Genomic DNA, 144,179 nt, shown 5'->3' on the forward strand with positions numbered 1-144,179 from the left:
GTCGGTGCTGTAGGTTTCTATAGATAAGATCACAGTTCAGCGAATGACTTTCTACAGCATGTTTAGCTGATCGTACATCAACAATACAGAGAATATGAATAGCTGAATCGGACAGCTGTCGAAAGACAAACACACAGGGAATCACTGACCTTTTTCTGCTCATGTTTTCCTTCCACCACAACATAATTCCCTGTGACTTTGACCAGGAGTTCCTCAGGGCTGAAGTGCTTTACGTCAAGTTGCACTGCAAATCCATTGTGGTCACAAACAACCTGAATACAAAACGTAAAGAACTGCTTGGACAAGTTCACTCTCACACATTGTAACGTGATAAATGTCTAATGACTTTTGTTTGTTTTTTTTAATACATAAATAAAAGTTCCAAAAGGGTTTGGCATAGAGGAACCACTTTTAGTTTCATAAGAAACTTTCAGTGGAGACTCTGAAACTAATCAATTGAAAGATTCTTTAGGAAACCAAAAGCAGTTTTTCTATGGCATCACCCTAGGAAACCCTTTTGCCATCTTTATTTTTAAGAGATTAGGCTCCGTATTAATATTTGGAGGTACCTGGTAACATACTAACCTGTGCGGCACCAGCATGCTCAGTAACTGGAAGCAGCAGTTCAACAGGAGTCCATGAGGCAGTTTTTTGGGTCCCGTTCAGGTGAGGCAGCAAGGGGGGCAGTACACGGTCCCAAGGGATCCCACCAAAGGGCAGTGTATGAGGTAAATCAAAATCCATTCCTCCTCTGCAGTGAAATAGCAGGAATGAAAAGAGAAGGCAGAGGAAAATAACTGAAAATAACAGGCCAGGAAGTCCTACACTGGCTGCTGCAGCCCTTCAGCACAGTGAAGAACTGTGATCGGTCTCTCTGTTGTGGGGTGGTTTATATAGCTTCCTAGCTCCACGCCCCCATCCCCTTGGCAAAACAATCTGCATGGAGCTAAATGTTGTTTTGGAAATGCCTGGCCTAGGTCCATGACACCTGGGGCCACCAATGGGGTGTGAGATCAGGCTCAGGTGCAGCTTAAACCTCTCACTTGTCCACTTTGTCCTTTTATGTAAGATCAGCTTATTATATTCCTCAGAACATAAGTGTGAACATGATGACAAAGACCTGGATTTCATCATGGATCAATTACACTAAGGTACATTTTGAAGGTTTTGCTGGGACAGATACATAAGCTATGTGCTGTCCAATGTCACAGAGTTAGGGGGGCGGTTTTCACGTGGAAAGCCACTAGTACTTTTGACTTCTTGTCTTATGTTTGGTGGGCTATAAATAAGTTCAAAGCACTGGGAACAGAGCGAACAGAGAACACATTGCATCCCACATGGTGAGGCACGTGTGACAAAAACATGTTCCCACCCTTTTAACCTCTACCATGACATATGAAACCTCAGTGCACATTTCCAGGCCTTCAACCTTCCACTGCTGGTTTCCAGTTACGTCATTATGGGAGCGCTGCCCATTGCCCACAGATAAGGGTACCTTCTATGGCAAAATGATTTTATACAGATGTAAAAAACAGGTGATCATGTTTCAAATAATATCTTAACTGCTTATAGGCAGGGCTATAAAATTACATAATCTGTCCCTGCAAAGCTTAATCTGGTTACTTTTGCCACCAACCACTGGTATTTTCTGGTAGATTAGAAATCTGGTATCTCAACACTGAATGTGTGTTAGGGATTACTTGGGACTGTGAGAAACAGAAAATTCAACCAACGTCTAAGACTGAACTTGGGAGGTGTGGAAAGACCACCTGCAGATTTCTTTTAAAGACTGAAAGCAAAAAGAGTGGAAGTCATATTAAAGACATTAAATGGGCTGCACTCTAGACGCATGTATATTTAGTCGCTGAGGCTTCTATGTATCTTTCTGCTTTTTCCTGAAACTGAAAAATGAATAACTTGTACGTAAACGTTCTGCCTGGAAATGAAATAAACTGACTGATTTTTTCCCCCAGTACTGTATCACATCTGTATCTTCACAAATCTGGTCAGTGATGTTTGGAATTAGAGACACCTACAGTCAAGGACTGGTTTAGGGGCAGAAAAAGGCCTGAACTCAAAGCAAAAAAAGGGAACAGGAACTCCATAAAGATGGGAACTATACAAATCTGTAATACGTTTCAAATCACAAATCATGATGCGTTCTGAGGAAGGAATGAAAACCATTATGCTGACATTATCATATCACAACCTAAGAGCATAGCAGACCAAGTTAGAACTGCAGCACAGTGAGGTGTCTTCAAATTAAACCCTTAAACTTTAAGCTAATCCATTCAGTTACTCATCATAAGACTTTTTTTTCAGTAACTATTCAGAATTATGCATGTTGCTACTGTACATTTGTGTATATATGCATATACATATATACATTTTTCAGTTTTTGACCATTTGAAGTTGTCCTTTACATGGCATCAAAAATTCATGATGAATGGACCAAAACAAATTGGGGAGAAAAAAGTCAGGTTCCATTGACTTACATTAAAAGTACATTATGTTTATTCCTACTCATGTAAAGTTGCCATTTTGGAGATACTGGGTTTTGTTCTGACACTGGCACTGGCTATATTCACAACACCATTAATCATCTTCTCATAATCACTAGCTAGTCATAACTTGGAAAAACAGCAATGCCCAAATGCCAGAGTGTAAACCTCATTAGTCACTTTCATTTACTTGCAGAAGCACTGCTGATGGGAAACATGTTCTGTCTGCCATCACTGTGACTGCAGGCTACTAAAAACAGTACCCACTAAGATCACAGGGGGAGGGGGGCGCAGAATTTGCTCGAAAGCGAGATTGAGTTTCAAAACAGGCGCCTGTGAAGGGTTACACATAAAAGCAGGGCTTCGTTTCTAGATATTAGAGGGTCTGGTATTTTTGGCAGGTTGTGAGGATTATGAGATTATGGTTGTCTATGTAAATTAGGTGTGTGAGTACAATCGGTGCTTGTCACTCATGTCCTATCATGTTGCTAAGGGTCAAACGCATTCCTTCATATTTCTGCGTTTTACACAATGATAAAAAAAATTATATATTATATATTAATAATTATATATAAGTATAAATGTGCATGAATTGTTCTGGTTTTATTTTGTTAAGACACTGTTTACAAGATAAAAACAGAAGAACTACAGATTGAACGAATTTATTCCATTATCATCAATACAGAGAGAAAAACAACAGTTTTTAATACAGTATGTAACATTATCTATTCCTGGACAATTTCTCAGTGGCTGAACTTTAGAGTGTAGTGTCTTCCCAGTCTGTGGGGCAAGTTGTTTTATCAGTTTACCACGGTCAAAATTTTCATTTTAATGCCAACCTACTTTGTTACCACCAGTGGGGTTATTAGTTGGTAACAAACCATATGCAAATGGGATTTTAAAAAAAATGTAAAAAAAAAAAAAGAAGAAGAAGAAAAGAGATTTTATCTCCTCATGGCGTCCCAAGTGGAATAGTGAATGAAATATAGTCAGCCACTTCTCCCCACTGCGCTCTGAAATGCTGGAAAATGCTGATCCACGTCGTCAGCACAGCTACCCACAGCAACAGCCCCAGCGCTGACCGCTTCACATCTGTAAGGAGCACAAAGCTTTAAAGGTTGGCTTCTCAGACAGGCATTAAACCAAGTACTGGACTAAACTTTTAGATATGAAGCACCTCCTGAAGTGGCTTGTAACTCAGTCACTCACATTTAGCAGGTTTAATTCTCCACAAGGGGAGCCATTAGCATAAAACAGCTTTTGATGCTTCACATGAGCATCAGAGGCACTGTGTTGTTCTTTTAATGGAGAATCTCCCATCAGAATGTTGTGTGATCCAAGATTAGGCTTCACACCCGTCTGGAAATCCACCCCCAAATGTTCCACAAATATGTAGACGCTTCACAAACTAACATCTTTATTACTAGTATCTTTTTATTATAATGTATGTAATAATAGCTTAAAAGTTAGAAGGTGTTTATCATGGTGTGTTGGTACACAAGTTTGGACTCACTTGTTGTATTATCAATCTATGCAATTATATATAAAATAAAGACCAAATGTAGATTTAAATATCAGACATCAAAATGTATGTTAGATGATTTGTATGGCAGTTCAAGAAGCTAAATAATATAAGTATTTATTGAGTTTTTTTTTTACAAAGTTAAAAGTGGAACTAAGACCACAAACTGCACAACACTGTATAAAATATTCTTTTTTTATTATTATTTACATTAATCTCTCTAAACTAAGCGTATCCAGAAATGACAGTTTTCTACAATGTTTTTTTTGTCATTTTTCAGTTTTTGACATCATTTGAAAGAACTTGTCGTCCCACATATTGTGTGTAAATTTAATGACGAATGGACCAAAATAAATGACCCAAAATGACTTGGAAAGACGTCTGGTTCCATTGACTTACATTAAAAGTGGAGTAGGTTTTTTCCTTCTCCTGTAAAGTTCTTATTTTGGAGACACAAGGTTTTGTTCCGACAACAGCGATACGTGTCCATATAGAACGTAAATATGCCAGGCAGGCATATTATGGCTTAGCTGTAACAGTTAGCTCCAATCATTTAAACGTCAATCTCAATGAAACCGAAAGAAAGCCGTGATAAATGCTGTCGTTCTTACACGTCTTGATCTGTGGTTGTTCTGTGTAGGCAGGTTTTACAAAGGCTTCTTTGAAGAACCACACGACATTAACCAGCCACAGGAAAGGGAGAAATGCAAAACCACCTGTGGGGGACAAGCAAGAAGAAATTAAAAGATGTGGCAAACATGTAATGTGTTCTACACATAACAGCTACTGAAAGCTGAATTATTTAGCATGTATGTTTCATGTACGTTTCTTACTGTAACAAGAACGCTAACGAGCTGTCAAGGACACACTGCCTTACAAACGTTTTCATACTGCACAGAAATTTTGGTCATTCCAGTTTTAGACCCCAGGTTTCAGTTTCAGCCTAGATGCTCACTGAAAAGACTGCACAGAGTACAGATGCAGTGCGCACGAACAAGCTTCGTACATTCAACGTGATGGAAAGAAACAGATTAAATGGCCGTTTTCAGAGCATTATAGTTGTAACAAATTGAAAAATGTGAATATTTAATGTTTTGCTGTGAGTTTAGCTATACAAATAAAAAACCGTGTAAAAAGAAATACCTAGATAATATTTCCTGCACAGACTTAGCTTCTCCTCATTGGGAATACGCTCCAAATTCATGATTTCCTGAAAAATATTCAAAAAACAGAGTTAAAACATTATTTGGCAGCAAATGACAGCAGGCTACGTTTTTTTTGCAATAGCAACATGATTACAACTTTGCTGCCACCTGTCTGCGAAGGGCAATACTACCAAAATACACCAGCAACTGTCTGGCAGCAGTAGATCAGACATAATACGGCTTTTCTCCGCGGTTTTTAGTGAAGTGGCGATGTTCGCTCGCCCCCTTCATTCTGACGGAAAACCAAAACTACAGAGATCGAAACGACTTGGTGTAGAAACCGAACCCGAATCGCAGCTGACAAAGACTCGGCGTGTTTACTTAATTTCTACAGGGCGATGGGAAGCGTATTCTGACTGAAATGACCAGGTTTCTCATCATTTCCCCACCAAGCCCTGAGAGCGGCTGACGGACCTGGCGAGCTGCTCTTTGTATTCCAGCGAGCGAACCCGACGGCGGCTAGCACGCCTTGCTAACAACAGCCAGTCGTTTTAGAAATGTTTTCTTTGCCTCCTGAAATATTTAACGGCGGTGTTCGGTAAACAACAATAAATACCTTTTATGTCGATCTCGAATCGAGGAGCAACTAGTTAGAAAAAGGGCATTTGAGCATGAAAATGGCTTTTGCGACGGAGAAATACCTAACATCCGCTTCCTCGTGATCGATGCGTCATGACGTCAATCTTTATGGTCGCCTCTGCCTCATGGTAATTGTAGTTTCTTACCAAGTAACCCGGACCTGAATTTAATGCGTTAACCTGCAGTAAATTATTTAATGTTGTTTCTTTGTAAGACTCTGCATACATTTCTTTCTCTCTCATTGCTGGATATATATATATATATATATATATATATATATATATATATATATATATATATATATATATATATATATATATATATATATATATATATATATATATAAAGCCAGCATCGATAATGCAGTTATCAACAAACAAATCAGAGTTATGACTGGCAGAGGTTTTAGCCAGCAGGGTGGAAAGACTCACATATATGGTGTATTGGATGTGCATCACAACCTGGCACTGCATGGTTTTGCTTTGGGACCACCCGACACTGTATTTGGTGGATTAAGAGTGGCACCCTAGTTAGTCCTCTGGGTCCTCCATCTGCACAGAGTACCCCTCCAGAGCCCTTCTGACACCCCTCAGCAGCTTCAGACTTCTTTTAACACCCCATAGTGACCCAGGAGGATGGCAACAGCAAAAGGTCACAGCGGACAGCCCAGCAATCAAGCTCAGAAAAATGCCAGATACCCCCTCAGGCTGAAAGCTTGCTAAGAGAATGGGGGTCAGTGTGGGATCTGAGCATGCCTAGTTCAAAGAAAAAAATAGGATGTTCAAGAATTGTTTTTGCATGTTAGTTTAGGGTTATGTTCTCTAGCATTTATTTCTCTCTGTAAATTTAGCTAGGACTCTTATTGTGGAGGGTGGGGCTAGGAACTACCTCAGGCTGTGTGTGTGTGTGTGTGTGTGTGTGTGTGTGTGTGTGTGTGTGTGTGTGTGTGTGTGTGTGTGTGTGTGAACTGAGAGAGAGGAAGAGTGAGCTAAGGCATAAAGTGACTTCTCTCGTTGTTCTCTGTTTACAGAGTTTAAATATTTCGAGTTGTCTAGAGTTGTTATTATTTTATATTAAAACATATTTATTAAATATTAAATATATTTTACAAATATATTTAAAGTAAAAAATAAATTTCAGCTTCACAATTTAACCCATCCGTGCAGTGAAACAGCACATACTAGTGAACAAACACACACTAGGGGGCAGTGAGCACACTTGCCCAAAGCGGTGGTCAGCCCTATCTGCAGTGCCTGGGGAGCAGTTGGGGGTTAGGTGTCTTGCTCAAGGCACTTCAGTCATGTACTGTCAGCTCAGGGGATCAAACCAGTGACCTTCCAGTCACAAGGCTGGTTCCCTAACTAGAAACAAAAAACACAAAATGCACCTTTAAAATAATCATTCCATTTATAGAAGATAAAGATTCATACAAAACCTACATCACCCATGTAAAAATTGCCCCCCTTAAACCTAATAAGTGGTTGTGGCAGCAGCAACAACTGCAATCAAACATTTGCAATAACTTGCAATGAGTCTTCTACACCACCATGGAGGAATTTTGGCCCACTTTTTTTGCAGAATTGTTTTAATTGGACTACATTTGAGGGTTTTAGAGCATGAACTGCCTGTTTAACATCTTGCCACAGCATCTAAATGAGGTTCTTATGATGGAATGCTGTCTTAGTTTCATGCAAGATGTAACGGGATCCATGTCTTCCAAAACCTTCCACTTTTGACTCATCAGTCCAGAGGATTATATCCTAAAAGTCTTGGGGCTCACCGAGGCTTTATGTTCTTTTTGGTCAGCAGTGCTTTGCATTGACCTTGTGAGGCCTGCAATTCTCCAGATGTTTACCTGCTTCTTTTCTGACCTCCTGGAGGAGTTGTTGATGCACTCTTGGTGCAATTTTGGTAGGCTGGTCACTCCTGGGAAGGTTCACCACTATTCCAAGTTTTCTCCATTAGTGGATAATGGCTCTCACTGTGGTTCGCTGGAGTCCCAGAGTCTTAGCAATGGCTTTGTAACTCTGTCCAGACATTTAAATTACTTTGTTTCTGTAATCCATATGTGAATCTCTTTAGAAGGTGGCATCATGTGCTGCTTTTTAAGATCTTCTAGTCTGTTTCACATCGCCACACAGGTTCTACTTAAGTGATGTTTAGATTCAACAGGTCTGGCAGTAATCATGCTGTGGCTCGTCACTTTCAACCCAATAGTCAATTACATTTAGGTTGATTTAGTAGCTAAGGGGGCAATTACTTTTTCACGCAGGGACATGTGCATTTCTTCTTCCTTCAATAAATAAAATCATCGTTTAAACACAGCATTTTGTGTTTACCTAGGACGCTTATCTAATTTTAGTAGTTTTCATTACATGTTGGTTTGGAAAAAGTATTTTAGCAGCATTTGACCTTACTTCACATTAAATACCAACACTTTCTGTCTCCTCTGTCTGTGTTTCTCTTTGTGTTTGTTTAGCTCATTTTCAGTATTTTATTAGAGCTCTAGTTTATGATGAAATTATATATATATATATATATATATATATATATATATATATATATATATATATATATATATATGGTGTCCCCTAAAAACTGACTTCATTTGAGATGTGAATATCCGAGTAACTGCATGAAATTAAATAGGCTTCATGTTGAATAACACAAGATTTCACAGCTTCACAAATGTTCAGTACGCGCACCGCCTGTGATCCGACACACATTAAGTCGGTGGTGCAGCTCCTGCCAACTTTATTTTAATTTTTTTTGTGCCATGTTCAAATCTGCTTTCCAGGTGGTGCATTTTTATTGATTTTTCTCAAAAATGCATGCTGCACACTCTTGTTTGACTGTGTTCGGGCATATTCTAACACACAAAATGCCTTTTCATTTCTAGTGAACGCCATTCTTCAACCTGAAAAAAAAAATTACATTAAAAAAAAAATTTAGACCTTTTGAGGGAGAATTGTTATTACATATAACATGCCATTTATATGTTATTTATATATATATATATATATATATATATATATATATATATATATATATATATATATATATATATAAGAATGTTTAAGAATAAAATCGAAAATCTTGCTATCGCATCGAACCTGAAGATCATCGTTGCCCCCCTATAACAGCCTTTTTTGGGGGTTGTTTTAAACAGGAAACTGAAGCGGTCTCTGCGCGCGTTCATGTCATTTCATTTCACGCTGCACTGCAAACACGGCCTCCATTTCCCAGAGAGCTTCAGCGGCCGACACCCCCCGCCCTCCTCCTCCCACCGACCTGGCGCTTCCCCCTCTTCAGTCAAGCCCGAGTTGCTAATCTATCGCTGTTGTTGTTGAAGCTATGATGGCGGCAGCGGGCTGCGGATCAGCGACCGCGGCTGCCGCTGGAGGCGCGGGCGCTGTGGGTGTGGGCGCGGCGCGCGGCCGCTTCCCGGGCCGCCCGTGGTCGTCGCGGAGCCGCCTGCGTTCCGAGAAGCGGTGGCAGCTCGGCCGCTGCGGGGCCGACGAGTTTAGCGGCGGCGCAGGAGGTGGAGGCCCGAGGCCCGCCTGCCCGCCGCTTGCGTGCGCCGAGGACCAGTCTCACTTGCGCCTGCTGGGGATCGAGGCGAGCTACAAGAGCCTCGGCGAGGCGGGCTACAGCTCGAGTGGGAGCGAAGAGGTGAGCGAGCGAGCGCGTGGAGCGGCGCTGCCTGTGCTCCCGGGCCCAGCGGCGTAGCTTAGCTGTGTGTCCGCTGAGTGCAACTTTAGTTTGGGTGAAGCTTATTATGGAGCACGCAGGGGGAGCTAACCTACAGCCGTTGGAACAAAATGGACATTAGGAGGCGGAGTGTTGCCCAGCTAAAGAAGTAGCTGGCGCACCGGATCTGTTAGCTAACCTAGCGGTCCCCTCATGTGCACAAAAGACTATGGGGCAGAAGTTAGATGATGAAGGTCGTGCACGGCTAACCTGCTGGTGTAAAAACAATGCGAGGGCTCGCTCACAACAGCGAGTGGCTGCGTACAAGTCGGCTTCCTATTCGTGTTCGAATGTACCCGTTCCACCTTAAATGGTGCGTCGGTTAGAGCAGTAGCCTCAGGCACCAGAATGTAACTGCGGCACCGTTTAAGGAGGAACGAATGAATTATAATAGGAAGCCAACTTCAGCCTCGTCTGCTGCCCTGGATGTGTGTGTGTGTGTGTGTGTGTGTGTGTGTGTGTGTTATCATGGAGGGGGGAGGGGCGAGCTAGTGTAGCATGGTAGCTAACAGAGCAGAAGGTGTGCGATCTGCCCTGATCCGAGTTGTTGTTAAGATGAGGTTAATGCGCTTGAAGTTCATGCTGCGTGGCTGTTCTTGTGCGCTGATGTCTGCCTTTGGTGTGGAAGTTTTCGTTGTGTGTGTTTTAATGAGAGCTGCCCACATGTGCGTGGCCCGAGGGGGCAGGAAAGGGGGCACGGCTCCGGTGTGGCCGAGGCTTCGCCTAACATCGTTGATAAGATCTGGATGACCTGCAGTGCAGAATGAGAGGGCGATTTCCACCGCGAGGCCACAGTTTGGCCATTGAGTTCACTGCGAGCAGGGGGTCTGCTGCTGGGGTCTGCACTGTACTGTGGCATCCCTGCTGCGCTTCAGGTGCAAGCATGCTGGACTTTTTATTGGCCAGTGTTCACACCAAGCGGTTTTGTACATTTTAAAGGTTTTTATGGCCTCTGTAACTCTGTCGTTCTAGGAGTGATGCTCCTGGGAATTCTGGACTGACTCTCGAATTCATTATTTTTCCCAACACGTGTGTTGATGTTGATGCTGAATATTTTATATATATATATATATATATATATATATATATATATATATATATGTGTGTGTGTGTGTGTGTGTGTGTGTGTGTGTGTGTGTGTATGTATGTATATGTATATGTGTGTATATATATATATATATATATATATATATATATATATATATATAAAGTGTAGGGACTAGAAATCCATCTGCGTTAGCGTTATGGTGAAGTGTATTCCAAACGTTTTGACACAGACACCTGTAATTCAGTGCTACATCCTGAAAAAGGTCCTGTTTTTTGAAACCGCATTTCAAATACAGAAAAATTTGAAGTTGAGTCACGTGTTGTAAAATGGCATCAGAGTCATCAAAGGTGTGCCGTGCAGCGTTTAGTGCTGGCGATAAGGCTGACATTCTTCTAGTTCTGGAATAAAAATGTTTATTGGCTCACAGATCCTGATAAAAAATTGATATAATAAATGGCACAGTTCTTCTTTCCTCTGTAGAGTTGAAGTAATGCAGTCTGTACCATAAAATTATTATTATTTTTGGTGCAGTACATCACATCCTCATATAGTGGTTTGAACTATAGGTCAAGTGCAACACAGGTCCTGCTGGTGATGCTGTTTTGTTTTTAAAAATAATCTCCCGATATTGACATAATTCCAATGTCCTCTCGTGTCTTTACAGTCCAATATTAGACTTGTCAGGAGTGACGCCACAGCATGCAAACTGATTTGCAGACTAGATGCGTTATGGTATCAGGATCATGTCAGTATTGGCAGATTATTACTTAAAATGTTCAACATTGGATCTGTGATTAGATTTGACTGATTATTCAAACCAGTGTTTATTATACACTAGAAGATCAGAATGTTTAGCCAGTGCTGTGTTACTTGCTAAAACATTTGCTTTTTGTTCGTTTGATTGCATTCGTAACCCTCTACAAATAAAAGTTGCCATTCTCTGCAATGGCAGTCCAGATAGATTGAGCTCTGAATTCTACATTTTCTGATTTTGTGTGTATTCGCGTCAGCATTGGCATCAACAGATGCGTTCATGAAAAATCTACACTCCTAAACCGGTGCATTCCTACACTGGATGGTTAATATCAGATATGGCAGTCGTTGGCTGCCGGTGGTAATCAATATTTCTGTGCCTCGTGTCTGCCGACATCAATATTATGTATTTATTACATTTTAACCATAAGTGATTGTGTTACAATCAAACTGAATTTTGCTGCTCTGATGCAGAAAGAAATCCTCTTCAGTTTGCTTTCAACTAGTGGTTAAGAAGACAGAAGCATGTTTGGTAATAAGGACATGAGACACTGCTTTAAATGAATCTCTGTTTTAATGATGAGTAAAGTGATTGTCTTACAGGGGGATGTTTGTCTTTGCACAACGGTGAAATATTCATAGCACTTTAGGCTGTTTAGTGTCAAACTCAGTTTTAAAGAAGTTCATCCACACTAGATATGAAGATGCACATGCCCTTAGTGCCCTGAAAGACACATTCTTTTAATGGAAGAATCTGTCATTTAGAGTATTCTGAAAGAAGATATGTCGACTAAAACCTGTTCCCTCTGTGTGAATTGCAGGGAGCTGAATTCAGAGGCTTTCACAATGAAAGCAGTGGTATTCCTGAACAGTCAAGACGGATTCCTCCCAAGCGTAAGTCTGGGCATAAATGTCTGGTGCTTGCTGTATTGTTTTAATAAGGAAATGAATTCACAGTGTTCGCTCTTTCACTGATCTGTAACTGGTGACGCTGATCCCTGTCAGCAGAAATGTGAATTTTGTTAACCTTTATTGTGCTTAGCATTTCATGAGATTGTTTTGCTGATATGGCCGATAGTAAATGAAGTAAAGGGGAAAAAAAATGTTGCATATGACTTTCTAAAAAACAAACTGTTTATTTATGTTCAGTGGCACCTGTGACATTTTGTTGGTTTCATATAAAAATGCAGATTAAAATGTCTTGATATTAAATGTTGCAGGTAATCGTGCATCGGCAAAATCCACAAAGAGGATATGTCAGAGACCAGCTCCTGCAGATGTGGAAAACGTCCAGACTCTTGAAAATGATTCAGGATTTACACAAAAGCTACACGGTAAAGAGTCTGCTAATGCTGTGTCAGTTGAAGATGGTGATCCTGGTGCAGATAAGCTCTCAAAACCGAGACGAAAAAGAGGCTCGGTGAAAGACGCACCGTTAGCTCCAAAGATCACCATTAAGTTGGTGACTAAAAAGAGAGTGAAAGTGGATCCATCATCACAGCAGAAGCTTGAAAGAAAGCAAAAAGGAAACAAAGTCCCATCTGAAGCTGAAGAAACCCAGTGTGCTGTGGTCTCATCTGCGCATGTTAAATTAAAAACAGCTAAACAAGCTACTGATGCATGTGGTGAAGTAAAAGAACAGGTTAATACAAGAAGGCGAGGGAGGTCTGCTGACAAAAAAGTAGAATCCACCCCTCAGAGAGTGCCTGAAACCGAGGTTGGTGACCAAAAGGTGGAGGCGAAGTTGAGGAAATCTGCCGGCAAGTCTGAACCTGCACCATGTAGTGACCATGTAGAGCCAAAAACCGATGAAAAGAAGGTGGAACCAGAGGACAGCATCTCAAAAGAAAACACTGAAGTAAAAAAACTTGTGATTCGGAGACGGCACAGGACGGACTCCAGTCACATTCAAGAATCAGCAGATCATAACAGTGAGGACGCTTTGGCAGAGTCATTATTAGAAGTGTCAACAATTGAGGAATCTATACCACTTTCCAAGAAGAAAAAAGGGAAAAAAAAGAAGAGGCATCATAAAGACAAAGTCTCGGAAAAAGTTAAAGAGAACAAGGATCTCTTGTCTGAGCAGTTAGCAGGTGACTCTGCAGAGACGCAGTCCGTTGAGAAGGAATTTGTGGGAATTCCAGGGTTAAAACTCACAAGAATACGGAACCCGAAAGCCAGGTCTCGTAAGAAACGCAGCAAATTTATCTGGACCCTAACACTGGTAAAGTGCAAAAGCAAGAGTGTAAGTCCACAAGAAAATCTAAGCAGAGCACCAGATAGCCTTAGGAAAGGGACAGAGCTTCCCTCAAAATGTGCAGTCAAGGTTGATGTTTCCACAGAGCCTAAATCTGCATCTATACCTGCAGACACTTCTGAAGTTCAGAACACTCTACAGACATCTGAAAATCAAGAACCAACTGATAATGTAGTACCTGAAAACCTAGAAAATCCAGACACTGTTGAGAAAGAGCAGACCTCAAGCAAAAATGATGAGGAGCTTGCTATTAGGTCGGAAGTTGCAAAAGACTTTCACCCAGAAGAGGCTACACAAACCCATTCAGATGATCTAATCAGTAAAGATTTAATTTCTCCCCTTCAGATCAAAGTTGGAACCTCACCAAAAAAACGCAGCAGTTTAAAGCAACCGTTTCTAAACCAGAAGGTTCTAGCTACACCTGAACATAAAGAACTTTCTGCAGAAGCTGATGATCATCAGTCTTCAGCAGAAGTACCAGAAAACCATCTTGAAACTACTGCCCCTCCAACACCCAAGCTAAAGCCCCGGTTGAGTCAAAACACTGCCAAAAAGAAGCGTGCAAGGCATAAACCTTGGTCAATACACAAGCGAAAACCTAAAGCAACTCCTTCTGATGTGAACCCTGATTCTGAAATTACTGCTGAAGCTCCAGCAATTCCAGCAACTGAAGCTAAACCCAAGTCAGAGGAGATATCAACATCATATGAGCAACCGAAACCAAGGAAGTGCTCTGTTCGAGCTGGTCTCTCAACAAGACGATCAGTTCCAAAAAGATCACCACAGGCTTTACCTGCTCCTGAGAGTCATCAGTCTTGCGAAGCACCACTGCCTGAGGCGACTGAACCCACAAGCATTGATAGTGCTGCTCTTCAGCCCCATCCTGTAACAGAAACGCAACCAGACATTAAGCCTGAGAAGACACCATCAACCGCAGATGCTGAAGTTCTGGTTTTAGAGCCTCCCATCACAGATGAAGTGCAGCCTCCTCATCCTGCTCAGAAACCATTCAAGCAAGTTAAAAAAAGGCGCAGAGCTTTGATAGGACAGAGGTTTAGATCTCGCAGACATAAGCTGCCACCAAGACCTGTAGTTGAAAAAGTGGGTGATGCTTGCTCACCAGTGGGTGCCTCTGAGCCAGCACAGCCAAAAGTAGCTGGTATACTTAAGACGAAGTACAAGAAGCAACAGGTTTCCCAGAGTCTTCCTCAGACTCTTGAAGGTGAAAAAACCAAGGCAACATTTGTAGCCCAGCAAGAGGAAAAGGAACCTGTGGTGCAGGCTTTCGATCTGGAAGAAAAGGAGTCTGTGAATGAAAAAGTAGATCTTGAATTGTCTGACATTCAGCCCGGTAAAACAAAATTTGTTAAAAACATAAAGCATTTCATAATGCCTGTTGTTAGTGCCAGGTCGTCTCGAGTGATCAAAACACCAAAGAGGTTCATGGATGATGCAGACATGTCGGACCTGCCGCGGAGGAGCTCTCAGAAGAAAGGCCACCAGCTGGGAGGGCAGCTGAAGCCTAAGAAACGAGAGAGTGATGAGGCAGATGAGGCAGGCGAGGCAGGTGAGTCTGATTCCTTTCAACCACAGGATGAGGAAGATGTTCTTCCTGAAGCCCAGTTAGATCTTGATTTGTCTTCAGCCGAAGAATCCAAGACGGAGCCAGTGGAGGACATTGAAAGCGGAGACAAATTCTCTGGCAAGAGGCGGTCGCTACTCCGAGACCCCAGCTTTAATTGGAAAGTACTAGAGCCCGTAGGTAAAGATGTGTACAACTTTGATCAGGACATCGAAAAGGAGTATGAGGCCTTGTTGTCTGCCAAAGATTTCCCCTTAGATTCAATAATTGATTCTTCTCCAAAGAAGAAAAAGAGTGTGAAAAAGCAACCGTCAAACCTGAAGGCTGATAAGAAACTGACAGATAAGCTAAGTTATGGCCTTAATAGTAAGAGTGAAAAAACGGTCCCATCAGGTGAAACAGAGATGGAGCCACAACCTGCTGAAGCGCAAAAGGGGGAGCTGGAGGAAGAGGACAGCTTAATTCAGTCTCTTTCTGATGCTGAGAGAGAGAAAGCTAAACTAAAGATTGAGGATCTCGACACCCCAGGGGTCGTTCGTAAGGTATCCATCTGCATGCGTGCCCTCAGCTCCAAGTTACTGGCACAGCAACAAGAGGAGCAGGCTGAAGAAGTGCCAGATGAATTCTCCATCCACACAGACATTTCACTTCCCAACAAGTGTATGGGTAAGCTCCTCAGGTCTCTGTTTTTCCTCAGATCAGTAATAATGTAGTAATAAGCTGGGCATACAGTACACATTTTTTTTGTCTGTGCCTGATTTTAACCCCAAATCAGACAAAGATTTTCCAGGTCATGAGTTTGGTCGGAAGCAACTGATTGTTGATCTGGTAGTGATGGAGGGGTAATGAATCTTTTAGCTTTCCGATCAGATCATCAGATTTTTTCAGACGTTTGCTTTTTATCATTTGAAACATTCCGATCATTTGAAATGTTCTGTATTATCACTGGTGTAACTGCACACAGGGCCTGCAGTGAACCCCTGAGATAGAAGAGCTGCTAGATAAACATTCATATCTGTATCATGTAATGTGTGATGCTCTCTTTGTGGATTCTAGAAGTTGTATAGTGTATATCCATCCTAAGATCTTAAACCACTAATGGTTAAATGCTGTTTTGAAAGATGTTTTAAGTTGGGTTTTGACAGTTATCAGTTCTTCCATTAGAATTTTTTTGATTGTTAGTTTACAGAATATATCCTAATATGCCATAAGGTTGTCGGAGATGATAACGTACGCATGTAACTGACACATCAAACCACTATGAACACACTGATTTCTCTGTTTTTCTTCTGTACAAATTTTATCTATATGACTTGAGTGATGTCCAGTCAGATTGTTGATGTTTGGTATGGTAGCTGACTGTCATGCCCACAATGCGTGCTGGCACTCAAATGTACATAGAGTGGGAGGAATAATGTTTGTTTAAAAAAACATGAATTATTCAGGGGATCATTCCTTTTTTTTTTTTTTTTTTTTTTTTTTTTTACTTTTACTTTAAAAAAAAAATATTAAGCTGCCCTGAAGCTCAGAACTGGTGTACAGCTCTGCACTTACCCTGCATGTGTTTTAGCGACCCATCCCAAATCAGACAGAAATTGTTGAAGGAAGTGATTTGGTCCACTATAGTGAAAATGGGTGGGGGAGTATGCCTCCTCATTGCCCCCCACTTCCTACACCTCTGGTTTAATTTCTTTAAAAAAATCATACATTTGCTATTATTCAAAACAAAGATGGCACATTACCACTTTTTCTTTCTCAATACCTAAACCTTCAGCACCGGCTGCTCTGCTTTTTTCTTCCCAAAAATCCTGATTCATTCAGGTTTTGAACATTCAGATTTGAATATTTTATAGATTTTTATTTTAAAATAATTATCATGTGACTTTGTGTAGTTGCTGATGTTATAACTTGACTGCTTTATGTTTTGTGATGCTACAATCAGTCGTTCACTAGATTTGTTACAGAATCAAATTCATACTTCATTTTTTTCCACTTGATATCCGATCTGACATTTTCATATCATCTGTTGGATACCAGTAGTCATTATCGGATCAGTGTCCTCTCTAATTTGATATCTCCATACCTTACAATAGTTTTATTATCGTTAAGTAACATTGCTTCTCTTATTTTCTTTTGCCCAAATATTAGATATAGAGAAATTGCTTCAGGCTGAAACAAATGATCAGAAATCAGAAGAGAGCCTTGATCAGAAGACAGGTGGAGATGCCATTATCTCAGAGGACAGAGGTGCCACACAGCGTCCCCGTCTCACAGGTGCCAACAAGCAAATGCTCAACCTCCTCAAGAAAGCCAAGGTTCAGCTCATCAAGATAGATCAGCAGAAACAGCTCAAATCATCAGGGGTAAGGCTGAAATAATAAAACAAGTGGCTTGTTCTTTCACATAAATATAATTATACAGTGTTCCAGAAATACAGATATGCAGTCATGCAAATGTTTGTACACCCCACGTCAAATGACATGTTTTGTTAGTTAAGTGAAAATAAGTTGGTGCGTACTCTACAGGGAACAAACTAAAATATGCAAATGTGTGGGGTGTCTGATGTTTGCTTCTTTAGTTTAGCACTAGATTTGCAAAGTTGATGTAGGTTAAACGTAGGCTAATGGATAATTATTCCCAGCAATTAGCACTGAGAAAACAACATGCCTTAATTGTCCTATGCTTGGCTTGAGCACATTTAAGTTGTTAAGTAATCTTCAGTAGACTCGCTTACATGGTCTCTGACATTTCATGACATTCGGTTTTCTGTCTAATAATAGGCAAAAGTATGTCCCATGGCTATAACAGTAGTTTTGAAGCCTCGTCTGTTGCCATTTATTGTTGCTTATGTTGTAGAGGTTTAATGGTGGTGATGATTTTGTGAGCACTTTTCATACATGTAGCAGTTCAGAGTTCTTTACAATGAAATAGTAATTTCACATAAATAAAAGCTGAGTCCTGAGTGGCGCAGCTAAGCGTTGGCCCTATTGATAGGAGTTCGATCCCTGCTGATGCTACAGCCATCCGTAGCTAGGAGTCTTAGAGTGCACAATTGGCCCTGCTCTCTCTGGGTGGGTAGGATCCGACCCCCCAATCCCGTCTGTTAACAGATCTGGCGCTTGGCGCTTTCCTCTGAGCGCGTTCAGCTGTCCAATGATGTTGCGCGATGCGATGCTGTGGCGCTTCACAGGTCTCGGAGGAAGCCTGTGTTCGCCTTCACCCTCCTAGCGTTGATAGCATCGTGTGATTGGGGAAGTCTAACTGGAGACGACTAAATTGGGGAGAAAATTGGGTAAAGATATAAATAAACGCTGAAAACATTATGTGCACGATTATCATATACTTTAACAGCAAACGCTAACAAATGAAGTTATTCTATGTAAGTGATACTTTGTACTTTATTAATCCCACAACTGGGGAAATTCCACCTCCGCATTTAACCCATGCATGAAGTGAAACACCACATACACACTAGGGGGCAGTGAGCACACTTGCCCGGAGCGGTGGGCAGCATTTAGGATATCAGTGCTGTGTCAGTTCTGTATATTTTATAAAATGCACACATTTTTATTCCAAGAACTAGAGTTTATGTAGTTCAGTCAAAGTGTTAACATTGCTACCATTGAATGAAAGGAAATGCCCTACACCAGTTCAGGTGCCACAGCAGACGAACAGAGGCATTAATCTCTTAAAATCAGTTCCTGTGCCACACATGGGTCTTCTTCATCCTGTCACATACCATTTAAACTGACTGAACAGTTTGTAAAACAGTTACCTAATTCTTGTTCTTCACCATCCTCATCATCAAAGCTCCTCACTTTATTAAAAAAATCCCTTGCACTTCCACTCACTTGCCATGGTGGGGGCATCTACCTTATTGGTTCACTATAGGTGTAAACTTACAGACTAGCCTGTCTGTTGTAAAGTATAGTTTGTCAGGCCCATTCATTATTGTTTAGTTTCAGACTGTTTGGAGTAGATGATTGGAACGCCACACGTGATCAGGTATTATTAGTTTGGGGAATCATTCTGAACGCAGCAGTGATGGCTACATTTCCATCCACTTTCTGTGCAAATAGCAAGAAATAAAATGAAAATGTTTTAAAAAAACCCACCTACACGTGTGATTTATGGTAGCTTATTTCCATTACACTGATGGTCAGTTTACAAAATGAGGTCATTTCCTTACATTTTTTTCATAACCTACTGCTGATTTACTATTTCCCCAATTTATTAATTAACTTCTCTGATCCAGTGGAACCCGTATGCAAGACATCATGATCCTGTGCCTTATAGAGCCGTTTTGAGCACTTTCCATTTAGAAAGCTGTAGCATTTCTGGACCCGTGTGTTGTAGCTGGAAAGTGGCATTTAAAAAAAAAAATCTCATCTCCTGCTCAGTCCAGCTCTACCTCTCCATCATGCTGTTTGTGTTTGTTGTAAGAGGCACATGAGGGGAATCACATCACTTGACAGATGACGTGAAATGCAGAAATGTGTATTTTTCCAGGGAAACAAAGTTTCCGGTGTAAATTTTCGCAACAATCTAGTTTCAATGGCCTGCATCACTTTATTTATTTTTATTTTTTTTACTTTATATATTTTTTTCTTTATTTTCTGTTTTTATGGTGTAACGTGAGAGTAATGTGATGGTAAGAAAGCACTTCTATCACTTTACAGTTTCTATCCAATAAATGTGCACCCCATGTGTAATTTGGGCCTGAAACAAATGGAAAAACATACAGTATCACAAAATCCTTGGTGCGGACTTTAGAAAATGAACTGGGTATGAAAATAGTGAGATGGTCTTTAGAGATGTTAGCTAGCATTTTTGATAAATTGTCCCCTGCTTCCAGTGCTGCAACAGGGCAAATACATAATTACTGATTTCACTGTTGGAGTACAGGCCCTGAGTACAGTTTAGAGTCCTCAATTACCCCATGTAGATCCTGAGTATATGGTGATAGTAAGGGTGTAGTATTGTTGCTGATTTATTTATTTGTTTTATTTATTTGTTTTTTATATACCTCAATGTTACTCCTGTGTTAGGAACAGTCCTCTACCCAAAAAATCCACCACACAGTGGTTCTGCTGTCAGATCCTCGCAACTGATCAGCTCCGGTCTTAGACAGTCTGAGTGCTGAGCAGTTTGGTTATTTCTCTAACTAAACACACCTACATGGTTGACACAAACAGATGGGCTACAGTCTTTGATTGTTGATGGACTAACAAGGTAGAGTTTTCTCATAAAGTGCTATATACAGTAAGTTTTATAGAAACTAATAACTGTTTAAACCAGTTTTACCATTTACCAGTAAATCACTTTGGGGAGTCCCCTTTTTCCATGTGATGCATCAAGTATCTGCATGTTCGTGTATGAGTATGTTGTGGTCACCGGTGAGCACATTGGGCCTCTGCAACATGCAGCACGGTCAGTAGTTTAGATGTGCAAGCAAGCTTCATAAACATGCCATGTCCATACAAACTGCTAGTAATTTCAGTGTGGAGAGGTCGGCTGTACTAGAGAACTCCCCCCAACCCCCCCATTTGTAGGTCAATCCTAAAGCTCAGTCTACTGTTTTAAGACTAGATAAACTGTGTAAACTTCAGACCTCAAGGCTTTAAAAACTGTGCTGTGTTTTTGTTTATTTCGCACTTAAAACATGTTTTGTTATTACAGCTCCTGAAAGAAGGCGGAATCACAGCTGCAAAGAGGGAGAGGAGGAAACCGAAAGAGTGCCTTCAGAATGCCAGTCCTGGCAAGCCTGAAAAGACTGAAGCCTCTTCAGAGCAGGTAATGCCGGTAGTGGTTTCCTACTATTGCTTAACACATCATATCACACAGCATACAGAATATGTGGATGAATGCTCCACTCTAGATATTTAATTATTAATACTAAAAGAACTAAAATATATATATATATATATATATATATATATATATATATATATATATATATATATATATATATATATATATATATATATATATATATGTATGTGTGTGTGTGTGTGTGTGTGTGTGTGTGTGTATATATATATATATATATATATATATATATATATATATATAAAGAGAGAGAGAGAAAGTTTATTTATTTATATATATAATCTCGATAGAGCAATGTGGAAGGTTTGATAAATTTTCAATGTGACACAGCATTCTCACACTTCTCACCCACGTTCTATCAACAGCCCTTGTGGTGTTTTCTACTGCAAAGAAAGCGACACTACTCTGCTGTCGCCAGGAGAGGGCGAAATTCCGAGTTATTTAACATGAAGGGGGGGGGGGGGGGGGTGATGATTGAAATGAGTCTTTGGTAATGGCTGAAACGTGGAGTTATACATTACCTGTTTGAGTAGAGCGACCAGCGATCTGTTCGCCTGTGACCAAGTGTGATAAGTGGCATAACTATACTGTCCTACAGTGAACTCGCCTCTTTCCGTATATCCTAACAAGTTTGAGCAGCATTAAATCATGTCTGCACCTCAAAATTACAGTGCTATTACAGAGCGTGAACAGTCATATTTAGGTATTAGTGCATTCCCAAACAACAAAAGTGAAAGAGAGAAGTTTGTTCATGCAAGTTACAACCCAGGTTTAAACAAAAGTAAACTGAGGAATCTCTGAGGTATTGGAGAGTGGGAGAGCGCTGTCTTTCCAGGCTAGCTGTTGTTAACAGTTGGCTAACTTGAAGTGTAGATCAGACAAGGCACAAAAGCACCACTTTCAGTTAAACTTACCTAAAGTAGGACTTTGTTGGTCTGGTGTTGATATATTGCAGTTCACCCCTTAAACTATTATGTTAGCAACGTCTGGATTTCTCTATTCTAACAGGTGCTTGAATACTGTGATGTGCTCTGATATGGATGTGATAGGAGTGATGGTAGTAACATGGCGTGATCCATCACTGACGTACTGAGCCAGCTAATGTTTGCTGTTCGTACTAAGTTGACGTTCTTGAGAAACTAAACAGTTTAGCACGGTTTTTGGCCACTTGTTTAGCAGCTAAAAAATAATCTGTTTTCTTTCTTAAATTATGGCTATTACAAAAACTCTGGCCAGCTGATTAAAAATAGCTCATCAGAAACTTTCTCCCTCTCAAATGTTCTGCTGTTTGGCGAGAGTTTGCCGTGTTCCGACCTTAAAGGATAGTTGAAAACAGCAATTAACCACCCAGGAGCAAAAGTTAGCCTTCAGACTAGGAAGACATAATGATTTGACATTTATCGTGATGTCTCAATATCGAACAGTATGAATTTTGTTTATCGTGATAACATTTTTGGCCATATCACCCAGCTCTACTAAGAGGTTAGTCAAATTGAATGTTATACCAGTGCTGTCCTATTGGTTTTGGATTAGCAGTGCCTTCTGCTGTGAACTTTGAGGAGGAACTTCTGAGAACATTTCCAAGCATGCCCTCTGAGAGGGGGAATAGGGTGGAGCAATTTGGGATTAAGTGCTGTGATCAAAGGGCACAATGTCTGTGCTCGATGTGCAGAAACCGTGGAACTTGTAGGTCTGCAGTCCTCTGGTATTATGTCCCTTTCCGGCAGCCTTCTGTTTGGAAGCCAGTAGCACAAACGTCTGCCATTAACCTTTTATTCTCACCATATCTGTGAATTATTTGACTTTGGTAGACTCCTGAAGGTGAAAGCAGAGGAGGACCACGCATCAAGCATGTTTGTAGAGCTGCAGCTGTAGTTCTGGGGCAGCCCCGTGCCATGATCCCTGACGACATCCCCAGACTCAGTGCCCTCCCCTTGCATGAAAGATCTGGCATATCTCCATCACCTGCTGATAAGGGTAACTGCACACAGTCAAAGTGATAAATTGTTGCGTACAGTGGCAGTTACTGAAGCATTTCATACTGCTGCTTATGATGAGCTTACATGATTAACTATCTTTTGTGGATGTTAGCCCTGGGTGAATAATTGAAATTTAAATTCAAATGTTTGATAAGCCTGTGTTATAGGAAACTAGCTTTCATTCTCTTTCATGCACTCCATCTCCAAACTATGCCTTTATTTATTCATTTAAACCCTTTGTACAATCATTGTAATCTATGCTTAGTTTAAAATGTGTACAATAGAAAAGATTACATGCAAAATCCCAGGCCTGTTGCATACTAAGGCTTATTATTCAGTAACTGCAGGGTCGTCACTGCAAACTGTCAGAGCTCTTCTTAGGTTTTAGAAGTGTGTAATAAAACTTTGGGATCTGCTCTGTAGAGCAATGGCAGTGTCTTGGATTTTATCCAAACTATTACAGAGGACAGCTGGATGTTAAGTTACATGCTGTCTGTGCAGAATATAGTGTTGTTATAAATTACATGTATAACATATATAATATTAAAACCTAGTTCAGTTATTAACTATATAATAAATATACTGCAGTCAGGGGCCTATAGCATAAGACTGTATAATGCTTAGATGCAGCACTTCATAACTGTTGTTTGTCCTAGTAATAGTAATAATAATTCTGCAAATGATGTGTTGTCTAAATTTATATATTTTTAATGGATATGTGTATCAAAGCTGAGTAAATCTGTGTTTGCTCTTTCTCATGAAAGATAACTGTCAGACAGTTCTTTGTACACCTAAAGATGTTTATTTCCAGTGGTTGTAAATGCATCTGTGCTTAATTTCTCAGAGTTGATGACTGTTATTGGACTATATATATATATACACATACATATAAAATAAAATGTATAAAATCATTCATTTAGGAGGCTATGTTCTTGTATGTTTTCAGATATTGAGTCACACTCTGATCCAGACAGCCCTGTTCTCAATGATCAGAGGACACCTAAGTTTCGCAGAGTGAATAGAGCTGGTATTTTTGGGCTCCGGTCTCGGAGATGTGGGGAATGTAAGGGCTGCCTGCATGAAGAGGACTGCGGCAAGTGCATGAACTGCCTGGACAAGCCCAAGTTTGGTGGACCCAACACCAAAAGACAGTGCTGTGTGTAAGTAAAAATAGAAAACTTGTTTGAATTGGCTTGTTTATTAGATATGATGGGGTGTTTTCACACTTGAGTATGGGTCCGTCTTCAGGACAGATTCTGAGCTTGTTTTGGGGAAGGGGGACTTATTGTTGTAGGTTTGTTTTCACGCAGGAGAGCATCTGCCATGAAACTGGAATTGTGGATCAGTTGTGCACAGTTCAGATAAAACAGTAGACAGTAAAGTCATCCCTTTATGGTTTTGTGACACTAAAAGGATGCACTAAGGGGACACCAAGGGTTAATAGACAAATGGTTTAAATTTATATTATTGCTATGTTGGTCTGATTGACTACCAGGAAGCCAGCACAAATCATATGTTTTTTTTTTTTTTGTTTGTTTTTTTATGGCTAATTCTGATTTCTTAAAGCCAAAATGGCTGATGGTAGTTTTTTTGGGCCACTATTTATTAGCCTTTTTTATAACCTGTAGCTCACACTTCATGGGCTAAATGAGGAAATTATTCTCATCCAGTATCTCTGTATAAACACTGTTTGCTATTTTGTCAAACAGGAATTGAAAATTTAAAAAATCGGTCTTTTGTTTAAATATAAAGAAAGCAATTGCAAAGCTACATCAACAGTAAGAGGCAACTGACTGCTTTTCACAAAAAGTCATGCACAATTACTGTACATTTTGGTATAGGTGTAGCAGTAGCATTCAAATACAGTGTCGGGGCAAGTGGGTGAGATTTTTACATCATAAAACTACAGTATAGGTCAAAGTAAAGGAAATGCATTGTCTGATAGCAGGTCTTGAGTTTGGAGAAAACTGTGCATCTCTAGCTACCAATAATCAAGCAGTTATAAACAGCAGTTTTTGGCATGTTTTCATGCAGGAACCTACAACCAAGGAGTCGTTTTCACTTTTTAGCCATGTAGGACGGTACAACACGTTTTTAGTGATACTCAAGGAAGCATCACTTCCTGTCTTTTTCCCTGCCATTACAAAACTTAAAACGGGGAATAGCAAAATGAGCAATTTGCTGCGAATCCCAGACCATGTTTTTCAGGATGACCAGAGGTTGATTCTCTTGATGCTGCTTGAAAATATCTTTCACACCCAGCCATGCATACTGACGTAAACAAGCTCAAGTGTGAAATTATAAATCACGAGGCATATCATGCGTCTCTAAGCATTGGATTGGATGGAGAGTCTTCTTTCTAGCCATGCATGTCATATCCATTTCTCTTTTACAGGCATAAAAGGTGCGATCAGATTGAGGAACGGAAGGCCATGAGACTAAGTGGGAAGCTATGTAAAGGTAAACTGTTAACTTTTATTTACTTATGTATTTATTTTTTTTTTGTGTGAGTGAGATTTATTACAAAGTGCAGCTACTTTGGGGTGACTCTGGGATGTTTGGGCTTTGTTCTATGTAGCCTTCCCTCTTAGCTCTGTAGCTCTGTCTTGTTTTAGGGCACATGAAGAGACGGCGTTTATCCATTAGTGCAGGCCACTCGAGTAACGAGGAGGGTGAGGGGACGGAGGGGGCGGGGCGCTCCTCCCCCACGTCTGTGGGCGACAGTCAAAGCCCATCTTTACGGAAGCAGCCGCGGCGGCATGTTAAACCACGCTCCTACTGTGACCTGCTGGATTATGACTCTGACCTTGACCTCATCGGAATACCCCACTCGACATCTCCAGCCCGCAGGAGAGCTCCTGGTCTGCGCAACACGGGTAAAAACAATGAAAGATGTAGGAACCGGCGTTGCTTTATCAAAGTGCATGTGGCTTTTATGAAGTCATGAAATTGGAATTTTGCCCTTGTTTAGTTTTTGAATGTGTAAATACTGTAGATTTGAATGTTAAATGTGTTAATTTTTCTACGAAAATAAGTTACATAAAAATGCTAAAGCTAAATGCCAACTTTGTCCACAGCTTACTAACTAACATGCTGGTGTGGGTTGTTGATTGGTGCTGGTTGTTTGTGAGTTTTGGTGCCCAAGCAATGTGATTTACATTTGATGCTGCACTTACCAGAATGGCCATTCTCCATGATGCACATTGACAGTTTTGCATCACAGTGCCACAACAAAAAAAAGGCATAACATAATGCCCGGCCTAAAACATATTAGGAATTGCAGCAGAGGAAGATTAAAGTATTAGAATGGACATTGAATATGTCAATGTTGTTGAACAGACTTTTTAACCAAATTTCGTTTTGACAGCGCTCCCGTCCATTCAGGCCATCTGCAATTTGTAAAAAAGTTTTACTTTGCAGTGGTGAGCTAATCGTGCTTCACTTTATCTAAGGTTCTTTTACAATAACTGTTTTAATCTTTTAATCCTAATCTCAGATCTGATAAAGTCAAGATAAGATTTTTTGCAAATGTGTATTACAGAAGCAAATCTTATCTGAATTTAGGGATTATGTCTTGCCTTGGAGCATCTTATCTCAAGTTAGAAAATCCTAAACTACACAATTGAGGCCAGTAATCACTTGTTTTGTCTGTTACCAAACAAAATGACATCCAGCTGAAGCAAACAACCAGAATATAGTATACAAAAATGTGTAAGTTAACTAGATAGCTCATGTCTAAACAAGAGTAAAGAGATGAACGTTTGCAAAAAGTGAATAATATTGTGAGCGCTCCTTGCTGTTGAACAAAGTGGCATTCCTCCCCAGTTTCAGTTTCTATTTGTTTTTGTTTTTTTTGCTGGCTTTAGCCGGCATGCACACTCATTTGTTACATTTAAGCAGCTACTTGTTCAACTCTGTCTCCACATTATTTACCACCATTACCGGTGTTTTATTTGCCAAGTTTTAAATGATCTTAAACACACAAAGGTTAAAGAGAGGAAACATTGGGGAATGCATGTGCGGTGTTGGGGATCTTTTGTTTTTAAACCGCAGGGTTAGAAATAAACTTTGCTCTCACAAGTGAAACCGCTGTTTTGCAGAATGAATGAATGTAAGACCTTTAGGCAAGTTATAGTGAAGTTCTGCTACATGTCACAGTTGCTTAACATAAGTTAACACACCACTGGGTGGTACTTTAGAAATGATATCTGGTTAGGATGCCCTTCCGCAATACTGTTCTTATCTGTCTAACAAGATTATAAACTGAGAAATGAAAGTAATAATAATATCTGTAATAGCTATTGCTTTGCTTTAAAAGTGTGCCGTATAATGATATAAATACCTTTTTTTTGGTAAGTGTGCATATAGCAATAAACAGTTCTCTTTGCTTTGTCAAATGTTTATCATTTTTGCTTATTTATTACAGACTTTGTGTCACTGGATGACTTTGTTGGTGATGGTCTTGATGAAGACATACGACATCGCAGGTCTGGATTAAACAAAGTTCCTCCTATCAGACGGAAAACTGAGAAGGTAACAGAAACCTCAGTGTTTTTTAGAAATCTGTAGCAGGTAGACCAAATTACTTGAACTGGAAACCTTTTGCTTTCTCAGAGCCCTCAGGAGCAAACCCCACCCAGTGTCTTGGCAGCCTTGGCAAACGGCTTTGCTCAGAGAGAGAACGAGCCTTCCCAGCCCTCATACAAGATCCGCATCGACTTTAAGGTAAGCTGGAGAAAATTCACATGGATGGCCTCTCACGTCCTACACTAATATATATTTAGTGCATATATGTATAATGTAAAGCAAACTATGGTGTGATTTATCTTTTTATCATTAAACTTTGTGTTTGGTTGGTTAAAAAAGTGTAAATATGATGAGATCCAGCTCAGTGGATGCTTTTTTGATTTGTATCTACATACTGTGATTAAACCACATGATGGCAGCACTAACATTACACATGGTCCACTGTTAGTGGATCTAAACCTCTGAATCAGAGAACAACTGATCTCTCTACTTGTTACTGTTGTTGAATTTTAAAAAGTCTAATTTAAAAAAAAAATGCTTTGAACATCCACTTATAGTAAAATAAACTACCTTAAACACAATTATGGACAAATATGCACCAGAATGCACTGATGCGGGAATTCTGGGATGATGTCAATATCCAGCATCTTTCACGTTCATATCTGCTGATGCTGATCTATACACATTTACAAAATGTAGAAATTGGGGCAATGTCCACACGAATTGCAATTTCAAAAATAATATAGCATTTATATGTTGAGAGGTTACAAAAACATTAAAATAAATGAAATGGAGACATTTTAGCTCAGCAGCCCAGTTTCACCTAAACAGTCTGCTGTTCTGCAGAACCATAAAAATGAAGTCACTACCAGAATACTTTTTTGATCCCAGAGGGAAATTGTAGTTATCTGAAATCATATTATATCAGAAATATATAAGAAATAAATCAGTTATAAGAAATCACTTATCTGCCAATAACATTATTGTGGTAAGTACATTTTTATTAATGTACGTGTCTTTTGAGAGAAGTTGTGAATTGTTTTCGGCCTACTTAGTTGTTTAATGTTGGCAAAATGGGGAGATTATGAATTCTAATACTTCTCCCCATTGGTGTCATCTGGTGACAGGACTTCCAGCGAAGTGTTTCAGACAGCTTCTGTGGTTTCTGTGGCAGAGATTTTCATGGCCATTTACGTGCACAAAAATCTAACACACTAAAGGAAGGGGGTGGCAGAAAGTGATCACACTGTGTAGGTAAATGAACACAGGAAACAGAAATTTTGTATTAGGCAGAGACGCAATTTTAAATAAGGCTTACTTGCAAAAGAGATTTTTTTAATCTCAATGTGACTCACTTAAAATTGAATATTAAGAACAATAATATATTATAGATGTTATTATTTATGCCATAAATAATATCTATAATTTATTATATTATAAAAACATTATAGATAAACTTTAACCTTCAAATCACCCCCCATTGACCATTTCAGGTCAATGGACCTAAAAACACAATTGAACCATAGTTATAAGTGTTACCAGCTCCTGGTGCAAATTTATTTATTTCTTTATTCTCCCCCCCATTAGATGTCAGTGCCCTTTCTCATTCTGAGACTCCGATATAACCCTTGATGTTAGACTGATAACAGCATAGAAATTATTGATTATTTCAGGCAGTACTTGTATGTTGTGTGAATAATGACAGAATATTATACAACATTATATAATGTAACGTAGTAGATGTTTTACTTGCCTTGCCTGTTTCTTTAAATTAAACCGAGGGGTTTTTACATTCCTTTTGATTAACGTTCTCATAGGCTGGGAGGGCAGTCAATCACAGATTGATCAGCCAAACGTTTGACCAGCTGCTTAGGGAGGGCGAGCGGTCATGTTTGAGTCTGTTTGGCTGTGATGGACTGAAATGAGTAAGAGTTTGGCCTACGTCTGGTTCAGACAGCCAGGCAGATGGGCTTAGTGAGACTGTCATGCCCCAGGTTAACATGGCAGAGAGAGTGGAGAATTTTGTTTTGCAAAATTGCCTAAATATGAACAAAATCAGGCTGTATTTTTGATCCTGCTGAATTTGATCAGAGTTTTGTCCATATAAGGTCATTTTGGGGCTAATGACTGCTTTGGATCATGTTAACTGAGGCTCTGCGAGGAAAATACACTGTGTTCTTTCCTGCTTTGAGCTCTCAAATGTAGACACATGTGGGTTCTTTTACCACAAAAAACATGGCTTATGAAAGAAAATTGACAAATATTTTTGCTGTATAGTTGCATCATAAGATGGTGTCTAGAGGTTGAAACTGAGTTGCAGCACTTTCGAATTTTGTACTCTAAATGTGTGTAAAATGAACTCTTCAATGTAGAATCAAAGCAAAGATAGCTACAGGTACAGGTACAGATTCTGATTTGGTTCTTATATACCATGTGTTCCAGTGGCAACCTGTGAAGTTCTGGTGAACTCCATGCCCAGGAGAGTTAAGGCAGTTCTAGAAAATAATGGTGGCAAAATATTGACACTTTAGGAACTGTCTCTTAGGGGTGTACTCACTTTTGTTGCCGGTGGTTTAGACATTAATGGCTGTATATTGAGTTACTTTTCATTGTGTCAAAGTGTAATTTTGTCAGTGTTGTCCCATGAAAAGATATACTTAAATATCTGCAGAAATGTGAGGGGTGTACTCACTTTTGTGATGCACTGTACCTGCCAAGCTGGCATTTTAAGTTCATGCATTAAAAATCAGATGTCTCTGTAAATAACACTAATCGAGCAGCAGCCAGTTCAAAATAATGAAGTGTCTGTGCAATTTGGTGCTTGTGAGCTAATAATTCTCATTTCTGTGTTTTTTCTATAGGAGGATTGTAGTGTTCAGAGCGTTTGGTCGACCGGAGGGATGAGCATCCTCACCTCTGTGCCTACCATGCCACAGTATGTGTGCCTGCTGTGTGCAAGCAAAGGACAGAATGAGGTACATACTGAAATGTTTGACACAGTAACATCTCACTTCTCTCTCTGTGTATTGGTGCCAGAGGTTAACTGCAAAGGAAGTATTTCAGGGAGGCTTTTTTTGCAGTGAAACCTATAACCTTTTAAACTTATAAAGTGTGTGAAAGGCTAGATGCAGATGAAATGTGTTGGTCTTTCAGAAGTGCCCAGTTCTAGTGTTGGTTGTCTGTTCCAGATGCTGTATTGTCAAGTGTGTTGTGAACCTTTCCATCACTTTTGCTTGGAGCCGTCAGAGCGACCTCAGGATGAGAACAAGGAGAACTGGTGCTGCCGCCGCTGCAAGTTTTGCCGTGTTTGTGGCCGCAAGAACAAACTCTCAAAAGTTGGTTGACTGTGTTTGAAGTTGTTGCCTGACCATTTTTTTTAAAGTCAGTTTTAGAGAATATTTGAAATGTACGTTTTGTAATAGTCTTAAAAAATGGAAATGTCAGTGCCTGATTTATGATTCTTTTCACCCCACAGCCTCTGCTGGAGTGTGAACGATGCCAAAACTCTTATCATCCTGCTTGTCTAGGCCCCAACTACCCCAAACCCAACAAGCGTAAGAAGGCCTGGGTGAGTAAAAATGACATGAAGCATGGTTCAGAAAATGTCAAGTTGACACTGGAGTGCTTACCTGTTTCAGAATGGTAAAGTACTTGAATATATACTAGTAGTGGCTTGGTAAAAGGGTGGTGTTAGTGTGAGGTTTTTCAATTATGCTGCATCTTTTTTATCCATGTAAGAACACTTTAAGCTTAGAAAACGTGGTAGTTATGATGAATAAATTTGTCTGTGCTCATAGGTTTGTATGACCTGCATTCGGTGTAAGAGCTGCGGCGTGACCCCAGGAAAGAGCTGGGATACAGAGTGGGACCACGAGAAAGGCTTTTGTCCTGACTGCACAAGGCTCTTTGACCAGGGTGAGACACCAAGGCTGATTGCAAATGAATTACCTTATTTATAGTTAAAATGATTAACTAGGTGTAACATTCAGAAGACTTTTTTTTTTTTTGCTTAATAATTTTACTTTCATTCTCAAAACGTAGTAAACCCCAACCAGTCAAAACTAGGTTTGCAAATTAAGCATTTTATATTCAGTAAAACAGCACTTATATTGTATATTATGCTTAAGTTGCATATACATACAGTTGCAAAAATAAAAAGTCAATTTTCAATTAGCTCTTGCAAAATACCTGCAGTGTTAATTAAATGCAGGATTAGGTAATGTCTAAGGAATGTTTCGGCAGAGTAATCTGTAACTTGGGTGGAGTAAACAAAAGTTCCTTCACCCCCCCAACCCAACCCCCCGCCTCTCTCTCCCCCCCCCCCCTTTTTGCCTCTTTATAAAAATGCCTAATTACAGGTTTCCTGCCTAGCAGATGCAACCAGTACTTGCTGTACTTAGTTAAATGAGGCCATTAGGCTGTTTGTATAAACATCTGGATGAGGTTATTCTGTTATCAACAAGAGTACCTAGGAACTCACCAAGTTACTTCCTTCTGATAAAATGTCATGCTTCCTTGCAATAGTAGAGCCATTTGTTTCTGTTTTGAAGTACAGTAATGTACAAAACTCAGCCAACTTATGCACTTGTATAAATCATATTTCTGGGCAATAAAACACCATGTAACATTAGAATAAATGCAAACATGACTTACCTAAATTCTCTTATTGTAAGAGTTTGTATTTATTTTACTGTAATACTAGGTTAACTGTAGATTATGAAATATAATTTTCTCCGTTGACAGACTTGTGCACATTACTGTATGTCTGTAAGTCTAGAGTATACTTCTTTTAGGTGTTTTTGTGGGCTCCTACTTGGAAGATATTTCCCACACTCCTCATTACAGAACTGTTTGAGGGCGGTTTTGCATGTACTGACTGTTCCATGTCCTTTCCCATGTCTACGGCCAATTGGATCCAAATTTTGACTTTCCCTTTCCAAAATCTGCCTTTCCATCTTTCTGATTCATTGTTGTATGCTTTTGCTTGTTGGGTGTGTTTGGGTCTGAGTCTTGTTTCAAGGTCCAATTAATGTTTGGCAGGCATTCTCCCTGAATACTCTATGGTACAATGTGTAATTCATGACTGAGCAGTTCTGAGAACCCTGTGCACAGAGGTTAAAGCCAGGCAGTGATGTACACTGTTTTTCTGGCCTATGTCAACACCCATGTTGGGGGTGCGGTTCTAATGGTGTTTGTGTATGTTTTAAATAGACTGAAATCACACAGTGTATTCCTGGTGAGAATCTGACAAGGCAGAATGTATAAAGTGATTGACGGGTTTGTGTCCAACTGCCAAGGAGTCAGTAACGCCTCTCTGCATGAGCAGAGCCTCCTTCACTGCTTTTGTGTTTGTTCATTAGCGCAGCAGGGTACACTCGGCTCGTGTACATTGCTGGATGCCTTTCTCGAACAGCCTCCTTTAGATCACTAATTCAGTAAGACTGAGATCATCTTTAGAGTATTCTAAAATAAAATCTTGAGGGTTTGTGCTGTTGAGTTGTTCTTTCCGTTATGTCTATGTGTGAACCATCTCTTGAGTTTTATAGTGCAGACAGTTTTGGAGACTCTTCTGAGAAACTTGCTGCCTAGTCCTTAAGAAGTCATAACTCCTCATAATAGCACATCTATGTACCAGAACAGTCAACCTGTTCCCCAATTTACAGCAGACATGACCTAAGCAGCTGTGGCTTTTGGTTGCTTGCTACCATGCATCATCCTATGGTTGTTTGACACTTTTTTTGAGGATTTGACCCATGTGACATTTGTAGTTCACCCACCAATTCCTGATGTAGATGACAATACAACCCCCTCACAGAGACATGCCACAAACTTTTTTTTTCCAAAATTCCAACCTTCTAGCATTAAGAAAACAATATAAAAAGAAACAAATGTAATTATCATCAGTCACAATTGTGTTTTAGATCAAGAAGAGGAAAAAAAATGGAATCACTAAATTCTGAGGAACATATTATGGAATCATGAGAAAAACACTGCACCATTAGTACTTTGTTGCACCACCACTGGCTTTTATAACGGCTTGAATTGAACGAACAATGTTCTTCATCAGTCCGTCTCCAACTGTCTGTTATTGCTGTTGCCAGATCACCTTTGCAGGTCGCAGCCTTGGCATTGACCATTTTCTTCAATTCCCACGAGAGATTTTTAACTGGATTGAGATCTGGACTATTTGCAGGCCATGCCATTGACATTATATGCCTTTCTTGAAGGAAAGTTTTCACAACCTTTGCCCTGTGGCAGGATGCATCATCTTGAAAAATGAAGTCATCACCAAACATCCGTTCAGTTGATGGAATAAGAAAAGTGTCCAAAATTTCAGTGTAGACTTTGGCATTTATTGAAGATGTAATGACTGTCAGGTAAAGGCACGGGGGAGATGACATGCAGCCCCAGATCATCAATGACTGTGGAAATTTACAGGTTTTCTTCAGGCAGTCATCTTTATAAATTTCATTGGACCAGCACCGAACAAAAGTTCCAGCCTCATCACCTTGCCCAATGCAGACTCATGATTCATCACTGAAGATTACTCTCATCCAGTCATCCACAGTCCATGTTTGCTTTACTTTAGCCCACTGTAACCTTGTTCTTTTCTGTTTGTGTTAATGATGGCTTTCCTTTGGCTTTTCCGGATGTAAATCCCATTTCTTTCAAACTCCCGTTTCCGCCCACTTGTTTCTCTTTTGTTTTGTTGTGTATTTTCTGTTTTCAAGACACATTGCTTTAAGTTTTCTGTCTTGACACGTTGATGTTTTCCTTGGTCTACCTACCTTTCTGTGCTTCCCTTTTATAACCTACCCATCTTGTTTGGACTTGGTCCAGATTTTAGACACAGCTGACTGGGAACAACCAACATCTTTTGGAACATACCGTGATTATTTGCCTTCTTGAAGAAGTTTTTTTTTTTTTTTTTTTTTTAAACTGAAGACTAATTAGCAGATTTCATCTGATGCATGTGTTCATTTTAGAACTGGAAATTACAGAGTTATTCCATGATATTTTCTTCAGAATTTAGTGATTCCATATTTTTTTCTTCTACTTGATCTACAAACACAATTGTGACTGACTACAACAATTATATTTATTTCTTTTTTTGTTTTCTTAATGCCAGAAGGTTGGAATTTTGGAAAGGAAAAAAAAAAGTTTTGTGGCATGTCTCTGTGATTAACTTTTTTTCTACAAAATGAAACAATTGAATGATCTTCCTCGAAGTGTGGTGATTCCATGGTTTTTGCCATTGGCTGTAGAGCTGATTTATTTATTTTTTCCCCATTTATTGTATGCTGTCCTGCAGGTTGTGTCTTGTGAAAACTTTTTTCTTAGCGTCATGAACTTCTACAGCTGTTACTCTGAGGTACATAACATTTTTTTATATTTATCTGTGGTCCATTGGGATGCACGGCACTTAAACAGAATTTGATTTTGAGCACTTTTGTCATGGCAGGAATGTTTCTGTGTCTTATAAGTAAAGCGTGTCAGAAAAAAAAGCCAGTGCTATGCGTTTGCATGAACCAGCTGTCTTGTTAACGGTTCAGTCAGCTGTTTTCACTGTGCCTTGAAGGAAGTGACAAAGTGAACATGCGTCACAGCCAGCTGATTCTTTTTAATACGTAAAAAAATTATTCATGTAGTATGTGCGCTCAGTCATCTCATACTTGCGCAAGTTTGAAATCTAGAGGCTAAAGTGAACTGAGAACATCTTGACTCTAAACTGAAGTCCTTTCTTGAGGCTCTTCACCTAAACTTTACCAAAGGGCCACATCCTTACCAAAATTTTACCAAAATACTCTTTGAGCATTTTGCCTGTTCACAGTTATCCTGTGTGGAGGAGAGTTGGATCAATTTGATACACCTACTTTCAGTTGCCTGAGGACAGTTTTGTGTGATCTGAACTCAGTCGTTAGTTTTGTTATCACTGTCTTGGGTACTACTGTTTGCCCATTGCTGTTGAAGTCGTGACGTTTCTGAGGGATACGCTTGCAGGCGTTTCCTGTTATGTTTCCAGGAAGCGGCAAAGGAAGTGGCAGATAAAGTTGAAGCACTGACAAGTCTCCTCAATGTACGTTGTCCTTTAGGGATGCATAGTGATTCAGACTGGGAGATGTTTGGGGGGAAAGCATTGAATAGTTGTTGTGACATTTTAAACTTATTTTGATGTGCTTATTTTTACTCAGTAAGAGTAGGATGTTTAGGCAACACTGGGCTATTGTGTTAGAATGTCTCATTTTGATTTATTTTACTACATTTGTAAATCTAGATTCCTCAGTCACGCTACTTCAGGTAGATTTCATCCCATGTTATATGTATCTTATAAATGTTTTGTATCAGCTCTCTGTTAGCTTGTTGCTTGTCATTATATTGTATTCCCAACTCTCAGTTTAACTAGCAGTTGTTTTAACGCAAAGATAATAAACATATTTTCTGAAAGAGTTCCATACTCTCAGAAATAAAAGGTACTAAACTGCAAATATTTGCTCCATTTGTGTCCATCAGAAATTTGTAAAGCGTTCATCCTTTTTCATTAGAGGTGTGGGCACATGCCAGGCAGTAGCAGCCTTCAGCTGTGTGACCCACAGACTATTCTGTTATTAGGTTGTATTTGTAGCTACTGTCCTTGACAGTGGTTCTTCACCATTCCAGCTGTTTTTCCCAAAAAATTAATGGGGATTTGAAATCTTTTGAATGCATCCAACTGATGGTGGATACTTGTTTAGAATTGATACTGCATATATACTGGTGATGTAGCATCCAACATAATCCAATAAAAGCTTGATACAGTAAAACAGTCCCTTTTTTTCTTCGCTCTTAAGTTTAGATTCAGTGGAGAGGCTAGACAAATGCAGATTGCTGATTCTGTCCTCTTATCCTTGGATTTACTGAACACAAACTTGTTTAGAGGGGAAAAAAATAAAGCAATGTCATACTTTTTATTAATCTGTGTCAATTGTGGCATTTCGTTTTCTTAGGTAATTACTGCACCATGTGCTTCAAGTGCTATGAGGATAATGACTATGAAAGCCAAATGATGCAGTGTTCCACATGTAACCACTGGGTCCATGCCAAGTGTGAGGGACTGACAGGTGAGTGTGCTTAATAAAAGCCATTACTCATCATTGAGATAACGTGTTGTTAAGTGTAAATTTGTTACTGCGGCCTTGGCGCTTACTTACTTACATGTGATCATGATCTTAACTGAAAAGACCTAGATTGGTGTTGTAGTAGAGTTTTTGTGATCTTAACCTCCCAAAACATTCAGTAACATTTTACTGAAGGGCAGCATTCATAATATTCATAGCATTCAATCTAAGATTTTAATAACTGCAATAAGCTTACAGAAACGTGTCAGTTTTGATTTCATTTTTCAATTTTACCTCATAAATAATACATCAGAAATTCTTTAACTGTAAGACTTAAAAATTGTGGGGGTTTTTCTTTTTTTTTTCTTTTCTTTGAAAATGTTAACCATCTGTCTCTGAGTTATTTATGGTAAGACACACACACAAATCATTAGCACCAATTAGCAATTAAGACTAAGGCTTCACAGATGTTTTATGCCCTCGACCTCAGTTTCCTCCTCAGTGTTCCGCCAATCATTCTGATTTGTACGTATTAATAAGTGTGTTCCAAAACCACTGTGTGGTTATTTCCTCAACTCAGTGACCCAGAAAATCATCTTTAGGAAATAAACTTGTAGAGTGCTGTGAAAAAGTATTTGTCCCTCATCTGATTTCTTCTGTTTTTGCTAATTTGCATTTTTAATATAAGATAGACAACACAAGTGAAGACAAAATGCAGCTTTTAAATGTTCCATTTATTGAAGAAAAACATTCATTCCAAGTGTGCATCACCCACATGAAGAAGTAACTTCTCTGTAAACATTGTGCCACAATTGGGGCCTGTACTGTCTGTTTAAGGTCTTGCGTCAGCATCTTAATGGGATTCAAGTCAGGACTTTGACTCAGTGACACTTTTTTTTTTTTTTTTTTTTTTTTTTCCTGTTTTGAGCCGTTCAGAGGTGGACTTGCTTGTGTGCTTTAGATCATCGCCCTGCTGCTTAACCCAACTGCGCTTGAGCTTGAGGTCACAAGCTGACAGGCAGACATTCTCCTTCAGGAGACTGATAGAGTAGAATTTATGGTTCCATCAGTTATTGCAAGTCATGCAGGTCTTACAGATTCAAAGACCATGTTTAACTGTTAGTATGATGTTCTTATGGTGGAATGCGGTGCTAGCTTTGTGCCAGATGTAACGGGACCTTTGTCTACCAGAAAGCTCCACTGTTGACTCATCATTCCATGAAACATTAACCCAGAAATCTCGGGGTCATCTAGATGTTCTCTAGAAAATGAGAGATGAGCCTTTGTGTTCTTTTTGGTTCAGCAATGGTTTGTGCCTTGCAAAATCCATGCATGGCATTTTTGCAGTGTTTTTTTTTCTTGTGTAATTGCGTACATTGACCATAACTGAGACAAGTGAGGCTTGCGGTTCTTATATATTTGTCTGGGTTCCTTTGTGAAATTCTGGATGAGTAAATGAGTAATTGATGAGGTCTTAGAGAAAGTTTGGTATGCTGGCCCCTCCTGGGAAAATTCAGCACTTTTGCAGTTTTCTCCATTTGTGGAGAAATGTGGATAGTGGCTCTTCCTGTGGACCCCCCCCCAATAAAATAACTAAAATCACAGTTCAAAAACAAAATTGAGTTTACGTGGCTTATCTTTGTCTTATATAAAAAGTAGTTTGATGATCTGAAACGCTCAGGCATGACCTACGCAAAAGTAGAAGAAATTACAAAGGGGGTGAATACATTTTCACAGCCTCATACCTTTCCACCTGGATATGTTCGTGCTTCATCACTGCTTTCCATTGTCTCTCTGCAGATGATCTATATGAGATCCTGTCCAGTTTGCCAGAGAGTGTGGTGTACTCATGCCAGCCCTGCACTCAAGCACAGCCTGGTGGGGTGCTGGTGAGTGAGTCTGCAGGAGGCTGGAGGGAGCTGCTGATGCTGGAGCTCCGGGCTGGGGTGGAGAAGGTGCTCGCCTGCCTTCTCAGCTCTACTCTCACTCAGCATCTCGTGACCTGCAAGGAGGTGGGCTCAGATCCCTTACTGCTCTTCATGGTGGCAATCAGTAGGGGCCAAACTGTATGATACTGTTGCGTAAGATTTGTGAATTGCTTAATATGTAAGATAATTTATTACTTTTCACTGCAAGTTGTTTGTTTTATTGTACGTCACTGTCTATTGTAGTTTATTGTATTGTATTGTTGGTTATTGTATTGCATTGAATGGCACAGAGTTCTGTGTTCAACTCTGTTTCTTTTTCTCTTGGTGTCTGCAGTGACATTTTGTTTCCCCAATCCTATTGGTAACTAGCAAAGATACTTTCTCTAGATAGACAAAGCACTTCTTGTAAGTCGCTCTGGATAAGAGCGTCTGCTAAATGCTGTAAATGTAAATGTAAGTTGTTTAGTTTAATATAAAGCACACTTCATCTTGCATTGCATTGATGATACAAAGCATAATTCTGAGACAAAACAACAAAAATGCCCTCTACATTAACAGGATTGGTGCATTGTCAGGGTTCTTGCTAATCCTAAGTAAAATGCATTAATAATAGGTCATAAAATATAAGTAATGTGGGACATCTTAAGGTCATATCCTTCCAATTTTTCAGTGAAAATGGTATTGTTTTTAGTTTGGTTGAGGTCTTAAAAGGTGTTAAAATGCACTGAACTCAGCTTTTTTTTTTTTTTTTTTTTTAAAAATTGTCACGCAACCCTGATTACGCCAAGCAAAGATTCTTTGCAGACACTCATTGAATCATCTCTCCTTTTCTTAGTGTACAACTTTGGACTACCTTGAAGATGGAGCTGCTGATGATGTTTTGCCCATGTGTGATTTTCGTGCTGTGGGCAAAAAGTTTGATAAAGGACTTTACACAACACTGGTGTGTGTGTTTTACTGCATTTATTTTTACTTCAGGGTTCTTGTTTGAGTATGATTTATTTATTTATATATTTGATTAAAGAACTTTGTATTGATAAGAAATAAGCATGGTTTCCAGGTTTTTCATGTTCTTGATGAGGTCCAGTGAAAAAAAAGTTTGATTATAATTTGCTGTGCAGAAATCTTTCCATGAAGATGTGGTAGGAGTCATTCGCAGAAAGCTTGAAGAGGAGGAGGCATTACCAGAAGACCAAAGGCCCACTGCTCTTGCTCGTTCTTACTATTTGAAGGTCAGATTTTGTCACACTAGTCATCCAAAGCCCTACACTAAACCACATAATTGCAGTTTGCTTCCTGCTTTCAGCTGTTACCTGTTTTAATGAGCCCAGAAAACTGTGAACAGATTTGGTCTTTACAGTACATACACACATCTTCTAAGCTGCTTCTCCCTCAGGGTCACGGGGGGATGCTGTAGCTTATCCCAGCAGTCTTTACAAAAATTCAACCATAATTTTCCTGCTCGGTCTAGTACACTTGGAGGCTTCATTTTGTTTTTGAGTTTGTTTTTTCCCAGCCCTGATGAAAAATAGGAATTTCTTGGTCAGCATTTAGTGAAAAATGTTCCATCCAACAGCTAACATACTTCCTGTTATTATCCTTTTAATTTAGCTGATGGAGGAGGTTTTCAGTTGGTTCAACAGTCAGGACCCTAAAGTGTGGGATCCACGCTCCAAACACCTTCCCACGTAAGTTTCTTCACTAATACATTTATAAGCCCGTTCTTTCCTCACCAGGTTGATAGAAATATATCTGGAGCTTTCGGGAGTCTGAACTTGTGAGAAGAGTGGTCACCAGCACTGCTCCTGGAGATCCTCCCCTTTGCAGGTTTCACCTCCTACATAATCAAGGAGGTTTTCTGAAGGCTATAATTTTATGGCTCGTAGTGTAAACGCTCAGACAATTTTATGGCGCCAGTTTTGATGTGTTTTAAAGATTTAAAGTAATGACCGTTTGTGCAGAATGTTGTTCAATGTTCATGTTACATACAAATGTTTCGATGCCCTGCACACTTTTGGTGATATTAGAAGAAAACATGTAAACAAATAAATATCAAGTTACTTATGAATATATATATTTTTTTTTTCCTCACCTCACATGTCATTCTAGTGGAATGCTTTTACATGCTGTTCTACCGCCGACAAATGAGCATATATATGCGCAGTGGAGGGAGCGAGATGAGAAGAGCCACGCTGTGAACAGAACCAGGCAAACAGTAGGAGGGCACTTGGAGGTCAAAGGGGAGGATGGGTCTGATCACTCTACCCCTTTTTGCCACAACAGCCAATATAGGCACTTGATGGGCTTAAGCCATGGGTTGAAAGGTATTTGCACATTATTGTTAAACAATCATTAAATTACTTTTTGATGTCCTTAACAGCTGTGCGTCTGAGTCAATAATGTAACATCTTTAATGTCCATAAACTAGCAATGTTTCTGTTGCAGACCATTTGTTTTGTTTATTATTTATTTATTTTATTATTCTGTTTTGTACTTCTGCTCAAGGTGTACAGGGACTTGTCACTTAAGTGTATAATAATTACTGGGTGTTTCCAATTATTTTGAAAGAATAAATGAATAGTGAGTTTGCTTCCGCTGAATGGTATTTCTGTTTGAATAATGTTGACAGCACTAGGTAAGATTTCCTTTGGTCTCATTTTATGGGAAGCAAACAAAAACAATGGTTTAATCAAAATAAACTAAAGTTTAATGCAAAAGTTACATGTTCTGTTGATTTTTCTAAGGAAAATAAAGTTAACACATTCTCCACAGGGAACGAATTTAAGTATAGTATTTTCACACAAATTGTAGTGCACACTTTTTGTTTAGTTGTTGAAGAGTAACATATTTGGGGAAAAAATAATAAAATATGAAATTAAAGTTAGTCTGAAACATCATCTGCTAAATATTTATTTTGGTGGTGTGCCACAGGAAAGAAAGGACACCCATCTAGATCTGACCTGGACACTGGGTGGTCAAAAGAGGATGAGCGGCAGTGTGCCTTGTGCCAGAAGTATGGTGATGCAAAATCCAGTGTAAGTGCAACTATCATAACAATCATAATCAAAGATCAGTACAACTATGCTTGTAAAGAATTGTATCATATCCATAGGCATCACTCTCAATAATCTAGCAGTTCTGTGAGTGAACATGAACAAGCATTCCTTTTGTGATCAAATCAAGACAGAATTAATGTAAAATATCTTGTTACCCTGTAATGCTCTTGCATCTTTGCTTTTTTTGTGCTTTATGGGGGCAGTCGTGGGCTGGAGGTTAGGGAACTGGCCCTGTGACCGGAAGGTTGCCGGTTCAATCCCCAGCTCCGACAGTCCATGACTGAGGTGTCCTTGAGCAAGACACCTAACCCCCAATTGCTCCCTGGGCGACGTGGATAGGGCTGCTCACCACTCCGGGCAAGTGTGCTCACTGCCCCTAGTGTGTCTGCTCACTAGTGTGTGTGTGTGTGTGTGTGTGTGTGTGTGTGTGTGTGTGTATGTGGTGTTTCACTTCGTGGATGGGTTAAATGCGGAGGTGAAATTTCCCCATTGGTGGGATTAAAAAAAAAAAAAAAAACTGTCTCTTAATTTTTACTGTTACTTTAGAGTCTCTTGTACAATTTGTGTGAAAAATTAGATGGCTGGATAACTTCTCATTCTTGCACTTCTTTACTTCTCCAGGATGCCGGTCGTCTACTTTATCTTGGCCAAAATGAATGGGCTCATGTCAACTGTTCAATGTGGTCAGCAGAGGTGTTTGAGGAAGATAATGGCTGCCTGATGCATGTACATAGTGCAGTTGCCAGAGGTCGCCTTATGGTAAGCCTGTACAACCCATATTATTGGTTGTCATGCCAAAAACCCATATAAAAGAAAGGAAAATAAAAAAAGTGATATGTATGAAATTGAGTAGATGGGGCCAGGATAGACTGTCAACTAGCATGCCAATAGGCTACTATACAAACAAGTATACAGGACTTTTATGTAAACTGATAATGACAGTAGTATCATTGCAAGATGTAGTGACATTACTATGGTTGTGACACTCTTTTGTCTAAGATCCTGTTTTAGATCATTTTGCCCATTTCCCTGAAACTTGTACTGTTCTACAGCGTTGTGAAAGATGCAACAAAACTGGGGCAACAGTGGGTTGCTGCCTTACTTCATGCCAGAGCAACTACCACTTCATGTGCGCCCGTTCCCGCAACTGTGTCTTCCAGGATGACAAGAGAGTTTTCTGCTATAAGCATCGTGACCTCATCAGTGGACAAGTAATTTTGCAGAGTTACAGAGTGAAATTGAGTTTGTTTCGATTGTCCATGTACAAACCATATGGACATGTGAACGTGCCCTCCTTTCTTGAATTTTCAGATAATCACTGGTCAAGGATTTGAAGTTCTTCGGAGGGTCTATGTGGACTTTGAGGGCATCAGCCTTCGCAGGAAGTTTTTGACAGGATTAGAACCAGAAAGCATTAATATGTTGATTGGTAAGCACCTCAAGGCCAGTAAGTGATAGTCTGACAAATTCTAATTATTTTTGTTCTTGAATGTCCTTTTATTTGATTCTTTTTTTTCTCCATAATTTAGGTTCGCTTCAGGTCAGCAAACTTGGCAAGCTCAACGAACTGTCTGCTAGCCCAGGGAAACTCTTTCCAGTGGGTTATGAGTAAGTAATATTTAAATTTTGTTGATTTAACATTTTCAGCCCAAACAGCAGACATGTCAGACTTGAACTAGTAAAAATATAGGGTAACACTTTTTATTTGAAGGCTACCTACATAAGGGCTTCATGACGCATTCATAAGCACTGAATAATGTGTTTATGAAGCACTACTTGAACATTTATTAAGTACTTATGTCAGTTCTCGCAACCTGACATAAGATGTTTTATGAAATAAATGACTTTGTACTGACATAATATGAATAAACGTTGAACATATTTACACCACTAGACACATTTAAAACACTATACATAACTATTTATGTTAGCATTCTCAAGATGGCATTGTATTGATATCAGGTGAAATATGCCTGGAAACCACCCCCTCTTCCCTCCATAGCATGGATAAGATGATTGATGCAATTTTATATCACATCAGAAGGTAGATTATGACAGAGATAAATACATAAAGGTTGTTTTTAGTTTATGTGTGAAGTATTGCTTTTACTTCATGTCATTCTTCTCCTCTCTTAAACCACGTATATGAAGTCTTGGTCTTGCAGTAGTGTCACCTCATAAGTACTTAATAAATGTTCAAGTAGTGCTTCATAAACACATTCAGTGTTATGCTTAAGCCCTTATGTAGGTAGCCTTCAAATAAAGTGTTACCAAATATATTCTGCCTTTCGTTGACAGTTTTTATGTATAGTAATTTTTATGTGGCTTTGTAGATTGAAGTATGCTCTAAGTTTTTTGTAATCATTTCTGAGAGAATGGCGCATCCCCATGTATTTTTAAAATACTGTACTAACAAATTGTGCATTGTAGCTTTTAAATATGAATACAGCTTAAAAAATCACTCTCAGAACTGCTGTTTGGAATAGTGGTTGCATGTACAGTTGATTGCAGTGTCCCAGAGACAGCAATGGAAATTTTCACCTGGTTTGTGTAACCTGATTGTGTTATTAGATGCTCCCGCTGGTACTGGAGCACAGTAAACCCAAGTCAGCGCTGCAAGTATACATGTAGGGTCATGGAGGTACGACCACCTGTTCAGGAGAAGCCAGTGGAAGAACTGCCTGACCAGGGAGACAATTGCACAATTGCCCACAGCCCATGTCTCCAATCAGGTAGTTGCTGTTTAATCTGTTAAACTCTATTTTTAATTAATTAAAATTTTTTTTTTTTTTTTTAACTTTACATTAACTAACATTTTTAACTCACTTTTATGCTTGTCATTAGAACCTGCAACTACAGTGGGGGATGTGACACCAGCAAATCCCAGTTCAGAGTCCTCCTTTGCTAAGCCAGATCTCGGCACTCGACCCAAAATCTCTGTCTACCCTCAGAATAGGAGACCTGCGGGAGGACTGTCTAGACCTCTACCATCTCCAGGTACCATAGGCAGCATATGTTTAATTTTAGACTGATCATTGTTTTAGTGTTTTTGTCTCAGTATTCTAGTTGATTTTTTACAATTTGATGATTTACAATTTTTTCAATAGTTGATGGTATTTACAATATGCTTAATTTGTATAATTACATATGAACAAATGCCAGTGATTACTATACAGTTTACCCAAAAAGGCACAGGGCAGATGCACAGAGCCAAAACAACAAAAATGATTGTCCAATCTATTCCAAGTTGTATTTGGTTGTCTGAAGTTGTCTAAAGTTTCATGAGTTTCCTTTTATGTTTTTAGGAGCAGTCCCATCCAAATCCCATCATATTTTGACTATTCGTGATTTAGATGACACTTGCAGACCACGACGGCACAGCCCACACTCTCAAAATACTGGGATCCGTGGACATATAACATGTCCTACCTTGGGATCTTCCACTGGCTCAGTTAGCCATCGAGCTGGGGGTTCCCACCACTCTAAAGCCACCCAGCCTACCTCCCCAGGTTTCCCCATTGGTGCTACTGAAAACCTGTTAACCTCTTCATCAGCCCGCCCTGTGGGTCGAAGTGCTTCCTCTGCCAGGGGTTCTGGAATATTGGCACCCCATTCTACCTCAGGACTGTTTTCACAGCCCACATGGCAAGGTGGCATTGGCAGCACCCTTTCCTCTAATCGCTCTCTTTCCTCCCCCACCCACTTATCTACAAGACCAAGGCTGCCTTTTGATCTTAATCAGTTGGACTCTGCAGAACTGCCACATAATTTCTTGGCATCACCACAGGAACTTCCTGCAGAAAATGGAACTTCACCTTTAAGAGACACTGTGGATCCACCAAGGAGTAGTCAGCTAGTTACTGATAAGGAATTCTCTTATACACCTTTCCACTTGGATTCAGACCCGAGTGTTGTATCAGAGCTTAAAAATGAACTTGAGATTGAAGAAACAGTACTAAATGAGGGAGTGGCCATGAACTGCAGTGAACAGATTGTTGTTGAAGGTGAAGAGAACCAAGAGGAGTTTTGGGACCGAGAGGCAGATGATATCAAGGCAAAGGTATCTTCCCGAAGATTACCTCATGCTATGGAAACCCATACAGAGGACTGGGACAATAGTTCTTCTGATGAGGATATGGGAAACTATTTCAATTTTTCCCGCACTACAGTTACTTGCAAGACTTCAAGAGATGCGTCAAAGAAACCTGCTTCTTCTTCTGCCAGATCAATTTCACAACTAGACGGTGTAGATGATGGGACAGAGAGTGATGCTAGTGTCACCAGCAGTAATACTCAGAACCTAAAGAATCCAAGTCAGGTTCAGAAACCATCCCAGTCTATTGATGTTCAGCATAATAAACAGTGGACCAGTAATGGGCTATGTGTGAACTTACCAAGTCCTATGTTTGATTCATCATCCATTAGCAATCAGCTGCAACCTTCTGCCAAACCTTTTGGTTCGCTGTCTTTGGTTGGTACTGCTCATCACAAGTCCCCTTGTGAAACCCATTCTAAAGATGTCCCACATGAAACTAAGGGAGCTGCTGAAGTAAATGTATCCAAATCTTCCCCAAATTGCACAAAATCTGGGCGCCAGGACATATGCCCAAATACTGGCTTCCTTGGTCAGACATTTCAGTCGGTTTCACTGTCACCCTCTCAAGACACTTTGTCAAATTTTGTTGTGCCAAAGGAGACAGACGCCGCATTTTCTGCTTTTGTTGATGACTTCCAAGCTCCTGGTTTAATTACAGACACAGGAATACCCGTAGTTTTGGAAAAATGTGACCCTCCCTCACCCAGTGCCTGCTTTACTGAACTGGTCCCAGTTCAGGAAGATACTCCAATTGACACACAGGGAACCACAGAGGTGAAGGAAATGTACTTGGATCATAACAGTGGGCACTTTGTTTCCTCTACAGATGGCTCCATGATTTTCTCAAATAATGTTTCAGAGGGCACACCCTCAGTCAGAGAGCCTGTAAATGGAAGCCAAGATAAAGTACCGAAAGCAGTGCAACCAAATTCTTCTACAGAAACAGTTAGTTCTGCATCTTTAGTTCAGTCTTTACAGTCCAGTTCCTCTGTACAGCCTCCTTTTGTGTCATTTTCAAATTCTGCACATTCTTCATCTGTTCCTTTATACCCTGTCCAAACCCCTGAGGGAAAGACAGTTCTCCCACCAATGGAGAGTTTTAGAACGAAACTACTGTCACCTTCAGACACAAGTCACCATGCTCCATCAGTACCTAGTGGAGCAATGCCTTATGTGTCTGCAGATTTGCCTCCCAAACCAGAGTCAGTGCTTGCTGCACCATCAGGCACTGGTGTGCCTCTTGCATCTCTTGGGCCAGTTTTAGGACCAGTGTCTACTCCTGTGTACACCAATTACGCTCAACCTGTGGGCTCAGCAACAGTCAGTATAGTCCCCGCTGCAATCTCCCAGCCGTCTGCTCAGTGCCAGTCAGTGCCCTCCATTATTCAACCAGCCCCTGGCCCTGTTGTTGTTAATGGCTATAGCTCCATGCCTATGCAAAGGGAAGCTGCCTCAGGACGTACAATTTCCATAAACTTTTCAACTCCAAGGCCAACATTGGAGCCTCAACAACCAGTGACCCAAGCATTACCTGGCCATGCAATTCTCACTGTGAAGGAGGTCGGTGGACCTAATGTGGATCCTACCCCTCATGTTTTACTTGTTAATCGCCTTGGCCAAATTTTTGTCAAGAATCCTGAAAGCAACACCTTCCAGCTGCCCAGTCCTAACTCGCCCTCCTACAACTGCGTTACACAAATTGCCAGCCTTTTGCAAAGCAATGCTCTGTCTGCTACTTTGGCAGCAGCAGGCAACTTGTCTGCAGTTGCTGGACCAGCCCAAGTCCCGAGAATGGTGACTCCTGTGATTCCAAACTCTGATACCATTACCCAGCTCCTCACTGCTAATAGCAATGGAACAGCAGCACCACAGGAAGTAAAGATGTCGAAGCCAAATGCATCTGGTGGAAATGTACCCGAAAAAAAGAAGCCACAGAAAAAGAGAGAACCCCCAACATCTCGGAAGATCAAGTCAACTGCATTGCCTGGTTCAGCTAGCAACAAGGCAGCGGACAGTAATGCACACAGTGCTCAAGCCATTCTCAACCAAGCTATGGCCAGCTATTATGACCCCAATCGAAATGGTGCCCGAATCCTGAGTCCATCCTCACCCCGAAATCCGAGTGTTGGAGGCAGAGCTCAATCACTGAGTTCAGTAGTCCTTCCCCCAGGCCTCCTTGTTGAACCAGAGTCCACGTCCTCTTCACCAGCTACCCCACACTTTGCATCTTCTCGGCCAAAGCAGGTTCGAATGAAGAGAGTATCCTCACTCTCTGATCGCATTGCCACGAAGAAATCGAAGTCTGACTTTTTAGAGCCTGAGATGTCTAGCGGGTCGGAAGACCAACGCAAATTAACTTCAACTGCTAGGTAAGAATAAGAGTTTGTGGAAGACATAAATAAATATGGTATTTTACAGTGTTTGGCTGTGATTGAAATTGATCCATAGACTTAACTATAGAATTAATGGCAGCCAGGTGGAGTTTTGTAGTTCACGAAGGCATTCTGGAAGTAAAAACTTGTAACACAAGGGACTATGTATCATCTGGAGATTATAGCTTAAGTATCATTTGGAGCTTATACTGATTGGAATAGTTGGTTTTTCCCAACATGCAATTATTTTTCAGAATTCCAAAATAATTAGCTAAAAATATTTCAAAATGATACATTTGTTGCAGCACACTGTAGACACTGCTGTGGAAGCATGCATCAAAATTTATAAGATTTTGTGATCTTGCATTTTTTTAAGCAGCATTGTGTTCAGTGGTTTTTGTTTTTTCCACTTTCTATAGCAGGTGTGGAGGAGTTCGCATCAAAACACCAACTGTCAAAGGGGTCCTTGACCTGGACAAGATCAGTGATGAGCGTAGCAGTGATTCTGAGAGTGCCAAGTATGCTGTTTTGTAATTTTTGTTGTTTTTAACCTGTCCATTTTGTAGCAGTGCCTAGACAAAAATAATAATAGCAGTACTGACAATAATAATAGCAGTCATTTTTATCCATAGTGGCTAATATTTCATGCATATGTGTTTTGTTTTTCTGATACTTTTGAGATAATTTTTGCTGTTTGTTTGCTGCAGGACAGGACTCTGGGATCGTTTCTCAGTGTCCCGAGGTGGTGACAGTAATAAACCACAGACCTGGGACACCACAGGACGTAGCACACTGTCTGACTGGAACAAATACTCAGGTGTGTATATGTACTCACATCCTCCTGAAGTCTTCTCATTAGCATGTTTATGTTTTTGAAACTGTTTTGCCATTTTGCTATGAAGTTTATACATACATACATAAGTAAAATCAGTGACTGTCTCCTTTGTGTATCAGGGATGATGTCGTGCTCAGACGATGAGATGCCTCCCTCAGACAGCGAAGACCAGTTCCCTCCTAGAGGAGACCACCCACATCTACGCTTTGAGATCACCAGTGATGACGGTTTTAGTGTGGAGGCGGATAGCATTGAGGGTAATTTGCATGTTTTGTGAGCTTTAATTTAATGTTTTTGTTTCCTTTGTGTTTTTCATGTGAAAATGAATAGAATACTTTTAGAACATCTACAGAGAATGTATTGTCTTCATAAAACAACTGCAACAAATTACAAAACAGGCCAGTATTTCACAAATACTTAGTAGATGACTCATTTCACATTTGTTGTTTTCCTTTAGGCATGTTCATTTTCATGGGCTGTTTCTTCAGTCAAAAATGCCCTTGCCTTCAGTTTCCCATGAGCTGAAGCTAATTTCTAATTAATACTCTTGCTGTCATGTTTTTACTCTCCCACCCCTCGCTGCCTCCCTTCTTCTCCTCCCTTCAAACATGCACAGTGGCCTGGAAAGCTGTCATTGATGGGGTACAAGAGGCTCGTGCCGCTGCCAAGCTGAGACAGCTGTCCTTCACTGGGATGAATGGTGCTCGTATGATGGGCTTGTTGCATGATGCAGTGGTTTACCTGGTGGAACAGCTCCAGGGGGCCAAGTCTTGCTATCGTCACACTTTCCGCTTCCATAAACAGGCTAGCCAGGAAGAAGATCTGCCCATCAACCCCAGCGGTTGTGCTCGCTCTGAGGTCTATCTGAGGTAAGAGCATCTGTGGGATCGCAGCAAGCATTAAAAAAGGTGCAAAGTTAAGAGCTAAGTGGGAGCAAAATAACATTGCCTAGTGATGTCTCAACATAGCACTTCAAATCTGCCCTTATATCTCACACCTGATCGTATCTCACATGCTTCTCTTGTTTTTCTGACGTTACAGGAAGTCTACTTTCGACATGTTCAACTTTTTGGCTTCACAGCACAGACAGCTTCCTGATGCTGACCTGTATGATGAAGAGGAGGATGAAGTTCTTCTCAAATCAAGCAGGTTAGAATGAAATGACTTTTATTTCAACCATAATTTCCTACCAAGAATACTCCATTTAAGTCAGCAAATTGGACTAAATCTCTGGTCTTTTTTAAGGCTGAATATTTTTCACATTAATGGAGCCATGATCATGAAAAAATGTAGCATGTGTAAACATTAATCAAACATTTATCCACTACAAATGGTATCTGGAGACTAAGCTGTAAAACAGCTTTTTTTTTTATTCATAATGTTTGTGCAATGTCACTTTTGAATAAATTTAAATATATTTGCCTATTCAGTCTAGACCTTGAATGTAGCACAATACTGTGTGGACAGTCAGAACAGCAGTTGTTTATGTATCAATCTGAAAGCCAGTTACAAAATGTGCCTGTTTTGATTCTTGGGAGTAAAATGCTCATGGAAAAGTGAAAACATGATTGTGTGGGTTTAGGTACCATTAAATCACTATAAATGAACTTTTGCCATTTCTGCTTTGGGCTTTAAACTGTTATAAGAACCAAGGCAAGGAAATCCTTGTACAATACATTGTGGTGTTGGACCTAAAAACCAATGCAGATTGATATATTGTTATTAACAAAAAAAGATCAGAATCTTTCTTTCTTTTTCTTTCTTTTTCTTTCTTTCTTTTTCTTTCTTTCTTTGCCTAAAGGAACTTACTACCTGGAACAAATTGGCATTAATTTGTAGTCAACAGATATGACATATGCCATGATCTTTTGAGTCATAGTCTGACAACCAAAAATACTTTTCTTTCCTTTTCCCTCTTGGTAACTTGGCATAGCATTTTATGATAATGTTGTTGTCACCTATAGCCTAATATTCATTATGATGGTGCAGATTTTTTATGATGCTCACACTTTTGTGGAATTATAATTTATGGTCTTAGAATTATCCAGGCCCAGGCTGATTTTAGTAATGAAAACAATTAGACATAGTTCTGTCATGTGATCTTTTGCTAACAGACGAGCAACAAGTTTGGAACTTCCCATGGCCATGCGCTTCAGACATCTAGAAAGGACATCAAAAGAAGCTGTTGGTGTTTACAGGTGGGTTAGAAGCTGTTCATTGGTATTTTAGCGGAAACCTGGTCATAGTTTCAGTTCTTCAAAACGTGTTAAAAAGGAAGTGCTAGTCACAATCAGCCATAAAAAATGTAGGAAGGTAGCTGATGTTTAGAATTATTAGAATTATAGGAATTCAAAGAAGAAACGTGCCAGTTTTAGTGTAGTATTATAATTTATATATAACATTTTAGTGGTATTACAAAATAATTCAAACTAAACTTGGAGTGTCTGCTATCAACATCTTTGGCAATTGTGGGTTTCTGTCTGATATATTCAAAGGAACACTGTTATGGTGGTTCTGCTAAGCAAAGAATAGCAATACTTAAGTAGATTTTCTCATGGAATGAAAAGATTATTACAAGTAACAATGAGTAAGATATTAAGGTATTTTTTTACAGGTATGTCCATAGAAATGCTAAGTGCACTTATACAAACTTGGAATGTTATCCGTGCTCTAGCTCGATAGCATTGCCATTAATATCCAGGGGACATAACGTCTTTTCACTGTTTCAGGTCCGCCATTCATGGACGAGGGCTGTTCTGCAAGAGAAACATTGAGGCAGGGGAAATGGTCATTGAGTACTCTGGCATAGTCATTCGCTCTGTTCTGACAGACAAACGCGAGAAGTACTACGATGGGAAGGTGAGAGAAACAAGGTTTCCGTTATGCTGTTGTCAGTTCAGACAGAAGCTCCAAAAACGAAGCAGGTGTAGCAAAGCAGCACAAGTCTTCATTCTGAAGTGCATTATTTTTGTCAGTATTACCTTTGTCACTTGGATGCTTCTCTACTTGTTATTAAAACTTGATCCAGGCTTGGATCTGTGGTGTGTGGGGTTTTTTTTTCCCCAGTATGACTGGTCCTCATTCTTCCACTCATTCTTCAACAGGGCATTGGCTGCTACATGTTTCGCATTGATGACTTTGATGTAGTGGATGCGACCATGCACGGCAATGCGGCGCGATTCATCAACCACTCCTGTGAACCCAACTGTTACTCACGGGTCATCAACGTGGAGGGCCAGAAGCACATTGTCATATTTGCCTTGAGGAAGATTTACCGTGGAGAGGAGCTCACCTATGACTACAAATTTCCCATTGAGGACGCCAGCAACAAGCTCAGCTGCAACTGTGGAGCCAGACGCTGCCGCCGCTTCTTAAACTGAGGGGAAAGTCGAGAAGATCCTAAAGACGAGCTGGGATGAGCTCCAAAATTGGCGAGCACAGCCTACAGGCAATAAAAGACAGTCGCAAAGGAAAAGCACTGAGAAGGGCAGTAGTAAGTCACCAGGACTCACTTTTTAGCTAGGGTCACATTGTGTCGGGCTGAACCCATAGTCTCTTTCACTCAGAGATCCAGAGATGGTCATGAGGATGTGCAAGCACTCCAGCAGAAAAGTCTCATAAGAACCAGCTATTCATCCACAGTACTGCATACACAATATTCCAGTCCACAAATTTCTGTTCGAAACACCTGGTTTTCTCTTGAGAGCGTATTGGAGAATAGATGGAGTTAAGCCAGGAGGAAACATCAGAAAAATTGCAGTGCATTTAAGGTGTTCAGTTCTTCTTAAGGCCAAGTCATCGTGGCTTCTGTTTCCTAACTGCTAAGAACATGCATTTCAGATCATATCAACAGTGGTGAAACTTCTTATTCCTCCTACGGCTAATTCTACATAAAAACTACTCACTTTGTGGTTCTGCAACAGAACTAGAACTAGACAACGGTGGGTTATCGCTAAAAGCTGAGATCACACTTAGTAAATAGCCTGTTCAATGCTGTTTTTAAAAGCTGTTCAGAGCACTCCGTCTGCTACAAATGTCTCCTTAAACCTTTAAAGCTCCTACTCCTGCACTGAAGAGGGTGTGCAGATAGATGTATTTTGTGGCAGTGAGAATATTCTATAACTGAATAAAATATGACTAATCAAGAGACAAATATATATAAATATATTTATACATACATACATACATATGTGTGTGTGTGTGTGTATGTGTACTCGTAACTGAAATGTTTGCTCAAAACTAGAATAGGTCTTAGTCAGAATTAATGTTGAGGACAGGAAAAGGCTTTATATGCTCAGGAAGAAGCTGTGAACCCCTGCAATATACCATGGTGATTCATTCCATTCGTTAAGCATTCAGTAAAATGTTTTCCATAGAACATCTCCAATCAGACCATTCAGTCTTTCAAGCTTTTATGGTCTATTTGAGAAACCACTGATGTAATTTCTCATTTTCTAAAAAAAGGCTTCCTTCCTGTGTTTTATTTATTCCGTTACTTTGGTTTCGGACTACAACTGAGCTTTCTATATTGTAAAACCATCAAGTCTCCCTTCCTGGGGTCCTGCTGTTCCGTTGTGTTGGCTGTTTTTGCCCATTACCCTTCTTTGTCCGTCTTCATGGTGCTAGATTCAATGGAAGTCTTGAAACGAAGAGGGAAATCATACATTACATGAATCATTCCTCACAGTGTAAGACTCTTAGACTGTTTGTGAATTACTTGACAGTTAATGAGTAACGGTATCATTTCTGCAGAAGTAAAATCAGGTATGGAGAAAATCAATATATTTTCTGCTATAGCTTCACACACTACTTGAGCTAACTGAAGAAATACACTTTGCATCTGTGCTCTCCCAGGTATTTTACATTTTAGACAGGCTGTTTTTGCCAGTTCTTGTAGTTTCCATGCCACACTCATATGTACTGTTTCTCATCCCTTACAATCGCATCAAGAAAATCTCTCCTGACCGTAGGTCTCCTAAGGCAGTGTTTGTTGCTAGAGCAGATTCGGTTAACTGCGTTCATCTGTGCAGCGTGTTCAAACAATGTTTATATCTAAAAGAATCACTGACCCCTTTTAGATAACAGCCACCTAGCACTCGGCACCTTGATGTCTCTATTTTAGGACTTCTAATTCTCTCCATCATGACAACAGATAGGCTGATGCCATCATTTGTCTTAGAACTGATTTAGATTTTATCAAGCTTCATGGTCCTATTTATTCCTGTTCATGTCTGTTAGATCATGGGAGTATGCATGCTTTCTATGTGGCCAGGGTCTAGCCAGATCTCTCTCTTTTGTTTACGTGTTTTCTTTTTCCCTTTGTCTTTTTGACTTGAACATTCTTTGAGGATGAGTTCTTGCAGTGCAGCCTTTTTAAGGTGACGTTTTGAGCCGGATGTCCTTTTTTTTAACGCTGTGTTTTTTAATCCTTGTTTTAACTTGTAAACTGTTGCCACATGCTTTGGTTAACTGAGAACTGCTCCTTTTTCCTGACTTTTGGCAAAGCTTCCAGTCTTTTAGAAAAGAATGGCAACAAAGAGAGTTCTGCATCTCGACAAGTCAGCCCTCTCAGCCGATACAGTGTGGTCAGTCCCCTGGCTTGTCTGTCCCTTTCTCCTGAACGTTAGAAAGGATTTGACCTAGTTTTTCCTCTTCTTTGTTTTGTTTTGTTTCACTCACTCCTCATCCCCCTCCCCAAACTGAACTTGCAAGGATTCTACCTCAGGCTGTTCAGAATGACTTTCAAAGAATACTAATGCAAAACGTAGAAGACAATATTGCTTGGTCTTAAATGTCCTGCAGAGTTGACCTGTGTGCAATGAAGGATGCAAAGCACTAGTCAAGACTTTCTGTGATGATCTGTCTCCCAGAGTTGTGTGGAAAAACTGTATGTTCTTATGTAGAGTTATTTTAAAAAGAATTGTGCTGAGAAAAAAAAAAGACTCGAAACTTGGAAGTGTGTGTCTTTACTACCTTGTACAAAAGTACCCTAAGTTTGTAAATAATTGTATACATATTTCTAAACCTGTTTAATTTTTCTATGCACTTTTTTATTTATAATGTTATTTGCTTAATAAAGATGTTAAAATGTTTGAACAAAAACTGATGCCGTTTCACATGGATTCCATTTCTTCTTCTTATTATTATTATTATTATTATATTTATTTTTTGCTGTGAATTCTAAAACCAAGAACTAAACTTAATCTGCAACCAGAAACCAGTGCAGCATGTTAGTTTAGTCTCTATAGATTTTGCAGTTGGAATTTAGGCAGCACTTGTTTAATAAGTATGTAGTACCTTAGTGGAGTTATTGCAAATAAAAGCATAGATCTATTGATTTTCCTACTATAAAAAGTGTAATACATTCAGACATGACTTGAACAAAGCATCTGAAAATGTCAAATTTTAGGATTAGGATTTCAGTTAATGTGGAAAAGTTATTTTAAACTTTACAAATATTCTTCAGGTTGGTTTGTTTTTTAATCATGCAATAATAAGATGCCAGAATTATATTTTGTTGATATTTGTAACCATGCCAGAAGGAACAGGATTGATGAATGAATACACCCATGTGGGAATTGAGGCCATTCTACTCTTCTGGAAAACCAAAAAAAAATCACAAAATGTCCATTAAATCTGAACAGTTGTCCAAATTTCTAGTAGCGATATGATTGCAATATCTGTGTATCCCTAGATAGAAGCAGTTATTGTTATTCTCTTTCCCCTAAGACACCAACACTGACGACGTAGTACGCCTGTTCCTTTTCAAAGACGGGTCAAATTTCCAACTACACATTGTCCCAAATATATAAACGTATTAAGACCACAGCAGCCCGACTCTGGGGTTATACACTCATTTACACTTGAACAAATGCCTCCTCGTCTTTCTTGTAAGATGGTCAAAGGAGTCTTTTATCAGCGCCAAGTGGTTTTGTCCAGGGGCAGAAGACCATATTTAGTACATTTATGAATTAATGTCAAATTTTAAAGCAGAATTTCACAGAATTGCTTTTTTACTGAAAAAGTCATTCAGTGGTTTGATCTGAAGTTGCATCATTCAGTCATAGCAGTGGTGATGGGAACCAAACACCTGCAGTGGTGATGGGAGCCAAACACCTGCGGTGCTGAAGACCTGCGTCACTGCGGCACGTTATAACCTCAACCATATATAGTTGAGTACATTTATGATGAAGAGATACATACAGGGTGCTGTGAACCTACATAGACCCCAAAGAAAATATGTTTTTGAATTAACTTCTATTTTTTAACCAGTATCATCATTGCAGAAAAACTATTAAAACTCAGAAGACAGAACTAGTTACACTCATTGTTTACATGAGGGCTTGGAGTAAATAAAATGGGTATATTTGCATTGTAGACACTGTAGTACATTTTTCCACTGTGAAGAATTCCAGGTTTGCACCATTTCAACCCACTTTGTGCACATGTTCAAGATTTTATGAAAATGCTGAAAAATCTCTGGAATTCCCCTTTAAATGTAAACTACACTTCCATTGCAGTTAAATAGAGTTTCCCAAGAACAGCCACTGCATCATTCCGCCCAATATTGCTCAGTAGGTCAGCCAAGTGACCTACATTCCAGCATGGGTATTTGGCAATGACCCTTTCCAGCACGGCAATGAGGGGACTCCTACTGTCCTTCATTGAATAGGCGTAGTTGATCCAGGTGAAGGGGATCGAACAGCTCGCGGCGAGGTGGCGAGTGTTCTTTACTCCAGGGATGTCCGGATCCAGCAGAAGGACGAGTTCTTCCACCACGTCCATATTATTCAGCACGGACTGAAGTGGAGCGGCCTTTATTTCAGGGGCTGTTGGAGTGCAAAAGAAAGAAAATGAGATGCAGACCTGGAATGTCTTTTTCCTACCTGGACATTTACAGAACTAGCAGCGTTTCAAACTGGCTGAAAAACTGCAGGATGGAAATCTGAACCAGGCCCAGGCTCCAGATAGTGTGCTACCCGGGGTCGTGCTACAGTCTTAAGATCTGACAGGTCAACACAAATCTTATTTTAATCCTATTTTATCCTACAGCGTCTTATCTCAAGTTAAGAGATATTAAGCCCATTTTACCTGATTTAAGTCGACAATCAACTGTCATGTCTGTTACCTGGCAACGGACCTTAAGTGCACAGCTCAACCGCGAACATGTAAACAAACGAGTTAGCCAAACATCTAACCAAGCTACCGGTACGGCTTTAAAGTTAGCTGAAAAAAAGGTCGAATAAAGGAAAAACGTGCGATAAAATGGCTGTTAAGAATAACGTGACAGAGCTGAGTATCAGAGCGTCGCCGCTCCACTGTTTGATTTATTCTCCCAAACGGTTTAGCCGACCGCGCTAACGTTACTCCCCCTAATAAACAGACACAGCTCAGCTCTGTCTCCTCGTTGGAGATCGTGTCTGCACTTAACTGCAGTTAAAAACACTAAGATTAAACCCTCACAAGTCAAAGATCCGTATTGGATGCAGATGATTGTAACGTCGTTACGCCAGGTTTGGTGAATTATATGCCACTGCATAAAGCAGCAGAAACAGACGGTTAAAGCAGACGTTAAGACAGCTCTGGGGTTTGTCTTGAAGTTAGTAGCTACAGAATTTAGGAAATTTCGTCTAGTTAGGATTTTTCTGCAATACTATTTTCTTATCTGAAGTTAGGATGAGATTATGAACTTAAGGACTTTTGTTTTGTAATAGCTTCTGTCCTAAATTCAGTCGTGACTGAAGTTGTCATGGTAACTAAGCAACTAAGCTAAGATTTCAGACTTAAGGATTTCTGTAGTACAGCTCCTGGAGTCTGTAAACTGTAACTTCATTATCTTGTTCCCACACCTTACTAACTTTACTCTCATTTCCACACCTTACTAAGTCATGAACATGATTTGTGTGTCTCATTCACACACCTTACTAAGTCATGGCCTTACTAACTTGTGGCCACGACTTAACTATCACAGTAGAATCATCTCGTTCCTACACCTTCTTAAGTCCATGACTTAATTATCACATTCCCACTTCTACATTTACGGCATTTGGCTGACGCTCTTATCCAGAGCGACTTCCAATTTGATCATTTTACACAATTGGCCTGACTGCATGTCTTTGGACTGTGGGAGGAAACCGGAGAACCCGGAGGAAACCCACGCAGACACGGGGAGAACATGCAAACTCCACACAGAGAGGACCCCGGTCACTCGGCCGGGGAATCGAACCCAGGCCCTCCTTGCTGTGAGGCGACAGCGCTACCCACTATCTTACTTAGTTGTGGCCACACATTAGGATCCTGTTTCTGAGTTAGGCATGGTAACCAGATAATTATGTAAGTTACGGCCACACTTTATTTTTATTAGGAAGGGATGTCACCAATGAGGGTCTATATAACACCCTAGACATGCGCTACTTAACATGAGCTGTTTACTGCATTTTTAAAATAGTTATGAACCTGTTGAGTCTCTTTTTTTAATAATATAGTAGAAAAGGCCACAAAGACTATGGCTCTTGATTTGAGTGTATTGCTGTGCGTTAGTCATGGCTACTTACACAAAAGGTCATTTATGTCCTTGATGTCCTTGATGTCCTCAGTGATGCCCAACTTGAAATGTTCCCTGCTGTCTGCCAGTGGTACATGATTACTCAGTCTCCTCTCACTAAAGCATTTTTTCATCTCTTTGAATAGAAGAGAAAAATGTAAGTCTGCTAAATCAGCGCTGCTTTCAGGTAAATGGTAAAATTCTGCAGAAGCACATTTTGCGGGGGGACTTTTTAATGGAAAGAGACGTTTAATAACAAGAGCTATTTTTGCTATTTCAAAGCAGACATATGACCTCAGCCACAGAGTGAGGGGAATTACCTGTAGCGAGGCCTGACCTTAAGTTTTTGAAAGTAAGTCTCTCAGCAAAATCCTATAATATTACGTGTGTCAGCAGTAATAGGCCCTCTCTTTTGTTTTTGTGGTAATTTGAGCCTTGAGAAGCGTGTCATCAGCCTTATTTCCTTTTTCCTGTTCTGCAACTGCAGGGGTTCCTCTCGCTCCCCACCCCACCCCACCTCACCTCACCCCAATCACCCCCCACAGCGTACACATACAAACCTCTGCAGCCTCCGTGTTTCTTTTTCTTAATGATGTAGATCAGACACAGTAAGCAAGCACAAAGCAGGATGGAGATGGTGAAAGCAGCCAAGGTGGTCACTGCTAAGCATTAAAAAAAAAAAAAGGAAAGAAAATAGTGTCAATTAACCACACTGTGCCAAAAATACAAGAAGTGGTCAAAGAAAGCACATAAGACACACACACACAAATAAATAAATAAAAATATCAAACTTGCAAAGCTTATCACGGTGTGGGTAACTTTTCGAGGTGGTTGTTGGATCTGTTTGGGTGGTCTTTGCTGAATACGTCGATTGTATTGTTTCACTGAAAATAGTAGTTTCAGTGTATGACTTGGAACTGGCTGTTGTCATCGGAGGATTAGTTGTAATTACCTAAAAAAACAAGGTTGAGTATTAGTGTGTAAGTGGGAGCTGAATTATTTGATAAATACATGTCCAAACATTTGTAAGTTCCAATGTTTCTTCAGAAATCAAGGGTATTAATAAGGAGTCCCCTGTTTGCTTCAGTAAAAGCCACTATTCTTCTGAGAAGTAGATGCTGGAACATTGCCGTGAGGATTTGATTGTATTTAGCCCCAAGAGCATTAGTTAGTTAGTTAGGTTAGGTACTGAGGTTGGACGATTTATTCTGGATCACAAATGTCACACCGAGTCATCCCAAAGTTACTAGAAGGAGCTCTGTTACACTAGTGAATGTAGTTCCACTGCTCCACAGCCTAATAGTGAGGGGCTTTACGCTCGCCTAGCAGACACTTGGCATTGGGTGTGGTCTCCTTTGTCTCATGTGTAACTTCTTTTCGCTGACTATTCAAGCTGTGGGTGCACGACTGATGGTCCTCACGTACACAGGGAAAATCTTGAAGTCTGCCCACAAAAAGCAGCGGTGGGCTTTACTGTTCACTTACTGTGCTTTGTGTTGTTGTAGGCTGGGCTTCACTTGTGCAGTCTCTGTTTAACATGCAGAACACATTTGAGGAGTGGTTAGAAATCAGCCAAGCCAAGACAAACAAGTGATTTCAAATCTTGTGTGTAAAACACGTCTTCAGTGGTGTAAACTGGAACACAGAGCTAGAATGTGAACAGTACACACTGCCAGCAGATTAGGTGTGTAGAACTCACCCGTCTCCACAGCAGCTGCTGTCAGATATGTCTGTGCAGGGCGACAGTAATTTTGACGATGGGCAAATGGAGCACGGATGACACCAAATAAAATTCCCATTGTTAAAGGTTCCCGCGCTGCACTTTTTATAGGGAACTTCATGCATTCCTCCATCATCTGACTGGCCACAGTTTGAGGAAAACTCATGACCTGTTGTGAAATTGTTTGATGATTTACTCATACTTTTCCAAATGCACTCAAAAAAAAATGTTTTATGAACTTTGAATTTTATTATGCTGTGCATTTCCATTTCCAATAAAGTCAGCATTTACAGACCTAAAGATGTTTTCAGTTTATAACACTAATGTCCCTCTTGTTATTAATACTTGCGCATATAATATCCCACCTGGGCTATTTAAAAAACAGCTGGTGGTACATTCAAATGTATCATTGTATCACCAAATTTTTTCCCTGCAAGATATTCCGTCAGCTGAGACATGTTTGTTGTGTGAATCAGTCGACTATGCTTAGGGTTTAACTTACAGGGGTTGGATAGACTAACCTAAGCCATGTTCAATTTAGTCCAATTAAGCAGCGATTCAAGAAGTAAAAGCAGCTACAAATAAATAAATAAATACATACATACTCTCAAAGTAATGAATTCCCTTCTGAAAATACACTATTGTAAAAATTAGGATTAAAACTTGATGGTCTTGCTTCTTGAGTATTGTTTTAATGGTTACCAGTAGTTTCACATGAAACAAAGTTGAAAACCATCGAATGTGTTTAGAATCAGTGACAGACCAATAGGATCCTTTATGCTGTGATATCCACCCCTCAAGGAAAGACAAAACACATTACAAACCCACCAGGAACAAAAAGAAGCCTTTAATGGTTTCCATGGCTAGAACTGCAGTGAAATGTCTATAATCTAGCACCAAAGGAACAAAGCTTTCCTTCCTATGGTCTATTCTTGTCGTCTAGGACTAAAATCAAAGGTTACAACTCAAAGTGAGATGTGAGAGCAAAAGTGTTTGTGCTAAACCCCCAGAAGAGGGAAGAGAATGAAACCGAGAAGAAAAAAAAGGCTGAATAAATGCAGCTTTTTCGAGCCCCAGCTGTTTCTTACCGGGTTTGATGGGATAACGAATCTTGCATTGCACACATCTGTTGCCCTGCACACTCCAGTACTCCTCAGGGGAGCTACACCGGTTAGAATAGTTTGATCTCCGGAACGCAGATGGAGGGTTGCTGCTCATGGTCGCTGCAGGAAATCTTCTCTCGATCTGCTGAACTCTCTCGAAGAGCAGGGCTAAGCAACGGAGGGGGAGTGTTTACACAAACAGGAGGCAGGGCAGAGTGACCATCATGAACACTCAAAAGCAAAAGTTTTAGTGTAAATCAAAAGTTTTAGTGTATGTGAGTATGTGAAGATCTGGGGCTTTGACCAGTTCACTGTAGGAATGTTTGGAGTTTCCTTGCCAAGATTTTAAAGCCTTTTTTTATTTATTTAGGATCTAGACATCAACCACTCATATATAAAGAGAAAAGACGAGTGAAAAACAGATGTTTCACCACATTCACATTTCCTCTCTTCACATCAACCATTTCTTTGTTGTAGCCAATCAGGCTTTTGGCATTTGGCTAAAAATCCTGTGGCGTTTTGGCAAAGACCATAAATGCTACTGCAAAACATGTTTTTTATGTGCGTGTAAAAAGGAACATGAATAGAATTGGGACATTAGGGGATGAGGGGTAGGGGGGGTCCCACAGCCCAACACAAGAAAGCACAAACAGCACAAAACACATCTCAAACTTACAACCAAACAACGCTATCAACAACAAATACAGCAAAAAAGGACAACATTTAAAGCCCCTGTGGCAGAGGGGACAGAGGAAACAGGGCAGTTGCATACCACGCTGTGCTGGAGTGGTGCCAGATATATATATATATATATATATATATATATATATATATATATATATATATATATCTGCAAGTCGGATGGGCGTGGTTAGTTGGCGTAATGAATGGGCGGAGACTATGTAAATCATTTCTTGCATCGTCCAATCATATTAAAGTCTGTATATATGTGTGTGTGTGTGTATGTGTGTATATATATATATATATATATATATACACACAAATACTTCAGGAAAGATACATGAAAAGATGACTTGTGTATATATATATATATATTGTGTATATATATATATATACTTGTGTATTCTTTTCATGTATCTTTACTGAAGTATTTCTATTTTTTTTACTTGTACTCCACTACATTGTGTGAAATCTGTCGTTCCCTTTGGTTTATGTGTGCATGTGTACATGCTTAGGTCTCTTTAGCAGGTAAAGCAGGACGGAGTTCATGCAAACACTGACTGACCATCACACACAAAAGCCTCAGTGAACTGATAGAACATGTTCTTCCTGACTTTGTGGGTAAAACACGAACACAGTATAGAAACATGTGCAAGTATGCAGTTCTGACCGGCATACAAATAGGACGGAGTTCATAGAAACACTGTTTCCACCTAAACTTTGCTTGTTCAACAAAAGTTATTCATAGCCACTTGGTTCCTGATGGAAACTGTCTGCCTTCAGTGTTTTGTGCTTATGATAATTTTAGGTCTCCGGTCTGCAGAATTTCCTCTTCTCACAACATCTAGATTACACTGTAATGTTTGGCTGCTTCTGCTGAGTGACTTCATCACTTAATCCACCCATAACGCGGTGAGAGAGTTACATTTAATACCGCCCTGCTGAAAAATGTCATACAACCCACTAAAAGTGTCGGTTCCTGGTGGTCCTCAGTCGCTAATAGTGTTCTGGGCTGATATCACAGTGTAAGAGATTCAAATAATTTAATCAGGTGTTCTGGGACCGATTCCATATACAGAGTGTTCGTTTCCTAATGGTCTCTAACAGCAACCATCAAGCCAATTCCCATTATTTGGGTCTATATAGTCCTATATAGACCTATAAAACAGGCAAATCAGAGTGTTATCATATCAGACCACCATACTACTGAAGAACTCTCTTTCTCATGTACTCATGGTATGAGGAACAGATGATATTCCAGTAGGAATTTGGAGTAATGGGATGGCAAACTTGTGAAAAGTGTGAATTCGTTTCTGTATAGACCACAATTTGAGGTACCATAAAACAGGCAAATCAGAGTGTTATCATATCAGACCACCATATTCCTGAAAAAGTATCATGTACTCATGGGATAAGGAATAGGTGATAATAATAATAATAATAATAATAATAATAATAATAATAATGAATTTTATTTGTAGCACACTTTACCTTTTAAGCAAATCTCAAAGTGCTATACAGTAGAAGTGTTTCAATGAAATCAAAGAACTACTATAAAACATCTTTACACCCCATAGGAAGATCACGGGCTATAAGTTCTGCTGAAGAGAAAGGTTTTAAGTCCTTTTTTAAAACTCTCACTCGACCTTGGTGCCAGAGGTGGTCAGAGAGAGCATTCCATGAGCGAGGAGCAGCAGAACAGAAGGCGAATGGTGCCGAGTTTAGTTCTAGGGGGGAGGAGGCGATTTATGTTCATAGAACAAAGGGATCGTGATGAAGTCAGTGGGGTGAGGAGTTATTTCAGATATGTAGGGGCATTGCCATAAATGCACTGGTGGGTGAGGAGGGAAACCTTGTATTCGATCCTGGCAGAGATGGGAAGCCAGTGAAAAGAACAGAGGATGGGTGTGATGTGTTCATATTTACGCACTCTCATCAGGATCATAGCAGCACTGTTCTGAATGTATTGTAGCCTCTGGAGACTCTTGCCAGGAATCCCAATGAAAAGTGCATTGCAGTAGTCGAGTCTGGAGGAGATGAAAGCATGAATCGGTTTTTCAGCATTAGATACAGTCAGAGTGGGGCAAAGTTTGGCAATGTTTCTGAGGTGGTGAAAGGAGATCTTGCAGAGATGTTTTATATGGGCCTCGAAAGTGAGTTGAAGGTCAAACCTCACACCAAGATTGGAGACTGATGAGGAGAGTGGAATGTTGTGGCTGGAGAATGTAATACTGGTTATGGAGGTTGACTGAGTCTGATGTGGGGTGCCAATCATGATTGCCTCTGTTTTGGGACTGTTCAACTGGAGGAAGTTGTGTTCCATCCATACCTGAATATCTTCTAGACAGGCAGTAAGTTGTAATGATGGCGTTGATGATGAAGAGGCTACACAGGAGTTTGCGTCAATTTGAAGGTAAAGTTGTACATCATCAGCATAGCAGTGGAATGAAATTCCATGGTGACTAATGACATGGCCAAGGGGAAGCATGTATATAGTAAAGAGGATGGGGCCCAGGACTGACCCCTGGGGGACTCTGCAGGTCACAGTGTGTGTCTGGGATCTTGCCTTTCCATATGTTAAGTATTCTGTTCTGTCAGTCAAATAAGACTGAAACCAGTTTATGGTGGAGTCCGTGAGACCAATGGTGTGATGAAGCCGATTGAGGAGTATGCCATGGTCAACAGTGTCAAATGCAGCAGACAAATTCAGGAGGATGAGGAGGGAGGGTGAGCCAGCGTCTGCTGCCATCAGAAGGTCATTTGTGACCTTAACCAAAGCTGTTTCTGTGCTGTGAGCAGAGCGGAAACCAGACTGAAATTTTTCATAACGGTTATTGCATTTAAGATGGCCTTGAAGATAGGCGGCGACTACCTTTTCCAGTACTTTAGAGAGAAAGGGAATATTGGAGATGGGCCTATAATTTGCAAAGACTTCCGGATCAAGAGAAGGTTTTTTGACAAGTTGTCTGATTATGGCTGCCTTTAGAGAAGATGGAACAAGCCCAGCCTGGAGAGAGTCGTTTATTACAGTGGTGATCAGAGGACTTATGGCAGAGATGTTTGCTTTCACCAGAGAGGTAGGAAAGGGATCCAGGGCACAGGTGGAAGGTTTCATCTTCCTGATAATGCCTTCAACCTCTTGCTGTGAGACTTCTGGAAAACAGTTTAGGGGCTGGGAGACCTCAGCCTGTGAGTACATACCCTGCACATGTAGAGTGGAGAAGGTTGAAATAGCAGAATGAATTGAGTGATTTTTTGTTCTAAAGAAAGTCATGAAGTTGTTGCAATGCTCTTCTGTACTTTCAGAGAGTAAGGGGGCTTGTGGTTTTAGGAGATGGTTGGTAGTGGCGAATAACTGCTTAGAATTCCCCTGACTGTTTTTGATCATGTTTCCATAAAACTGTGACCGTGCTTTTGTAATGGATCTTGAGTAGGCCTTTTGATGTTACTGTAGGAATTTTGAGTAATGGAATGGCAAACTTATGAAAAGTGTCCAATGAGTTATATAAAGACCACAATTTGAAGTCCAATAAAATAGGCAAATCAAAGTGTTATCATATCAGACCACCATATTACTAAAGAACACTCTCTCATGTACTCAAAGCATGAGGATGGAGTGATAATACAGTAGGAATTTGGATTACTGGATGGCAAACTTGTGAAGTGTCTGTTCAGTTGTGAATTTATCTCAATTTGTGGTGTCATAAAACAGGCAAATCAGAGTGTTATCATATCAGACCACCATATTCCTAAAGAAGACTGTATCATGTACACATGGAATGAGTACCAAGTGCTCTTACAGTAGGAGTTTGGTGTAATGGGATAGCAAACTTTTGAAAAGTGTCGATTTGATTATATATAGGCCACAATTTGAGGTCCCATAAAACCGGCAAATCGGAGTGTTATCATATTAGACCAGCATATTCCTGGAGACCTCAGTAGCATTACCCTTCTCCCCGCTTCAGGCCTCCGGTCTGCAGCAATTCCCTTCCCTAACTGCAGCTTGCATTTGACTTTATCTGGAGGTTAAACAGATGTGTGGTCTGCTGGCCTGTAATCCAGCTGTTTGCTGCGATGCTGCCTTCAAGTCCAGTCAGAAATGTCGAGATGTTGTATTCACTGGTGGGACGCTTGTTTTGCCCCGAGTTTTCAAGTTGGGCCTGTGAACTCTGCCAGCAACACTTCACGGCTGCTGTTGAATTATTCCACACCCACTGGCCTATATTTCATTTTAAAAGTGGTGTTGTATGCAGTGTATTCAGGTCCCAGACAGCTGCAGAGCAGCTGCTTTAACCACAAAGTATTCAATTTCACAAAGAAACGTTTTTTTTACAGTTTCCTAACAGCCTTGAGACATTTCCCCCTTTCTCAGGGCTGGTTTTGCAATGAAATGGAGATTTTGATTGGCTCTGCTATCCAAAGTTTTTTTTTTTTTTTTTTAAGCTTTGTGTATAAATAAATGAGTCGGTGAATAAATGAATAAATGAGTTGGTGGCGGAGTCAAATAACAGAGTGAACACACAACCAAAATAACAGTCTAGAATATTAACAAACATTCAAAAGCCAAAAGAACAAAATAAATAGTCAAAAATATTTTTAAAAGTAGAGTAAAGTAACAAAGTAACAAAATATCCTTCAGTCGAATCACTGTGGTCTGTACTTACAGGAGAATTCCACCAGCATTTCAAACCTTCTGTTATTCAGAGTTATTAACAAAATTATTATCAAAGTTACTCAGAGTGCTTTGGTACGAAGCGCCTCATTGTGGAGAAACTTGCCAGCTCTGGTTTCTTTACAGCGGTGGTGGTTGCTACTATGATGTTAGAGACACTAAACTCTTCAGACGTCTGGTTTCTGTCTCCAACATTGTGATCAGTCCTGACTGGTAACTTTCTCTAAAATGAAGCATTTCACACCAAACCACTCTAAATAACTTTGTTTACATCTTAACTATTTTATTTAGCAGATCTGTAGAAAAATAGGTGGAACTCCGGTTTAATATGAAGCAGCACTGTTTGCATAACTTTTTCTTACGCAAAATATTTTTGGTGTGCTGATTTACAGCAGATTATGCTGCACATATGAAAAATTATTAACTGCAGTGTTCAATCTGTGTGGGAATGTAAGAGGATGCCAAAAAAGAGACAAATATCATCTTCCTTGTAAAACTGCCATTCATGTTAATAGCATCCATATTTCAGATTTACACACAGAGTTGCACTGGATGTACAGCATCTCACAAAAGTGAGTACACCCTTCAAATGGCAGATGAGGGCATGAAGGGGGTGCAAATTGCAGGGGTGGAAACAGAAAAATAAAGGAGCAGTTTACACAAGGAAGGCAGCAGCTTTAGACAGCACAGTTTTGCTCTAATATAGAACAAAGCCTACCTTGGCCTGATTGCCACCTAACCTACTGAAGTTTACCACGCAAAAATTAACCTAATGTGAGACGTTCATGCTATCCATTTGGTTGGCTTGCTGACCGTTCCTAGAGTTCAAAAACCCACAGCAGGTGAGCATTTTCCTACGTAGCCCCAAAATTGGGACCTAGACACTACATTTAGAATTAGAATTAAAACATATCTGTTTGCACAAGGATTTTGCTAATATCAGTTGTTGCACTATTACTTACTAATATCTCTCCATAAATGGACCTGTCCTGTTAATCAATTTCTCTCTCTCTCTCTCTCTCTCTCTCTCTCTCTCTCTCTCTCTCTCTCTGAGCTCCTGAGTGACGTTTGTCTGAATCACCACATGGGAGCCAGCAGGGCTGCTAGAGTCTCCAGGCTTCCATCACTGTTGCCTGATCTGCACCGTTTTGACCACCATGAAGTTTCATGATATACAATGCTGTGCAGACCTCACCTGCATGAACTGACCCTCTTGATCATGCTTGCATCTTGAGGCTTGGACCCGCATGTTTCAGTAAAGCTTTTTTGACAACACTTTTTGTAAAAAAGCACTATATAAATAAAATGTTTTACTTGACTTGCTGACAGGCAGGCCTCGATTACACAATAAGATGTGTTAATGTGGAGAAGTGGTGTGACTGGTATCCAAGCTTATCCGCAAACAGCCAATGGGCCTCGTTCACCAATATCTTCTTAATCCATCCATCCATCCATCCATCCATCCTCAACTGCTTATCCGTGTCCAGGTCGCGGGGGCAACAGCCTAAGCAAAGAGGCCCAGGCCTCCCTCTCCCCTGCCACCTCCTCCAGCTCTTCCAGAGGGATACCAAGGCGTTCCTAAGACAGTCGAGAGATATACTCATTCCAACGTGTCCAGGGTCTTCCCCGGGGTCTCCTCCCTGTCGGACATGTCTGGAACACCTCCCTAGGGAGGCGCCCAGAGGCCATCCTTACCAGATGCCCAAACCACCTCAAATGGCTTCTCTCAACGTGGAGGTTAGGGTTAGGGTTAGGGTTAGATTCAAAGTCAGATTCATGGCGTGTTCTTAAACCGCAGAATTGGTCACACCTTTGTGCTCTTGAGTGTGTGTAGTTTCTAATTTTAGTTGAAAACAAATCCCAAGTAAGAAAACATTGGTGAAAAGTGCATAAGTGGGTATTAGCTCACTTAGTCTACTCATTCGCCAACCACTTAAGAATGGTTGGTGAATGAGGCCCAATATTGATTCAGTTTTTCATTCCAACCAAACAAAAGCTTGAAGACTGTTTGAAAAACCATGGACATTAATGTTGACCTGGTTTGCTACAAGAGCATTACTGAGATCTGGCACTTCATTGGCATTCCAGTTCATCCTGAGGATGTTGGTTAGGATGTTTAGAATTTTAGCCAATCCACCAGTTGACTCGTAAGTAAGCAGAGAGCGTCAGGAAGGGGTTTTGGAGCTTATCCACAAAGGAGATCAACTGAATAAACAAGTGCAATCAAATATACTTCTACATGCTTGAAATGAAAACATGAAACACTAATGACCCTTTGTAGATAACTGGACACTCCTGGTCAAGCAGAATTGTATGGCTCTTGTCAGATAAATATTTGCTTTGCTACAACTGATAATAAATGGTTGTGGTAGGAGGTTTGGCACAGTTATGTTTATCAGTTGTGAGTCCTAGTCAGGCAAGCACAGTACAGGAAATTCCATGAGCCAAAAACAATTACGAGCCTCAGTCAAAACAGTAAAATAGAAAAAGCTACATCTAGATCTAACTAGATCAAAAGGCCCAAGGCAAACCAGATGATATAAACAAACCAGAAGAATCCAACAGTCAGAAATGTGCAGTGCCTCTCCGCAAGAAGATGGAAATAAGGACTACCCCATTAATAAACAAATACACAGCTAGAAGACACAAAAGGGCAGGGTTACAAACAAAACACTATTTAATTACTATTACAAAGAACTGAAAAAAGGCCTGGAGTGTGAGGAGCCAGGGAAGGAAGACCATGACAGAAATTAACGTGTAGTTGATTTCTTAAATGTATACTACATGACCATAACGTACGCTGTATTGCCAAAGGTATTCAGTCGTCTGCCTTCACACACATTGTTACGATGTGACTGAAACCCAGACGCTCGCAGATGAAAGGTTACACTATTTATTTGTTTAGCTAGCAGCCAAAGAAACAAAAAGGGGCTAAACACAAAGGAGAAGTCAAAGTACAGTCCAAAATTCCAATAACAAATCCAGACAATCAGCAAAAGTACCAAAAGGGAAAGGCAACAGACACAGTCAAAAGTACAATTCTAATCGGTCAAAAATCACGGTGAGACAAGTAATCACAAGAAGAATGCACTCAGTAAGTTCCTGTGGTTTCTTTAATTGCGATGCTGTAAAGGTGTAGGAACAAACTCTTTGGTGACACTCGTCTCTTGCATATTAAGATGTTTATTAGCATTGAGAGGTCGAAGTCACAGACAAGCCTTCGCGAAAGAGCTTGGAGAGAAGAGCCAAAATTCTCTGACACGTACATTCCAACTTCTGGTTTTTATACCGGTGTGGACATCTGGCTTCTGTCAAAATAGCCTCAGTTTGTTCAATGTATGGATCTTCTTTAGCCAAATTTGGTATAAACATACGTTATTGTCCAGAGTAGCCCCAGTCTAATATATAGCATTGTTTACATTCAGGGGGGCCCATCCTGTGCAGCTGCCTCCTGAATCAGCTCTACCATATTTCAGTCAGAGGCCCACAGGATAAACTCAACCAGAATCTACACAGTCTAATAACCAATATGATAGAAAATAATGTTACGACTATAGAATTAATAAGGTCAAATTCACCACAGTTCCCCCCTTTTTTGGGACATTTACGTCTCAAAAAACCAAGAAAGGGCTCTTAGTAGCATACTTTAAGTACATGGAGTGCGAGAACGAAAAACCTGTCAGGCAGCTTTCTTTCTTAAATGTCCATCAAACAATCTAGACAGGAAAAAGTCTCTCGCGGTCCTCCTGCCCTGAGCAACCACCTATTGTACTCCATGTCAATCTTAAAAGAATGATAACAAATCACTTAAAATGTAATTGGCAAATACATATGAAACCTCAGAAAATAAAATAAAAAATGTCCACCTTCCAGCTGGTCAACCCATCGGACTTTCCAGCAGACCTATCCCTGCCTAACAACCATATCCCTAGCTATCGACAAAAGAAAAAAACATCTGAGGTCCCAATGCACTTACCCCATAACAGAAACATCATTCTTCAAACAGGTACAATAAACAGAATATCAGCAATTATAACATAATGGAACACAAACAAATACTTGTACAGGTATACATAAACATAAGAATATGTCACACTGAAGCTCCTCCTTGACTCTGGACAGTCCATCACAGCATCGTGTTGTCAATGATGTCGTGAATAGGAACATCCTCCAGTCCATTTTATTTTCTCTGTCAGGACAAGTTCCTTCAGCATTCCCAGTGGCCTTTCCCCCCTTTTTTCTCATACTAGAGGAAAGAAAGAAAGCACCAGCCAGTATCTTTTTGCAAAGCCACAGACATACAGTAATATATTGATTAATACATTAGTTAATATAAATCAAATAAATGGAAATTAATTATCCTATTACATAATGACAAAAGACAAGAATAAATGTCAAGATTATAATAAGCTCAATACTCATATTGGATATTTATCCATCAATTTAGGAGTTATCACTTCTTCCTCTTCTATATCAGTCATCTGTAAGACTGACAACTGACCTTTTTCCCCTGGCATCACAACTCCTACCCATCTCAATATCATAGCTTTCGCACAGGTCAATATCAGCGTACAAAAACAAAACATTGCACACAATGATATAACCACTGCTATCAAAACCTGAACTATAGCTGACCCCAACGGACCCAACTTCTCTAACAACCAAGCATTAGCTGACCATCCACCTCCCTCAGAAGGACCAAATGCATCTCTTATATGTTTCAATGCATCTATAACATTAGTTATGTTATCAGTGCTATCAGGAATTAAAGTATAACAGTCGTCTCCTGTCAAATTCAAAGCCACACAAAGACCTCCTTGTTTAGCTAAAATGTAATCAAGCGCCATATCATGTTTCAACAATGTCAATCTATGACTCTTTTGAGTATTGGACAAATATTCAAAACCTTTTATTGTCTCATTTGCAAAACCTTGTAATGTATAAGTAATATTATCAATATGATCAGCCAAAAACGTCACACCATACCATGGAAATATTCCAATTCCCCACTTCTCTCCAAGACTTATTCTCCAATGATAGGCTTCCAAGTCATGAAATTTTGCCATCTCTCTTTTCCTCCTATTTCCCAAACGACCACTTGATGAGTTCTCACGAGGAGCTTGTCCTGTCCCTACATTAAAAACTTCATACGGTAGCTTTAACGTTGCCATATAACAACAACCTGTCCATTCATATGGCAAAAATATATAAGCTTTATCATCACAAACCTTGTCCTTAAAATGTCCTTAAAATTCCCAATAGTTACATTTCCTGGTGAAATTTGATTCCTTACCATTAAAGTTACACTCGACTTTCGCTTTGGTAAATGAAAAACCACTTCATACAAGTTTTCACAAGGATACTTTGTACGGTCATAATATTGACATTTGATAGCTAATGGTTCCGGCACCGCTTCTAAAATTAAAGACCATGAACCTGGTGCTGGAATCTTCACTACACATGGACCATCCACTTTACTCACTGATCTCACAGAATGAGTCAACTGCTGAAACCATAAATTTCTCCCCGCAAATGGGTCTGCTATTTTCATTGCTGAGGAATCAAATCCATATGCTTTCCACTTAGCTTCTCTCTTCTGTAATGCACGATAACGGTCAATCATATCTTCTGATATCCAATCAGAATCAAAAAACTCATCATCCATCATTGGTTCTCTAATTTCAAAAGTCTCATTACTATTCTTCACACTAGACTCTATCTTTAGCATAGACTTCTGAGTTACATTTACCCCCTCTTTAAATTTTAATGATGACATATCAAATGTCTGTGTCACATTTACAGAGTTCATAGGCAACAAAGATGTTGTCTCTGTTTCATTAGCCAAAATTAGCCTTGTCCTATCTTCACTTGTAATGTTTCCTGAAGTGACAATAGTAGAGGCTGTCACCATTGCTGTAGTAACATTCAACCCCTTCAGAGACATAGCTAAAGTAGTAGTCTGTGTTGATGTATTAACACTCTTAGTTATTTCCGGAGCTAAAGTAGTGACCCTCATCTGTGTATTATTCACCCTTGGAGTGGTTACTGTAAGTACTCCAGTAGGACTCACATCTTTTAACACAACTACCACCTTACGAGTTATGTAGCCTTCTCTCCACCCCTTACTAGATGGCACAAACTTAAAATGTTGCTTGAAATAAGTACATGTATATTCTCCCTGATCTTCCCATGTGACATTACGCACAAAAAGCGAACAATCATTCTTAACTTTGAACCACCTCATGGCATTATATAAAAGATACTTCCTCTTATCATGAGGAACTGCATCAACTTCAGGTCCCTCTAACAGCACATCTTCAACACGACTATTTCTCCACTGAGGAGGATTATTACCTCCAACATTAAATCTCTCACATCGAGAGGGAAGATAAACCCCTCTTCCTATTTTAGCTCTAACTACCGTCTTTAAAGGATCTGGTGTTGTCAAAATTATCTGAGAAGCTGCTGTAGTTGAATATGACTCATTTAGCAGAGTTATATTATCTAAAATCCTTTCTCCCTCAATTCTTGTACCGTTTGGGTCTAACTCTTTTCCGAACTGGCCTTGGGCTCCTCCTTCTAACTGAACCCCCTGATGCTCCTGCAGCTGAGTTACTGCCCTTTGTGGCCTTTGACGCTTCACACTCCACTGAAATAGGCTCTGCTGGTTCTGGGACATATTGGAAGTCAATGTCACCAAACCTTCTTTCCTGTCCATTAACTGCAGAGTCACTTCTGGCATCATCAGAAATGTACACAACATCATCAACATCTTCCACCCCATGGACAATCTCACCTTCTGAAATTTGACTCTGGAAATCTCTATGCATTTCGACTTCTTCACATCGTTCTGCATTCTCTTCTGACTGTTTTGAACCCTCATCATGACTCTGCGAACATGGCAACTCATCGCTTGGTGCTTTAACACAATGTGAGAAATGATACCACGTTGGAGACCCTTTAACCTGGACTGCGGTTCCTGTACTGCGAACAACTTCAAACGGTCCTTCACGTCGTTCATTATACCACTTCCTTCTAAACACCTTCACGAACCCCTTGTCCCCCGGTTGTATTGTGTCCCTCTTTTGCTCATCAAGTCTCTCCTCACCTCCTCTTTCTTTTGCCTATCAGAAACATACGCAGATATTTTTTTATGCAAGGTCTCCATATATGTAACATATGCTCGCATCTCATCTTCTAAAAGAGATAAGCTTGGACCTTTCCCACTTGTACGTAAACAAGACATTGGCATCCGCCTTCCCGTAAGCAACTCATGAGGTGTCATATGCAACTCACTTGATCGGCATACCATTAGTGCCAACGGAAGCGTCGCTACCCAATTCAATCCTGTATGCTGACAGATCTTAATAATATGGTTTTTCAGAACTCCATTCATTCTTTCACAAATTCCCTGACTTTGTGGATGATAGACTGCACCAAACCGCTGCTTGATTCCTAGTTTTTGCAAAATCAGTTTCATTGTCTTATCCACAAACTCTCGTCCATTATCCGATATTCGATCTGGAAGTCCCCATCTACTTATGACTTCCCTACACAGAAACTTAGCCACCGACTGAGCGTCTTTTCGCTTGGTTGGACATGCCTCAGGCCAACGCGAGAAACGATCAACTACTACCAATAAATATCTCTTACCTTCAATTGGTTTTATCATGTCAACATAATCCACAACTAACTCACGCATAGGACCCCTCGGAGTCGGAATATGACCAGGAGGAACCACTATTCCTCTCCGAACATTATTCTTTAGACAGATAATACACCTGCCTATGACATAGTCAATCTGCTCTAATAAGCATGGAGCCCAAAATCCATACTCCTTTGTGATTTTTCCTCCTCACTTCACCTCTAGCCACATGAGCTAAACCATGTGCTTCATGAATCATCAAACCTAACAAATCTGAGGGTGCTACTATCAACCCCTCATGATTCCTCCAAAGACCAGTAGAATCTTGTGTGGCACCTCTCTCTACCCACAACTGTTTATCTACTGCGGAAGCCGCTTCCTGCATTAACTGCACATCCTTAAGTGTAATCTTATCCTCCAAATCCACTTCATGAGTAACCAAGAAAACCTTACCCAATTTATCCCCTCCTGTAACTGCTTTTGCTGCTTCATCAGCTGCTTTATTCCCTCGTGTAACCTTTGACATATCTGCTTGATGTGCTGCACATTTTGCTATTGCTATTTCTTTAGGCCTCATCATAGCCTGCAACAACTTCACTATTTGAGTATGATGCTGTATGGGAGATCCATCTGTTTTCTTAAACCCTCGGCTCTTCCACACCGCTCCAAACAAATGACAGACATTATGTGCATATGCAGAATCGGTATATATTGTCACTCTCTTACCTTCCGCCAACAAACACGCTTCTGTCAATCCCACTAGTTCTGCTAATTGTGCTGAAGCAGGCTGTGGCACCTCTCCAGCCTTTACTACAACAAAGTCTTCTCCTTGAGCTTCTACCACTGCATAACCTGCACTTAATGTGTCCCCCACACGATAACAGGACCCATCCGTCCAGAATTCCAAATCTGGCTCACACAACGGAAGAGCTTGCAAATCTGACCTAAGCTTTGAATATCTCTCTGCTTCTTGAACACAATCATGTGGCTCACCATCCTCTGAAGTTGGCAAATTCTCCGCCGGATTAACTGTGACACATCTCGCTAGGGTAACATCTTCCTGCTCTAAGAGTCTATAATAGTCTCTAAGTCTAGGCATAGTCAGCATATATTTACCATAGTTCAAGAGATTTCTAAGACTATGGTGGGTAAGAATTGTCACCGGATAACCCATCTTGACAGAAGATGCCTTATCATACATCAAAAAAACTCCCACCATTGCTCTATAACACAAAAGCAACCCATCTCTACATCTGAAAATGCAGTTGAGTAATATGAAATAGGCTGAGGACCTGTCCCTATGCCTGTTGGCTGACAAAGAATTGCACATGCATATTTACCACCTGTAGAAGTAGACACATATAACAAAAAATTCTTAGAGTAATCTGGAAGTGCTAATGCTGGGGCTTCCTGTAATCTCTGTTTGATCGTCTTAAATGCTAAAAGACCATCTTGCGTCCAAACAAGGTTACAGTGAAGCTGAGCGCTCCCAGTATCTTTAACCATTGCTCTTAAAGGCCCCGTTAAACTAGCATAGTCTACTATCCATGCTGAAGAATAACCCGCAATGCCAAGAAACGTCAACATTTCCCTTACTGTCCTGGGCTTAGGTATTTTACGAATAGCCTCTAACTGACTATCAGAAATACTCCTATGTCCCTGTGTTATAATTTGTCCCAAATAAACTTTCTCCTGACAATACTGCAACTTCTTTTGAGACGCCTTATTTCCCTTTTCTGCCAATATCTGTAACAACCTAATTGAATCTTCTTGACACGTTTTCTCATCTGGTGAACAAACAATTATATCATCCACATATTGAATTACTGTACTCTTTATTATCTGATCTATCCCTGTCAAATCATCCTTCAATACTTTATTGAAGATATGAGGACTGTGTTTAAATCCTTGTGGCAATCTCTGGTAGTCATAAAACCGTCCGTTATACGTAAACCCAAATAAACCTTGACTCTCTACACTAAGTGGAACACTAAAAAATGCGCCACATAAATCTATCACTGTAAAGTGTGTTGCTTCTGAAGGAATTTGAGCTAACAAAGTATGTGGATCTGGCACTTCTGCAGGAAAATCCGCTACTACTTCATTGACTGCTCTCAAATCATGAACCAGGCGATAAGTTCCATCTGGCTTCTTCACAGGCAGCAACGGCGTATTACACTGTGGATTCTGTGCAATCTTCAGTACACCTGCCTTCAAAAGTCCTTCAATTTGTGGTTCAATTCCTCGAATTGCCTCTTCTTTCAATGGATACTGATCTTTCCAGGGAAGCTTAACCCCTTGCCGAAGTTCAACCCTCACTGGTTGAGCTGACTTCACAAGCCCAATGTCAGTACTGTGTTGAGACCATAAACACTCTGGAACTTCCTGCAACATCTTCTCTCTTTTAGGATCAAAATCCTCCTTGACACTACAAATTGTCTCATGCATCATTCTCACAGTCTGCGGCTGTCCTTGACCTTGAGCAGTAATCATGAGCTTAATAAATCTCTGATCCTCACTTCTCCATATAGCATGATTCTCCTTCAATGGCATGAAAACCGCTTTTTCTGCTTCTAACATCATTTGTCCAATATGCTTCTGCTCATACTCCTCAGACACCCACAGAGTGACATGTGGTACACTGCTCTCAACATCAAACTCCTCTTGCATAAAATCATCTCTGTCCACTTTCATAGCAGCACCTTGTGGTCCCAAAATTATACAACATGACCGTAGTTGAGTCCACTCTGGTTGACGACTCAACCATTCCTCTGGGTTTGACTTAGTAGTATCCTTAAAATACTTGAGTGTACAATGAAAAGGATACTCTGGAGGCCTCACGTTTGGTAAATTTGCTATGATAAACTTCTCCCACAACTTGGCTGGCATCAAGAAATCTGCACTCAAATTTCCAATCCAGAATACTATAGAGGCTTTGTCTTCCCCCGTCAACAATAACTGCCGAACAACATCATTAGGCATCTCCATCAGACAAATATCCGGTGTACACTTTATAGTGCAGTTCAATTTGCACAAAGCATCTCGTCCCAAAAGTGGAATAGGTGTATGTTCTGATACCAGTATGGGTATTGTAATTGTCTGATCTTTATAGCAGAGCTCAGTTGGTTCTGTGAGAGGAATCAGCTGTTTCACTCCCTCAAATCCGATTGTCCGAATCCATTGACCAGACATAGGGAGATGTATAGCATCTTCAGGCCGAATACATGTGAAAGCAGCTCCACTATCCACCATCATTTCCAATGATTGGTTATTTACTTTCACTTTTATCGTTGGATCTTTCTCCGGCCCTGACGCTACCAGCTGACACCTCCCCTCCGGATTCTCTGGGCACCCCTAAAACCCCAGTTCCGGACCCCTATAAGGGTTCACCGGTCCTGCGGATGGCCTTGATTGGCCCCTGAATCCTCCTCTTAAATTCCCTCTAAAATTTCCTCTGAAGTTTCCTCCAGGTCTATTACACTCCCTGGCGAAATGGCCAAACTGTCCACAATTGTAGCACACTTCTGAAAATTGTTGAAAATTCGCATTAAACCGTCCTCCTCTTCCTCTTCCTAAGGGTCCTCAACCTCTTCCTCTCCAGGTCTGTTCCTGACCAAAGACTGGCTGTGAATTGGGAACAACTGGAACTACTGACGATGGTTGAAACACTTGTGGCTGGGCCTGATTTGGCTGTGGCTGTGATGCTATTTGATTTCTTGAGAATTGACTCTGCATCACTACCGCTTGATTCTTCTCCTTCTTCTTACTGTCTGTTAATTGAACTTGAGTGAGTTTCCTCAAAGTCTCTTGGTCCTGTTCTTTTTTCTCCTGTTCCTTTTTCCTATACAGTTCCACTTGATGTGCAATATGATCCGTATATACACCCTTGGCCATACTTCCAAGTCCAACAACTTCTGCCAATTTACTTCTCACTGACAGGGGCAAACCCTTCTGTATCTTAGCTCTCAGAATTGACTGTTCCATTTGATTCAAATCTGGATCATTTCCTGTAACATTTCTCCACACATGATGAGCACTTGACACATACGCTCTCGGGTTTTCTTCCTGTCCCAATGGCTCAATAAAAATATTATCAGGATGCACGTTGGTTGGAAACGTTTCCTTCAGCGCTCTCCACATCCGACCTCTAATCGCAGAGAACAATTCTGGATCATTCACAGCAGTCCCCACATATCGATCAAGTCCAGCTTTCTGTAAAATTTCTTCCATAGCTGGAACACCTAGGAGATTAGCTAAAAGTCTCTTAATATCTCCTATGGCAGGCTGTGTCCCCACCATAATCTCCTCCAGCTTCGAAATCCAAGGATATGCTCCATCCTGAAGAGTTGGCAACTTCTCAAGAATATCTGACATATCTGTATTTTGCCAAGGCTTATACTCCAAACTCTGTCCCCGAATGACCACTGGACACATCTTCTCAGGTGTCTTCCCTTTTCTGGAGCGCAGCACATATTTCATATCAAATTTTTTAGAGCCTTCTTTTTGCAACTTCTTCTTCTGCTTCTGCAGTCCTTCTAATTGGTTCTCCAGTGCTCTTCGGCTTTCAAATCCAGTAGATTTGTCCAAATAAGAAAGGCATTGCTCTATACTTCTCTCAACCTCTTTTACGGCTCTCTGTCTGTCCTCCTCCATTCTGGTACTGGATGTTGCCGGAAAAAATGCTCTTCACGAAAATCCCTCACTTTCTGGATCCTCATCACTATCTCCATTCTCACTTTCATCAGAGCTGTCATCTCCTGAATCCTCTTTTCTCCAAGTTTTGTCTCCTCTTTTTTCTGCTCTAGCCAGTATCCGCCTCACTGCTGGGTCATATCCACCTTTGATCTCACGGTCACTCTGATCACCCTCATCTCCAGATTCCATCCTGCAGATTCTCAATTTACCCTTTGTCTCAAAAGGTCTCTGTTTTTTCTTGCTTTTAGAGGTTGGATACATTTTTATAGTTGTTTCCGCTCGTCCTGTTTCTATTATTCGATCATCCACATCTCTAATATAATAGTTGCCCTCCTGACTGATCACTGGAAGCTGGGGATAGATATCCTCAAACTTCACTTCCTTCTCATAAGGTGGAGGCTTCTTTACAGAGTCCACATGTTAAAAAGGTGTATTAACTTCTGCCATTAACTTATCTGTCTCTCTTGTATTTTTCCTTATTTCTTCTTCACCTTCTTTTCTCTTCTCCTGCGCAGCTTTCATCCGCTTCTGTCCCTCATGCTCAAACAGCTGTAGCATACCAAGCTCTACCTGTCTCTTTTCTTTACGCTTCTCCCCTTTTTTACCCTTCTTTTGATCTGCCTTATATGTAGACACAAGCACCTGCATTGTTTTAATCACATCTAAATTAAGTGTCCCTTCTACTGGCCAAGGTTGGTTTCGCTGATATCTTTGTTATACCTTTAATTAAAGGATTGTTTTTCTGTACCACATCAACAGGAGTAATTACCTTTGAAACTTGAGTAACCTGTTTTGACATTGTAACAGCCCCCTTATACTCCTTCTAATTAAAAACTAGTTGTTCAGAGTATATTACTTAAACTATTTTAAAACTACTTAACCCTTCTATTTGTGTACCACTTTCACACTACAGAACTTGCCAACCTCAGAAGAATCAAAAGCCCATCAATAAGTGCCAAGTAGTAACAATACCAATACCTCCTACGAAATTTCAATCCAATTAAAACCCCAACAAATTAAACAATCAGGCTCACACCAACAACCTTGAACCAAACAATACCTCAAACAGGATAGCTCAGTCCGTTGCCAAGTCTCTGTGTTTTATTTTCTCCCTGTTTTATAATAATTACTACAACATAATTAAGTTACTTATATGTGAACAAATGAATGTACAATTTAAACCCAAACTAAAAAATTCTATTATTATCTTCCACGAAAGCTAGTAAAATGTGTATCAGAAACAGCAATTAGCATGCATTCAAACAAAGAGTTTGTGGATGAAACAAAAAACTGGCCTCTTTTTTTTTCCTGTGTAGAAATCAAGGGCTGGGGTTAGAATTCCATCCGCAAGTCTCCACGTCACACACTCTCCGACTGCCTCCTCTTCTCGTGGCTCCTCCCACCATATAAGGCAGAGAACAAGCAAAAACTTCAGTACATTTCACAGAACGGTGCCAACCACTTCACTCTCATCAGCACAAACCCCCCAGTTCATGCACATCACTTCCACACTGTCCTTCTTTTCCAACTCTCAAGAACAAAACTTTTCACGCAACCCTAATAATTCTCAAATCTCCTATATACCCTAAGGTATATTTTAAACTTTTGGAGCTCGTACAAAGGTCTGTCCACTCCTGCATCCACACCTGAACATACTCTCCAGAACTTCCCCACTCAGCGGCACCCACCATGAAGCCCGCTCACCCCCCTGACAGCATGACAGAGAGTGACTGCAGAATAGCACCAAGCCAGCAATTAGAGACCCGAGCAAAATCAAATTTGAACTCTCAGGGGCCACTTTTCAGTGCTCACCCTCAGAGCATACTCAAAAATGACCAGCCCAAGTACAGTAACCCCAGCATTGGAACCCCCTGGGACCATTCCCATGGAGACGGTACTCAAGCCCTGGGTATATTGAGAACCGGTCCGGCCGCGCGCTGACCGGAGTCGGACTCACTCAGTCTTGAGACTGTCTTAGGATTTCTGCAGTTTCAAAGTCACCCTAATCAGGTCGAGAGAGACACAAAAGCCACACAGCACAGCGCCCCAGAATAGAAAAAGCCCATGAAGAGATGATCAGGCACGAACACAGACAACAGACTGACCCAGCACCAGTCCAATACTATTTTCACCTATATTAGCAAATACTCTCCTACTAACCAGCAAACAAACATATATAGCCTATTTTAAATGGTCTTTCTCAGGGGCTTATAGGGATCACTTAACTTACATGTCCTTTCAAAAAGGCTCATTTTCTCTCAAATCCCCCTTGAAAGCTCATGATTTTTATTCCTAACTTATTAACAAATACTGTCCTCATTTACCTTAAACAATAAAAAGTCCTCCTTAGGGCTCATGAAAACTCATAATACGTCCTTTGTGGGGCTTATAAACTTTAATCTCACTATGTCCTCCTTATAAGAGGCTCATAAATTTATTTCTATTAAGTCCCCTACAAAGGCTCATAGATTTATTCATGTTCATAAAGTACACATTAACAAATTCTAAACTGTCCCCTTTGAGGCTCATAAAGTTTCAACAATACAAGCAGCGCGCACACTGAGAAAGAAACAAAGGAGGGGCACTTAGCCCACACACAGAGCGTCCTGCTCTGAACACATACACACAGGTCAACTGGCCCCCCTTTTTTCGCAGACAGAGAGAGAGAAAGAGAGAATGACTAGTCTTTTCACAACACACACAGACTATTTCAACAAAACACATACAAATTCAACATAAAATTCTCTCACACAGGGATTGATCATTTCCCATTCATTCATACCCTAGACGCATGCGTTATGCGTTATGGCCGCATTCCCTTTATTTTCCTTATCCTTTAAAAACTCTAAATTTATGCTACCTTTGAGACAAAGTTATCCTAACGACAAGACAGCATCCATCCCGAGTGGCCAACTACAGGCGAGGGGCTTCTTTCTACGCCGGATTTGCAACTTTAACCTCCAGTCTTATAAACTCATTATAAAACTGACCTTGAAATCAACTAATAATAATCAAGGTTTTTATCGGCCTGCCTATTGCAGCCTCTTACAAGAGGGCTTTCTTTCCCCATTTGCGGCCCCTTTTCCTTTTACTCTTTTCCTTTCCTTATTTCTCTTTACACTTTTTCCTTTTTACACTTCACTTTACTTCTTCTCTTTGTTCCTTCACTTTTCTCTATTACCTTTAACTACCGAATTCCATACCATATTTCAGTCAGAGGCCCACAGGATAAACTCAACCAGAATCTACACAGTCTAATAACCAAAATGATAGAAAATAATGTTACAACTATAGAATTAATAAGGTCAAATTCACCACATTCCAAAGAAAACAATACCTCGCACTGACTGATTGTCAGAGCCAGGCTTAAATGCTCAGCTCTAATGAGGCACAGGTGACATTCCTCAAAAGTCTGGGGATTGTGAGCGCAGATAGGTACAGGAAGGGGCTGTCCCCAAACTGTTCCCACAAATTTGGGAGCATGAAATTGTCCAAAATCTCTTGGTGCTGAAACATTGAGTTCCTTCCACTGGAACTAAGGGGCCAAGCCCTCTTTCTTCTTCTTCTTTCGGCTGCTCCCTTTAGGGGTCACCACAGCAGATCATCTGCCTCCATCTTGCCCTATCCACTGCCTCCTCTACTTTTACACCAACCATCTCCATATCCACCTTCACTACATCCATAAACCTTCTCTGCGGTCTACCTCTTCTCCTTCTACCCGGCAGCTCCATCTCCAACATTCTTTGACCAATATATCCACTATTCCTCCTCAACACATGTCCAAAACATCTCAACCTGGCCTCTCTGGCTTTATCTCCAAACTGCTCCACCTTCACTGTCCCTCTGATCTGCTCATTTCTAATCTTGTCCATCCTTGTCACTTGCCACCCTTGTCACTCCCAACGAAAATCTCAGCATCTTCATCTCCGCCACCTCCAGCTCAGCCTCCTGTCTTTTAGACAGAGCAACAGTCTCCAAACCATACATCATAGCAGGATGCACTACTGTATTGTAAACCTTCCCTTTCACTCTTGCTGCTATCCTTCTGTCACACATCAGCCCTGACATCCGTCTCCACCCACTGCACCCTCTTCTTCACCTATTTTCTACACTGTCCATTGCTCTGGATGGTTGACCCAAGATATTTGAAGTCATCCACCTTTATGACCTCTACTCCTTGCATCTTCACCTTTCCACCTGCCTCCCTCTCATTCACACACATGTATTCTGTCTTGTCTCTACTGACCTTCATTCCTCTTCTCTCCAGTGCAAACCTCCACCTCTCCAGATTCTCTTCCACCTGCTCTCTACTCTCACCACAGATTACAATGTCATCTGTAAACATTATGGTCCATGGAGCCTCCTGCCTGACCTCGTCTGTCAGCCTTTCCATCACCATTGCAAACAAGAAGGGGCTCAAAGCTGATCCCTGATGTAACCCTACCTTCAACTTGAAACCATTTCTCACTCCAACTGCACACCTCACCACTGTTTCACTATCGTCATACATGTCCTGCACCACCCTAACATACTTTTCAGCTACACCTGACTTCCTCATACAGTACCACAGTTCCTCTCTTGGCACCCTATCATATGCCTTCTCTAGATCCACAAAGACACAATGTAGCCCCTTCTGACCTTCTCTGTACTTCTGTACATTTACATTTACATTTACATTTACATTTATGGCATTTAGCAGACGCTCTTATCCAGAGCGACTTACAAAAGTGCTTGTCATTACTTCAGAATATCTCATGTTAATAAAGGTCGACATAATTTTAAAGAGCTTTGCTCTAAATTGCTACCTGAAGTTATCTATGCATTGAGACCTAAACAAACACTCTACCAACACTCTCAACGCAAAAATTGCATCTGTGGTACTCTTTCTGAGCATGAAACCAAACTGCTGCTCACTGATCTGAACCTCGTGCCTTAGCCTTGCTTCAACAACTCTTCCCCATACCTTCATGGTGTGGCTCATCAACTTACCTCTGTAGTTACTGCAGCTCTGCACATCACCCTTGTTCTTAGGGGACCAGTACACAGCTTCTCCACTCATCAGGCATCCTCTCACTCTCCAGGATTTTGTTAAACAACCTGATTAAAAAGTCCACTGCCTTCTGTCCTAAACATCTCCATACCTCCACAGGTATGTCATCTGGACCAACTGCCTTTCCATTCTTTAACCTTTTTAAAGCTGCCCACACTTCCACCTTACTAATTCTCTGCACTTCCTGATCCACTATCTCTCCCCCCGTTGTCCTTCTCTCTCTCTCGTTTTCCTCATTCATTAGTTCCTCAAAGTACTCCTTCCATCTACTCAACACACTGTTCACTCACTAGTACATTTTCCTCTCTATCCATTATCAGCCTAACCTGCTGTACATCCTTTCCAGCTCTATCTCTCTGTTTAGCCAAATGATACAAGTCCTTTACTCCTTCTTTACTGTCCAGCCTCTCATACAGCTCATCAAGGCCTGAGCCTTTGCCTTTGCCACCATTCTTTTCGCTATGTGACTAGCCTCACAGTACTCCTGCCTACTTCCTTCATCTCTCTGGTTATCCCACTTTTTCTTAGCTGCCTTCTTCTTCTGAATACTCTCCTGGACTTCCTCATTCCACCACCAACTTTCCTTGTCTTCTTTCCTCTGACCAGACGAAACACCCAACACATTCTTGCCAGTTTCTCTCACCACCTTAGCTGTAGTTTCCCAGTCCTCAGGTAGCTCCTCACTGCCTCCAAGGGCCTGTTGCAATTTTTCCCTGAACTGCCTGCAACCATCCTCCTCCTTCAGCTTCCACCATCTAATCTTTGGCTCTGTCTTCACTCTCTTCCTCTTCTTTGCTTCTAATCTCATTCTACAGACAACCACCCTACGCTGCATTGCCACTTTACCACTTTACAATCTCGGAGGCGGTCATTGTTAACCCGGGCCTCGACCGATCCGGTATGGCAATCATATTTGTGATCTGCATGATAGTTTTGGCACAAGTTTTACGCCGGATGCCCTTCCTGACGCAACCCTCACCATTTATCCGGGCTTGGGACCCGCACCAGAAGTACACAAAGTACACCCCTAATGGCTGGTTTAACTAAGGGGCCAAGCCCAACTCCTGAAAAACAACCCCACACCATAATCCCCCTCCACCAAACTTTACACTTGGCACAATGCAGTCAGACAAGTATCGTTCTCTTGGCAACCACGAAACCTAGACTCCTCCATTGGATTGCCAGACGGAGAAGCATGATTCATCACTCCAGAGAACATGTCTCCACTGCTCTAGAGTCCAGGGGTGGTTTACACCACTGCATTTGACTCTTTGCATTGCGCTTGGTGATGTAAGGCTTGAATGCAGCTGCTCGGCCATGGAAACCCATTTCATGAAACTCTCTACGCTGTTCTTAAGCTAATCTGAAGACCACATTAAGTTTGGAGGTCTGTAGTAATTGACGCTGCAGAAAGTTGGTGACCTCTCTGCACTATATGCCTCAGCATCCGCTGACCCTGCTCTGTCATTTTATGTGGCCGACCACTTCGTGGCTGAGTTTGCTGACGTTCCCAATCGTTTCCACTTTGTTATAATACCACTGACAGTTGACTGTGGAATATTTAGTAATGAGGAAATTTCACAACTAGACTTGTTGCACAGGTGGCGTCCGATCATGGTAACACACTGGAATTCACTGAGCTTCTGAGAGCGACCCATTCTTTCACTAATGTTTGTAGAAGCAATCTGCAGGCCTGGTTGCTTGGTTTTATAGACCAGTGACCATGGAAGTGATTGGAACACCGGAATTCAATGATTTGGATGAGTGAGTGAATACTTTTGGCAATATAGTGTATGTGTGAATCATGACATCACATCCATATCACCAACCATGGGCCATGGGCATTAGTATGGAGATGGTTTCCCCTTTGCTAGGTTTTCCACAATAATTTGAAACAGCTGTGGCTACATGCTTCCATGCAGCTTCAAGAGCACTACTGAAATCTGGTACTGATGTTGGGCTGTAATACTTGGTTAATTGGTATTCCAGTTCATCCTCAGTGCAGTCCACAGTCAACACATCAAAATCTTTCTTATAGGAATTTGAAACAGGAAAAGGCATTCTCCAAACTGTTGGAAGCACGCAAAGTTGTAACCACACAGTTCTCTAAAGTGCCATTGTGCTCTCTAGAACAGAACTTTGCTTTCAGTCTCAAAACCAGTCTCAAAACCCTTTTCATTCCCCAACAAACTTTATTGCGAACATGAAAGAAATGATGAAAAATGAATCCATGAAAGTCCTGATGAACAATTCGTCAGCTACCATCGCTTCCAGATTTCAAAATAGTGTTTCAACCAAGGACAGACATTACATGCTGCAGTCTTCAGCATTTCTGACAAATTAGATGGGTGTTCACATACTTTGTGATGTAGTGTAGCTGTGCAAAGATGCATTCAGTTCCAGTCAGCTTAATCCAAATAAACTGGGTTAAACTTTCTACTCTCTTGTGTTTTAAAGACACATAATGCCTGTCTTCCTACGAAAGGCCACTTCTATGGCTCTTCATTTCCATTGCAGTCTGTTTAGAGTCTGGGATTACAGTAAGCTGATCATAGTTCACCATAATCGCCATGATAACATAATGACCAGCTCTTCTGTGGATGTTCAGAGGCTGATGTTGGCCTGGTGTGTCCAATGTGTGCAATACTTCAGTCATGTTAATGAGGTAGGTGTCAACAGTTTGTATATGTCTAAGCTTTGGTTGCACTACTAGGTATGGAATGAGCCAATAGTGTGGAGCTAATAACAGATTTGTTATGCAATCCATGATTAGATTTACTTGCAAGTTATGATGTTGGGTGAAGGTCTACATGGCAGTAAGAATGCTCTTATTGGGATAAGTTAAGAAAAATGCATCTAGAATCTTTTGAATTTTAGTTTTACAGGTATGGCTACTGTTTTCTTTAGTGTCATGTTAACTGATTAAGCAAACAAAAAGCCTTTAGGAAAGAATGGCTATAAGATGACACTACTAAGATAAAAGATTATGAGGAGACTTGAAGATTCATGGTGAATTTAGACTTTAGATGTTTCTCATGTGGTTAGCTTTGTGACCAGCATAGCACAAGTAATAGAGAATAAAATGAACAGCATCTTATTCTGTCCATCATGTTAGAGTTATGTTCAGATTTGCTTAAACTAAAACAGGGCTTAGGTGTTTACATGTTCTGCACAAAAACACAGAAAACCTGTTATGCTTCAGTCACATAAGGTTACAACTACTATAACCGTAACTGTTCCTTAACCTTCATTGCTGTGTACAGGTATTGTCCTTGTGTTTAGCAGCACCAAATATATTGTCACTGTCCAAAAAGAACCACGAATTTCCATTTTTATTGTTCTGTGTCATTGGAACACAGCAGCCATCCTTTACACTGTGTGAAATTTCATTATGAATGGACTACTAGAAATGCTCCAAAATCACTTGGAATGAAACCTGTTTACGTTCATTTACACTGGATGTTGATGTTTTAGCTCTCTCCTGTAAAGTTACCGCTGTGGAGATGCCTGTTTTTCTTTACACAGTGATGATATGTAATGTTTTGTGTTGGTTCAGATGGACGGAGAGTCATGTAGAGGGTAGGCAGGGGAGGAGACAGCTGAGCTTCTCGAGGAGATACTGCTGAGCCAGCGGATGAAGAGGCTTAGTGAAGGCTCTTTCTGACTGTGCAGGTTTAGCCTTCCTTACCTTAGCCCTCCCTTTTATTCCTGGGGACCAACACACACACAGGGTGAATCTCTCTGCTCCCTATGTAGTGCATTAATGGCTCCTGCAGCCAAACAGTGCATAATACTGCTAACAAAATGCCACTGGGAGTACATGTGTACAACTCCATGTGGGATATGTAATGCATTATTTGGGTCAAAATCTCATGACATAGTTCCCTTTATTGGGAGAAGGGAGCCAATGACATTCAGCCAAAGATAGACCCATAGGCCAGCAGTGCAGGAAGGCAATTGCCTGTGGTAACCAGGCTGCCTACTTATTGGATCCCTTACATCTCTACTAATGCAATTTTACACACATGATACTACACTTAATACAGTTGTACAGGAAAGTTTGGTCATTGCTTTTTTATGTTGACTTTTTACATGAAAATAAGTAAAGAAACCTCTGCAGCAAAACATTTAGAAAATAACATTCTCCTGTAAATGTTAATGCACAGTTGCTTTTGGCATGAGCAAAAGGATGGACACTCTACTGAGTCAGCTGTGACAGCTTGCAAAAAGTGTTTGTGGCTGGCTAGAACTCTTCCTGTTCCTTGCTTTTCTAACCTTGACCCACTTTTCTTTTCCTGTGATGTTTTGCAAGTACAGCATGTTAACAGCTTATCCACTGATATTCAATGATGTACCAGTCAGGTTACTGTCAGGACTCAGAGCACCCCATCCTCCTACCCCGAGTCCCAAACGATGTGGAAAAAAACGTGTTGTTTATCAATTAATTCTAAGTTTTAGTGCGAATTTATTCTGTTCTCTAATGCAAAAAAGGTAATTAAGTCAAAAAGATTAAAAGGCATTCTTGCAAAAGTTTAACGAAAGATGAAAAACCAAACTTCAGCCAATGTTTCTTTGGAAGGAGAGGAAAATTTCCCATCTTCATTTATTGTTTCAGGTGACCAGACAGCCAAAATGTGGGGATCCAACACAATATATCAGTTTTTATATGTTTTTCCAAATGTGCTCATCCCCCTCCCTGGGGTAATTTCTTCACTCCTTCTCTCTGAACATCCTAGGCTTCCCATTGGCCATCATTATATTCACTATATTAAATTTACTTTTTGACACCTATATGCTTTGTCAGACAAAGACCATTTTTTACGATCCTCCATATTTGGGCCTTCTTGACCTCAAGCTGGATACTTTCCTCATTATTTAAGAGTTACGACCCGTTCCTTCTCACTGCTTATCTATTTCCTCCTTAAAAGCTAGCTTGTTTAATGAACAGGCAGTATTTCTTATATGCAGGTGTCCGCTTATCTCTCAAGGCTTTCTAATATCGCAGCAATGCACTGACACCCTCTTGCCTGAAAGCGTTAGGCCTTCTTTTCCATACCTAAGCCTGCTAAAATGACTTTATCCTTTATTTTAATAATTTCTAAATTAATAATTGCTGCAAACCTTTTATGGACATGTTTTATCAATAATTCCCACAGTACTGAGAGGGCCCTTCCTAAAGCTTCAGCTTGTGTTTATTGAAATAATTCATTTGAATGTTTTGGACCATCATCCTTTCTGTAGAAGCCAACCTCTTTTCAGATTCAGATCCTTAACTGAGTCACATCTGCTTCCTGGATTTGTTTGTAATCAGTGGAATTCTATCTTCTCATGGAAAGTATAACAGACAAGCCAAATGTCCAAACTTTCTTCTGTGCCACAATTACTTTATTTATTAAAGTACTTGTGCATTAACATTTGCAGAAAAAAAGATTTTGGGAAACTTTAATGCATATGCTACTTTTGCTATATTTATTTCTGCTCACATCCAAAAATCAAATTAAGTAATTTGGGCAGGGGTGCCCAAACTATAGAGAAGACATGGTCAGTAAACAAGCAAATTCCACTGTCTTTTTAAGGTAGTTATGCAAATGGATACACATTTAAACAGCAACTTGCAATTGCAAAGCACCTCATAGACTTGGCTTGGAAGTCACTCACTCACATACTGTATGACACAATGTCCTTGTTAATGTATTGGATTATAACAAATAAAAGCTTTAATAAAATAAAAAGAATGGTGACAAAACTGGAATCAAACGTTCCTGTGCTCTTTTAGTAGCCTTCTTGTTATTGGTACCAGTTACCTGAACCATGTACAGTGGTGGGAGAAGGACCTCGAATGTAGAAAGCAGGAGAACATCAGCGACTATCCAGGATGGTCTGAAAGCCAAACTGGCCTCAGCTAGCAGCCCAAGCCTCAAGCCGAAATCCAGCATAATGGTCATCGCTAAACCTACTGGAGACTACCAAACACAGATCGCAAATGTGAGTACACATTCCTTTGTGGGTACGCACTTGAAGCCACCGTTCTCCAGTAAAGAAATTGACTTATATATTTATTGTATATATTATATATGATTAAAGGGTTCTTTGTCATGAAAGTGCTCTTTAGATTGATGTAAAACATGCATAAATGTGCTAGAGACAGTTCTGTATAGAACCTTTTTGAAAAGAGTTCTGTTGTTATTGTAACAATAGAAGAACCCTTTTGGGTGCTATATGGAACCATCTACAGCACACTCTCGATCAGTCTGAAGAACCCCTTCATGATACAAAGCATTCTTTGAGTGTTCACAGTTCTATATAGAACAATTTTCTTCACTAAAGAACCCTTGAAGCACCGTTTCTTTTGAGTGGGCAGCAGCAATCCATCAGCCACAGCAGACTGTCTGGGAGTTTTTGTCTGTGCTCTTGGGCAAGGCAAGAAAATGACTAATTTCCTAACAAAAGTATGGAATGACATGGCATTCAACAGATGTGGTTTGAGCGGTTTAATCATTTTATAGTTTATGTTGACAGAATTCAAGGAATCATTCTTTGTGGTTTGATCTTAATCTTGTCCAAATGTAGCTTTAAATGTTTTCATGCAGGTTTTGTTCCTTTTTTCCCCCAGGTGGACGTCCTTCTCCCCGAGGGTGATATCGTACCTGATGCGAGCAGCGTCAGCAGCCCCCTCCCAATGCCAGACATCACAGTGGGCCAGAACTCTAGGCTGCGCGCATCCATGCGCCGCCACAAGAGCACCACTGACCTGCCGTACAGCCTGCAACGCGGCTACGTGCGAGGCCAGAGGCCCAGCATCTGCACGCCCACTGCGGCCGAGCTGGCCCTGCTGAGGCGCTGCTCACTCTTTGAAGCGGCTGGTCGGCCGTGCTGTCGCCATGCCCTCAGCGTGCCAAACATGGCCAGCCCCAACACCAGCCCTTTACGCAGCACCTCGGCCACCCCCTCCCGCAGCGCGCTTTGCACCCCAGTGCAGGAGCTGGAGGGCAATGTCAAGGCGCGCAGCAAGCTGGTGGAGACGGAGAGCGCACAGACACCCACCTGCACACGTGAGGAGCGCGAGCAGCGGCGCTACGTCTCCAAAGATGGAAAGTGTCGCGTGGATTTGGCGCACATGGCAGAAAAAGAGCGCTTTCTGGCCGACATGTTCACCTCCTTTGTGGACCTCCAGTACCGCTGGTTTCTCTTCGTTTTTATGATGTGCTACGCAGTTACCTGGTTCATCTTCGCAGGGCTTTACGCACTTAACGCCTTCCTGCGCGGCGACCTCGAACTCCCTCCCAACAGCGCCAGCGACATTCCTGTAGGGCGCGAGGTGTGCTACCCCAACGTGGACGGCTTCGTTTCAGCTTTGCTCTTCTCCGTGGAGACGCAGCGCACCATCGGCTACGGTGCACGCACTGTATCCCCGAGCTGCCGCGAGGGCGTCCTCCTGGTCATGGCGCAGTGCATCGTAGGCTCCATGATCGACGCCCTCATGGTGGGCTGCATGTTTGTCAAGATCTCGCGGCCTAAGAAACGCGCCGAAACGCTCCTCTTCAGCCGGACCTGTGTGGTGGCCAACCGTGACGACCAGCTTTGCCTTATGTTCCGCCTGGGAGACCTGCGCGAGAGCCACATGGTGGACGCCAAAGTGCGCGCCAAGCTCATCAAGTCGAGGCAGACGTCAGAAGGTGAGTTCCTCCCACTCCAGCAGTCCGAGATTGACCTGGGCTACGAGTCCGGTTCTGACCGCCTGTTCCTTGTGGAGCCACAGGTCATCCAGCATACCATAGACTCCACCAGCCCATTCTGGGAGTTAGGTCCGGAGCAGCTGCGCAAGCAACAGTTTGAGATCATCGTCATCCTGGAGGGGATTGTAGAGGCCACAGGTGCGTGCAGTTAAAGTCTCTTCAAAGGGAAATTGCACCAATTTTCCAAAAAATAAAGAAATAAATAAAAGTGCATGGATAAATGGTGAAGGTATAAAGTCATCCAGAGTGGCTTGAAATGCTCAGTTATTGAGAAACTTACACAGACAGCGTTGAGTGTTGTTCACAGTGGTGGTGATCCAGACATCTGAAGAGTTTAATGCTCCCTCACAGAAAGTTAGCATGTGAAATGTTCACACTGCATGCTGCCTGATTGTTTTGCCACAGTTTCAATATAAAGTTAAAGTCACTGTTTTACCATCAGCCACATAACCTACAAAAAACCCAAAAGACGTGTAGGTTCACTGGTAGTTTTAGGTAGTAAATATTTGTGTGGTATACACTGCAACCCCTGCTTTCCATTAGAACCACTGTAAAAGCGTGGTGCCACTGTCTGTATGCTTCTCATTTCACTTAAATCTGCTCTGAATGACTTTGTTTGCATTATCAATTTAAAGTAAAATCCCCTTTAAAGGAATAGTTAGGTCAAAAGTAGGATAAAATACTAATAGGCAGTGGTGGACGAAGTACACAAACTATGTACTTGAGTTAAAGTAGAGACACCCAAGGTAAAATATTACTCCAGTAAATTTAGAAATTCCTCCCTTTAGACCTCCACTTGAGTAAAAGTACAAAAGTATTTGCCTCCAAACGTACTTAAGTATTGAAAGTAAAAGTACTAAAATATTCAGAAAAAAGTCAGTCACGACTGCATATGTGGACATATTTCTATATTGTGCTCTATTTACACAAAGTTAGGTTAGTTCATCATTTATGTTGAACAGACTGTCCCAAAATTTTACGCTGCTGCGCTGACGTTGAACCGTGTGCTGCACTGGGTCGGTATGACCAACAGGTCAAAACAAGCTCAGAACAAAGTGACCACTGTGCCCTGATTGGTGCTCTTGATTTGTGCTTCTTTTGTTTTGACGTTACATTTTTATACACACAGAAACCAAAAGGAACGACAGATTTTGCAAAATGTAGCGGAGTAAAAAGTCAGATATTAGACTTTGAAATGTAGTGGAGTGAAAGTGAAAAGTCACCCAAAATGGAAAATTTCGGTACAGATACACAAAAAAACGACTTAATTACAGTAACCAATTACATTTACTTAGTTACTGTCCACCATCGCTAATAGTACACAACAATATCTACTTGAATACTGCATAGCATATCATAAATGAATTTTAGGAAAGAAAGCCAACAGTTATTGCAAAAGAGGTGAGTGTACTGGCCGGGCTTGATAATAATGATGCTGCCTATGATAAATGGAAAATGAACAGCCACCAACTAGCATCAGCTAGTCATTCTACCTGTTTGCTCCTAGGTTCCATTCACTTCTAGCACATTAGCACACTTGATAAAGCTATTCCTTTAATGACTCTTGGCTTTCTTGAACTAATGTAAAGTCATGTGACACCTTGTTTTGTTGTCGATGTTCCAGGAATGATGTGCCAGGCAAAGACGTCTTACATTGAGACGGAGATTGAGTGGGGAGCTCGTTTCGAGCCGTGTATGACTATGGAGAAAGGTGCGTTCCGAGTGGACTTGCGGCGGTTTCACAGCACTTATCCAGTGCCTCTCCTCCCATGCAGTGCTCGAGAAGCTCAACAGCTTCAGATGATACAGGCTGGACTTGAGTTGCCTGGGTCTCTGAAAGAAAGTGGAGACTGTGTGGTTGATGAAGAAGACCAAGAAGAAGATGTCCTCCGGCCACAAGGGACCTGTGTTTTCACTATTGAGAATATTCAAGAGTTAAACGAGTCGGATTCCCATTAGCTGATTGCCCAAGGTAGTAAAGTTAAGCCTGTCTACTTCTCAGTATTATTTGATGCCGTCTGAAGTGAGGCAAATGGTTTTAATACTACACTCTTAAAAAAAGACAATTCTTCAGTGGTTCTATATCGAGCCATGAAGACTCAGAGAGCCATTTGCATGATTAATGAGTTCTTTGCATTGTGATGGAGAATGTGTTGTATATGGTTCTAAACAGAACTTGTTTGGGTTCTTTTGTTACAAGCTTGACATTGTAACAATAGAATAAACCTTGTATCTTCTGAAGATCTTGAGCTTCTCATGCACTTCAAGAACGCTTGAAGAACCACCTTTTTAATAGTGTAGTTAGACCTTCTTTGGAAAAGTGAAGGAGAAATATGAAGGTTTTGGGGTGGATGTTTCTAAGATGCATAAAACAGATGGGTCCTGCACTGTACACAGTGGCTACTTTATTAGGTACAGTATTCTGTCCAGTATGCTAATGTATCCAGTAGACTACCATATCTCCCATAATTGTAACTTATTGTTATCTACATATTTAGCACGGTTGTACTCAGCCATTGAAAAAAGTTGATCACTTGTCTTGTGCCGTGCACAGTTGTGGCACTTTTCGCTGGTCGATTTCATGTATATAGGTGTCTGTATATTTTATGAATGTATAGCTTTATTTATAAATTCATATATACAGTACTGTGCAAAAGTCAGAGAACACACACACATCTTCTAAGCCGCTTCTCCCTCAGGGTCAGGGGGATGCTGGATGCCTATCCCAGCTGTCATTGGGCCAAAGGCAGGATACACCCAGGACAGGTTGCCAGTCCATTGCAGGGCAGACAGACATACACATTCACACCTAGGGACAATTTAGCATGTTGATCACAGTTGGCCTGACTGCATGTCTTTGAATGGTGGGAGGAAATCCATGCAGACCCAGGCCCTTCTTGCTGTGAGGCGATAGTGCTACCCGACGTGTCACCGACCATCCTTCTTTTATTTAATTTCCAGTCAAAACAGCCATTAGGTATAAATAATCCATCTCTCAGGAGATATTTCTGAGTAGATTAGATTTAACATAATCTACTTGTACAAGAAAGTGGAAAGTTGAAAAATTACCCATGCAAATGCCTGGTAGACCACCAAAACTGTCCCCATCAGATAAACAGCGCTTAAAGCTTTCATCTTTGAGAGAGAGGAGGAAATAAAGCTCCACTTTTGCTTTAGATCTAACAACAAAAAAAAAATCTACAGGTTTGTCTGTCTGTCCTTCCACCCCAGCGCTTGGATTGTGAGAAGCAAAACGTACATCTAACTTCTAAGTCTGGAGGTATAGAATAATATCTCTGTAGATTCCTTTGGTAGGCTGAGAATAAGTCTCCCAAAAAGGACTGAAGCTGCAACAAATGTATGCTAAATACTGAAACATTTTTTAGATATTTAATGGCTGGGGCTTCTCTGTAATTTTCTGTTAATGATATATTTTCTACTTTTCTCCTGATGCTGAATCTGATGAACAACTTGCACTCAATGACCATTTTAGCTGGAAATGAAATTAAATTAAAATGGTGTCTTTTACATTTGTATGTCATTGTAGATGTATACAAACATTTACCAATATATGGGTACAGGTTAAGCATGTGATTTGGTGTATGAACATTTCATAAATAGATACAAGAAAAGAAACCTCTTCCTTTGGTTGCGGTATAATAAACTCAACCCACTTAAAAAGACATTTCTTCCAAGCATCGCTGACTCAAAAGTCTGTAATTGTGGAAGGCACCAAACAAATGGCCCACTCAGTTTATACTTTTCCTACATTCATAAGTCATAAATGTTTGTATAATGTCTGTATTCATAATGTTTAATGCTTTGTTTAAAAAGTCTAAAGTAGGTCACTAATGGAGGAGGCCGATGTAAGCTGTCAAGATACAAGAGAGTTATAGCCAGATAGCTGACTTCAGAGTGTAGCAGTGAAGCCTAATAGGCTGAAAAAATGTGGTACAGTTTATAGTTTGCTTAAACATTGACTGAAACCTTGTAAGAACAGTTCCCTAAGCAATATTTCAAATTATTGTTCTTTAAAAAATCTATTGAAACTACTTGGTTTTCTCCATTGGAATAAGTCAACAAACACATCTTCTAAACTCCTCCTCCTCCTGGGTCACGGGGGTGCTGGAGCGGTCATCAGGCGGAAGGCAGGATACACCGGATACACTGGACAGGTCGCCAGTCCATCACAGGGCAGACACAGACAGATATATTCACTCACACACTCACATCTTGGACTGTGGGGGAAAACCAGAGGACCTGGAGGAAACCCACGCAGACACTGGCAGAACATGCTAACCCCACACAGAAAAGACCATGGTCACCCGGCCGGGAATCAAACCCAGACCCTACTTGCTGTGAGGCAACAGTGCCACAGAAAATACAAATCTGCACATTTTAAGACATAATTGTTGTTTATTTGCTGGATTTTGCATATTGGGAAAATAAAAACAACAAAATGTGGCCTGTGCAAAAATGTCTTTCTGTTTAATTTTTCCCATTATGTTTAAATTAGCAAATAAATAGAAATTGGACGGTAGAAGTAGCAGAAAAATGGCACATGTGTTCTCTGTAGAATACGTGATCACTTATCTTCCCTTAGGAAATCTTTCGTTTCTTGGGGCTTAGATGGAAATAACATAATTACATTTAGAATCTCCAATTTCCTTATACAGCATACTTCAACCGTCATTTTTGTCTCATGGGAAGCTCTGATTAAGAAAAAAATACAGAATAGTGGCAAGAAAAAACTCCCTAAGGTTAAGAAGAGGAACCATCAGAGGAACTGAGACGTAAAAGGGAAACCCATTTCACCTTTGCAGTCTTGACACAGGATCACAAAACAAAAACACAAAGGCAGCTGTGGAAATAATGAACAAGGGAGCAAAGTGAGGCCAGTCAGCACTCTGAAGCATTGAGGTTCACCAGACGTGGTATACAGAATGGTATACATGCATCAGAGGTTATCTAAAAGAATGAGTATTAGAATTAAATCCAGGATATTAATATGAGCAGGTGAGGAACTCTAGTGTACTCTAGTGGAGTGTGGGGCAGGTGTACAAGGTATGGGACTGAATAGGTCCAGCTGGGGTCCATGTGGGGATCAACCTTCAGCCCAAAGACTCACACTCAATCAAGTAATTATTTCCTGCTAGTATTTTTCAGTCAGTATGTTAAAACGTTCATTCTTTCCCACACAAATCTGAGGCTGTGATGTTGTTTTGTATTTTGTATTGTTTTGTACAGTATTGAAACGCTGTGGAGGTCATTTTTGTGCCATTTCCTACTTTAGAAGCACAGGTGTTAAACATCTGAGGACAGTAAATGCTTCTTGATTAATGTTCCTTCAACTAAGCTGACATAAGATGATATCTGCTGCCCCCTGCTGCCCAGGCTACATTTTTACAGCACCTACTGTTGAATTTGTCTCTTTACTCTCTCCTGGCTGTAATTAATAAACATGGTCAGTAACAGCATCATAAATAATATACAGTAATATACACTGACCAGCCATAACACTCAAATCCCTGTTTCTTGTCCATTTCTATCAGCTCTTTTCACCATATATGTGCACCTTGTAGTTCTACAGTTACAGACTTCTCTGATACTTTGATAGCCCCCTTTTGCCCTGTTCAGTGGTCAGGACCTCCACAGGACCACTATACAACAGGTATAATTTGGGTAGTGGATCATTCTCAGCATTGCAGTATCATTGATGTGGTGGTGGTGTGTCAGTGTGTGTTGCACTGGTCTGAGTGGATCAGACACAGCAGTGCTACTGGAGTTTTTAAACACCTCAGTATCACTGCTGGACTGAGAATAGCCCACCAACCAAAAATATCCAGCCAACAGTGTCCTGAGTTCACATCTACAAGGCGGACTGACTGGGTAGGAGTGTCTAACAGAGTGGACAGTGAGTGGATACAGTGTTTAAAAACTCCAGCAGCACTGCTGTGTCTGAGCCACTCGTACCAGCACAACACACACTAACACACCACCACCATATTAGTGTTACTACAGCGCTGAGAATGATCCACCACCCAAATAGTACCTGCTCTGTGAGGGTCCTGTTGGGGTCCTGATCATTGAGGCAGAGAAACAGATGGACTACTGTCTGAAATTAAGGTACTACAAAGTGCTCTTATATGGTAAGTGGAGCTGATAAAAAAGGACAATGAGTGTAGAAACAAGGTGGTTTTAATATTCAAAAATCTACAATCAGGTTCATAAATATTTGGATGCTGGCAAAGTTATTTTTATTTTAGCTGTCTATCATGGCATATTGGAGCTGAAATTAAGTAAGTGATACTTTTTTGATCCCACAACCGGGGAAATTCCACCTCCGCATTTAACCCATCCGTGAAGTGAAACACCACATACACACTAGTGAACACACACACTAGGGGGCAGTGAGCACACTTGGCCAGAGCGGTGGGCAACCCTATCCACGGCACCCAGGGAGCAGTTGGGGGTTAGGTGTCTTGCTCAAGGACACCTCAGTCATGGACTGTCGGCCCTGGGGATCAAACCGGCAACCTTCCGGTCACAGGGCCAGATCCCTAACCTCCAGCCCACGACTGCCCCCAATTAGTCAAACTATTAATGAATATAAGCTCAAAGTGCAGACTTTCAGCTGTAATTTGAGGGCATTTACATCCTAATCAGGGAAACAGTGTAGAAATGAGAACTATTTGCATACAAACACACAGGATTTGCAACCAGGTGTTAAAAATGAATGAACTTTCAAACCCCTAAAAATGGGCCAGCTATGTATGACACTGGTTGTAATTCCTACACCATTCACCTGATCTGGAGGCAAATACTCTCATTCTAACCCCTCACAGGTCACACTGGTCAGCCCAAACCTTTAATGCACACTACTATAACCTTAGAATACCTTAGTGAGTTTGAATTGAAGTCCCTGTAGTTACTGTATAATACGCTTGTATTATATTAATTATTAATTATTATATGTATAATAATTGTATGTATTAAGCCTGGGATTTTCAAGGGTTAAAGCTGAAAGTCAACTCTAAAACATTGTGGTACACAGCTAAAATAACAATAATTTTGTGAATGTCCACATATTTATGGACCGGATTGTATTTTGATTAAGTAGAAGGCATGTGTTTATATCATACAAATGCCAGTATGAATTGAATATAGTAGCAGATCGGCTGTTATTCACTTGTATACAACAAGAAAATGCTTTACCACACAGAGAAGAGAGGAACACAGATACTGAAACTGGTGTGTTTAATTTGAATGAAGCTGTGATGGTGCAGAAACAGACTCAAATAGGTATTTAACACACCATATGTTCCACTGTATAGCCTTTTTACTGTAGAGACATTAATATTTGCATAATTGCTAAATTAGTATTTGACCAAAGCCCCCAGGGTAAAAAGAAGAGGATGAGGAATGAGTAAAAGAAGAAGAATTACTAGCTAAGTGATAGACTGAATAGGTCTACGCCACAGTGGTGGTCCACTTAAACATACTATACTGCCTACTAATACAATTATTCCCTGCCTAGTACACTATGTACAATTTCTTCAGAATTAAGAAATCTTAACCTTCTCTATGAATAAGTAAGTAAGTGATACTTTTCTGATCCCGCAAACGGGGAAATTCCACCTCCGCATTTAACCCATCCGTGAAGTGAAACACCACATACACACCAGTGAACAGACACACTAGGGGGCAGTGAGCACACTTCCCCGGGTCGATGGGCAGCCCTATTCATGGCGCCTGGGGAGCAGTTGGGGGTTAGGTGTCTTGCTCAAGGTCACTTCAGTCATGGACTGTCGGCCCGGGGGATCGAACCGGCAACCTTCTGGTCACAGGGCCGGATCCCTAAACTCCAGCCCACGACTGCCCTAGACACTTAGAATAAGACACTTAGACTGCTTAATACTGGTCTTAATGTCATTTGCTGTCGAGGACAGAGAAACGCACACTGTCTTTAAATCAGGGTGGAAAGATTTCCTTATTGTAGACTATTGAAATATCTGTATGTGAAGTCAGAATCAATGAATACTTTAAGCTACAGCTGAATCTCAGAGCAACACAGAACACTGGTCTAAGCTGGTCTATGTTGGTCAGTGCTGGTATATGCTGAGCATTCATAGCTTGCATAGAATCAAGATATCTACTATATTGCCTCCAAGATGTGAAGACAGGTGCATTAAAAAATTTTGATATTTACCTTAAAATTCCTGATCCTATTGTGCACTCCTATTGAGTTGATGGAGCTTTACCACTAGATGGAGTCAAAGCCCATTCAATGACCACCCGTAGTGCACTTCTCCCTGACCTCAGTGGAGCAGGCGCTTATGAGTAGATTGAACCCACCAGAGCTGTCAGAACACAAACTCAAATGGAAGGAATGAGACCTTTTTGTACAAAGGCCTCACAAGTGTGCTTAAATTTGAACAGTGACATAGAAATAGAGCACAATCTTGAATGTGTTCTTCAGTTTACTTCTCACTACTTTTCAGTTTTAAAACTGAAAACTTTCTAAACCTTTCCATTGTTTCAGACAATGCAGCTCTGTGCTGGGGTCATAAGGTTCACTAACAAAAAACAAAAAGGCTTATAGTGACAAGCTAGCCCTGTGCAAACTGCACATCTAAGTCACCCCACAAATCTTGTTGAGTTGTTAAGTAATGGAGTGAAATGAGTTTCTCTGAGTTTTTGCTGCTTTGCTGCTGTTTTATTTTTGACGATATATGAGAGGGGAAAGTGGGGTCAGCTGTCACAGGGGTAAGTTGTCATGCTGTTCATACCTCCAACACCTCAGGCCCTAAATAAAAAATAATAATAATAGCTGTTTTTGTGACTTTCCATTCACATGCGGTTAAAGTCATTTTCACCTTTCATTTAATAATACACTCACCGGCTACTTTATTAGGTGCTTGTACAGTTGCAGGTTCAGTTGCTTGTTAACACAAATAGCTAATCAGCCAATCACATGGCCACAACTCAATGCATTTAGGCATGTAGAGGTGGTCAAGACAACTTGCTGAAGTGCAGACTGAGCATCAGAATGGGGAAGAAAGGGGATTTAAATGACTTTGAACGTGGCGTGGTTGTTGGTGCCAGACGGGCTGGTCTGAGTATTTCAGAAACTGCTGATCTGCTGGGATTTTCATGCACAACCATCTCTAGGGTTTACAGAGAACGGTCAGAAAAAGAGGAAATATCCAGTGAGCTGCAGTTGTGTGGATGAAAATGCATTGTTGATATGAGAGGTCAGAGGAGAATGGGCAGACTGGTTCCAGATGATAGAAAATCAACAGTAACTCAAATAACCAACCAAGATCTCTGAGGAATGTTTCCAACACCTTGTTGAAAGCATAACACGATGAATTAAAGCAGCTCTGAAGACAAAAGGGGGTCCAACCTTTTACTAGCAAGGTGTACCTAATAAAGTGACCGGTGAGTGTATGTATAAATGTAAACATATTTTTATGAGTAGGGGAGAAAATGTCTTCAGATCACTTTGGAGGAAGGTGTCACATGTGACAACTTGCCTAAGTATAGACTGATTTGCAGAAATTGCTTTGAAAAACATTGTGACATTGATTACTCAGTTACTGGTTTCATCATAGCACTATTAAATGTTATGCTCCTTTTTTTATATACAGTGGGATCCAAAAGTCTGAGAATGAAAATACTTTCACTTTTAATATACAAAGTTTAATAGAAAGTTTTTCATTACCAGTTGTATTATCATCTTAACAAGTTGAGTGAAAATTGGGAGTCTTTGTTATATTTACATGAATTTCAGCATTTCTCATTTGAAATTCGGTGTGTTCCTTTTTTTGCTGTATTGACAGCATGCGCTCCAGTTGGCATGGACACAAGTGGATCAGGCACTTATGAGTAGATTGAAACCACCAGAGCTGTCAGAAAACAAACTCAAATGGAAGGAATGAGACCTTTTTGTACAAAGGCCTCACAAATGTGCTTAAACTTGAGCAGTGATGTAGAAATAGAGCACAATCTCAAATGTCTATTTCAGTTTACTTCTCACTACCTTTCAGTTTTAAAATTGAAAACATTCTAAACCTTTCCATTGTTTATTTACAGGTTTACATGAAAACAATCCCAGATTTTCAGTGTGCTTTTAAACCTGTACTTATATAGTACCTTCCATATATATATAGAAATGCAGCTCAACTGAGAAAATAGAAATATTACGAAAAAAAGACAAAAGATGTAGGAATTTAAAAATTCTAAAAGTAAAAATAAAAAAATACATCACAGACTAATAAAATGGATGATTTAATTAATGACTAAATAAATACAATACAATAAAATAAAAAAAAAAAACAACAACAATAGGACAAATAATACAACATAAAACTAGAGAAAAGCTAAGGTAAAAAGGTTTAAGCTGCTTTTTAAAACTGCCAACTAAGGATGCTTGTCATACGCCTCATGGGAGGGAATTTCACAGTTTGAGAGCATATACACTAAATGCCACCTCACCACTTCTTTTATGTTTTGTTCTATAAACAGAGTAATCCTGTGTTTGATGATCCTTTTGAAGCACATTCAGCTAAAGAGACGTACATGTAGGCAAGTGCTAACCCATTAATCTCCTTAAAAACAAGGAAAAGAGAATTAAAATGAAGTCTGTATTGAACAGGCAGCCAATGAAATGCCGCTACCCCGGGGGAACATGTTTTATCTTTCACATTCAGGTGAGAATTCAAGCTGTTATTTTTCAGCACTCTTCTTAGGTATACTACAGTAATCCAGTCAAGGATTACAGTCTCCACTTTGTGTGGAGTAGATGTAGTTAGAAGAATTTCAGTTGAATCTTTGTTAATTAGAAAACAAAAAACTGGTGTTTATCCAGGGCAGCAGTGTGGTGCCTCACAGCACTGGGTCCGATTCAATGGCTGGATGACCACCGTTCTCTCTGTGTGAAGTTTGCATGTCCTCTCTGTGTCTGCTTGTGTTTCTTCCCACAGCCCAAATACATACAGTCAGACAAATTGGAGATACTAAATTGCCCCCAGGTGTGAATGAATGTACAAATACAGTCTGCGTATCTGCGCTGCGATGGACTGATGGTCCGTCCAGGGTGTTTCCTGCCTTCTAGCCAAAGAGTGCTGGGATATTCTCCAGTACCCCCCATGAACAGGAGGATAGGAGGCTTAGAAGATGTATGAATTAATGTTGTTCATCAACTTTATCATGCTTCATTAACTAGCCAATCATCAGCACTTACGGCATCAGGTGCGAGAGATGTAAAGCTGTATTGTCAGTGTAGTGTTATGACTCTATCTAGGTTGAGCCACATACTTACACCCTCAACCAGTGTTTTATCATTTTAGGTTGAAGTAGTCTCAACAGATTAAAGTCTTTAGAAAAGGGGACTAAATGGAACAGCAGGGGAGGAAAAGGGAAAATAACAAGCAGAACAAAACTAAATTTAGTTTTAGAGGAAACTGTCTTACCTACTGAACTTCTAACTAAGGCAAACCAGAAGAAAACAAAGGCAAACAAAAATAACTCCCCAATAAGGGAGACTATGCAAGAGTTACATCTTGCGACTAAGAAGGAGAAGCGGCTTAGAAGAAGTATGTGTGTGTGTGTGTGTGTGTGTGTGTGTGTGTGAGTTACATCTCTGAGCAGCAACACTAGCTGTCAGAAGCAAGGCCCCGCAACTTCCTCATGGACATGTCCCTTTTGAAGGTGGCTTCCCCTGGTGATGACCTAGTGTATCTTCCCTCTGACAGTTCTGCAAATTACCATGGGAGAAGACAGACACACTACACAGAAAACAGAGCACATTATGATGCATAGGGTTGTTCCCTGACTCCATGTTTACTGATGATATGGAGAAGTGGCTGCATATATAAGGAAAAGTAAGAGGATAGACCCCTGTGGTACGACACAACAAATGTCTTGCTTTCCTCATACAAATTCAGCAAGGATATCGAAGTACTGTCTATGAGTCAAATATGTATAAGACCACTCAAGTACATTTCCATAGTCCAACCCAGTTTTCAGGTCTGTCTAACAGTCTACATTGACCAACAGTATCCAATGCAGCAGTATAGTCTATTTAATGAGAAGGGTCTAACTGAAAAGCTACTCTCAGACCCAGCCTGTCAGACCCTCGCTCTCAGCTTCGGATACGATGTTATCAAGATTCTAAGTACTTTATCTTTCATTAAATTGTGTGCACGGAAAGTAGTATGTAACGCTTTGAAGAACCCAAGTACTACGGCCAACTCTCAAATTGCTCCCTACTCCCTACGTAGTGTATCACACAGACCAGGAAACTGTGGCTTCCGTGCACACATAGAGCTCTAGATGTGAGATAGGGAGTCATGCAGGCAATGGGTAAATATGAAGGGGTTTCTATTTGGCATATCGGCATTATGGAGCAATTTGAGGTTCAGCCGAATTTAATCATGAAATAAAACACTGGGGTGTGGTCTTGGCTGGAAGATGGAGTTGGGCAGAGTAAATAAGGGGCAAATCAGTAATGATTGAACCCTTTCTGGCACACATACAGAATTTCTTTCAAAATACTGGATTTTTTTGATAACAACAAGTTACAAACCATTAGACTAAAATAGATTTTCGGTGAGATTTTGTTCGGGGTGATTGACATTTTTCATTTAATGCTCAGCTTGCTCTCATCTTTCATTGTTTTGTTTCAATTTTTGTGACAAAGATAAAATCAGTTCTTTGGCTGATGTACAGCCCAATATTACTCTCTGTGCACATCCATTTTGTGCAATGCAAATCTTTCTTAGTGCTGCACTCGGCACATCGTTTTGATGTGCTTTACACTGGTAGATGAGCAGCTTCAGATTTGTGCTTCTCCTTTGATATGTATGGTTTGTAGTGACGGAACTGGGCTCTTCTGTCTTTATTAGAATGATTTGAATTAGTCTTGGCCTTCACTAAAGCTGTTACCACAGAGCAGTAGAGCAGTAAACACTAATGCAAATTGAGAAATGAGAAACAGTGACCACTGTGCCTCAAAGGGTTAAACTTGTGCATGTTTAAAGAGTACTTAATGAATAGCAGCCTGCAGTTCCAAAATATACTTTGGAACTCAAAGGACCAAAATCCTACCATAAATGCAGTTTCTCTGCAAAAAATGGCTTCTCTCATCTAATAAGTAATGTAATGAAGTCCTTGCTAAAAAAACAGCACACACCAGTATGCATTTCATTACATGCTGGTCTAAGCTGCTCAGTGCCAGTATGCGCTGATCCGGTGCATGTCTAACTGGTCACCCCAGGATTTTCAAGCTGGTTGACCAGCATACCAGCATCAAAACACAACATATGCTGGTTTTGCTGGTGATTAGCAATGCTGGTTCATGCTGTTTTTCTAGGGGGCCAAGTACCCAGTATGTGCAGAGTGTACAGCTGATAGCTGCTGGATCCGAGATGGAGCTCTCACTCTTAGTGTTTTTTTTATGTGTGCATCGTTCACTCTCATCATGAAAGCAGAAGCACCACAGGGCTGTGTCTTCAGTCCAGCCCTTTCTCTATACTCTATTCACACATGATTGCACCCATCCATTCCTCTAACACTACAATGAAGTTCGCAGACAACTGCATAGTGGGAATGATTTCAGGAAATTACGAGACGCACTACTAACAGAAGGTTCAACATCAGGTTGAGTGGTGTTCACACAGTAACCTGGACCTGAACACCACTAAAATAAAGGAGATTGTTGTTTCCTTCCACATAAATGGTGAGGAGGTAGAGAGGGTTGACGACATCAATTCCTGGCACTCTGCATCACAGGGGATCTGACGTGGGCCCTTAACACCTCCCACCTGGTGGAGAAAACCTGGTAGAGAAAGCAGAGGCTCTTCTTCTTGAGAAAGCTTTAAAAAACAAAACTCCCCTCTCTGCTTTTAGAGAATTCCTACAGGAGCACAATAGAGAGCATTCTCTGTTATTGCGTCACAGTGTGGTACACCAGAGCTGTACTGTGGAGAACCCACCTGCATAAGAGGGCTAGCATCATTATCAAGGACTCACCATGACCACCCAGATCACAGATTGCTTGCCCCCCTTCCATTAGGCAAAACATGAAGGACCATCAGGACACGCACTAACAGACTGAGGAAAAGTTTTTTTTCTAAAGCTGTAGGCTCCATCATCCTGCATACAAGCTCTATTTTTAATTTCTCCAAACAGATTTTAAATACACACAGCCTTATACTTCAGAAAATAAACTAAGACAAATATTAGAAACTCAAGAGAGAAAAAAAATGACTAGGCCTAATATAAAATGATTTTATATAAAATGTTGCTGACACTGTTAGATTCAAATTATTAACTAAACATATTTACAAAGAAAAAAAAGTACATTGGACTGTGAGTGGAAAGTGAATGTACTTTTGTATAATATACTGCTTAAACACTGGCGGACCATCAGAAAACACTGAGCAAAATGTTAGTGGACCGCCAGTTTTCCCATTAATGTGTCAACAGTGTCCTGCTGTCCTCTCGCTATTAGGGGAAATACCTATTTATTCCTGTATACACTGCACTGTTTGCACTATCCAGATTCACTGCATACATATAGCCCTATAAATGTTTCAGTTCTCTTTTTTTCCCCTGCTGGTTTCTCTGAGAGCTACCAAACAAAGTTTTGTTGTATAACCACAATGACATAGTCTCATCTGTATGCTAGTTTACAATGTGCTAGTATTCAGTGTGCTAGTGTGCTGTATGCTAGTTTACATGAGCTAGAATTCATGCTATTTTGCTGTATGCTTGTGCACAGTGTGCTATATTGTTCTGTACACTACTCTAATGTGCCGTATGCTTGTGCACAGTGTGCTATATTGTTCTGTATACTATTCTAATGTGCTGTATGCTTGTGCACAGTGTGCTATATTGTTCTGTATACTATTCTAATGTGCTGTATGTTTGTGCACAGTGTGCTATATTGTTCTGTATACTATTCTAATGTGCTGTATGCTTGTGCACAGTGTGCTATATTGTTCTGTATACTATTCAAATGTGCTGTATGTTTGTGCACAGTGTGCTATATTGTTCTGTATACTATTCTAATGTGCTGTATGCTTGTACACAGTGTGCTATATTGTTCTGTATACTATTCTAATGTGCTGTATGCTTGTGCACAGTGTGCTATATTGTTCTGTATACTATTCTAATGTGCCGTATGCTTGTGCACAGTGTGCTATATTGTTCTGTATACTATTCTAATGTGCCGTATGCTTGTGCACAGTGTGCTATATTGTTCTGTATACTACTCTAATGTGCTGTATGCTTGTGCACAGTGTGCTATATTGTTCTGTATACTACTCTAATGTGCTGTATGTTTGTGCACAGTGTGCTATATTGTTCTGTATACTATTCTAATGTGCTGTATGTTTGTGCACAGTGTGCTATATTGTTCTGTATACTATTCTAATGTGCTGTATGCTTGTACACAGTGTGCTATATTGTTCTGTATACTATTCTAATGTGCTGTATGCTTGTGCACAGTGTGCTATATTGTTCTGTACACTATTCAAATGTGCTGTATGCTTGTGCAGTGTGCTATATTGTTCTGTATACTATTCTAATGTGCTGTATGCTTGTGCACAGTGTGCTATATTGTTCTGTACACTACTCTAATGTGCTGTATGCTTGTGCACAGTGTGCTATATTGTTCTGTATACTATTCTAATGTGCTGTATGCTTGTGCACAGTGTGCTATATTGTTCTGTATACTATTCAAATGTGCTGTATGCTTGTGAAGTGTGCTATATTGTTCTGTATACTATTCTAATGTGCTGTATGTTTGTGCACAGTGTGCTATATTGTTCTGTATACTATTCTAATGTGCTGTATGTTTGTGCACAGTGTGCTATATTGTTCTGTATACTACTCTAATGTGCTGTATGCTTGTGCACAGTGTGCTATATTGTTCTGTATACTATTCTAATGTGCTGTATGCTTGTGCACAGTGTGCTATATTGTTCTGTATACTATTCAAATGTGCCGTATGCTTGTGCAGTGTGCTATATTGTTCTGTATACTACTCTAATGTGCTGTATGCTTGTGCACAGTGTGCTATATTGTTCTGTATACTACTCTAATGTGCTGTATGCTTGTGCACAGTGTGCTATATTGTTCTGTATACTATTCTAATGTGCTGTATGTTTGTGCACAGTGTGCTATATTGTTCTGTATACTATTCTAATGTGCTGTATGTTTGTGCACAGTGTGCTATATTGTTCTGTATACTACTCTAATGTGCCGTATGCTTGTGCACAGTGTGCTATATTGTTCTGTATACTACTCTAATGTGCCGTATGCTTGTGCACAGTGTGCTATATTGTTCTGTATACTATTCTAATGTGCTGTATGTTTGTGCACAGTGTGCTCTATTGTTCTGTATACTATTCTAATGTGCTGTATGCTTGTGCACAGTGTGCTATATTGTTCTGTATACTATTCAAATGTGCCGTATGCTTGTGCACAGTGTGCTATATTGTTCTGTATACTATTCAAATGTGCTGTATGCTTGTGCACAGTGTGCTATATTGTTCTGTATACTATTCAAATGTGCTGTATGCTTGTGCAGTGTGCTATATTGTTCTGTATACTATTCTAATGTGCTGTATGCTTGTGCACAGTGTGCTATATTGTTCTGTACACTACTCTAATGTGCTGTATGCTTGTGCACAGTGTGCTATATTGTTCTGTATACTATTCTAATGTGCTGTATGCTTGTGCACAGTGTGCTATATTGTTCTGTATACTACTCTAATGTGCTGTATGCTTGTGCACAGTGTGCTATATTGTTCTGTATACTATTCTAATGTGCTGTATGCTTGTGCACAGTGTGCTATATTGTTCTGTATACTATTCTAATGTGCTGTATGCTTGTGCACAGTGTGCTATATTGTTCTGTATACTATTCTAATGTGCTGTATGCTTGTGCACAGTGTGCTATATTGTTCTGTATACTATTCAAATGTGCCGTATGCTTGTGCACAGTGTGCTATATTGTTCTGTATACTATTCAAATGTGCCGTATGCTTGTGCAGTGTGCTATATTTTTCTGTATACTACTCTAATGTGCTGTATGCTTGTGCACAGTGTGCTATATTGTTCTGTATACTACTCTAATGTGCTGTATGCTTGTGCACAGTGTGCTATATTGTTCTGTATACTATTCTAATGTGCTGTATGCTTGTGCACAGTGTGCTATATTGTTCTGTATACTATTCTAATGTGCTGTATGTTTGTGCACAGTGTGCTATATTGTTCTGTATACTACTCTAATGTGCCGTATGCTTGTGCACAGTGTGCTATATTGTTCTGTATACTACTCTAATGTGCCGTATGCTTGTGCACAGTGTGCTATATTGTTCTGTATACTATTCTAATGTGCCGTATGCTTGTGCACAGTGTGCTATATTGTTCTGTATACTATTCTAATGTGCTGTATGCTTGTACACAGTGTGCTATATTGTTCTGTATACTATTCTAATGTGCTGTATGCTTGTGCACAGTGTGCTATATTGTTCTGTATACTACTCTAATGTGCTGTATGCTTGTGCACAGTGTGCTATATTGTTCTGTATACTATTCTAATGTGCTGTATGTTTGTGCACAGTGTGCTCTATTGTTCTGTATACCATTCTAATGTGCTGTATGTTTGTGCACAGTGTGCTATATTGTTCTGTATACTACTCTAATGTGCCGTATGCTTGTGCACAGTGTGCTATATTGTTCTGTATACTACTCTAATGTGCCGTATGCTTGTGCACAGTGTGCTATATTGTTCTGTATACTATTCTAATGTGCTGTATGTTTGTGCACAGTGTGCTATATTGTTCTGTATACTATTCTAATGTGCTGTATGCTTGTGCACAGTGTGCTATATTGTTCTGTATACTATTCAAATGTGCCGTATGCTTGTGCACAGTGTGCTATATTGTTCTGTATACTACTCTAATGTGCCGTATGCTTGTGCACAGTGTGCTATATTGTTCTGTATACTATTCTAATGTGCCGTATGCTTGTGCACAGTGTGCTATATTGTTCTGTATACTATTCTAATGTGCCGTATGTTTGTGCACAGTGTGCTATATTGTTCTGTATACTACTCTAATGTGCCGTATGCTTGTGCACAGTGTGCTATATTGTTCTGTATACTATTCTAATGTGCCGTATGCTTGTGCACAGTGTGCTATATTGTTCTGTATACTATTCTAATGTGCTGTATGCTTGTACACAGTGTGCTATATTGTTCTGTATACTATTCTAATGTGCTGTATGCTTGTGCACAGTGTGCTATATTGTTCTGTATACTATTCTAATGTGCTGTATGCTTGTGCACAGTGTGCTATATTGTTCTGTATACTATTCTAATGTGCTGTATGCTTGTGCACAGTGTGCTATATTGTTCTGTATACTATTCTAATGTGCTGTATGCTTGTGCACAGTGTGCTATATTGTTCTCTATACTATTCTAATGTGCTGTATGCTTGTGCACAGTGTGCTATATTGTTCTCTATACTATTCAAATGTGCCGTATGCTTGTGCACAGTGTGCTATATTGTTCTGTATACTATTCTAATGTGCTGTATGCTTGTGCACAGTGTGCTATATTGTTCTGTATACTATTCTAATGTGCTGTATGCTTGTGCACAGTGTGCTATATTGTTCTGTATACTATTCTAATGTGCTGTATGCTTGTGCACAGTGTGCTACGTTGTTCTGTATACTACTCTAATGTGGTGTATGCTTGTGCACAGTGTGCTATATTGTTCTGTATACTACTCTAATGTGCTGTATGCTTGTGCACAGTGTGCTATATTGTTCTGTATACTATTCTAATGTGCTGTATGTTTGTGCACAGTGTGCTATATTGTTCTGTATACTATTCTAATGTGCTGTATGCTTGTGCACAGTGTGCTATATTGTTCTGTATACTACTCTAATGTGCTGTATGCTTGTGCACAGTGTGCTATATTGTTCTGTATACTATTCAAATGTGCTGTATGCTTGTGCACAGTGTGCTATATTGTTCTGTATACTATTCTAATGTGCTGTATGTTTGTGCACAGTGTGCTATATTGTTCTGTATACTATTCTAATGTGCTGTATGCTTGTGCACAGTGTGCTATATTGTTCTGTATACTATTCTAATGTGCTGTATGTTTGTGCACAGTGTGCTATATTGTTCTGTATACTATTCTAATGTGCTGTATGTTTGTGCACAGTGTGCTATATTGTTCTGTATACTACTCTAATGTGCTGTATGCTTGTGCACAGTGTGCTATATTGTTCTGTATACTATTCAAATGTGCTGTATGCTTGTGCACAGTGTGCTATATTGTTCTGTATACTACTCTAATGTGCTGTATGCTTGTGCACAGTGTGCTATATTGTTCTGTATACTATTCTAATGTGCTGTATGTTTGTGCACAGTGTGCTATATTGTTCTGTATACTATTCTAATGTGCTGTATGCTTGTGCACAGTGTGCTATATTGTTCTGTATACTACTCTAATGTGCTGTATGCTTGTGCACAGTGTGCTATATTGTTCTGTATACTATTCAAATGTGCTGTATGCTTGTGCACAGTGTGCTATATTGTTCTGTATACTATTCTAATGTGCTGTATGTTTGTGCACAGTGTGCTATATTGTTCTGTATACTATTCTAATGTGCTGTATGCTTGTGCACAGTGTGCTATATTGTTCTGTATACTATTCTAATGTGCTGTATGTTTGTGCACAGTGTGCTATATTGTTCTGTATACTATTCTAATGTGCTGTATGTTTGTGCACAGTGTGCTATATTGTTCTGTATACTACTCTAATGTGCTGTATGCTTGTGCACAGTGTGCTATATTGTTCTGTATACTACTCTAATGTGCTGTATGCTTGTGCACAGTGTGCTATATTGTTCTGTATACTATTCAAATGTGCTGTATGTTTGTGCACAGTGTGCTATATTGTTCTGTATACTATTCAAATGTGCTGTATGCTTGTGCACTGTGTGCTATATTGTTCTGTATACTATTCTAATGTGCTGTATGTTTGTGCACAGTGTGCTATATTGTTCTGTATACTACTCTAATGTGCTGTATGCTTGTGCACAGTGTGCTATATTGTTCTGTATACTACTCTAATGTGCTGTATGCTTGTGCACAGTGTGCTATATTGTTCTGTATACTACTCTAATGTGCTGTATGCTTGTGCACAGTGTGCTATATTGTTCTGTATACTATTCAAATGTGCTGTATGCTTGTGCACTGTGTGCTATATTGTTCTGTATACTATTCTAATGTGCTGTATGCTTGTGCACAGTGTGCTATATTGTTCTGTATACTATTCAAATGTGCTGTATGCTTGTGCACTGTGTGCTATATTGTTCTGTATACTATTCTAATGTGCTGTATGTTTGTGCACAGTGTGCTATATTGTTCTGTATACTACTCTAATGTGCTGTATGCTTGTGCACAGTGTGCTATATTGTTCTGTATACTATTCAAATGTGCTGTATGCTTGTGCACAGTGTGCTATATTGTTCTGTATACTATTCTAATGTGCTGTATGTTTGTGCACAGTGTGCTATATTGTTCTGTATACTACTCTAATGTGCTGTATGCTTGTGCACAGTGTGCTATATTGTTCTGTATACTATTCTAATGTGCTGTATGTTTGTGCACATTGTTTCTGGTGTGCAGTGTTGTAGTACTCTTTATTTGCTGTGAATGCAACCTAAATGAATAATTTCTATGGCCTGTCTACATGAAATGTTTTCTTAAGATTAACGTTGTGCACTGAAAAAAGTGATGTATTTGTTTGATTCAAGTACATAATTTCCTCATGAATTATTGAAAAATGCTGTGTCAATACAGTGCTGTCCTTCAGTTTATTTTTGGCAATAGTTGTATTGATGTAATATTTTATTCATGTGGAAATCATGGACAGATTTAGTTGTGTACAGAGAAAAAAACAATGAATCTATTCACATCATTTTAATATAGTAGTGCTATTTTATTTATTTATTTTTTTTCCCAAGCACTCTGCAACCCCAATAAAATCATTCAATCTCATCTAGCTACACCCCTGCTGTGGTTGCTCATGATGGCTCTGTTTCTTGAGAAGTGGCTTTACAGCCATAGTTTAAGTGAGTCAGGAAAGCAACCTGATTCTAAGGAACTGTTTACAATATGTCATATAGTGCTGCAAAAAGGAGTCAAAACCCTGTTGAAAGAAGAAGGTTGGAACGGGATCCAAGAGAATGAAACTTGACTTCATTAATTTGACTAGAACCATTTTGAGTGCTCTGTGGTTGGTAGGCTATTAGATCCAATATATATTTGTATATGTGTGTGTGTGTGTGTGTGTGTGTGTGTATGTGTGTGTGTGTAAATATATATATATTTGGATGAAGATAACTCATCCATTATTGATCAGGGATATAAAAGTCTGTCCACTGTAGAGAATATACACCTAGGGTTGTTTGCGTTATCACTGATAGTACTGCTGCCTCTTAGAGTGCAGTGCCAAGTTATATAGATCCATAGAGTTTTTCAGGATTTCATAGTGCACTGTTAATTCCTCCAAATGTGTTCATTTCTACAGCAGGTCTGCTTGTGAGATCATAATTGCTCATTCTCCTGCAGTATGAGTTTATGTTCTCAGTTTAGTTTGAAATGACAGTTTCAAGAAGTCAGCTGATTCTTTGAAGCAGCTTTTCTTCACCAATTTATGTTTCTTGACATTTTGTGCACAGCTAGGCAACAACAAAAACCAAAATAACGGTGACACATCCACATCTATCATATCATGTATATTAATACTTAAGTCATGAGAAATGATCCCATCTAGACTTTGACCCTGATTATGAGTTGGCTCTGTCACATGCTGAGTAAAATCAAGGGAAACTAAAAGTTCCATGGACTACCACTATTCAAACTGAGGGCTTGAGATTCAGTAGAGCTGCTAAGTATTCAAATGAGGGGAATTCATGAAAATTTATTTTTTTTGTAGGCAATCTGTGTGAAGCAGCTAGTCCACTGTCTTTTTTCCTCTCACATACGGAGTACAAACAGCTGTACTGTGGAGGACAGGTTTCCATTTTGCTCACTGCATCATTATAGCACAGCCATGTCTCAGTTAAAAACATCATGTCCAGATTGTGGTTGCTGACAAGTGAAGTGCAGTTTTTCTATGGAGGGCCAATGTAACAACATTACCTGGGGGCCAAAATGGGTGCTTTTCAATAATGAGTGAAGAACCACCTGCCTGCGATATGACCTGAGATATTTTTCCCAATTTATCTTGAGATAATTTTCTTAGGACAACTTTCTAGACATCTTTTTGACACACAGGTTATTCTATAAACACTTTGCATGCATCTACCTATAGTCCAGAAAACCGTAGCTGCTTTTGAATAAAAAAAAAAAAAAAACAATATCTCTGTTTTGTTTGTGTAACCCTTCCTCCAAAACAGTCCATTGCATTTTAAAACGTGTTTCTAGTGGCCCTCTTATATAGTATAACAATGTCTTTGTACTTGAGAAAGTGCTGTGTAGCAATCAATTACCATTAGAAAAGTTGCGATCATGGATACACAACTTCCAGCACCCCTGAAAAACAAACAAGGGGGCTTGGGAAGATTAAAGTGAGAAGAATGCTGCCTGAAAGGTATATTGGTGAAATCTTAAATTTTATCTTGAGATAATCATCCTGAGATAATTATCTTGAGATAGTTATCCCAAGAAAAAAAAGTGTGTGGATAAGGATGTGGATGTTACCGCTGAACATGAAATGTTACCGCAGGGCATGTTTTCCTGTGTAGAAAGTGCAGTTTAGTGAAGGTTGTGGTTATAGTTTTCCTTCATTTCACCAAAAAACTGCAGCTGCACCAATGAATCTGCAGGAAATGTGTTGATTATGATGCTCCGCTCTGAAGGTGAGCTGCAGTGTCCCCTAAAAGACCCCTAAATCCAAATCAGACTTATTGAGTGCACCTGCCAATTACTGCCTCAATCTAAGCTCATCAACAACCATCACACACTTTCAGAGAAATGTTAGTCTACTTGTGGTCAGGACAAATAAAAAGGCCTGTATCTACTACTACATTTATTTTATTGTGCTTGAATTTAAAAAACTACACACAATTAAAAAGAAAACATGCATGATTAAAAGAAAATGAGAAACCGAACTGATACCTTGGGAACAAATTAAGAAATTGTGACCATGATTTCACTCAGACATTCACATGCAAAATGTTCACTCAGTTTTTGTTTTTCCCCGTCCCCTCTGGGGCATCATTGTAGAGCTAGCCTTTATCCTTGCTTATTTGTATAACATGGCTGAGGCCTATACAGCTTTTAATAAAGCCCATGACTTTGTGCAGTAAGCTGTGTCTCCTTTATTAGTCTAGAATGTTACGGTTTGAATAGCTCACTTAATGTTTGCCTGCATTAATTAAATGTCAGCTAAATGTGGAGCGAAATATAAAAATGGGATGCTAATGTTAGCCAATTTTACTATGAGCTAAGCTAAAAGATTAACTTCCACCACTCATGAACTACACACACCTTTTTTCATGAACAGCTGGATTTACTAAGCCTACATGTATATGAATGTGTGTCTATTAATGCACTACATTCACACTAGTGTGTAAACAGACACACAAACACACACACATAAACACACACACAAGGAATACAATGTTGGGCAACACTCTATGTGAAGTGAAAATTAATGACTGCAGAGATTGGGCGGTGCAGTAAAACCAACAATGGCTTTGCCAAAATACTAATGTTTTTTTCATTTGTGGTGTCTGAATACTTTTTCCCCCCATCAGATTCATTTTTAAACAAGTCTTTGTTTATGCTTATGAATGCATACTTTACATGTGGAAATCTGAAGTGGATATATGCTCTGGAAATATAGCAAAGAATAAGAACAAAAGTGTCAGAATTCTTGCTTCCCTCCCTGTAAGAAAGAGTGAAAGATGTCAGATGTGCCACTTTCCCCTACTGATAGATTACATTACTAAAAATATTCGGTCGTCTGCCTTCACACACATATGAACTTGAGTGACAACCCATTTGCAACCACCCTTTGCAGCTATAACAGCTTCAACTCTTCTGGGAAGGCTTTCCACAAGGCTTAGGAGTGTGTTTATGGGAATTCTTGAACATTCTTCCAGAAGCGCATTTGTGAGGTCAGACACTGATGTAGGACGAGAAGGCCTGGCTCGCAGTCTCTGCTCTAATTCATCTCAAAGGTGTTCTATCGGGTTGAGGTCAGGACTCTGTGCAGGCCAGTCAAGTTCTTCCACACCAAACTAGCTCATCCATGTCTTTAAGGACTTTGCTTTGTTCACAGTCATGTTGGAACAGGAAGGGGCTGTCCCAGAATTTTTCCCACAAAGTTGGGAGCATGAAATTGCCCAAAATCTTTTGGTGATGAAGCATTAAGAGCTCCTTTCACAGTAACTAAGGGGCCGAGCCCAACTCCTGAAAAACTCCACACCATAATCCCCCCCTCCACCAAACTTTACACTTGGCACAATGGAGTCATACAAGTACCGTTCTCCTGGTAACCGCCAAAAATAGACTCATCCATTGGACAGAGAAGCGTGATAACTCCAGACATCACGGCTCCACTGCTTTAGAGTCCAGTGGCGGCGCTTTACACCACTGCATTCAATGCTTTGCATTTCACTTGGTGATGTAAGTCTTGGATGCAGCTGCTCAGCCATGAAATCCCATTCCATGAAGCTCTCTATGCTATTCTTGAGCTAATCTGAAGGCCACATGAAGTTTGGAAGTCTGTAGCGACTGACTACAGAAAGTCGGTGACCTCTGCGCACTATGGGCCTCAGCATCCGCTGACCCCACTCTATCATTTTACATGGCCGACCACTTCGGGGCTGAGTTGCTGTCGTTCCCAATCACTTGCACTTTATTATAACACCACTGACAGTTGACTGTGGAATATTTAATAGCAAGGAAATTTCATGACTGGACAGTACCACGCTGGAATTCACTGAGCTCCTGAGAGTGAGTCATTCTTTCACAAATATTTGTAGAAGCAGTCTGCCTGCCTAGGTCAAACACCTGAATTCAATTATTTGGATGACTGAGTGAACACTTTTGGAAATATGGTATATCTTGGATGATTTGTTTCGGGGTAATGGTGAAAAGGGTTCTTGGCAGATTGGATTCTGCATTTTTGGCCCTTTTTAGCACAACTGCATTGTAGTGAACAAGCTCCTACAGTATTAACAGCTATACATAACTTTTCTATTATTCTTCTGTCATTTATATATAGTGTCACTATCATTAACATTGTTGAAAGAAAAAAAAGAGAAATTCAGTTTTCAGATAATGGAGTTGGCATGTTCTCCTTATGTCTGTATGCTTTTCCTGCCACAGTCCAAATGCATGCAGTTAGGTAAGTTAGACTGATCTAATCTACCCCTGGGCGCATGACTGTGTGTCTGCCCTGTGATGAACTGGTGGCCTGTCCAGAGTGTTTCCTGCTTTCTTCCCAGTGAGGGCTTGGGTAGGCTAAGCACCCCCTGCAACCCAGGAGGATACGCAACTTAGGTGATGAGTGAGTGAGACATGTGGAGGCACCCTAGAGTTACATCACAGACAAACAGAACTTTGAACCTTCTCAAATAAACGATTTTCTTGTGTCAGCTGCTTCTTTAAGCCATTAAAATCACAACCAATACTTCACTAACTAACTAAATAATTACATAAACAAAAACAATATGCACTTTTTCATTAAATAGTAGTATTTTCAGTGTTTTTTTTTTCCCTCAGGAAACTCTGAGCAGAAGACATCAAGTATATACATGGCCAAATTCTCTGTTTACTTACTTTTGGTCATCAGACAAGAACAAACAATGATGCATAATGGTGATCTGTCATAGATAGATTTCTCCTGTGTGATTGTTTACTTATGCTAAGCTGATCCAAAGGCAAGAGCAAAGTTTACAAAGTAAAATACACAACTCAGAGTTCTGCTGTGTGCACTCAGTTTATGCAACTGGGCGCATCTAATGATTTACAACTAATGCACAGCCAACTGGCACGACAATGAAATCTGAAAATCCCTCAATAATGAAATACATTTGACTTGAAGATACGTACATAAATAAAAGGTGACATTTCATGCTATTACTTCAGTAAAAAAGGCTTGGAAACATGGAAAACTGATTTGCTTTTCATGCTGATGGTCCTGACTTATGGTAAATAAACTCATTACATCTTTGTCTATATTATAATATAAGAATCTCAATTCAACACAAAGGATTACAACATAGAAAAATGCAGAAATTCATTAGGTCTTGGAGTCAGAACGTCTCCCAAACCACAATCAAACTCCACCTATAGAACCACAAGTTGTTTGGGGGTTTGCCAGAAGAAAGCCGCTGCTGTCAAGATCCAAGGTTCTCCAGTTTGCCAGATGCTACTGAAACCTTCAGTGGGACTATGTTCTGTGTTCAGTGTTCAGTATGTTCTATGTTCAGTGAGTATTCTACGATCAGATGAGACCAAAATAAAGGTTTTTGGCAACCTGGTTTGAAGTACACATAAAGATGCCATGCAGAAAAGCACCTCATTCCCACTGTGAAGTATGGTGGTGGATCTGTGAAACTGTGGGGCTGTTTTTCTTCCAAAAGCCCTGGACAATTTATTCAGATTCTCAGTATCCTGGAGTCCATTAAGTATCAGCAGATGTTAAATCAAAACCTGACTCCCTCAGCCAGGAAACTTAAACTGGGCTTGGGTTTGAATCTTCTAGCAGGACAATGATCCAAAGCATGCCAAAAAATCAATAAAATCGTTCACTGACCAGAGAATCATAGCCTTCCTTGTCCCCTGACCTGAACCCCATAGAAAACTGTGGGATGAGCTGGAAGAGAGAGACCATAGTGTGGACCCTAGAATCTGCAGGTTCTGGAGAGGTTCTGTATGGAGGAAAGGTCTCAGATCCTTTGTCACGTGTTCTCCAGGCTCATTAAGCATTATAACAGATGTATCTTTGCAAAGGGAGGCTACACAAAGTATTAAATGAAGGGGTGCCAACAAATGTGGCACACACAGGTTTCAGAAAAATGTTTATTTCCTGAAAACATTTAGGTTTTTTGGAATAATTGCACTTCAAATAAAGGTTAGATTTTTGTTAATATTTAGAATGAAAATCAAAAAGATTAGCAGTAAAGAATATTTTTACAGCCTGTTTTGCTCATGTTTACCAGGGAGGTACATATTGGTTTCTTTTTGATTGCAATGAATGTTGCAATAAATGTGCTTGTAGTAAATGCGTTTATTTATTTATTTATTATTTAGTCTAAATAATATAACAAGCTTGTCAACACAACAGAAATTGTTCATTTATACCACAGTCCCCTTTGTACCTAGTCTTTCGCAGTGAAGTTTGAAATTGTCCTAACATTACCAGACATGCAGTCATATGCAAAAGTTTGGGCACCCCTGGTCGTGCAGATTTTCAAAGTGAAAAGTTAACAGATCCTCTACAGTGAGCTCACATTTTACATGATACATATTGCATACATAATTATTGTTTATTTGCTAAATGAAACATTGGGGGGAAATTTAAACATAAAATTGTCCAATGTGTTGCACTAACAGAAACATTGTACTAACATTTGTAGAGAAATATTTAAATTTGCTCCCTGTAGAGGATGTGTTATCTTATTTTAACTAGGGGGTGTTACATTTTTTGCTTACACCATACCGCTTTACAACTGTGAAAGTGTCTAACGCAACGCAGATTCAGTTGAAAGAGATTAATTTGCACTTTTCAGGTAGGCCCTCTGCATTGCTTCATCCTAGGGAGAAAGTCCAGTTCCAAATAAATAAGGTCAATATGACACTAGCCATTAATGAAAAAACAAACAGTCTGGCTTATTATCAAAAATAAATAAACGTCCTAGTAATTATTAACTGACCTGAATGTCTTGGCAACATCCAGCAGGATGAATGAGCCCTAAAGCAATTTGAAGTCAAGCAGCTCTTAGAAACCATCAGTCAGCGACAGGAGATCAGTCTGTCTATCTGAGCTGCAGGTATGCTTGGCCAAATACTGGGACTTCTTTATGCAGGGATACAGGTTCTTCTGCCCTGCCTTCCTCCGACTCCTCTGTCCAGCCAAAGCCTCCTAACACATGACAAGGTAAGACAAGATGAGTGAGTTTTGCAAAAGCACTATTGAACGAATATCATTATACAGTGACGGTGATGCTGACTGCACTAAACGTGCTGTAGTCATCTTGGAACTAAGCAATATATAATGCAATATAATAACAGTAAAAAGGGTTAATTATTTATGACTGACCATCAACTGTGTTGATTTTGTATGTACATACAGATTTTGTATGTAAATCATTTTTGTCTATAAAACACCAAAGTATAATGGAAATATCGGATCTCTCAATATATCTTGACTTGAGCTGTGAGCATAATCACTTGTTATTGATGAAAGCTCTGTAATTTTTCAGCAACTCGATAATTTTCCTTTGAGCAGGGCTGCATTTTCACAAAAGCAGAAGAAACGACTGCTGTATTATTATTGTTCTGTGCTAATGACAGTGCTTTGCTCTTTCTAACGCAGTACTTAGGAGACTGGTATTTTGTTGGAGTAGCTGCATTCGATAAGGAGTCCATTGCAGCGTATATGGGAATAGACAACTCTGTTGCTAAACTGCACAAGGCCTCAGATAGCTCTTTGTTGATGACAGCAGCCTTGCACCAGTGAGTGTTGGAACATGCTAGTATATAATAACAGTCATTTCATATTTAACCATAGTGCCATTTGTTTTGATGTTATGTTAGGGAATTTTGTCAAAAGGTCATTACCATATCCTGTGACTGATTCATGCTCAATTGCAAAGCTGGCCTATTTTTGTAATCCAAACTGAGCTGCAAGGTACACCTACCATGTAGCTAAACTCTCTCTCTGGCCATTTTATTAGGTACCATATACTGTTGCATGCAAAAAGTTGAACACGGTCAAAATATGTTTTACTGATTTAGTAAGTCAATATAAGTTAACGCATCCTCTAATCCTCCTCATAATCTCTATTTATTTGCTGATAAAGCCTAACTTTTGCAATAGGTTACAATTCAGCAAAGAAGCAGTAAGCACTTCTGCAAATGTTAATGCACCCAACTTGCTAAATTTAACATGTTAGTAGGGAAAAGTAGATTTTTTTTATTAAAGTATTTTATTTGCTAATATAAAACAGAAAATCAACAAAAAATGTAATTTGATCAGGGATGGCCTAACCTTTGCATATAAGTTAGATGTAGGTGCACTTTGCAGGTGTACTGTCTGTTGTTCCAGTGCCACCGGCTCCCCACTCCACTTCCACACAATGTTTAATATATCTGTAAAATATTTGAAGTTTATTACTTTTGTTCATATTTTATGCATATTTCACTAATGTGACTGGCATTTCTGTGTGTTTTATGGATGTAGTGAACAGGATCTAGACAGAACTCTATACTACTACTGACACTCTTAATATACCCTGTACTGTGCAGGTACATTTTTGTTCAGTGTAAATGTAACAAAGGTACAACAATAATCCAACTGTGCTTTCCTAGAGAACAGATACGTGTGTGTACTTTTTCACACCCTAATGTTTTAGAATAAAAACAGGACATGCAGAATCAATACAAAATATAATTGCAAAAAATTATGGCATAATTCTTTTCCCTAACTAAAGAACTTTGATGGTACCACACACCCAACCCCTGATGCAAGAGAGGTAGTGCCCTAGAGACAGTTTAGTACCTTTTTTCTGAGTGTAATTTAGCTGTAAAACCATCATCAAGCAGTTACCTGTTTTAAATCACACTATTCAGAGTGATGCTTTCAGTTCATTCAACATTCACAATATTCAGGATTATTAAAGGCTTTACATGTTGTGTCGAGAAACTCTAAGACAGACCACCTCTGAACAAATCTGTTCGATATAATTGCAGAGGAGATGAGTGTAAGGTCCTCTCCTGGACTTACAAAGTTAGTCCAGCCTCGGATCCCATCATGAAGGAGGGGGGTAAGTTTCTAGATACATCTGTATTAAGTCCAATGAAGATGGTCAACACTGTAAAGTATCTCGGATGGATCTGTTTTAACTTGTATTATCAATTTTTGAAATAAAGGAGCTTGATACAGTATGTAAACAATGTCAGAATACTATACCATTTCATTCACATTCACAGTAGCAGTTTGTTTGAGTCCTTGTTTTTGTGATGTCATAAAAGTCTACCTACCTATCTACCTTTGGCATATAGTAAACGAGCCATATTGAAATTATAAGGAGTGCTATTTTTGAACAAGGCACAGCCAGATTTCCATGCCAAAAACATGCAAACATCATATACTGACCTCAACAAAAAAGAAAAATCCAAGAAAAATATAGGATGCGGGTCCGATTTTTTCTATTTTTCCTTTTTCCACAGAGCAACTTGGAGTAGCATTTGATGGCAAATGGGTAAACTGTGACTCATGTCTGCTGCTGATGAAGATTGATCTGGAGAAAGGCCGTTTCAGAATCATGTTATTTGGTAAATTGCCTCAGTCCTTACCATTTAACTTTAAAATATTCATTCAGTCATATGCAAAGGTTTGTGTGCCCCTGCTCAAACGACATGTTTGGATGATTTGCTAAGTGTAAATAAGTGAACACATCCTCTACAGAGACACTTTTGGAACTTTTAGTGCACAATTTCAATTTATTTACTGAGCTTACAGCAACGTTACAGGAGTGTAAAGTCCAGGACAACTAGACTGACCAACATTTTCTATTCACAGTCCATCAGGCTGGTGAACACCTCACTAACTACCTCTCCCCCCCCGCAATCTGAACTGATTTAACCTTGCACTCAACAGCTGCACCTTACCTACACTGTACTGCTGCTGTTAGAACACTACTGTTTACATCTATTACTTGCACAGAGTAATACTGTTTACTGTTTACATCTGTTTTCATCTGTCACTTGATGCACTTTATGAACAGCTGCTCCACATATTTGCACATACGCACATGTAACTTTAATTTTATTTCAACTTTGCACATACTGTACACTTTTTTGTTTTTACCTTTTACTACTGTTTTTTAGAGTTATTCTTATATTTTCTTTTTTTATTCTCTTAAGAGTATATATGGTGAATGGAGGAACAGCAAAGTAAGAATTTCATTGTACAGTGCAACCGCCTGTTCTGCTGTGCACATGACAATAAAACTCTTGAATCTTGAATCTTAACACATAGAAAACTTATAGCATATATAAAACGGTAAATACACTGTGCAGAAGTGTGTTCTCTGTATAGGATGTGCTATTTTCACTTAGAAAATCAACCAAACGTCATTTGACCGAAGTTGTTTGTGAATGTCTATACACTCTTTGGCATGAAAAACACGTACAGCCACTCTCCTACTTCAGATGCTGCACTAATTGTAGTTCTGTCTTTTTGATATGCATGAAAGTCATGACTGTAGTCATTTTAAAATTGATGGTATCCTTTCACAGTCTTCAATGAGATGTGAATACATGATAAATTGTGTAAATCGTACGCTTATTGTTAGAGCAGCTACATTGGTATGTTTATGAGCATGCAGATCATATTTCAACTCTCCATTTGTCTTCGCAGCACGTTCTCAGGAATCACGAGAAGAGCTGTTGAAATCGTTTAAGTCAAAAATGGAATGTTTAGAGATTGATGAGTTCATGATTTCACCTCAGGAAAAAGGTACATACACTTTTAATCACTTCTCTTTCTTCAGTCACACTGAATCTGATCTTCCAGCTTTAAAGCAGCACGGAGAGCTATGCCCATTCATGTCAAAATATCTATCTGTTGTTTCAGAGTTCTGCAAGCTGGACGCAGCAGCCTGAACAGGTGAAAAGACCACTGTCTAAGCTATTGTGTCAAATACTCTCAGCCTTTTTTTCCCCCCAATGAAACAATAATATCATTAGCACTTTTCATATTTTGTTGACACAAATGTTTGTTTTATTGAGTGCTGTCAACTCATAGAGCATCACTGTTTCACCAGCAATGAAAAGAGACCAGGACAGTTTGAGGTCATGAACTTCAATGTGGATTAATCAGTGAAGATCCTGAGCTGAAGCTCCTGAGCTGTTGTCTACACCCTGCTGTCGTAACTGTTCGGTCTTTTCAGATGCACATTCAGTACATCAACAAAATAAAGTGATTTTTTGGTGCAGCCCAGTGAACCTATGGTCAGTGTTTATGGTCAGGTTTTCCGTGGTTCAGCTTCGGTGTACATAATACAACCCCAATTCCAATGAAGTTGGGACGTTGTGTAAAACATAAATAAAAACAGAATATGATGATTTGCAAATCCTTTTCGACCTATATTCAATTTAATACACTACAAAGACACGATATTTAATGTTCGGATAAACTTTATTGTTTTTTGCAAATATTCACGTTGTCGTATTTTGCGCTTCATAATGCGGCACACATTTTCAATGGAAGACAGGTCTGGACTGCAGGCAGGCCAGTCTAGTACCTGCACTCTTTTAGTACGAAGCCACGCTGTTGTAACACGTGCAGAATGTGCAGAATGAAATAAGCAGGATGTCCCTGAAAAAGACGTTGCTTGGATGGCAGCATATGTTGCTCCAAAACCTGTATGTACCTTTCAGCATTAATGGTGCCTTCACAAACAATTCTGTTTTTATTTATGTTTTACACAACGTCCCAACTTCATTGGAATTGGGGTTGTAGTAAATGAAGTGTTAAAAACGGAAGTGTCATTCTCACTTCAATCTGCCTTACTTGCCATTTTCATGACATTTAAAACTGCTGAGGTGTGTATTTTCATTATGTAGTAAAATGATACTGAAGCTAGGCTGAACTAAGTTTCCTTTAGTTTCCTTTCCTTTATTATTCCATTATTAAGACTCATTACTAAGTAACTGCAGTGCATATCTAAATGTTTATGTTTAAACACTTTTCTGTAACACCTTTTAAACTTCACAGTGCTATGTTTAGTTCAGCTGTTCTCCCCGTTTGACAACATTCTAGGAAGAAAAAACTACTTAAAAAAAGGACCACATGGTATTTAGACTCTACCACAGGTGTTTATTTGAGGTTACAGTCAAGCTTTCCCCAGTCTGTCCTCAAATAAGGAAAAAGCTCAACTAAACACTGTGACACATTTAAAAATGTTACAGAAAAGTGGTAGAGTCTCCATCATGGGAATCAAAACGTCCCCACTTTTCTGAAATAGATGGAAACACAGCTACTAAGACAGCCTAGCCTGAATTCATTGCTTTTGATGTCACAAAGACAAATACATTTACATACATTTGCCTACTCAGTCTACAGCAGTTTACCCCCAGGCATTCATGCTGAAGTTAGAAGGAATGTATGAGCATCAACTGCTTTTTCAATGAGGTGTAATGCAGGGAAACCAATCAGAAGATAGCTCATTTACATATATCAGTCTAAGAGACGCCTAAAGACAACGACCTGTTTAATTCTAAGGGAGAAAGAGAGGTTAGACAAAGGTCATGTAAAAAGGAACTGGTACAAAGGTTTGGGTGCCCCATTCAAATAATATGGTTGATTTTCCAAGTGACAAAATGTTAGTACATCTTCTACAGAGAACACACTTCAGCATGTTTCAGTACACAGTTACTGTATACTGGCAGAATTGATCAATCATGAGAAAGTTATGGCACATTTGATATTTTATGGTTTATTTTTATTTTATGTGAAGCCCAGCAAATTGTGCTCTAAAATGCCATGTTTAAATGTAGAGGATGTGTCCACTCAGATAATTAACAAAACATGCAATTTGACCAGGGTTTTTAAACTTTTGCATATGTAAAATGCAAGAAAAATGTGTAATATGGGCTCCTTAAAGCCTAAACATTTGGATTTAGAGTGAACAATGAATTATGAAATATTTCCTATTTGTTATGAACTCATATATAAGTCATTGGGTCAAACGTCTCAAACTCTAAGCTCGCTTGTTTGTCATGTTAAGCGCTGTTAAGTAAAAAATTTAGGCCACTCTCATGCAGATGCAGCGGGGAAATACAGAGAGCAGTTCAGAACCTTGCAGTTAACCACAAGAGGAATGTCACCTTACCTGCTTTGTCCACATAGATGGAATCGCAGTATGATTTTCACATATCAGCACATCTGTGGTGCTCCCTCTCCCTCTCTTTCTCTTTCCCCCTCCCCTACAAATGAAAACAGAAAGATGTCTGCCTGCACTTAGAGGCCTAGATGTGAAAAGCACAAAACCTTGTAAAAGAATTTTCCCACATAAACACTTTCTACCCACGTGCTCTTTCATGCTCTCAGCTTTCGTTTTTTCATCACTGCCGTCTTTCTTGATAACTGGTTGTGTTTTGGTCTTTTAGTGCTTCCTCCTCATATTGTACCTGTCTTTGGTCAATGGGAGCAAATATTCGAGACGATGACGTGTAAATTCAGGCAGAAAATCCAAAATATACCCTGGAGCACAAGAGGTTAAAGGGTCCATTTGATGGGAAACTAAATGTTCCTCCTTTTTTTGATATGAGAGTCTGACACATGTTAACATTTTAAAATTTCAAAGCATACCCAGTCTATACAGGCTATGAATGGTAGCTAAGCTGCAAAAAAGCAATATGCTTTTAATTCAGCGTTTTTGTGATGTCATAAAACCCAGTGAACTTTCATGTATCCACTTACTCAACCTACAGTACATGACCTACAGTTATGAGGACTGTTAGAGTACAAACTGCTTTTTGAATGAGATGCAGGACAACCAATCAGAAAAGAGTCAATTTACATAGATCACTCTTAAGGGCACAGTAACAAAAACATTTAAATTGCAACAGACCAAGAAATGTTTGAAAAAGGTCATGCAAAAATGAATTATGACTGTTTTTGAAGAAGCAACAGAAATCAATAAGCTATCAAAACATTTTATTGGAAAGATGTTGACAAAAGAGAGTTGGACCAGAGATGAAAAGGGCAACTATAAAGGACTGCTTATCATGAAAGCTATTATCTTGACTGAATCATTTATTGTTGTTTATGGCTATCATGATGACTTTTGTGAAGAGCATGGCTCAGGGACAGCACCACTGTGTGTGTTTGTGTAGGAGAGGTTGTTGGTGTGTGGGTGCCTGTGTGTCTTTGCAGGAAAGTACAAGTGGGTTTACTGGGGATGTCCCATAAAATCAGGTACAAGCCGTATAGCATCCCAAGCAAGGCTGATAAACATCAGCACCATATTTCAGCTGGAATTGGGGCAGAATTCCTTTCCACTTTATGTTCTGTGATTCTTTCTTTTGGCATATTAGAGTCAAGCAAACATACTGATACAGAGTAACTGTTCTTGATTGAATGACTGCAGTGGGAGGGCAAATTAGTTTGGCAGCTTAACATAGATAAAGCAGTATGAAGATTGCCTGTATGAAGCCCAATCTCACATCCCCATCCTTTTTTCACTTCCTGAGGACCCTTGGGCCAAGTTAGCAAGTTAGCATGTTTTCGTTTTCATGCAAGCCATTACACTTACTAGAAAGCTAACACTGATTAAATGATTGTGATGGGACACCAGGGGAAATAAGATCAGGATGGGGATGTAAGACTAGACTCCACACTGGCTTAAATGCTATATAAAAGATCGCTTAAATGGGAATTTGAGTTTTAAAGGTTCTGCATAATTAACTTGTTCAGATGTAAAGTCATTCAGAGTGGTTTGATTTGAAATGCTCCATTCTAGTGAAACTTGGCAAGTCAGAATTGTTCACAGAGGTAGTGATAGGAACTAGACAGCTGAAACATTAATGCTTCTAAAGAGCTCCCTCACTTTACGTTATTGCATGAAATGGTTATGAATATGCTGCGTGGTAACTGAGACCTTGTGTTTTATGATCATTTTGAGATAAGGTTTTGGTTTAAAAGATATTTTTGAAACATGTTAATGGCAGAGAGGGACATGTAGGGCATTGCAGGGCGAATTAGTGCCCAAAGAAAGCATACTTTTTCAGCTATACCATTATTATACCATTATTAACCTTCAAACTCAGAAAATACTTATAGTTCACTGGGGGTTCTGTGTAGTAACTAAAATGGCTGTGTTTGTGTTGTAGGCATAGTGACCTGTGGTTCCCTTCAGCACCACTGTATAGAAATCAGAATTGACAGGTTTCTCTACAATTAACTATTTTACATCAAACCACTCAAAATGACTTAGTTTACATTTCAATGAGTATATTATGCAGACATTTTAACCATTACAGCTTAGACAATTAAATACAACTGGAATAAAGGATTAAATAGAAAAGTAAAATACTGCGTTGGTATTCCATTAAATGTAACTGGAAGAACTAGTGGGTCTTGCTCTGAAACAATATGTATCACATTAAGAAATGTACTGAAAAAGATCACAAATAATGTCATTTAAAACCACTCAGCATTACAAAGAGATCATAAATGCTACTTAGCCACAGAAGATCTACTCAAAATCTACCACTGTGCTAGAAACCAAGCACATCTAAACTAGCAATAATGAGAAATGAAGCACAGCATCGTTGAGAGTAAATGACCACTAATCTGAAAAGGGTATGTCCAGAGGAAGATTACTTTTGTACTTTTAGACAAAGCACATTTTCTACAAGTGACAAAGATTAGACTCATTTGAGGATGACAACTCTAAACGTATATGTGATACGGTAACTTACATTTCATGCAGCACAGCTTGGTTTCCAACCACAGTAACTGTACAGATATATATATGTGATAATATATATATATATATATATATATATATATATATATATATATATATAGAGAGAGAGAGAGAGAGAGAGAGAGAGCGAGAGAGAAAGAGACAGGGAAAGAGATAGAGATAGATAGAGAGATAGATAGAGAGAGAGATAGAGTAAGAGTGTGTTCATTTCTATATAAAGACAGAAGGGGGAAGTCCTGAGAACTGAACAGAATTGATGTGTGACACTGAAACGAGCACACATTGGTTCACTAGTCCTTACACTACAGTACACACTGAGGTGAGTGCAGTCTCTCTACTATCTGATTTTATCACATTCAACTAATTAATCAAATTTTATTACAAATGTATTACAGTTAGAGACCTTGTCTAGAACATATTCTTGTGCTTCAGTCCTGCTTAGTAATAAATGGATTTAGACAGTAATTTAAGTACTTGGGATGCCCAGGACTGAACTTCTCTAGATCTGCACCTGATTATAAGGCAGTATGATATAATATGACATGAAATGATATAAGATATGTTATGATATATGATATGATATGATTATATGATATATGATATGATATATGATATATGATTGTCATGCACAGGATTACTTAAAAGTGGTCAATTAAGCAGGTTGGGTATTCAATTTACTTCGCAACTTGATGAAAGTTTAAGGAAAAATGATGGAATACAAAATATGCAAGACCAAAACAAGGAAATATTGACTTGATAAAACTTTCTGGGGAATAATAGTCTGTGGGGCACTTAGTGGCAAGTATATCTTAATGATCATTCAACTAAAAGCTGTCAGCAAGCCAGCACATTTCTAAATATTTCTGGTTGGTCAGTGGAAGATGGAATTCTTGGAAAGTCTGTATCTGCTAAATGCTATGTCTGAAGAGGGAACTTTAACCATTCTTGGAAGTGCATCCTTTCCCACAAAAGCTGCGCGTCATACGACTGTCTGATGTGATGCACTGACATGCTTTTGTTGAAAGTGTATGCCTGGGAATCCGTTGCATGAATTGTTCAGCCGTGCAGTCTTTGTCCTCGTTTGCTCATGCAAAAAGTTGTGTATCTTGAAACTGGATATTACTCCCACAGTGGAGAGAAATCAAAAACTTTGAGAAGAATTCCCTAAGACCTACAAAAACGCATGGCAGGTGCTGCTGCTGTGTAATCAACTGTAGGATGTTTCAGTCACCTGTGGGTGAATTCTGTGTGGCTTAAGAGGGAAATCACCTTGAGAAGGTGAAAACCAGATATAGTAAGGTCTCAGCTTTTTTTTATGTGTGTGTGTGTGTGTGTCATGCCACATCACAGCACATATTCAGCTCCACCTGAAACCTTAAATTCCATGGTCCCTTTACATGTGTGGTCAGTTTCACAGAGTCTAGTAGCCTCTCATGCACCAGGACTGTGACATCTTCTTAGACTCCAGACAACAAAACGGTCTCTGTCTGTGCAAGATTAACTGTCTATCACTGTGGATGGTGTGGAACTTCTTTTGTAATCATTGTTTCTCTATAGGCTTTTAGTCAGCAATGTACGGCCAAAGCCACATCAGGTTCAATATCTTGCTGGGCTGGTGTTGCCTGCTCTCGGTCGCCGTCTTGGTTATGGCTATGGTACTCGCTACAGGAATTAACAACAAAAGCCCATCGAACGGGATGCAGCAGGGGTCAACAGGTAAAGAATCAATCCTAAATCTATAAGAAATCCATTAACATGACATCATGTCTTTATTATAATTTGTTTAGTATAGTTTTGTCAGGGACTGAGGACCTTTTACGATTAGATTTATCATAAGGCTGACTTTTATTTAGCCCTACGGTAATGATATAGTGCATATATGGTATAGAATTTACTATCGTTATGACATGATATAACTATGATGTGTCTTTCTTCCAGAAACTCCAGACCCTTTTTCTTATTCTCAAGTAATAGATCTTCCCACAGGCACAAGTAAGCTTTCTACACAGCACCTGTTCTGTTGTGAGGTCATTTGTAAAGGAAGCCAGTGGAACACTGTACAATGCAGGTTACCATCAGCAAACTGATGTTGTCAGAGGAAACAGATCTGTACCAGATAAGCAAAGTAAAAGTTCTACATTCAACTTGTATGCGATGCAACCAAAACAAGGACATTTCTCCATGTAGTATTCATTACATTACACCACCACTGTCACTATGTGGCCACTTCGTGTGCAAAATTGCACACCTTAGCGTGTACAAGAGTAAGAGTAAGAGTAAGAGTAATCCAATGTAGTGTATACTGGCTACTGAGAGCACAAACATCTTCTGCTTCATTACTTATAAAAGACACGGCTTAGAGCGTTTAATGACTGTTTTGTTTTCACTTTCAGGATCCCCTTTTGCTCAGACATCTACAAATCATATCCATCTTGTTAGTGGTAAGCAATCTTTCTCTCTCGCTCTCCTTTTTTTCACTTTTCCCTCACTCTTAGCGAAAGAAAATTCCGGCAGGGACTTTCAGTTGCTAGATGAACTTTGTTATTTTTGTTCCTTTTCTCTATGAGGTTGAGGAACTGTCACTTAGCTACTGATCCACTACAGTCACACTCAAAAGTCAAGCAAGCATAGCTGGATGCAGCCAATAAGCTCTTTCCTAATTCCCCTGCTACAGAAATTAATTCCACTGAAAAAGTCAGTGGTGTGAAACTAGTCAGTCATATATAAAAATATGCACCTTTACAGTATGATAGGTCTAAAACTGAAACCACTTATGGTACCTCCTACTCTCTGTCCTCTTGCACTCTGACCACAAAACTCTGACCAAGACATGGAAAACGTAGCTTTAATCTCTGTGATGTACAGTCTTAACACCGATACACTCATAAAAAGATGTCTAATTCAAACAGCGTAAGTGTAGATTCATGAAATCCTTCACCGTTTTCTCCAACCTGAAGCTATCGGCATTTCAGAACATGACCATCCAGTGGTCCATAATCTTCACTCTGAAACTGATGAACAGTTTCTGGTGACCGATAGAAAATGTTATGTCAAATTTGTAGAGGCGTTATGAATCACGATGGAAAAGGACACAACTATGTTTGTATGTGTGTTTTATAACTGGAGGGGGGACTGTTCCTTTCATGGTCTTTCCTCCCATACTATTTGCTCCACTACCTCTCTGAAGTGGGTGTTCAATGTGGTTAGGCTGATTGCTGGGGCCTACACAAATGGAACAAAATCGTCCAGCTGAGACATAACGTTCCTATGTAAGCAGCAGATTAAGCTATGCATGCAATGACCCTCTTATCTGATGTAGGGTAATACCAAGGTTTTTTTTTTTTTTTTTTAATAGAATCAATGTTGCTTTATATTCAAGCATCTTAAGTAAGCATGCTGATTTACAATCAGCTCTCTCCATTCATGTAATTTGACCACTGAACCTTATGAATATTAGGCTTATTATAGTATGAAACTAATATGTAATTTGCGTGGTTATGAGAGTGAAAAACTGAAGCGTGGGCCTATATACAGTTTTAGGGGTTAAACAAAACATAAGTAAGTGAAAGGATAAAATTGATACAGCTTTGTTATACTATGGGTTGCCATCTTATCAGCTACACCTACCACACTGTTCAGGAGTGCCCAAAGTGTGGGTCATAGGACAAAGTTGGCTCGTGAGGACTTTTGATTTGGTCTGCCTGAAAGTTACCTTTACCACACCCACTCACCCAGTAGTTTCAAAATGTATTTTTGAAGTATTTTAGAAACAAAATAAAGTGTATTGCAAAAAAATACAATTTTAAAAACATGATTTGAAATCAAAATGGGTACAAAACTTTTTTTCTTTACTGTTTTGTTCCCTTTATACTTGTGGCTCATATGGTATAATGGGTAACACTACTGCCCTCCTTGTGGTAGGCTGTGGTTTGATTCTCTGCCTAGGCATGCACATTATGCGATACAAACAAAAGTCCTTGGGCAAGACTCTCAACTTCACATGCCTCTGTAACATGATTAAACTGTAACTCACTCCAGACAATGCAAATGCTGTTATTGTACAAGTTTCTTTGGCCCTTAGCTCGCCACAATTATTGCTCTTTGCACTCCCCCCCTTGAGGGTAAAACATTTTAGGTACCCCTGATATATGTACACATTGAAATTAGGTTTAATTGTGTTATAAAGTGGTTTATAATGTGTATAGGCTTCATTAATGGACTCAAGTGCCTTGTTGGTCCACCTTATACCAACATTAGCCTCTTTTATTGTGCACAATTTATGTTAATCTGGTCTTGTTTGCAAAATCAGGTTTTGAACACTTTCAGCAAATGATTCACTGACGGTGTTGAGTGTCATGTGAGTGCAACACCTGCTAACATACCACAACTATGTCACTGTCATTGTTGTGCCGAGAATGGTCCATTGCACAAGTAATAAGTGCTCTGTGGTGGTCCTTGCGGTAGGTTTCCATTGATGGAAAGGGTAGAAGGGGGCTGATAAATTGTTCAGCGACAGATAGTCAGTATCTCACGAGGTCTATATGGTAGGTGTTTCTGATAAATGGGTGAATGTGTTCAGCTGCAAGGTAAGAATTTTGCGATACATATTTGTGCTAGAGTAATTTGATGTTTCATTCTAACTGATTTTTTGTTGTTTGTTAGGACCAGAACAAGACAATGAAACTTCCTGGCAGCAGGGCCAAATGTGTTTTTGCAAGAATACCTCCCTCCTGCTTAAGGACAACAGGGTCAAGATCACAGTTGGAGGATTCTACTACATCTATGCCCAGGTCTCCTTTAAGCAGGTGGATAAGGGAACGGTTACTGTGATTGCAAATGAGAACATACCTAATAAAACGCCCCGCAAGCTCATTGAGGCACAGCAGCACAGTCCAGGCACTGTGTCCATGTCTGGTGTGATCCTTCTGAAAAAAGGTGATAGTGTGAAACTGGCCATCTGGTCACTTAACAAGTCCATGCTCTTGTTAAAGGATGAGTCACAAACACACTGGGGTCTCTTTTTGTTTGCTAGGCAACAGGATTATTAGGTACATGACAGGCTCTCTCTTCTTAAATCAGAATGGAATATACTGCAACAGCTTGTGAACATATGTCTACATCTAAACAGAATATATTGTAATATATTTTTAGTGTATTACATTTCAAATGGGTAAGCTTGAATAATGCTACTACTTTGTCGGTGCCTTAGCGGTGTCTTAGCTGTCGTAGCAGTCTCAAGGCTGTGCTTTCTGTATCTTAGCAGGTCAGTGAAAGAGTTGGGAGTCACTGATGCCAACAAGAAAAAACTGACAAAACAAACTTGACTCCCAAACAAAGAAACTCTCAGATCCATTCATAAGCACCTAGAAACTGAAGAAACTTTGTGTCAAGGAGTGCACTGAATTCCTAAAACTTGAGAACTGTGGAAGAAAATGGGTTGAATGTTTAGAATCTGAAGTTGTCATATACTGTATACATAATGTATACATTTGCTACAGCTTGCTGTAGCATATCCTTCCATAAAATCATCGTCCAAGTAGTGATTAACTACAATTTCATTGAGAAATTGTACACGGCGATCCATATTACAACATCAATCGACAGAACAAGAAGAAACACTGTGCAATTTCTGCCCTGTTTTTCGATCTGCTGTTCTATGTGAACGGGTGATTGTTCTCAGCCCTTAGTGGTGTATATGTCTGTTTAAATGTTTAGGATTTTCGTTTCTTAGGATTTGTTTTTGTAAGAATCTTATTCTGTTCTAGAGACGTTTCAATGTTTATAGTATATTAGTTATTTATGTCTCTTATTTAAATGAATTTACATTCCTTTCATTTCCTACAGTATTTTTTCCCCCAAGAGTTGTGAAGTACAGTGTTAGTGTGACCCTAATGTTATATGTATATATGTATGTATGTGTATGGTTTTGGAATAAAAAATATAAAAGCAGCATACTGTGTGGTCCATGCTCTTAGTAAGGTCCAGTCATGATTATAACTATGACAACACACCATCCCTTTGGCATTATAAGGTTCTATCTGACATTTTTGTCCAAATGGGGCTTTTTCACGTAATCTTCTTCAGTGACGTGTTTACATTATGTGTTTTGCATTTTTGGACTCTTTATCTATTAAACAAAAAGGTCTCCAAAATCCAAAAGAAAAAACACCAAAGTCAAACTCTTAACTTAGTTCTATAAAGGTTTATTTGTGAGCCAATCAGCACTTTGCATACTCACAACTATACCAATCAGGTTCTGCTTCTCTGGTATGTTGCTGCACTGCTCAGTGACTGCAGGAAAAGTAAACACTGCTTGTCTTAAAGTTCTTTAAAAAGTCGTATTACCTTAAATTTTCTGAAAGTTAAGCCTTAAAGTTAATTAAAGAGTGCACATTGAACTGATGGGCTCTTAATTACAACTTAAGCATTAATTTCATTAATTTATCCAGCTTTTCTTTTTTGTCTAACCAAAAGGAATCTTAAAACAAATGGCTCCTACTTCCGCACAGGACAAAACATTTAGCACGGACCTTTATATTGAATCCATATAATCAATAAATGCTTTTTTGAATAAGAAAAAGTTGATTTGTCTTAAAACAAGAAATAAATGTCTTTAAAAAATAAAGAAATAATAAAGCAATAAATGAAACTTCCCGAACCTTATAATAACCTTATAACTTTCTGCCGAGCAGAAAGTGAGTTCTAAGGATTTGAAGGTTCCAAAAAGACTAATTTACAAATTTGATAGGCTTTTGATATCGTGTATTTAGAATACGTTTAGGATATCTGTCATTTTCATTGTTTGAAAGAGACATGTTCCACATATCAGTTTTCCTGTTTGGAATGCAAAATCTCTGAAGCTCAGTATCTCAAAACTGCTCAGAACCCAGATAGAACTGTATAATTCCAAGCGGATGATGTGCCAGAACAATTGAATGCAGCATGCTTTCCTATGTAATGCTGGTCCTGTGTGACATTACTTCCACTCTTCTTCTTTCGGCTGCTCCCTTTAGGGGTCGCCACACGCCACTTACTAAAACCTATCACAGGAGGGCACTAGAGGACTGTGAACATGGTCTCTAACCATTCTTCTCGTGCTCAGCAGCTGGTTGACTAAACGACTGTTATGTACAAAGTTGCTCCTTTAGCTGCTTTCATTACCTTACAGTACACAATGATCAACAATTTAAGTGCATCATTAAAGTGAATAAGCTGAAGTTAGCTAAACCCTAAACTTCCTCTTTAGTCATAGAGCAAGACACATGACAGAGACATTGAGAACTTAGTAATTTATAGAAAATCGTCATATTAGACATATTGGGATAATGCAATATTGATGATCACTGAACTATTTAGTCTTAAAGAAAGGGAGAAAAAACAATAATATGTCAGCAAAAACAGTAAAAAATTACTGTTGAAATAATAAAATTAATATTGTGGCTTTAAACAATTTAAAATGATCCCAATTGTTTGAGAAAGCACAATAGTTGGAGAGTGCTAAATGTCAGCCTGTCAGATCCAGATTTAATGACTCTGATCAAGATATTGACTGATTCATGCTTTCCAAAGTACAAATCATACCACACTGTAACCACAGCAGTCAGTCATGGTTGCTTTGTAGGTGGATGAATCATAATTTTGAAATTCCCTCATCAGTCAAAAAGAGCACCACCCCAAATTAAATGTAACATAGGTCTTGAAATCTACCACCCTGCAGAGATTAGGCCCAGCACACATGATCCAGGCAATGGCGGCCTTGAGGATCTTCTGAATACTGAAGTCTGTAGGAAGCAACCTCTCCAAGGTGTGAGAGCTTCAGGATCAAGGTTGGCCACTCTTCATCTAGACATTTTTATTCAGTCATCCCTGCCTTGAATTTGATTGTTATTTATGATTGTTCAAGCACTAGTACAAGAGTAGTCCAGTCCTATCCACTCTAGCTTAAAACATGTCATAAGGAAACTATCTATGTCCAAAAGTATCCAGACATTTAACAAACTTTTAATTAGCAAATTCAGGTACATTAAAGTGCATCCATTGCTGACACAGGTGATTTATTGCACACTCATCTTGTATAATCTCCATAGAAATTCTATGCCAATAGAATGAGATTATTTGGAGCAGCCTTGAGTGAGCCGAAAGTCAACATTCCCAGTGCCAAGGGTGGGCTAGAGGGGTATAAAGCCCCCTAGAATTTGGTTGTGGTTCAGTGGAACTGAGGTCTCTGGAGTGATGGGGCTCCATTCCAATACCTCTAGGATGAGCTAGAGTGGACTTTGAGATCCAGAACTGATCATCCAACATTAGTACCTGAACTTATTAGTCTCCTTCTGGTTCCAAAATTGGCAAGAAATAAACTACTAGATTTAATTTTAAATCTCGCTGACTTTCCAGTTACACCTGGCTTAGCAGCAAAATATCTCGGCGTCATAATTGATTCAGATTTATCATTCGATCAACACATAGGCGGCATCACTAGGACAGCTTTTCTACATCTTCGCAACATTGCCAAGATAAGAAATGCCCTGTCCCTGCGTGATGCAGAAACACTAGTACATGCTTTTATTACTTCTAGGCTAGACTACTGTAACGCATTACTGTCAGGATGTACGAGCAGGAATCTAAACAAACTTCAACTAGTCCAAAACGCCGCAGCCAGGGTCCTCACTAAAACTAGAAAATTTGATCATATTAGTCCAGTGCTATCATCACTTCATTGGCTGCCTGTTAAATTCCATATTGATTATAAAATTCTTTTATTTACTTATAAAGCCCTACATGGGCTCGCTCCTGAGTACTTACAAGACCTTATTTCCCATTATGAGCCATCACGACTACTCAGATCCCAGAGCGCTCGCTTATTAATAGTTCCCAAAATTCATAAGGCTGCAGCTGGGGGAAGAGCTTTTTCTTATAAAGCCCCCAAACTCTGAAATGATCTTCCAGAAACCGGTCGGGACTAAGACACAGTCTCAATCTTTAAGACTAGGCTGAAAACTCACTTGTTCAGTTTAGTGTTTGGTAGCTAATGTTCCCCCTTAGATAAAGGCGGCAGATCCAGGGGTCCATGGACACAGGGAATTATAGTACACTGAGACACTGGTGCTGTCGTCCCACCGCTCGCACACGGTCTTTGTGGATGTTTGAGCAGAGAGATGCCAAACTGTTTCAGAGTGCTGCCGTGTCTGTGTGTCCTTCTGGTTCTCTCCTTTTAGCTAAGCTGTCATAGTGAGATCTGCCAGAGTCCTTAGCCACACTCTGTAAATGTTTACATCCCCTGTTTATGTACAAATGGATAGAATAAAACTAATTCCCTCTCCCTGCTTTTTTTTCAGAGTATACAATCACCCATATGTCCGGCCGGACACTGAAGGACGACTGACTGTTGAGCCCTCCTGCTACCCTCTTCAGACCAGCTGCCCACGCTCCAGCTACCACAACCTGCCTTGGACTAGCTGCCCACCCTACACTGATGTTCTCATAGACTCCTAGCTATTCCTACTACCAATATTACTGCTATTAATATTAGTAATATAATCACTTATAATGATTATATAGTAATATAATCACCAGAAGAGGATGGGTCCCCCCTGGTGAGCCTGGTTCCTCCCAAGGTTTCTTCCTCAGTTCTGAGGGAGTTTTTCCTTGCCACTGTTGCCCCTGGCTTGCCTGCCGGAGGGGTTTTACATTTTTTTTTACATTCTTGTTAAAACTCTGTCTTTTCTGGAATTCTGTGAAGCTGCTTTGTGACAACATCCATTGTAAAAAGCGCTATACAAATAAATTTGATTTGATTTGACTGAGAGCCAAAATGATGCTCCGAATTTTGTAACCACATTTAAATAAGTGAAATTATCATGAAACATATTAACAGAGGAATTACATGAACAAAACTACCAACCAGTAACAGTGAGGATCAACGTGAATTCAATAAAACATTTTTCCCATCCTCCATATATGCATTCTGAATGTATCCCAAGTGTATTGTATCTCTATATTGTAATGGAATACATTAATTAATATATTTACAATAGCGTATTCAGTATATAGCCTTCACTTCTATTATTCTGCCCAACTCTGCCTTTAATATAATGTTTATATCTCGGATCAGAAGTATTCATGCTGCTCATGGGTGCATATAGGCCAAGGCAAAGGGAGGCAGTAATAAGCATGAGATTCGTAAGCTGTTTAAACATAGCCCAGCATATCACATGGTTTTCCTCCACTGACTGGCGTTTAAAGAACAAGCACACTTCAACTTCTGCAATTTTCAGGTAGATCATGAGAGACATCTTTATTTAGCTATTTTTGGATAAGACTTCCCTTTAGAGTTAGAACATTCCTGATGTGGGGACTGGCTGGAAGAGGAACTAGCACTTTTCAGTTTTTTTTTCCCCCCAAAAATTGTTTTTTCTCCACCTATTGTGTCTACCATTTGAGACAACAGTGGCCTCCACATACATAAAGGGACAGTCTGTTTCAATAATACTGAAATTAACTGGGTAGTGACTTTACCAATATTTAAGGGAACAGAAACAGAAACAACAGCCAAAGTGTAAAAAAATGTAGTTTGCCTATCTCAGCAAATGTGTGTGTGGGATCAGAGTATTTCATAATGTGTCAGCGTGATGCCCAATTACTGTGCTTGAGCCTGACCTTTAGCTGTTGAAATTTGTTTGTTGGTTTTGTTTGTGCTCCCCTGTGATTTCCTGTGAGAGAGTGGTTTCTGTATGCTAGTACACAGGAAACACAACACCCCTGCCTAGAGTTGCATGCTGCCACCAGACTGTGCACTAACTGTTTCATAAAGGCTGGTTACCTTTGGCAAGTATGGTGCCACCAGTGGGATTTGCTGTGGCCAGTCCATAGATAGTATGGTCCCACCAGCGGGATTTGCTGTGGCCAGTCCATAGATAATACAGTCCCACCAGCAGGATTTGCTGTGGCCAGTCCATAGATAATATAGTCCCACCAGTGTGATTTGCTGTGGCCAGTCCATAGATTGTACAGTCCCACTAGTGAGATTTAAATACGACATTACAATGTCCATTTTTTAACACTGCTGCAGTGATCAGCTTTAGTTCTACTCATTCATTTGTGTCTGTGTTAATCAATTTTAAGTTAAACTTGTCATTAAGTCTTTACTGGCTGAGTGTTTAGGCCAAGAGAGTGTTTTAGAAGCAGGTACAAAACACACTCTTGTGATTTTTTTTCACTTGTATCACTCACAAAATAAAGCATTGTGGAAATGTTACTCTTTGTACCAATCCCTCCTGGTGACACGCCCAGCCATGACTTACTAAGTGATGGGAAGGAGATGCTAATGCACGGTCACAGCTTAAGGTATGAGAATGATATAGGTAAATCACTGCCATGAATTAATCATCTTGTTCCATCACCTTACTAACTCATGGCCACACATTAGCATCCCATTCAGTGCCCAATACCAGCATGTCGAATCTGCAAAGCTGCATGGCTGGAAGAATATAGAAAACACCAATGAGAGAGCAATTCAGCTCAACTCACTTAAATGGCTGATAGTGACCCCAAAATCTGCACATCTGCCCATGAATTGTGTATTAATTTGGAAAACATTCTTTGTTTGTCTAAAAGTTTTCCTTTTGTAGTAATTTTTTGAAAATGTGCCCATTTCATTAATGTCATCACATGCATTTTGCTAGGAATTGTGGGTAACTCCATAAGCAGTTGCTTGTTCTGCAGAAGCCAAGCAACCTTTCTGGAAGTTTGCAGAAAGTCTGTCTTACCCCATTTACAGGCTACATGAAATGGCCCTGTGGACCATCACAATAACTCGCATGTTAATTCTAGCTGCCTGAACAGATTTTTAGACTGACCAGTAGTTAGCATGTGGCCAAATTCCCCATACTGTTGCCTACATTGCATGACAATCATATTATAGAACTACACACTAGCTAAAAGAACACTGGACATTGCAAGAACTTACTTGTGAAAGGGTTCTGCATACTTTGGGACTGGACAGTCCTACATCACTCTTCTCATTTCTCCCAGAGAGCGCCTACCCATCAAAATGCATTACATTTGGTTTAAGGAATGGTTCGCAAATGTGTTAAGACATTTTTACTGATTTCTATTCATTAAAATAGTCCATGGCTTAGATGTATGATAAAAAAAAAAAGAACCTATAATTAATTACTATAGAACATTTACATTATGTGGTACTACTGTAAACTTTGAAAAGGTTTTTCATGCTTATATATCCAAGTCAGCACAATGGGTCTTAAAAGATCATTATGTTTTAATTACAAAAAGACAGTTTACAGACCCTCCTGAACTTATCCATATATATATATACACATAAAAGCTCATTAACAGAAAGAGGTAAACAGATTTTTTTTCTATAAAATCTTGTTATCTGCCCATAACTGGTGACTTAAAATGACCAGACATGTTGTACTATTAAAAACAGAGGTGCCAAAAAGGGTTCTTTGGAGCAGCGTCATAGAAGAACCTTGCATAGGTTCTCTGAAGAACTTTCCAAATAGGCGCAAATAATTTTTGTAAATAAGAGTCAGAACAACTAAAAATTACAGAACTATCTGTACAAGCCAAAAAACATTTAATAGCCTTTATTTTTAAGACATTACATATTGTTTAAAGGATGTAATACATATAATGGGATCAAACAAGGCAGGAAAAATGGCAACCTTGTAACAATTTACAGACTTTTCAGAGTAAAGAAAGGCTGTCTGTAGTCCTCATTTAGGGGTTGGAAAGAGAGCTTTCAAGTACCCTCACACTAATCCCGAGAGCAGCACCCATGCCTGTTGACTAAAGAAAAGCCTACACGTATGTGTGGAGAGACTTTTGCCAGTATTTACAGATGTTTGAGGGGGTGGAAACACTATGGTGTAAGCCGTACAGCTAAAATCCCCTGTACAGGAGGTAATGGAGGACTAGCTCAGAAAGGAAGGAAGCAGGGATGGTTTTACACCCAAGGTGTCACTAAGAGCGGAACGGAAAGACGCTGCGAAAGCGTTACGTGTAGGCTAATGTGCACTCCTCTGTGGAGAGTCGTGCCGCAGACAGAGAGAAAAGCCTAGACGGAGAGGAGGCAATGAGGGTGGTGAGAAGGAGGAATCCTAACATTTACCAGCATGTTGCTTGTTAACCACATTAAGATAACCTCAAATCCTCCTCACCTTTCTTCTTTTAAAGGTTAATCTCTGAACTTCCCTCACGCCGTCTTTCAAGGCACCTCAATTACCATGTTTATGTCACTGTAACCAGAGGTGTTTGCCAAATGTTTACACACAACTTTTCAGCATGAGATTATAGGCAACCATGTAGGTGTGTTAGATACTAGAGGAGGCCTACTCAATTTTTGTGAATGTGATGCGTAATAAGTTCTTTTCTGAAACCTAAAACTGAGGTACTGACAGGATGTTTGAAGCATGTTTATCTTATCTATCTATCTATCTATCTATCTATCTATCTATCTATCTATCTATCTATCTATCTATCTATATATATATATATATACACACTCCCCAGCCACTTTATTAGGTACATCTGTTGAGTTCCTTGTTAACACAGATGGCCACAACTCAATGCATTTAGGCATGTAGAGGTGGTCAAGACAACTTGCTGAAGTGCAGACCGAGCATCAGAATGGGGAAGAAAGGGGATTTAAGTGACTTTGAACATGGCATGGTTGTTGGTGCCAGATGGGCTGGTCTGAGTATTTCAGAAACTGCTGATCTACTGAGATTTTCACGCACAACCATCTCTAGGGTTTACAGAGAACGGTCCGAAAAAGAGAAAATATCCAGTGAGCAGCAGTTGTGTGGACGAAAATGCCTTGTTGATGTGAGAGGTCAGAGGAGAATGGGCAGACTCATTCCAGATGATAGAAAGGCAACAGGAACTCAAATAACCAAGCAAAATCTCTGAGGAATGTTTCCAACACCTTGTTGAAAGTATGACATGAAGAATTAAGGCAGTTTTGAAGGCAAAAGGGGGTCCATCTTGTACTAGCAACCAAGTGTACCTAATAAAGTGACCAGTAAGTGTATATGCTGCTAGAGTTTTTAAACACTGTATCCATTCAGTGTCCACTCTATTACACCTAATGTTGGGATTATTAGTCATCTTGACTTTATCAGTGGTCACAGGATGCTGCCCACAGGATGGATTTTAGTTGGTGGACTATACTCATTCCAGCAGTGACACTGAGGTGTCTAAAAACTCCAGCAGCATGTTTGGTCTAAACCGTACTGTGAAAAAGTCCAGCCCAGACAAAATGACCATGAAGCACTTTTCAGTATCAGAAAAAAGAAGGAGACAAACAATTACCTGAACATTACACAAAAGTCCCAACAACTAAGTGAAATCTCTAATATATATGATTTGTTCGCTCTACGCTTTTCCTTCTCTACCAATCTTTAAACCATGTGAGTTATAACTGTGTCTTAACGACAAAAGTTTCCCAAAAGGAATTACTGATGTTCCCCTTTAATCACACTTTCACGCACAAAAATACCCAAGAAAATAAGTTTTAATAAAGTAATGAAAAAGTTTCCAAAACTGAAGTACAAAAACGATTGAAAGTTATAGAGAAAATGAAACTCCTAACACCCATGCAAGATCTTGCGGACCACCAAAACTCTCACCATCAGATGAACAGTACTTAAGGCAGTTCTGAAGGAAAAAGGGGGTCCAACCTTATACCTAATTTTTAACCTTATACCTAGGGACAAGGTATACCTAATACCTTGTACCTAATAAAGTGGCCGGTGAGTGTATAGAACAGTAGTACTATAAGTGAAGTATATATCTGTATCACCATAAAAAGTGAAGTTCTCTTCTCTTTTTGGGATTCTTTTGGCCTAAAAGTATACAGTAAAGCTCTCTCAAGGAATTAGTGGCTAAACATTAATGTAACTGAGTAAAAATCAGGTTCCTTTAGTTACTAATACGCATTAGTAGAGGTAAAAGTAGTATCTTTTGAGAATATGCAGGAGAGTACAAATCCATCAGTATTTTAATTCAATTTTTCCTAAAATTATTGAGTACCTATTATTTGTAGAATAGGTGGCATCATGAAATCATCTTCAACAATTTGGTTTAATATTGGTGGAAAAAGTGATTCACAACTTATATAAGCTCACAAGACTGCTTTTTGAACAAGACTATGGAGCTTTTGCCAAAATCTAATCAGCAGTGAAAAGTGTCAGATTCAGTAGTCAAGGAATTAGCAGTGCGCCGCAAAAAAAAAAAGACACATGCCTAGATGCGATGTCAATGTGTCAGATATCACACGCACTGAGCAATAATATCCACTGTGAAGGCACATTTGTGAGAAAAGAAAGGATGATGCCATTGCACAGAAACAAACCTTGAAATGATGCAAGTATAAATGACAGTGCTAGTAGAAAATGATGAAATAAGGAAATGAGTAAGTGACAATAATTTAAATGAATATATTTAGATGTTAAGAGGATGTTGGGAGGTGACAGAGGATGATGTTGGCCACTACTACAGCATTTCCCTCACATCCTTATTTGATAATTAGATCTAATTAGCTCTGAAACTGTCAGCAGGATGAACAAATGTTCACAAATGACCCACAATACACTCCAGCAAAGTACATAAATTGTTAGATAG

The 144,179-nt window shown here is 39.9% G+C and overlaps 7 protein-coding genes across 11 annotated transcripts in view; 4 read left to right on the forward strand and 3 right to left on the reverse strand.

The window, feature by feature from the left end:
* hspb6 (heat shock protein, alpha-crystallin-related, b6) overlaps nt 1-2,308 on the reverse strand; it is a 4,208-nt gene extending 1,900 nt beyond the window's left edge. Inside the window, exons 1-2 of the mRNA XM_017720831.2 lie at nt 586-2,308; nt 150-272 (exon numbers count right to left, since the gene is read on the reverse strand). Of these exons, the coding sequence (XP_017576320.1) occupies nt 150-272; nt 586-744 (282 nt within the window). The 5' untranslated portion in view covers nt 745-2,308. The remainder of the gene's footprint in view (nt 1-149; nt 273-585) is intronic.
* Nucleotides 2,309-3,147: 839 nt separating this feature from the next.
* psenen (presenilin enhancer, gamma-secretase subunit) lies at nt 3,148-5,930 on the reverse strand. Of its 2 annotated transcripts, none has more exons than XM_017720863.1 (4): nt 5,870-5,930; nt 5,167-5,233; nt 4,635-4,739; nt 3,148-3,593 (listed from the first exon to the last, which is right to left on the reverse strand). In XM_017720863.1, the coding sequence occupies exons 2-4, from the start codon at nt 5,225-5,227 to the stop codon at nt 3,454-3,456; spliced, it is 306 nt and encodes a 101-aa protein (XP_017576352.1). In that variant the 5' UTR covers nt 5,228-5,233; nt 5,870-5,930; the 3' UTR covers nt 3,148-3,453. The 2 variants fall into 2 exon arrangements, with proteins under 2 accessions (XP_017576352.1, XP_017576351.1); XM_017720862.2 differs by having other exon boundaries at nt 5,785-5,893.
* Nucleotides 5,931-9,108: 3,178 nt separating this feature from the next.
* Nucleotides 9,109-55,020, forward strand: kmt2bb (lysine (K)-specific methyltransferase 2Bb). Of its 2 annotated transcripts, none has more exons than XM_017720832.2 (37): nt 9,109-9,479; nt 12,180-12,252; nt 12,579-15,863; nt 17,346-17,560; nt 20,877-20,990; nt 22,838-23,003; nt 23,952-24,165; nt 25,401-25,465; nt 25,621-25,881; nt 27,432-27,538; nt 27,620-27,730; nt 30,394-30,507; nt 30,721-30,867; nt 31,008-31,100; nt 31,330-31,447; nt 36,517-36,630; nt 38,428-38,639; nt 39,391-39,498; nt 39,677-39,787; nt 40,167-40,243; nt 40,665-40,879; nt 41,487-41,590; nt 42,233-42,370; nt 42,664-42,822; nt 42,923-43,040; nt 43,141-43,219; nt 44,183-44,343; nt 44,456-44,608; nt 44,917-48,076; nt 48,499-48,597; nt 48,787-48,896; nt 49,034-49,171; nt 49,531-49,783; nt 49,956-50,063; nt 51,029-51,112; nt 51,644-51,773; nt 52,019-55,020. In XM_017720832.2, the coding sequence occupies exons 1-37, from the start codon at nt 9,162-9,164 to the stop codon at nt 52,292-52,294; spliced, it is 11,508 nt and encodes a 3,835-aa protein (XP_017576321.2). In that variant the 5' UTR covers nt 9,109-9,161; the 3' UTR covers nt 52,295-55,020. The 2 variants fall into 2 exon arrangements, with proteins under 2 accessions (XP_017576321.2, XP_017576322.2); XM_017720833.2 differs by having other exon boundaries at nt 48,502-48,597.
* Nucleotides 55,021-55,375: 355 nt separating this feature from the next.
* Nucleotides 55,376-61,426, reverse strand: igflr1 (IGF-like family receptor 1). 2 transcript variants are annotated; one of them, XM_017720835.2, is made up of 7 exons: nt 61,267-61,426; nt 60,158-60,347; nt 59,944-59,986; nt 59,254-59,410; nt 59,019-59,117; nt 58,469-58,594; nt 55,376-56,743 (listed from the first exon to the last, which is right to left on the reverse strand). In XM_017720835.2, the coding sequence occupies exons 1-7, from the start codon at nt 61,394-61,396 to the stop codon at nt 56,418-56,420; spliced, it is 1,071 nt and encodes a 356-aa protein (XP_017576324.1). In that variant the 5' UTR covers nt 61,397-61,426; the 3' UTR covers nt 55,376-56,417. The 2 variants fall into 2 exon arrangements, with proteins under 2 accessions (XP_017576324.1, XP_017576323.1); XM_017720834.2 differs by having other exon boundaries at nt 59,019-59,120.
* Nucleotides 61,427-89,443: 28,017 nt separating this feature from the next.
* Nucleotides 89,444-94,422, forward strand: LOC108441352 (G protein-activated inward rectifier potassium channel 3-like). Its single transcript, XM_017720841.2, has 3 exons — nt 89,444-90,009; nt 90,638-91,898; nt 93,385-94,422. Exons 1-3 carry the CDS (start codon nt 89,836-89,838, stop codon nt 93,717-93,719), a joined length of 1,770 nt encoding a protein of 589 aa, XP_017576330.1. The 5' UTR covers nt 89,444-89,835; the 3' UTR covers nt 93,720-94,422.
* Nucleotides 94,423-119,782: 25,360 nt separating this feature from the next.
* apom (apolipoprotein M) lies at nt 119,783-124,044 on the forward strand. Its single transcript, XM_037546862.1, has 7 exons — nt 119,783-119,971; nt 120,410-120,549; nt 121,786-121,859; nt 122,266-122,370; nt 123,458-123,556; nt 123,674-123,706; nt 123,864-124,044. Exons 1-6 carry the CDS (start codon nt 119,867-119,869, stop codon nt 123,700-123,702), a joined length of 552 nt encoding a protein of 183 aa, XP_037402759.1. The 5' UTR covers nt 119,783-119,866; the 3' UTR covers nt 123,703-123,706; nt 123,864-124,044.
* Nucleotides 124,045-128,767: 4,723 nt separating this feature from the next.
* Nucleotides 128,768-134,484, forward strand: lta (lymphotoxin alpha (TNF superfamily, member 1)). Of its 2 annotated transcripts, none has more exons than XM_017707166.2 (5): nt 128,768-128,853; nt 130,092-130,250; nt 130,473-130,526; nt 130,928-130,975; nt 133,197-134,484. In XM_017707166.2, exons 2-5 carry the CDS (start codon nt 130,106-130,108, stop codon nt 133,580-133,582), a joined length of 633 nt encoding a protein of 210 aa, XP_017562655.1. In that variant the 5' UTR covers nt 128,768-128,853; nt 130,092-130,105; the 3' UTR covers nt 133,583-134,484. The 2 variants fall into 2 exon arrangements, with proteins under 2 accessions (XP_017562655.1, XP_017562656.1); XM_017707167.2 differs by having other exon boundaries at nt 133,203-134,484.
* The last annotated feature ends 9,695 nt before the right edge of the window (nt 134,485-144,179 follow it).

The sequence above is a fragment of the Pygocentrus nattereri genome, chromosome 17 (genome assembly GCF_015220715.1).
Source record: "Pygocentrus nattereri isolate fPygNat1 chromosome 17, fPygNat1.pri, whole genome shotgun sequence".
NCBI classification, from domain to species: Eukaryota; Metazoa; Chordata; class Actinopteri; order Characiformes; family Serrasalmidae; genus Pygocentrus; species Pygocentrus nattereri.

Excerpts from the sequence above, each read along its gene's own strand:
- psenen (XM_017720863.1), bottom strand. The coding sequence starts at position 5,227 with ATGAATTTGGAGCGTATTCCCAATGAGGAGAAGCTAAGTCTGTGCAGG. Across the intron at positions 4,740-5,166 it reads GTGCAGGAAATATTATCTAG|GTGGTTTTGCATTTCTCCCT; the intron begins GTATTTCTTTTT and ends TGTCCCCCACAG. Across the intron at positions 3,594-4,634 it reads ACAACCACAGATCAAGACGT|ATGTGAAGCGGTCAGCGCTG; the intron begins GTAAGAACGACA and ends TGCTCCTTACAG.
- kmt2bb (XM_017720832.2), top strand. The coding sequence starts at position 9,162 with ATGATGGCGGCAGCGGGCTGCGGATCAGCGACCGCGGCTGCCGCTGGA. Across the intron at positions 39,788-40,166 it reads CTCGTTCTTACTATTTGAAG|CTGATGGAGGAGGTTTTCAG; the intron begins GTCAGATTTTGT and ends CTTTTAATTTAG. Across the intron at positions 42,823-42,922 it reads GTGACCTCATCAGTGGACAA|ATAATCACTGGTCAAGGATT; the intron begins GTAATTTTGCAG and ends TTGAATTTTCAG.
- igflr1 (XM_017720834.2), bottom strand. The coding sequence starts at position 61,396 with ATGAGCAGCAACCCTCCATCTGCGTTCCGGAGATCAAACTATTCTAAC. Across the intron at positions 59,411-59,943 it reads CTACAACAACACAAAGCACA|GTAATTACAACTAATCCTCC; the intron begins GTAAGTGAACAG and ends TTGTTTTTTTAG. Across the intron at positions 56,744-58,468 it reads GGACATAAATGACCTTTTGT|CCCCTGAAATAAAGGCCGCT; the intron begins GTAAGTAGCCAT and ends GCACTCCAACAG.
- LOC108441352 (XM_017720841.2), top strand. The coding sequence starts at position 89,836 with ATGTACAGTGGTGGGAGAAGGACCTCGAATGTAGAAAGCAGGAGAACA. Across the intron at positions 90,010-90,637 it reads ACCAAACACAGATCGCAAAT|GTGGACGTCCTTCTCCCCGA; the intron begins GTGAGTACACAT and ends TTTTTCCCCCAG. Across the intron at positions 91,899-93,384 it reads GGGGATTGTAGAGGCCACAG|GAATGATGTGCCAGGCAAAG; the intron begins GTGCGTGCAGTT and ends TCGATGTTCCAG.
- apom (XM_037546862.1), top strand. The coding sequence starts at position 119,867 with ATGCTTGGCCAAATACTGGGACTTCTTTATGCAGGGATACAGGTTCTT. Across the intron at positions 120,550-121,785 it reads ATGACAGCAGCCTTGCACCA|AGGAGATGAGTGTAAGGTCC; the intron begins GTGAGTGTTGGA and ends ATATAATTGCAG. Across the intron at positions 121,860-122,265 it reads TCCCATCATGAAGGAGGGGG|AGCAACTTGGAGTAGCATTT; the intron begins GTAAGTTTCTAG and ends CTTTTTCCACAG.
- lta (XM_017707166.2), top strand. The coding sequence starts at position 130,106 with ATGTACGGCCAAAGCCACATCAGGTTCAATATCTTGCTGGGCTGGTGT. Across the intron at positions 130,251-130,472 it reads GATGCAGCAGGGGTCAACAG|AAACTCCAGACCCTTTTTCT; the intron begins GTAAAGAATCAA and ends TCTTTCTTCCAG. Across the intron at positions 130,527-130,927 it reads AGATCTTCCCACAGGCACAA|GATCCCCTTTTGCTCAGACA; the intron begins GTAAGCTTTCTA and ends TTTCACTTTCAG.